Source organism: Thamnophis sirtalis, unplaced genomic scaffold (assembly GCF_051295495.1).
Source record: "Thamnophis sirtalis isolate CommonGarterSnake01/CBP01778 unplaced genomic scaffold, rThaSir2_p1.2 scaffold_3, whole genome shotgun sequence".
In the NCBI taxonomy this organism is placed as follows: Eukaryota; Metazoa; Chordata; class Lepidosauria; order Squamata; family Natricidae; genus Thamnophis; species Thamnophis sirtalis.
The window spans coordinates 98,071,960-98,216,138 of NW_028261383.1; the positions used below are offsets into that span (position 1 = coordinate 98,071,960).

Sequence of the window (144,179 nt, forward strand, 5' to 3'; positions counted from 1 at the left end):
TGACTCTTCCTGCCCTTTCTGACTGCTAGCTTGCTGACAGGGCATTCACCTTGAAGAAGAATCCTTCTGAGTAGCAGTGATGAGAAATGAAAGAAAACTGGGTGTATAAGCTGTGCCTCCACCAAATTCTAGGACATAATTCTGTTAAGCTAAGGGGAAAGCGTTACAAACTGGAGGAGGAGAGGGAAGATCAATTGTACATGTTGTTCTGTCCTGGTTTCAGGTAAAAATGTAATGTTGAAACACCACACATGAGGTGAGGTGAGGAGAAACAAACGTTTCCTATGGAAAACAAACTGCTCCTTAGACTATAACAGCACAGATGAGTTCATGTTACAGCCTGATTGGTGGTTTGAAATGAGAAACGGTGGCTCTTCACTATCGGCTTCGATATGTGCTTGATTTTAAGATTCTGAAGCCAGCCAGTAGATGGAGCATGCCACTGGTGGACAGAAAGTACTTCACAACATCTGGAAAACTGCTGTAAGCTTGCCTGCCTGTTAGGTATGCTTTGGCCTCTAGGGTCATTCTGAAAGGCAGATCAGTGTCATGTGTGAATTAGAAGTGCAGATGAATGCAGATTTGCAAATGCAAATCACCAGAATACCCAGGTCTTTTTGAGAGCTGGGAAGGAACATATCCACACAGGACTGACCTGGATTGTAGACCCCCAATGTACAAAGCTCCGAGGGGCATCATCAGGACAAAACGATGTTGCGTCTCTATCCCTACTTCTTTCCTCAGCAACGCAGAACGAGAATCTGACATATATATTGGAAAAATTCCAATTTTGTTGTGAATTCTCAGATTTACAAGTTTAATAACCTGCATGTATCTTTCCAGTTCATCCATCTCAAGAACCTGGCTGGTTGGAAGGAACCTTGAATGGGAAAATAGGATTGATTCCTGAGAACTATGTGGAGTTCTTATAACTGGACATGTTCATAAACAACCCTGCTGAGCTTTACATGGTATCCATGACAACCGATTAAGAGTATTGTAGATCATTTGCTGTTTACAACTGTGAAAAGCAAGGTGAAGGACTCTGATACCTGTTCAGAAGAATGTTCATGTAAAATTTTTTTTAAAAGTATGTTTCTCTTTATATAATGTGTTGTTTGCACAAAAATGCAGCCGACAAAAGCTGGAGAAGAAAACTAGTGAGGATGAAGGGCTTCACTGGGAAGTGTTCTGCTGTGAGAAGTGTTAATGCCACATTTCGAATTATGTTTTGTCCTAGACAAGATATTAATAGGATATGTGTAAATGTAGTAGCTTAAATTGAGCATGATTACTGGAGACAATTTAACTGGAATTCTACATACACACAGATACACATTCTCCTTTCCCCCCCCCCCCGCCAAAAAAAAAGAAAGAAAGAAGAAAGAGAAGAAAAGAAAAACAGGCAGAACTAGCTTTTTGATGTCCTATATATATATATCGGCATCCAAGAAAGATCAGAAGGACAAAGATGTAGTTTTCCACTGCCTGGCAAAAACAAACATTCAATTTCCTGGGAAGAAAGCATGTCTGTCCCTTTCATCTTTAGCAAGTAAAAAATATATATATATATTCATATTGATCAAGCCACTAATGGCTTTTTTTTTGCAGAGACTGGCTGTCCTTGATAGGGTTCACTCCATCCTCAGCATATAAATAATTCCTATAATGAGAAATGCATCATTGCATGTAGACCAAAAACAACACACAGCAATACACGTACATATCAAAGCAAGACATGGAACCAGATTTGAATATTTTTCCACAGCTTGGATACATCGATGAAGATTCTAGTCGTCCAGGTGGAGTTGTCTGGAAGCAGCAAAATGTTTCAAACCAACAAAGAAACCCAGTTGCCATGACTCAACTTCTATACAGCTTGTGTAGTGTTTTTCTTCCCCCGCCCCAAAGAATCATCAGCATTATAAATCAAGTCATATTTTGGACCAAAGCACATGAAAACTTTCTCACTCTTTTAATCAAAAACTTTTTTAAAGGTCTGGCTGAAATCCCTGCAATGTTTTTCAGGCAGGCCTATCCTTGCTAGAGGTGAAATAGCAGCTTGTTTATATTAGCACTTAAACGCAAGTGACCTGTGTTCTCTCTGTTGCCACCAGCACAAGTTGTAGAAACAAGCACCCACATTTTCTGGAGTATTTCTCATTTTTGGGGATCTTGGTTACTTCACTACTGTTTTCTGAAGTGTTAGCTCCTGTTTATTTAATAAACTGGCCTGAACAGCCTGCAGTTGCCCTGTACACTCAATTCTCTTCAAAGCTTGTATTTATTATGTAGCCTAGTAACAATGTTAAAACTTTTGTGCGCACTCACTCACTCTTACAGTTTTAAGTTTTTCAACTCTTCGTAATTGATGTCTTTCAGTAAAGGCTGTCTTGGTGAAATATCTATTTAAAGCACACTAACCTTTATCTGAAGTTGTTCTCCAGATGTATTGTACATTATTTTTCATAGCTGTAGATTTTACACTTAAGGAGAATCGTGTTATTTGAAAGCCAAACATTTCTGATACTGTGTTTGTATTTTCTTTTAAATAGAAGTGTTTAACTTGAAATTTTATGCTTTTCCCCCCCTGCCTTGCTCTGCTGTGTTTTCATACATTCATGGCCATAGACAGGTTTCTGGTTTAAAATGTGCTTTTTAATTTAATCCTAAATTGTTCAGTGGTAACATAGCTGTATTTTTCACTGACCTTTGTTTTAAAATTGAAGTGTAAATATGACAATTTGAAATATGTTGAAGTAAAAGATTTTTATATATTCAGATTTTTAATGGAAGTGTGGACATTTGAAAAGTATTTAACAGGAGATGTATATGCCAAAAGTTGAGTAGCTTCCCTACTCAATTTCATCTGATACCTTTTTAGTACAGCAGCTGGTGTTAAATTTTGCACATCTTTAATCTGTTTTAAGGATTATTTCTTGAATGTTTTTGAAAGAGAATAACAGGTATCACCTCCTCGGATGCTTAGTTCATTTCAAAGGTCTTGTATTTATTAAGCAACTGACATGCATATTGTATGCAGTTTTCATGACGGTTTGAATTTTTACATTTTCGGGGATGCATTTAATAGACATTTCAGATTCCTAATGGTAGAATCATATACGTATCATTGCCATCGTCATCATCCACATATCACTTTTTGGGGGAAGTTGCCTATCACTTTATAAAATACGCACATTCACTTACACACATGATGGGAACAATTAAGAGTGAGTCTAGGGCTTACACACTTTCCACGAGCAGATTAGTAGTTTCCATCCTCATTTAATATTTTGACAATCCAAAGTATATTAAAAAGATTTATAATCCATTATTTGGAATTGGCTTGTTTCAAGCATTTTTGTGGAATGTAGTTATAAGAATATTTCTGATTTTTTTTTTCAGAAATCTTTCCAGTTCATGTGTTTTTACTTCTACAGAATGGAGAAATGATTTTAAATTCCATTACAAAGCTTTAAGTGGAATGGACATCCTCTCATTTCTCTTCCAGAACGTATCTCCAAACAAACCCATTTACCATATTTTTTGGAGTATAAGACGCACCTCTTTCCCTCAAAAAAGAGGCTGGAAATCTGGGTGCATCTTATACACTGAATACAGCATTTTTGCCTCCCGAAACCCCGCCCCTTCACCAAAATGGCCATGCATTGCCTGTAGGAAGCTTTTAGAGAGCTCCTGGAGGCTGGGAAGGGCAGAAATGAGCAAAAAAGGCCTGTTTTTTTGCTCAGTTTTACCACCACCCCAGCCCCCAGGAGCACACTATAAGCTTCCTAAAGGCTAGCCATGCCCCCCTTTTTTTACGAAAAATGGGCCTGTTTTTGTGAAAAATGGGATCCCCCCCCCCAAGAGCACTCTACAAGCTCCCTAAAGGCTATTCATGCCTTTTGGGGAGGGGGGGAAACGGGTCCATTTTTGCAAAAAACAAGCCATTTTTGGGAGGTTTGCAGAATGCAAAAACTTTTTTTTTTATTTTCCTCTTCAAAACCTTGCTGCATCTTATACTCTGGTGGGTCTTATACTCCAAAAATACAATACTTTCAAATGTATATAGCTAAGTGTGACCTAACTACCACTTATACTTATTTCTCCCACTTGAGGCACTGCCCAATGGGACTAAAAGCAATTTAACGACAGAAAGTTTATTTTTTTCAGAGCAAATAAGTTTCTCTCCCTCAGAAGCTGCAGTATGTATGCAACTTAAATAATATCAACTAATAAACTAAGTATATATAAAGCACTATCATATACTACCACTGCACATTATTATTCAAGGATTCATTTTTAATGACAAATGTAATTTATTTTTTGTTTTATTTATTATTAAATTTGTTTATGACCCATCTTGCAGTTTGAGGTAATGCTAAGTATAATACTTATACTCTTAATAAGGGAATATTTTTCCATTATTAAGGTTTCAAAACTCACCTACTGTGTAATATTTTGAACTTCACCCCCTGCTTTGTGAACTGTGTTAGTTCATAAAGTTGGGGCTATCTACCACAGAAACTTTACATATCTACTCAAACTAAACTACTAAACTAGAGATATGCAATTTCTTCTTTTCTCTCTGCATGACATGTTACACTGAAACAGAAAGAGGTGAAACATTCTGAAAGCAAAACTAGCAGTGTTTTAAAACCTGCCTCTTATCAACCGTTAGCCTATGCCCAAATAAATTCTATTTCTGTTTACTATTGAAAGCTGCCTTGAAGCTTTACATGCTCTTTGCTCACTGTATGACAAGAACTGGTATAAATGCAAGGTATCCTGTTTGTACCTGGATGGCGTAAGTTAATAATGAGAAATATGCTTTCTGGTAACAGTACTTTGATATTGAACTGTATAATTGTTATGTAAAGACATACTTTGAAAATACTTAACTGAAAAGATACACTGCCCCAAAAAGGCACCTTAATGTATCTAGACAACTCAGGGACTGCATTATTTTGACACCTACAGCCTAGTAACGGAAGTTGATCAAGGCTTGTTCCACTAAGTAAACAAATACTTCTACAATTTTTCAGGCTCTTTTTCAAGGACCTGTGTAAAGTTTTAACTTAGACATTGTTCAACCATCAGATTTTTTTTTTAAGCGACTGCTATCCTCAGGAAGAGTATGCCTCCATAGTTATTGGCTCAATAATCTCAGAATTTATAACACTTCTTTTGTACATCTTGAAGTCTAGACTTCAACGTGAGGGACTAGTAAGGATTGTGTCCCCTTTGAGGCGCATTCTCTTCCACCACCCACACCACCCCCATGGATTTTACAACTGGACAGTCCATTGGTGGGTTCCTACCGGCAGAGCTACTGGTTCAGAAGAACCAGTGCGAACCAGTAAAAAACCCCACTGCTAATACCCCTGTGAATTCTTCTCTATCTCCTTTGCATGTTTACATATTTGAAACTAGGAGCAGGACTGGTTCAGTGGTGGGTTTCTGTCAGTCCGCACCGGTTCTCCTGAACCTGTAGTTCTGTCATCAAGCAGAGAGCGAACTGGTTCTCTGTTGCTTTGAAAGTGGGCCTGCCTGCCCCTGGGATACACCTACCTTTATTTCAGCTTCTGAAGCCCAGCTGGTCAGGGGTGGCAGATTGAATTGCTGCTGTTTTCCTTGCTTTCTGAGCAAATTTCTTTCAAGTGCGCACACCAGAGGTGGGTTCCTACCAGTTCGCACCTATTCGGTAGAACCGGTTCGCCAAATCTACTGAACCGGTTAGAAGAGGTTCCACCAGTGGACCCGGAAAGCAGGTCCAGTGGACCTGGAAAGCAGGCCACACCTACAGAAGAGGTTCCAAAAAAATTTGAAATCCACCACTGGTCCTTGGATATGATTATTCTACACTATCATGCTCATATTTATAAAACTCAGTGCCTCTGTGAAAGGTAAGGATGACTACTGCGTTTGTGGTGCAATCAGATCATTGCGTGTGTTGAAGTTGCTTTAACGCAAACCAAAGATGTCTTTTAAAAAACAAGTTTACATCATATTCTTATGCATGCCAGTGCTGTGTGTGAGGTAATTTAAGGTGGTTCTGACAAGTGTCGTCGGCATCTTCATATCTGGTCACATGGGTGGCAAGCCACTCCCATCTGGTCACATGGACGGCAAGCCACTCCCACAAAGGAGGCCACACCCACAGAGTAGGTTCGAACAATTTTTGAAACCTACCACTGGCGCACGCACTCAGCGAACTGGTAGCAACGCCATTAGGAACCCACCGGCGGGTTTTACTGAACAATTTCCCGTCTCTCCTATTCACTGTTTTCAATCCTGCTGATTATACAAGATTATGAGAATTATGTAGCTTTGGGGTTTTTTCTTTTTAATTAGTTAGCAGATTCAAGGTCTTCCACTCTTTCTAGTCTGATCTGTGAAAGCAGGAAAGGACTTGTATAAGCCTCATTCTTTTTCCTGTTCCAAAGACATGGAAAGGAATCGTGTCAAGTAATTATAATCAGTAATCAATTGAAGGGGTTGTTTATTTAATAGCAGGACATCTGGACCCAATCAAAAGTTCAACCAGAGCATCTCTGCCCATCTGAGTCATAATAAAGATTTGAATTGGGACAAATGAATGCCTAATCAATAAAACGTCCAGACATCTTTTGTTTTTTTCCAAGCAGATGTTTTCATGGCAGCCTTGCCTGTTCACCTTTCCAGATGGAGATGCATTTCTGGATTTATCCTCCTATAATGCCCAAATCAACACAGCTTGATAAATAAGTTGCTGAGATGTTTTCTTTTGTTTTGCAAATCGAGGAGGAATTTTATGGTTCTTTGTGGCAGTTTCCTCTGGGGTAAATATTTATCTATAGCAGTATGACTAATTTTACTTAAGTTTCATTATCTTGCAGCTTTAGATGGGGGAGGGGGGAATCCAGAGAAAATTAAGCTGGTTGAATAACAAATTGGTAATTTAAAGCATACAAGATTTATATCAAATAATTACAGTGCACAATTATACTTGATAGCTTAAATAGCATGTTTCATAATTCTTAATTAAAGTAATGGATGCTGTTTTGCAAATCTTTTTCTTCATTTTCAGTTAATATTTAAAAAATAATAATACCTAGTGAGGATAATATACAGTTTCTAATACAGAGGTGATAGTTTTTAGCACATTTGTAAACAGCATCACTGCGTTAATTTATGATACGTTTCTGTGTTTATAAAAGCATCATTTATTTTTTCATTCCTTTTTTAAAATGAACAGAGTTCTCCCAACAGAATGATTAAAGCAAAAGGAAGAAAAAAGCTTGTTAGGCCACAAATCTTTGTGAAGCTAAGTAGACTCACTAGCACTTAGACTTATATACAGCTTCAAAGTGTGTTACAGGCCTCTGTAAGCGATTTACAGAGTCAGCATATTGCCCCCAACAATCTGGGTCATCATTACACCGACCATGGAAAGCTGAATCAATCTTCAGCTGATTAGGATCGAACTACAGGCTGTGGGCAGAGCCAGACTGCAATACTGCATTCTAACCACTACGCCACCACAGCTCATGGTGAAGAGAAAAATAGAACTGAGGTATTTTTTGTAAATCTTACCAAGGAGGAACGGTGTACAGGCAAGAAAAACACTGCCTTCTCCTTTAGGTCTGGCTAGATTCTGCATAATTTTTGTTCTATAACAAGCTTCCTCAAATACAGCTAACTTAAATGTGTATAATGAGGTGAAGTTGGCAGATGCTAAGTTGGCATTCCTTTTGTACTAAAAAAATCTGAGATATTTAAAGATGACATAATATTACATGATCAATTTTGCAGTCTGGGTTCTTTCAGCAGCATCTATCGTCATGGGTTGCACCTGACAATAGACTTCATATAGAAGAGACAATATATTCCAAACAAAATGCATACTTTCTACGTCACAGGATCTAGAATTTATTGCACTCCCGTGGCTTCGATTCTACTGGGAAAGCCAAAATCCCTTTGCCACATAAAAGGACTATTAAAAATAAAAACTGGAGCAGCTATTTTTGCTCATCCATTTCAAAAATAAATAAATAGAATCCCCCAACCAAGCTGGTATTTATTTCCACAGGAACCAAGAGGAGAGATTCAGTAACTTCTCTCCAATGGGAAAACATGCCATCTAGAAGGTCTGCAGAACTTCACCGCTGCCAAAAGGAAAATTGTTTTATGTGTGTCCTTTAATTATACTGTTGAACTAAAAATAAATTGTGAATCCAGAGAAGTCTAGAGCTGCTATGAAATCAGCCAAAAATCTTGATGGCTTATGGCTAAGACAGAAAAAGAGTAAAAATTTCCTATGATCCAGTCAGCCAATAATGATTTTTAAAAGATACAATAAAGATTAGTCTTCCAGCATCTTAAAGACTGATTTCTTTTTTTAAAAAAGTGAATTATAGTCTACAGATAGTCCTCAATATGCAACCAGACATTTAGTGAAGATTTGAAGTTACAACCACATTGAAAAAAGTGACCTGTGACCTTTCCTTGGGATCAGTGCAGCATCCTCATGGTCACATGATCAAATTTTAGATGCTTGGCGACTGACATGTTTTTATGATGGTTGCAGTGTCCTGGAGTCATGTGATCACCTTTCACGATCTGACAAGCAAAGTCAACAGGGAAGGCAGATTCACTTAACAACCATGTTACTAATTGAACAATTGTGGTGATTCACTTAACAAATGTGGCAAGAAAGTCTTATAAATGGAGTAAAACTCACTTGACAATTGTCTTGCTTAACAACAGAAATTTTAGACTGAATTGTGGTTGTAAATTGAGGAGTACTTGTACTTAAATAAATGCATGGAATATAATTCTGAAAAGGATACACACACACACAGGCACACATAAGGCAGCATTGGGAAAGTGGACAGAAAGAAATGGTGAGGGATACTATTGTCCTAATAATATTTAGGGTGTCACAGGCATTCCTGCAGAAAATACTTATTTCACATTAATGTGATGATAAGAATTTGGTCTGTCAAGAGAAGCTAGTTTTGGGGAGGGGGGAGGAATCTGGTGGGAACCTAAATAGAAACTTGTGAAATTTGGAAATTTTTGGAGAAACATATTGCTACGGAAGCTTTCAGTGTTTCTCAACCTTGGCAACTTTAAGATGTCTGGACTTCAGTTCCCAGAATTCCCCAGCCAGCCATGAGAAACACTAATTGATGGTATCACAGTTGCCTCCTGAGAAGCTGATGGTGAGTGTTGAGGCTTTTAGCTGTCTTTTTGCAAATGGAAGTTGGCATTTTCTATGAACTCTGCTGACCTGAGAGCCAGCCTTCTCCAAGGGCAAACATAACGTTAGCATTATTACTACTCTGAGCCTTTTTCCTGCATCCATTATTTCAATTGCTCCGAAGAATCCGAGGCTGAATGGGCATGTAACACTGTCTGCACAAGATTTATGGGACCTGTGTATCTTATGTTAGAAATTACCTCACTTCTCCTGAGAAGCCCTTTCACTCCTCATAAGAGGCGATGTCTGGCAGCTTTTCTGTTTCTGACATAGTTTATTTACCCAGCTAATGAAATATTACAAAGGAAAATAAACCTGATGACATTTTTCCTTCCAGAAATATCTCTGAAAAAAGCTTAGTATATGGACTTCGACTATATATACAGAGAGAGACACAGAATTGTGGTTTGCATTATTTTTTTTCCTTTTCCTGTTCTGGGGTGGGGAAATACTTGATTCTTGCATATTATGTGGATTCAAGAGAATCACTTTGCAGAGCCGTAATGGAACTGTTTTGGAAGGAACAAAACATTGGACGTTATCCCAAGACCTCAAGACCTGACTTCATGCAAGACTGGGAGATTTCAGGTTGCTGGGGACTTTTGCACCTGCTTTTAGCCATATCCGTAGACCTCCTCAAGGCTGCATATTAGGTATTCCTCTGAGGAGCTTCCTAAAAGAACTATGGATGATTTTTTCCCCTTGAATCTTGGCCAAATTTCCATCTTGGTTTATCCCGCTGTATTAGTTGCTCATCTGAAAAAACAGCTGGCTCAGTGTCAGAGCTATGCCTTTAGTAGAAGTCACTCAGATGGTGGGTGACCTTTCCACACTCTGCCTGCGCAGCCTCTCTTAATACTGCATCGATCCAGAGTTGCTGAACTCCGAGGGCAACGAAATACTGGGCCATTTGTGATTCCCAGACAAACACGATAGGCTCAGGTTCTGCTGATGGAGATCATCCATTATTACTTGAGTGAGAATTGGAGTGCGGGGGAGGGGTGGAAGAGCTAGCTTTCTGGGAAGTTAAACACTGTTCTTCGATTGTGCTGCTGTGGCAGGAGGAGACCGGTATGTATCCATGCAGTTTGAGGAGAAGCATGGCATGCTATTCATGGGGGGATAATATCTGGCACCCATTCGATTTGCTGTGCCTCCATTACGTGGCTTGCAAAGAGATTTTTCAGTACAGAGCAGCCTTGCCAAGAAAGATGCAGTGCACAAGATCCCTCCATAGGTAATGCAGCAAGATTGAGATTCTGGGAATGGAGAGAGCAGAGCACGAGTTCTCCTTGTTGATTTTCCAGAGATAATGCCGGGGCTAAAATTAACCCTGCCAAAGTCCAGTAGTCTAGCCAGCCGCTCCCTGTTCTTTGGCTTGCTGTTTCTCTTGAAAAAAAGCAAAAGTCATGGAAGCTGATGCAACACAGCTGGGGTGCCCTACGATTTAGCTTCCCCCCCCCCTCGGTTCTATCTTGCTCACCCGGCTATTTGCTGTCTGCCCTTTGATTGACTGGTGTGCTTACTAGGGTGGGGAAGAAGACGGCCCTCTAAACTCCCTGAACTGAGCTCTGTGTCACTGCGGCCTCTCCGGACATTGCCCTTTGCATCCCGCTCCAGCCACTAGGGATTGTGGCTGAGTTGGTGTGAGAGTAATGGGAGATGGCGACCATGGTGGCAGAGACTGGGCTCCAAAAACATCAGCACTTCCCGCCTCCTCTGCTAAAGTGGCTCAGGCTAGTTTCAAACCTTGGCCCCCTGGATTGGGACACTTATTCACCGTCAAGACCGCCATTTATGAATTGCTGGACTTCCTACTTTTTACATCCTGCCCTGCCTGCATACGGCCGCCTTGTATACTATCCATTTTTGATTGGACGGCCAAGGACGCTTTCCCAGGACATAGGAGGAGAGAGAAACGGAGTATCTCTCCCCCCCCCTTTTTCATATTGTTATACATCTAATTGCGCAATTTTTTAAATAGTATGATGAGTGTATGGGACTGGTTGTGATTGAATGAATGGCCCACTTTTATTATCATATTGCTGTAAATTTTTGTGTTTTTTAACTTCTACGTGGGGACTGGTTGGGGGAGTGCATGGGTATGTATGATTCGGAGGACCTGCCGGGAGACGCGGGGGCCATGGGGATGGTTGAGGGGACCAGAGACACGGGAGAGGGTCGGGGTATTACGGTCGTAACAGGGAGGGGCAGATACGGCGGGGACTTTAGGGCAGACAATTACCGGGGAAGGAGGGTTCGCTACATTACAGAGATCCCTCCTTCCGGCCCTATGAGTCCCACTCCGAGACCAGATGGCGCAAGTGATCAGGACCCTGGACTCAGGCTGCTGTCGCTAAATGCCAGGTCTGTAGTACACAAAGCTCCTCTCGTCCGGGACTTAATTTTAGACGAGAGGGCAGACCTGGCATGTATTACTGAAACCTGGCTGGGCCCAGAGGGAGGAGTCCCCCTTGTAGAGCTGTGCCCAGAAGGATTTCAGGTGCTGCACCAGCCGAGAGCCCAGGGAAGGGGTGGGGGTGTGGCCGTTGTTATCCGGGAGTCGTTAGTTCCTCGTAGGGTCCCTGCTCCGGAGCTTGTCGGGTGTGAGTCTCTGCTGATAAAGTTGGACCTCAAGGGTCAAGTGGGTCTGCTGTTAACGTACCTGCCTCCCAACAGCGTTGCAGCAGCCCTCCCCTCGCTCCTCGAGTCGGTAGCCGAGCTGGCAATTGAGTTCCCTAGGTTGATGGTCCTGGGGGACTTTAATTTGCCGTCGCTCGGTGAAAACTCCGACGGGGCGCAGGAGTTCATGGCTTCCATGACGGCCATGGGCTTGACCCAAGTAATTCGGGGCCCGACCCATTCGGCGGGGCACACGCTCGACCTCGTATTCCTCTCGGAGCAGTGGATTTGTGATCTTGGTCTGAGGGGTAATGACATCATACCCCTGTCGTGGACAGACCACTGCCTACTGAGGCTCGACTTCCGGAGGCCAAACCCCCACTGTAGGGAGGAGGAACCGACCAGGTGGTTCCGCCCCAGGCGACTCATGGAACCATTAAGGTTCCAGACGGAACTTGGGGTCATTCCTGATTCTTTCGCCCACAATCCGGTAGAAACTTTGGCTGCTGCCTGGCATTCGGCAGCATCAGAGGCCCTCGACCGGATTGCGCCACTACGGCCCCTCCGAGGCGGCGGATCCCGGAGACCTCCTTGGTTCACCGAGGAACTCCGGGAGATGAAGCGCCGGAGGAGATGCCTAGAGCACCGATGGAGGTCCAATAAGTCCGAATCGAACCGAGCAATGGTAACCACCTGCACCAAGGAATACACCAGAGCGCTTAGGGCAGCGAAAAGATCCCATATAGCCACCTTGGTTGCGTCCGCTGAGTCCCGCCCAGCCGCCCTGTTTAAGATAACCCGCTCCCTATTAAATAAAAGGGAGGCGGGGGAACCCTTACAGGGCAGAGCTGAGGATTATGCCCAATTCTTAGCGGACAAAATTGCTCGGTTTCGGTCGGACTTGGACTCCACCCCTGCAGTTCCAGCCGAGGCACAAGAGGATCAGATGGAACACCCCTGGGTTGAGTTTCAGGATGTTACCCCCGGGGATGTGGACAAGGCCATGAGGGCTGTGAGTGCCTCCACCTGCGTACTGGACCCGTGTCCCTCATGGCTGGTTACCAGCAGCAGTGAGGTGACACGAGGCTGGATCCAGGCGGTCGTGACCGCCTCTCTTCGGGAGGGGAACTTCCCCGCCGCACTGAAAGCGGCGGTGGTGAGACCCCTCCTAAAGAAGCCATCTTTGGATCCAGCTGTCCTTAATAACTATCGTCCAGTCTCCAACCTTCCCTTTCTTGGGAAGGTTGTTGAGAAGGTGGTGGCCTTTCAGCTCCAGCGGTCCTTGGAGGAAGCAAACTATCTCGACCCCTTCCAGTCAGGCTTCAGACCCGGTTACAGCACTGAAACCGCTTTGGTCGCATTGACTGATGATCTATGGAGAGCCAGAGATGGAGGACATTCCTCCATCCTGGTTCTCCTTGACCTCTCAGCGGCTTTCGATACCATCGACCATGGTATCCTTCTGCGACGACTGCGGGAGGTGGGGGTGGGAGGCACCGTGTTGCGGTGGTTCTCTTCCTACCTCTCGGACAGGTCGCAGTCGGTGTTAGTGGGGGGGCAGAGATCGTCCCCTAGGCCCCTAACATATGGGGTGCCTCAGGGCTCGGTCTTATCCCCCCTACTATTCAACATCTACATGAAACCGCTGGGAGAGATCATCCGCAGGCACGGGATTAGATACCATCAATATGCGGACGATACTCAACTGTATCTGTCCGCCCCGTGCCAACTCAATGAAGCGGCAGACGTGATGAGCCGGGGTCTGGAGGCGGTTATGGACTGGATGAGGGCTAACAAGCTTGTGCTCAACCCAGAAAAGACCGAGTGGCTGTTGTGTTTCCCTCCCAAGGATTCCACCAATATTCCATCTCTCAGGCTGGGGGGTCAAACTTTATACCCCTCAGAGAGGGTCCGCAACTTGGGAGTCCTCCTAGATCCACAGCTATCATTCGACCACCATTTGACGGCTGTGGCTAGGGGGGCATTCGCCCAGGTACGCCTGGTGCGCCAGTTGCGACCCTACCTGAATCGGGAGGCACTCACAACAGTCACTCGGGCCCTCGTGACCTCTAGGCTGGAATACTGCAATGTGCTCTACATGGGGCTGCCCTTGAAGAGCATCCGGCGTCTTCAGCTAGTGCAGAACGCAGCCGCGCGAGCGATAGTGGGTGCACCGCGGTTCACCCACATTACACCTATCCTCCGCGAGCTGCGCTGGCTGCCTGTCGACTTCCGGGTGCGCTTCAAGGTGCTGTTAATCACCCATAAAGCCCTACATGGTAGTGGATCTGGATACTTGAGAGACCGCCTTCTGCCAATTACCTCCCTGCGACCAATAAGATCACACAGATTGGGCCTCCTCCGTATTCCATCGGCCAGCCAGTGTCGGCTGGCAACTACAAGGAGGAGGGCCTTCTCAGTAGTCGCCCCGACCCTTTGGAACGAACTCCCCGTGGAGATTCGTACCCTCACCACCGTCCAGGCCTTCCGCGCAGCCTTGAAGAACTGGCTAGCCCGTCAGGCCTGGGGATGAAGATAGTTGCCCCTCCCGAATGATGAATGCATGTTGGTTACTGTTTTTATTATATGTGTCTTTGTTACTGTCTGTATCTCCCCTTCCCCGATTTTGTGTGAGCCGCCCTGAGTCCCCTCAGGGAAAAGGGCGGCCTACAAATCTCAATAAAATCACTAAAAAAAATCACTAAATCACTAGCTGGCTGGGACATTTTGCTTGGCTTGCCTATCTGCAGGATGCCCTGAGTCAGAGGTGGGTTGCTACCAGTTTGCACCTATTCGGTAGAACCGGTTCGTCAAATCTACCGAACTGGTTAGAAGAGGTTCCACCAGTGGACCTGGAAAGCAGGCCACACCTACAGAAGAGGTTCCAAAAATTTTTGAAACCCACTACTGGTCCTTGGATATGATTATTCTACACTATCATGCTCATATTTATAAAACTCAGTGCCTCTGTGAAAGTAAGGATGACTACTGCGTTTGTGGTGCAATCAGAACATTGCGTGTGTTGAAGTTGTTTTAATGCAAACCAAAGATGCCTTTTAAAAAACAAGTTTACATCATATTCTTATGCATGCCAGTGCTATGTGTGAGGTAATTTAAGGTGGTTCTGACAAGTGTCGTCGGCATCTTCATATCCAGTCACATGGGCGGCAAGCCACTCCCATCCGGTCACATTGTCAAGCCATTCCCACAAAGGAGGCCACACCCACAGAGTAGGTACGAACAATTTTTGAAACCCACCACTGCCCTGAGTCTAGATCGTCACTTCCAACAATTTGGGCCAGGGTGAGTCAAACTTAATGGATTGATTTTTATTTTTTTCTATCCATGGCTAAAAGGCTGCCTGCACATCTCATTTAGGACTTTGCTCCTTTTTCCCCCCCCTGAAGACCCTTTTAGTACTTTGATAGGATTGATAGGCTTGCTAATATTTTTTGCTCAAGAGTCTGAGGGGTGTGTATGTAAAAATCAAGATGGCAGCCATGAATAGGTCATCATAACCTGGCCTTTTTAAAGTATGCCATGATTATGGTGGCCATTTTGAATGTTTTGAAACACATATATGGACATATACCTATACACTCCCATTCTTAGTTCACATTAGGAATTGATTTCTTTACTTAGCAGGAAGAGAGGGATACTTGAGAAATGATCTTCTGTTCCATAAACAAAGCAACTATGGAAACAAGGAACTATTTGAAAGCCTTGACACCTTCAAATTTACTCAGACAAGACGGGACCCACCAAGGCCTTTCAGATGCCATGCCAGTAGCAGCTGTGCAATTGTTTCGCCTGTATTCATGACCCTTCAGTACCTCAAGCACCCACTGCCCCGTTGCCCCAAACGGTTTTGGCTGTGGCTCACCGACAAGGTCAGGTAAGGCCAGATAGATTTCTTGGCACAAAGTTTAAGGGACATTCTGTTGCTTGCTACTACGTGCAGAGACTTTCCATGAATTTCTAGCTACCAAAAACATTCAGAAGTGCCTCATGTTTGCAAATTTTTATCCCGATATTATTATTGTTATATTCAAGGTAGTGAATACATCTAATAGAGTTAGTCCTTGACTTAAGGGCCATAATTAAGCCCAAAATTTAAGTAAGACATTTGTTAAGGGAGTTTTGTCCCACTTTACAACCATTCTTGCCAGAGTTGTTAAGTGAATCATTGCAGTTGATTAGTTAGTAACCTGGTTGTTAAGTGAATCTGGTTTTCCCATTCACTTTCCTTATCAGACGATCACAAATGGTGATCACATGAACCAGGCACACTGCAGCCGTCATAAATCAGTGACTGGCCAAAGTCACCCAGCCGGCTTTCAGTCCTAAGATGGAACTATAACTCAACATTGCCTGGTTTATAAGCCAGCATCTTCACCACTAAACCAAACTGACACTGCCCACTTTTAGGAAGGTAGTTAAGATTTAGCTGTTTCCTGTTTCATTCAGGGTTAACAGAGTTCTCAATTGCACACTGTAGATTTCAATACTGATTGTCATTTTAACGTTAATGGCAGAGGTTGTATTCAGCAGGTTCTGACCAGTTCTGACCAGAACCAGTAGCAGAAATTTTGAGTAGTTTGGAAAACCGGTAAATACCACTTCTGACTGGTCCTGCACCCCTCTATTCTCTGCCTCCCGAATCCCAACTGATCGGGAGGGAATTGAGATTTTTGCAGTATCCTTCCCCTGTCATGCCCACCAAACCATGCCATGCCCACCAAGCCACGTCCACAGAACCGGTAGTAAAAAAAAATTGAATCCCACCACTGGTTAATGGGATATGCTGTATAATGTATAATGCAAGCCTGCTGTATCGGAAATGCATGTGGGTTTTTCAGAAAACATTTGCAAGTTTTTCCCAGCAAGGGCGTGGGAAGACTTGTTTGGACCTTGAAAAAAAAAATTCCCAGTGTGGGCCGTGCAATATTGATTTTAAACCTAACAGCTTTAAGATAGAGACGAAGAGGTGTCTGACTCGCTTGCTGATGTTATGTTATGATTAGAAGGTGCATTATATTTTAATGACTCCAATTAGTGAAATTGGGAAGCTTTAAGCAAGTGTAGCTTATGAAGCTTCTGCTAATTAGACCTTAAATAGACCTTAATATTAACAACAACAAACAAATTCCTGGTTTGTTTTGTTTCGTTGCCTGTTTCAAACTTCGGCTTTTCCTTCTTTTTCCTGGCTAGTGAAGCAAATAGTGAAGAAGGATGACGACCCCCCCCCCAAAAAAAAAGCTGACAAAAAGCTTGTAAGCTAAACCTGCCTTTCTGAAGGCTCCATAAGGCAGGGCCTAGTTACTGCCTATTGCAAATCGTCCCTCAGGTAATGAAGTTTATTCTAGTTTATAACCTCATGGAGAAGAGGCTTGGCAACAACTCGGCTGTAAAACTCACTGACGCACAAGGCTAGTAGCCACGGGCAGACGGACAGGCTCTGCTGTCAGCAAGCTATTTTTCTCTGTTTAGGACAAGGCAACAGGAATGGAGTGTGTTCCAGAATTTAAACTGAGATTAAATTGCTGGTTCTGGGCCTGTTGCTCTTGAAGAAAACCTGCGCAAGCTCTCTATTCCCTAGGCAACTGCTTCTTATAAAATTTAATTTGCCTAAGAGCAAAGTTCAACATAATAAATCCAGGGTGATTTTCTGTTCTTCTCTTTTGCTGATAGGGAAATACTTCTCTCGGATCGGCTTTAGGCTGATTGTCCTTTCCCTGTCAGAAGAGTTGCATTCAAATGCTTTGATTTTGATTTATTGGCAGACCAAACATGTACTTTTCATGTTTTCAGAAGAATTATATAAAACTCTAGTATCTTAATGGTCTATTTCAGGATCGTCTGCAGGGTGTGTATGTTTGTGTATATCTCCAAAGATTGGAGGGTAGCGATGTCGTGATCCAAGCTCTTCCCCTTTTGATGCAAATAACAAGAATTTGATTGTAACACTTTGTCCACCATCCAGCAAATTTTGACACACAATCCCCACATACAATCCTGCTATGTTGTATACATTATTTCTATGTTTTAAAACATGGTAGTCACATTGCCGTTATGTGACGTTTTGTGATTTTTTTACCCTTTGCGGAGCTGCAGTGGGTGTGGCCTGTGCATGACGCATCCCGCCTGCAGGCTGCCAGTTTGACACCCCTGTTTTAAAACATTTGTCTGTTGAATTTCTTTTTTAATTGTCAGTCATCCTTTCCATGTGGTAGGCTTTTCAAATGCCTTGATTTTATTACAGCTGCTGGATCTTATTTCAGCTGCCTAAGCAAGTCATAAACTATTAGCAGGCCAAATTACATATATGTCAGTTACCTATTATGCAACTCAGAAACATCTCGACATAAATTTTTCACCCAAATATACCTCCAGTCCAACATTTGCCCTGCTCTTTTTTGTTCAATTTATTTCATATTGTTATCTTCCAAATCTCTAAACTGAAAGAAATGTCAAACTGACTAATCATTTGAGAAGATGCAAGAAATGGCTAGAATCACCTATTGATGGATTGTGTTGCATGGGGACAGGAAGCTTTCGTGCCTAAATGAGAACTAGAACTCATGGCCTCCTAGTTTCTACTCCAGCACCTTAATCGCTGCACCAAAATGGTCATATGGGTGGCCGTGACCCTGCAAGACATGAGGAAGGGGGATAAGACTTGGCTATTTCCTGCGGCCTTTGGCTTTGGGTGAAGAGAGTCCTCAGTTGATCTTAAGCTGTAGATTTTAGTTCTGATTGCTATTTAAGTGTTAATGGGTTATTTTGTTTTGCACTTCTTGAGTATAGGAGGCTTCTCCCTCCCTCTTCTTTGCTTTTTATATGCTACCCAGAGCCATATAATTTTAGTTGGATGGTTACATGAATGCATAAATAAACAATCAGGCTTTATATGTTCTCCAGAGACAAAGTAACCTGCTTGCCTTCCTTCCCCATGATCTGATTGCCTACTGTATAAACAAACTTAGCTGGTCTCCAAAATCTAAGCAGGATTGGAGCTCCAGGAAACCTGGTAGCTAAGAACCTTGAGTGAGAAGTTGACTTCCAAGTTGCCAAAACCATTACATGGATATGCTTGTGAAATCTCTAGTGGTTTTACTTGAATCAGAAAGTTGAAAGAAAGAAAGAAAGAAAGAAAGAAAGAAAGAAAGAAAGAAAGAAAGAAAGAAAGAAAGAAAGAAATCGGAAGTCCAATAGAAAGCAGTCAGATAACTGAATGAGCTCCAGCTGGTGAGTCAGTCAGTAGAAGAAGAATCTATAGACCAGTGTTTCTCAACCTTGGCAACTTGAAGATGTCCGGACTTCAACTCCCAGAATTCCCCAGCCAGCATTCGCTGGCTGGGGAATTCTGGGAGTTGAAGTCCAGACATCTTCAAGTTGCCAAGGTTGAGAAACACTGCATAGACCATTCATCAGGAAGGGAGAAGCACCTTAAAATTTAATGTCTGGATGCTTGAGTAATGTTGGAAATGGAGTAGAAAAAGCACATTTCCTGTGGAATGTACAAAGATTGGAGAAGATCATACTAAAACGACATTCATGTTGTCTGCTACCACCTTCATTCAGATAAGAGTAAATGTTCTGAAAATGGACTGTTCTGGAGCCAGGAGATCCCATCATCCTGATGCCATGGTGATACTGTCCTCAGGGCCATTCCCATGGTAAAGACAAACCAAATATTTCCTTGGATTTTAAGGAACTGAAATTACTATGCAGTACTGTATACATTTGTTTATAGTGAAACACGCTATTGACTTTTGAGCATCCCCCTGTATTTTCTCAGTTGGTGTGCTTCATTTGCAGTCTTTGAAAGAGCTTTATCTTTCTTGTGATTAAACTGCACTGGTGTTCTGAACCAATTTGCAACCTTCTGGATTCAGTCATTTGAGTTGGAAAAACATTTGGTTTTATATAATTAAACAACAATCCAGTTGGCAATCCCATTTCAATTCAGCATGCACTATACCAGTTGACAATCTGTTGGCAATCCCATTTTGATTCACGATATATTATACCAGGTGACAATACTTACTAGCCATGGTTCAATAAACACAAATATATACTGGAGAACTTTAAAGCTTACATATTGAGTCACTCTAGCTGATTCTGATAAAGAGATTGGCCAATTGTTGTAAGCCGTAGCAAAATGTCTTTTTAAAATGCCTCTTTGAATCTTTGCAAGTTTAACATCACCTTGCATGAATGAACTCTGATTTATCTAGTTTATAGAAAATTTTAATGCAGAATACCTTTCTATTCATCAAATAGTTCTGAATTAAAATGAAGAAAATGCCCTGAACTGATAGAACACAGTAAAATGCCCTGAACTGATAGAACACATGGAGTGTGAGTCAGAAGAAACACAGTAAAATGGAGTGTGAGTCAGAAGAAGGTTTCCATACAGAATCAAGGACATTTTTTTCTCAAAAATACAGGCCTTTCACCAAAGAAATATAAATCTCTCTCTCTCTCTCTCTCTCTCTCTCTCTCTCTCTCTCTCTCTCTCTCTCTCTCTCTCTCTCTCTCTCTCTCTCTCTCTCTCTCTCTCTCTCTCTCCCCCTCCCTCCCTCCCTCCCTCCCTCCCTCTATCCCTCTGCCTCTCTCTCTCTCTCTCTCCAGAGCAATCTAGCACTTTCCACTGTAGGCCCTTTCTACAGGACATTCTCAGAAGATCATGCTGCAGAAGATGTAAAAAGAGTGGTCATTGCAATCTCACAGACTCAAAGACTACAAATGTTCTTCTGTAATAGAAATCCTTGGTAAGGAAAGTGCAGGTGGAACACTGGCAATTGTTTTCAAGCAGAGAGAAGCCACAATTGTTAAATGATCTATTATCCTTACTTCGGTCAGCTGAAGTTACGTAGAGTATAGGAGAAAAAAGGGAGGAAACTGCCAATTAAATGCTTCTAATCCATCATCATCCACCCAGGTTTTTATGCTCACAAGATCTGCCAGAAGCAAGAAGCTCCTTGATCTTTTTTTCCCCTAGTGAGTCCCCTTCAGACAATAGCAATTCTAGGCCTACCATTCCCAGTGGATTTGGGAATCAATTGCCTGGGCTCCAAAGCTCCAAGATCTGACCTTGAGAAATGTGTGTACTGTATGAGGAACAGTAATGGTATCCTCTTTTCTTCACTACTGGTTCAGTAGCGGGAGCGCACTACGTCTGTGCATGCGCATACGCAGAAGGTCTGTGATTACATCTGGGTGGGTGGGCAGATCCTCCACTATGGGTTTGTCTGAACTGGTGCAAACTGGCAGAATACCACCTCTGATAAGGAGTCACCCTAAAGGAACACCAGCAGCTTCTGATCTTTCTCCTGACGAGCTTCAAAGTGTGGATTAGAATAGGACAGGGCTGCTTCACATTATGTGGCTAAACCTATCACCTGCAGCACAATTCCATCCCCCTCCCACACACACACACACCAAACCCCTCATGTTGGGTAACTGTATCTCTATCCCAAAACCTGTTTAAGGTAGGGATATTTGGGGAAATAACCATATAGCTCTTAATCGACTCCTTGGTTCATATTTACCTTCCTTTGCTGTTCACAGGTCAAGCTGGGCTTTCTCCCCCTACTCTTCCTCTCCCCCATTAATCTACCATGTTTCCCGGAAAATAAGACCTTCTCGGATAATAAGGCCAATCGGACTTTTGAACATATGTGCTAAAATAAGCCATCCTTTGAAAATAAGCCCTGCCCCAAAATATTGCAACACAGCAGCAGCCATGAGGTGACCATGCTCACTGCCTCCTGTACCTCAAAAATAATAAGATCTCCCCGAAAATAAGGCCAAGCGCTTATTTTGTGGGTTAAAATAAAATAAGACCCTGTCTTATTTTGGGAGAAACACGGTAATACATTGGTTAGTGAGACTCAATCAGACTCAATAGTTGAATATGTTCAATGTTTCCTGTGAAGTTTCAGGAGAGGCATTTTTTCCTGCTTTTCCATTATCAAAGGCACATTATCCAGGCATTCTCAATGGCCGCTTCCCAGCTAAGGCCCTCCAGCTGACTTGTTCCTTGTTATTCGTCTGTCAGCGGTCCAAGAGAGTCCTATTCAAGTGGGCATTGGCCATTTGGCATTTAAGCTGCTTTATCTGCTGAGCTGCATTTCCGTGGATCGAAGGTGATTTGTTTTTTTGCTTCTTGATGTGTTCTTAATGCCCCCCATTGTTTTAGATTATGTTTTGATCTATGTTTCTTCTGTTTTTATTTTTTATTAACGCTGACCACCTTGTGCCATTTGGGTGGCTCCGGTCTCTAGGTTACACACACAAGAGCCTCACAGTTCTTTGGTACACAATGGATGAGAAAACACTGACTTCTTAGCAGCCTCCTGGCAAACTGCCTCGGTTCGAAATCCTCTGCTGGGAGAGAGGAAGAAAAGGGCCCCGTCAAGAAGGAAAGAGAAATTAAACTTTGCAGCCTCATTTAAAGCTGTGCATAAGTCCATATCAGGCTCCCGGTATGAAGTTCCTTTAATGCTGGTATAATAATGATGAAATCATGTGCATGTATTGTCAGGATAGTTATTTAATATTTAAGCACTTTTTGATTTGAGCGCTTATTCAAGAAAATTCTTTCTCCAGACATTAGGCATATTGATTGCTAGGACTGATGGAAGCCCAACAGGGCAATCTCATGCATCCTGCAGAGATGAATACCAGGATAGTTAAACTACACCCCGGGTGTCAAAAGTAGCACAGCCATCATGACATCTAGCACATCACCAGACCCACCATTAGCAATTCTGGCCTCCCCTCCAGTGGTGGGTTTCAAAAAAGTTTTGAACCTACTCTGTGGGTGTGGCCTCCTTTGTGGGAGTGGCTTGCCGGCCATGTTCTCTCTCTCTCTCTCTCTCCCTCCCCCTCTCTCTCTTTCCTTCCTTTTGTCTCTCTGTCCCTTTTTCCTTTTTTCCTTTCATCTCTCTCTCACTTTTACATTCTTTTTTATTTTTTCTTTATTTCTTTCTTCCTTTCTTTCTCTTTCTCTCTCTGTGTGAGTCTGTCTCTGTGTGTGTGTGTGTGTGTGTGTGTGTCAGTAGTGGGTTTCAAAAAATTTTGGAACCGCTTCTGTAGGTGTGGCCTGCTTTCTGGTGGAACCTGTTCTAACTGGTTCGGTAGATTTGACGAACCGGTTCTACCGAACTGGTGCGAACTGGTAGGAACCCACCTCTGCTCCCCTCCCTCACTGAGTTGGCCATTATTGGCTCAGAACAATAGCCACGAAACAATATCAATGTTCAGTTAGAGTCTAGGTAAGGGAACAATTAAGATTTTGAACTGGATTTCTGGCACGCTCGCCAGAAAGTTTGGCTACCAGAGGCAAAGCCCCCCCTTTGATTATTTTATGTGAAAGACATTTCCAGAGTTCAGATTTCATGTTGATATTGATGCTTCTGTACGTGTGGCCTGCTTTCTGGTGGAACCTGTTCTAACTGTTTCGGTAGATTTGACAAACCGGTTCTACTGAACTGGTGCGAACTGGTAGGAACCCACCACTGCTCCCCTCCCTCACTGAGTTGGCCATTATTGGCTCAGAACAATAGCCACGAAACAATATCAATGTTCAGTTAGAGTCTAGGTAAGGGAACAATTAAGATTTTGAACTGGATTTCTGGCACGCTCGCCAGAAAGTTTGGCTACCAGAGGCAAAGCACTCCCTTTGATTATTTTACGTGAAAGATATTTCCAGAGTTCAGATTTCATGTTGATATTGATGCTTTTTATTTTTTTAAAAAAAGCTGCTGTGTAAAAAGTGCCATGGAATTGTAGTCTTGTAGTCACATGGCTTGCAATACTCAACATCCTCTGGAGAGCTGAAACATAACTATCAATTGAAAGACATATTTTCACTTCCGGTGTACCCATCCTACCATAGTCATATTTCAAGAAATGATTTCAGTTTCGTATTGATGCAATGTGTGGAAGCTGAAACATATAGTTTACTAATGGACCAGCCACTTCAGAGCACTTTGCTGTTGGCAGGATACTGCAGTGCCCAAGTTCCCCCTGTTTATCGAGCCAATGCAAATTGGCTGGTTATACACTCTGGGCGTGGATTCCTTCTCATTAGCTTTATTATTCAATGAAAGAATTAAACAAATAACCCTCAACCAAATCTTTAATCCATCCCAAGTAGGCCGCTTCCAGTAGGCTACTGAAAAGCTGCTTTCCTTAACTTTTGAAAACCTGTACACCAACTAAGGATTGGAAAATGCAACTGTAAAACTGTATGGTGTGTGTGTGTGTGGGGGGTTGTTTTTGATTTTGTGGGGTCTTTAAAAAAAGTGGATGATGTAATTAGCCAAAATTGCACAGAATACTGTTAAGCAAAACATAGCGCCAGGAAGTCCTTGTAGATTGTAATGAAGGCAAGAAAGTCAAGATCAGCCTTTCATCTGATGTTTTCTTGGGAGAACCCAAAGGAAGAGAATCAAAGGATTAACAGTTGCATGTAAATAGCATCAATATTGCAACAGCTGCTTTTAGGCTAGAGTCCTATTGAGGCTCGTTAATTCTGGTATAAGAATGCCTCTGCTGTTAACTCCCGAAAATGAGTTTTAGGAGGTACTTGGGGTGGAGAAGGTCAAAAGAACAAGTATGTGTACTGGAAGTTGAGAAAAACATGCCAGGAGATATTGTGGATCTTGAATCAATTTGGCTTTTTGCCAAGCATCTCAAATCAACTACATATTTAGACCAATGCAGGGTTTGTTTGTTTTTTTAAACTGGAGTTAGAGTACTCTACAGAAGTACAGTGGTTTGTTTGGCAAATGACACCATGGAAATTCAAAATGGGATCGTAAATCAATGGTGGAGCACCTGCTTCGCCTTTTCATTGAGAAAAGATGAGCAGAACTTTTGTCTGACAACATGATTTTGGCATATGTCCACCCACATCAAATTGTTGCCTTCCTCCAAAAATATTCCTCTTAGAACTAGAGACAAGAATAATCTCAGGTTTAGACAGGACTACCTAAAGTAGTGCTAGGATATTTGCACTATAGGAAAGTGGACTAACTTAAAGACTTGCTCTTAGGATGCTACTGTCTTAGTAGATTGACCTTTAGGGATGCAGTGGCTCAGTGGCTAAGACTCTGAGCTTGTCAATCAGAAAGGTCGGCAGTTCGGTGGTTCGAATCCCTAACGCCGTGTAACGGAGTGAACTTCCATTACTTGTCGCAGCTTCTGCCAACCTACCGTGTTTTCCCCAAAATAAGACATGCCCTGCTAATAAGCCCAATTGGGTTTTTCAGGGCATGCACAATAATAAGCCCTCCCCTGAAAATAAGCTCGCCCCCAACTATTTAAGAGCATGCGCAACCGGTCCCAGCTATTACCATTGTACCACCTACCGGTACAGCTTGTGGGGCAAAAAGAGGGCTCACGGCAAAAACAGCGGCAGGCGAAGCAAAGTGCTTCCACCTTCCGCCCTTCCCTCCCACGCAAAAAGAGCCTGCCGCAAAAACAAGGGTTCAATTCGCGAGTTTTTTTTTACAAGGGTCTTCACTGGATGAAAGGGTGAGGAACGCAATGGACCTGGAAAGGTAAGAGGTTTTTTCTTACCAGCGGCTTCCCTGAACACAATGGCAAGGAATGGATGATGCTGGAAAGGTAAGAGGTGCACCTCGCTTCTCCCCCGCCACCTGCCACCCCTCGCTAAAGGGACGGCGGGGAAGGGAACCAGGCAGGCTGCTTTTACCATTGGGGCAAGGTGGGCAGTGTTGGGCCACGAGGCATGCCTCTTACTTTTCCAGTCCATCGTGTTCCTCGCCATTGTGTCCAAGGAAGCCCCTGGTAAAAAAAAACCTTCTTGCAACTTCAAGAAGTTTGATTGAACTTGTGAGAAGGTTTTTTTTTAACCAGTGGCTTCCCTGTACACAATGGCGAAGAACGCGACAGAGCTGGAAAGGTAAAAGGCGCACCTCGCTTCTCACCTGCCCCAGAAAATAATAAGCCTTCCCTTATAATAAGCCCAAGGCCATATTTCGTAGGGCAAAAGAAAATAAGACCCTTATTTCTTTGCTTATAACATATATTTTCTTATATCTAGCATATCTGCTAGATTGATAATATTTTCTTATGCAAGGATCAGAGTAGAGAAAAAAAAGGGCGAAAGAAACAGTAATTGAGTATAAAGAAAAATTGGTGAGAACCTAGAGTTGAACCTAGGGTCAGAAATGAACAGGTTAAAATATTGTGGGATTTTGGAATACAATCTGATAAATACATCAAATTTAACTGTGATTGAAAAGAAGAAAGTGTGAGTAATTGATGTGGCAATACCAAAAGATAGTAGAATAAAAGATAAAAAATTGGAAAGGATCACAGTGTATAACGATCTGAAAACCATAATTGAAAGATTATGGTATAAGCCAGGTGTGGTGGTGTTATCAAAAAATCTTGATTAGCACTTAGAAAATCTGTGCTTTGACAAAATTTCAATCTGTCAATTACAAAAGGATCCATTGCTTAGATCTACACATATGGTATGCTCTGCTGATACATCTCTCTCCCTCTCCCCCCCCCTCTCTCTCTCTCACTCACACACACACACACACACACACACACTCACTCACTCACTCACACACACACACACACAAACACACACAAACACACACACACCCTACTCCATATAAAAAGCTCTCTTCACTGAAATTGTAACAGGCAGGATCTTTAAGCCCCACACCCTCCTGGGATTAAATTTCATTTAATAATAGCTGGCTTTATTTCAGGCACCATTAACAAGAGATGCTAAGAATTTACAGCTTAATCAAACACACTGTCCAGTGCACTTATCCTCCCATAAATTCAATCAGTGTGATTGGCTTTAATGTGAGCTTTCCAGGAATTGATGATAAAAGAGCATATTCTGTTGAGCTAACGGGAAAGGTAGCCTGACTCTGCTTGAAATGGAATCAAATGCTGCCTGTGAAGAAGACCGTAATTATGGTGGGACGATAGAGATTTGGGACTTTGGGTGGGGGGCTTCCTTGATTTTTCTGGAGGAGAAAGGGGAGAATACCCCGTTTCCTTACTTGTTCTAATGCTCTTGGGCTACAAAGACTGTGTGTGCTTGAATAAGTGGTCCTAAGAGGTTACACTGTTGTGGTCAGGGCCACACTTTCTGTGACATTGTAGGAGGAGAGCTGTGTTAGTCTATGGTAGCCCAAAAAATGGGAAGGCGTCTGGTAGGATATTTTCCAATTAGCAGTCCTTTCTCAATAGAGGGGGAGAGATACAACATCATCTATCTCCAGTGTACAACACAGTCCTTTCAACAGTTCTAAGAAGGCTCCACACCCTTTTGCACCAGTCAGGTGATCCTCGCGACACAGATAAACCTCCAGGTGGCCTTAACGACTCGACTCACTAAAAGAATATAAATGACCAGCTGTCTGCAAGAAGTATAAATCCTTCCATTCCCCACCATCCAGTCAAAGCTGAAGAAGTTTCTTGGATGAGAAGCGAAATGTTTTCAAAGAAAACCAGAAAGAGCCCAGTTGCCTCTTGAAAAATCACCTTTGGGACAACCATGACCTGGAAGACTGAGGATTTCCATACACATTTTAAAATTAATGTTCCAATGTTTTATTAAGAGGCATCAGCTTTGTGAGTTACTGATCATTTCATCAAATGCAGTGGAATGATTGGATTAATTATCAGGAGTGGGAAGGAAGAAAAGATCAGTTTGGCCTTGGCTGCTTCATTCACACAACGCTTGATTTGGAGCTGTAAGTTGGGAAGATAACTTCTAGTAGATCTTCCTTATTATGTGCTTGTGGACTGTGAAAAACAAGAAACCGATCAAGTGTGACTTGGTGATTACCGTAAATGCCACGATAGTAATATCAATATGGGATGGATAAAATTATGACTGAATTGTTGCCTCTTGCACCATTAGTTTAATAATTCGATTGATTTTCAAGATATCCTTTGTATATGTCCCTATGTAGCTTGCTCTATTGGCTTTGCCAGAAGAGACTTAAATCGTGGCTTCTAAGAAAATCTAAATCTTTTCATGATAGGTAAGAAGTGTGCAAATTGTATTTGAGAAGAAACAAACAGCCTTGGTGAGACCTCTGGACTAAAACTAGCCATAGCCAGTTTAAAATTGGAGTCATTGATTTAAATTTAAAATTGGAGTCATTGATAAATCAAAAATCTAATTATTATCAAATCCATTTTATTGTTCAGACATTCATCAGTAGGATATATGGAGCTCATGCTGTTTGTGTTGTGACTGTCATTCTTTATGTGAGAAGTTGACAATGCTTGCCATTTCTCTGATATATTTATCGCCTGGTTTGAAACTTACAGTACATAGGAATTAGTTTTAAAGTGGATTGACTTATTTCTGGATTTCTTCTACATTAGAGTTGTGCAAAATGATTCATACTAGAAACACTGTGGCCCCATACTAGGTATTTTGAGCTTAATGCATCTTAGAGGGCTTTGTACATCTTTAACATACATCTCATCTTTGGTGCTTCAATCCAAAGCCAACCAAAAAAATGGAAGATGAGTTACTTTTAATTAGATAGGATGAATGATTACATTGGACTTCTGTGAAATGTTGACTTTTGTTAAAACAAGATGAAGGCGACACACACACACACACACACACACACACACACACACACACATATATTTAAAGTCACAACCCCTGGTATGGCCAAATAAGAGGCAATAGAGCACAGGTTCGATTCCCAACAAGGGTGTGGCTAGCTGATGAGAGCTAAATAGCTTGAAATAGATCTATACTAGTCTCCCTTTATTTATTTATCAGCATAAAATATAACACACACAGACACACACACACACACACACACACACACATATATTTGCGGGGGGGGGAGATTTGGGATTTTAAGTCCAATAGATGAAGACAAATATTCATTAATACTTATTATTTTTAGATGTTTTATGCCACCTTTACTATTTTTATAAATAACTCAATGTGATGAACAAAGCTAATACTCCTTCCTTAAACTTTGGACTCATTCCCTCCAATTCTACAAGGCTAGAGCCACGGTGGCACACGGTGGTTAGAGTGCAGGCTGCTTCTGTTGACTGCCAGCTGCCTGTAATTTGGCAGTTCAAATCTCACCAGGCTCAAAGTTGACTCAAACTTCCATCCTTCTGAGGTGGGTTAAATGAGGACCCAGATTGTTGCGGTCCATATGCTGATTCTGTAAACCGCTTAGAGAGGGCTGTAAAAGCACTGTAAAGCAGTATATAAGTCTAAGTTCTATTGCTATTCTATAACTGGGTTGTCCTGATAGAAAAAAATCGCATATCCTTTGACCATTTCTTCCTTTTCCCTTTTCAGTCACCAATAACAAAGGCCTATCTATACTTGTGTGTGCACATATATAAAACACACATATAAAACTTCCTTTCTCATTTTCTTTCCACCTGCTTCCAAGGTTAGGCTCTGTGCAGCCAATTAAGGAGACTTTAACTCACAACAACTTAGGTGATTATGAATTTGTTTCATCTTTAAGGTGCCTTGAGCTTCTTGGTATCATAACTGATAGAAAATAAAACTGAACAACAGAACTTACATCTGGTTTTTGTCTCTATTGACTTTTTTTGGGTCCTGTTGGTTTGTTCTCTGTATTTGTCCTATGGGTTATGTATCAATTTAAAATATATTTTAAGTGCCACAACTGTTCCAACTGCACAATAGTCTGCCATGAAAGAGAGAAAAAAATAGAATGCACATCTTAGGATGGCCTGAAGTGTCACTTTGGACTGTGGCCAATAGCAATAGGACTTAGGCTTATATACCATGTCATAGTGCTTTGAAGCCCTCTCCAAGTTAGCATACTGCCCTCAACAATTTGGGTCCTCATTTTACCAACCATGGAAGGGTGGAAGGCTGAATCAACCTTGAGCCAGACAGAATCGTACCTCTGGCAGTCAGCAGAATTACCTGCAAGACTGCATTCTAACCACTGCGCCACCACAGTTCAAAATGCTGCCATGAAGGGAGCATATGGAGGAGACACATGAAAACTAGATGGCTATTTGTATTGGTAAAAGGTGCTTATTTGTCCCACTGCTGTTTCAATTAAACTACATAAGCAGAAATAAAGAAATGTCATCAAAGAGTCTTCGATGGAGCTTCTGAATCATGTGCATAAGAGTGGCTTTTTATTATTATTAATCAATAAAATGTTGTAGAGGTCATTTCTTCTTCTATTCAATCTTGTCCAGTCTCTGCAGCCTCCTTGGCAAGATTTTTCAGAAGTGGTTTGCCATGGCCTCTACCCTAGGGCTGAGAAAGAGTGACTTGGTCTAAAGTCAGCCAATTGGCTTTGTGCCTAAGGCAGGATTAGAACTCTCGGTCTCCCAGTTTCTAGTCCGATGCCTTAACCATAACACCAGACTGCTAAGCATATGCAAAAACAATATTGTAAGAAATGGAGAAGATCTGCTACAAAGTTCCTTTTTCCAAGTGAGGAGATACTTAGACTCAGGGGTGAAATCCAGCAGTTCTGACAGGTTTTGGAGAACTGGTAGCGGACATTTTGAGTAGTTTGGAGAACCGGCAAATGCCACCTCTAGCTGGCCCCAGAGTGGGGCTGGAATGGAGATTTTGCAGTATCAATCCCCTTGAATGGGATGGGAATGGAGATTTTGCAGAATCCTTCCCGTGTCGCGCCCACCAAGCCACATCACACCCACCAAGCCATGCCCAAAGAACTGGTAGTAAAAAAAAATAATTGAATTTCATCTCTGCTTAGACCGTTTTCTTTTTTTAACTTACAGTTTTGCATTTCATATTTATTCCTATTCCCTGAAATCCAGATCAGTAATTATGCTCAATTTCTTTAATATGGCATTAGCCGTTTTCTCTCCACACCCCCTTCTTCGGTATTAACCCTGCTGAGCAGTCAGCATAAATGCTATTCTGTTGCATTAGTGCCCAAAGCAAGTGCTACATCAGCTTTTTCTCTCAATGCCTTCCATCTGGTTTTAGGTACAGAATCAACAAGAGATCTCAAGATGAGTCAGCTCTTCAGTTTCCATCACCTCCATTTTCTCCTCCCCCCACCCCATGCTAGAGGAAATAGAGTTTTATGTGCTCAAAATCATTTGCATTGCATCATAATGATCTAATTCATGGAAGGCTCTACAAATATTGCCAGCAGCACGGAAGGACTCAGTTCCAGGATTGTAAATGTTTGCAACAGCATAAATTTTCTGTGAGAAAAGATAAGGGCAGCTTATTTTAAAGATGATTGAAATTTTGCACTATAACTCCTCAAGATGAAAGGAAAAATAACAAATCAGTATTTTAATTCTTCTCTTAAAATCTACAGAGCTCATTTTTTTTAATGCAATGAATGAAAATGGCAACGGGAGCACTGAGAAAAATCACACAGCTGGCCTGCTTACAAGTCAGCCTCCATCCCGATACATGATGAAGAATCATGATAACTTTTGCAACACAATCTGTAACGTGGCCACTTAAATATAGATCTCTTGCATTCCTTACAAGAGGCATTTTTATGAGAAAAAAATGGCAAGAGAAAGATGGCATATATGCGAGGTAGTGCTTTTTCTTTAAGAGAATATAAGTTGATAAATTAAGCAGATGAATAATCAGGTTCTATATTATCAAATCATATCTAACCCATTGGTGATAGATTAGTTCTTCACAACTGGTTTTTAAAATATAGAATACACATCATTTAAAAGAGCCATGGTGGTGCAATGGTTAGAATGCAGTATTGGTGGCTAATTCTGCTGACTGCCAGCTGCCAGCAGTTTGTCAGTTCGATCCTCACGAGGCTCAAGGTTGACTCAGCATTCCATCCTTCTGAGGTTGATAAAACGAGGACTGGGGGCAATATTGTTGACTCTGTAAACCACTTTGAGAGGGCTATAAAGTTTTATTGTATTTAGTTTATTGTATTTATATGCTGCCCTTTTCCCCCGAAGGGGACTCAGGGCGGCTCACAACTCAAACCAGGGAAGGGGGATACAGACAAAAAGTTTTAAAAAAACAAAGCATAACAATACATAATTTAAAACACAACAGTCATACCATTCGAGACGGGGGCAACAACTCTTTAGCCCCAGGCCTGTCGGAACAGCCAGGTTTTAAGGGCTGTGCAGAAGGCCTGGAGGGTGGTGAGGGTTCGAATCTCCACGGGGAGTTCATTCCAGAGGGTCGGAGCAGCCACAGAGAAGGCTCTCCTCCAGGTAGTCGCCAGTCGACACTGGCCGGCAGATGGAATTCGGAGGAGGCCTAATCTGTGGGATCTAATCGGTCTAATGGAGGTAATTGGCAGCAGGCGGTCTCTCAAGTACCAGGTCCAATACCATGAAGAGCACTATGAAGCGGTATATAAGTCTAAGTGCTGTTGCTATCACTATGTACCAGTCATGTCTTGTAGTGGTATGTAGAAATTACCATGGGATGAAAAGTCAAGGCACTGGTTGATTTAAAAAGGCAGTTTAGCCCACAGCAAAAATGTGGGTGTGGCAAATGTCATAGAAAGAACCTTTCCTAATTTCTTGGGTTGCAAAGGCAAGGTGGATTGTGGGAGGGGAGGGAGAAATTCACTTTCAGATTTGCAAAGAGTCTGATAATGTAACGTCACAGTAGAATTAATTAATCTGAGTGTGCTTCTTGTCTGGGCTATCTCATGAGGCTGACATGTATCAAGTTTAATATTCTACTTTGATTTGTGTGTGTGTGGGGGGGGTACCTTTGAGTCAGTGTTGATTCCTGGAAAAATTGCCTGGATAAAAACTTGGTTTTCGTGGCAAGATTTCCTCCCTAGGGTTGGGAGAAAATGACTGGCCGAAGGTCACTATGTTGGCTTTCTGCTCAAATCAAAATTAGAATTCATGGTGCCTGGTTTTCTAGCCTGATGCTGTAATTATTGCACCAAATTGTTTCCAGTATTTTATTACATTAGAATAACTTATATCAAGTTTAGCATTTGTTTTGTATTCAACATTGGATTCAGAAATTTAAAATAAGGGGTGATATACCTTGGTTATTCTGATGAAGTCTTAAAGCAAGTGTGTCAAACTTGCGTCATCACGGCATCACGTGACGTATCAGGACTTTCCTCCCTAAATCAGGCTTGGGTGTGGCCAGTGCATGGGCGTGACGCATCTGGCCCACAGGCTGCGAGTTTGACAGCCCTGCTTTAGAGGCTGGAAGTTTACGATTGTTTTTTCTCTGGCATTTGGGCTTTTTTGGAGGATGGGGCAGATGATTAAATAAATGATAGTTCCTGGTATTATAGATAGGTTGTCCAATATTTTATTTTTATTTATTACATTTATACACCTAAATTTATATTACTGATTTCCTTTTATTATGTTGCTTTCAGGCCAGATTATGAACATTGAAATTGAAATAGCCTATAAACCCACTTTAAAAAAAAGTGCGCATATGCACAATTAAGCAACAGAAGTGAGAGGCTTACATACTCATTCAGTGCTTTTCTATGTGAGAGAAGCAATCCAAGAGAATTTTTATGTTTGATATATTTAATATTAGGTATGTGCTCCAACTCAAGTTTGATGTTCCCCCCTCGACTCTTCAGTTGCACCAGAATATTATAGATCCTATGAATTTAAGATGTATGGTGGACTTCATACAAAGCTACATCTGACAAATATTCCTATTTATTTTTGTCTTGCACCTTTGCCTGTTGAAAATCATCTAATGACAATATGATGTAGGATTCTGAAGTGATATTTAGTCATGATAAGTATAAGAATATCCTTAAAGATTTCATGCTTGTGTACTGGAACTGCTGAGAGCATGCAGCTGGCCTACGAGGCAGAGTAAATACATAAATACATATAAAGAATTTATTTTACATCCCTAAACATGTTTTAATTTTTCTGCTGTTCTGGAGAAAAGAAATGGCACAGTCTGCTCACAAGTTCCTCGGTTTTTCCCTTGCTCCCATGATTAAAAAGATACAAGTGAAGTCACTGGGGCCATAAAGTGAGATTTTTTTTATCTACCCAGGAGAGGCAGAACCTCCTCAATTTATACCAATTATTGTACTGCTACAGTGCCAGATCGCCTTCACCCTTAGAACTTGAAGCGTGTCTGTGTAGTTTTGTAGACAACTGTGAAGATTAAAAGGGGAAAAAATGCTAGTGAAGTTCTGCACTAAATAGACCAGGCAGCCCAGGATTAAAGTTAATTTGGAAGAGAAGTTAATAGAATAGAAAGCAGTTAATAAGCTTAGATTCAGCATTCTGCACAAGAGAAAAAAAGCCACTTCAAAATGGTTTGAACATGTAATGAAAAAGCAGAATTTTATTGTCATTTTGTCCATTATTCAGCATTGCTGTAAATGGCTTACATTTACGGCAGCTTCTGTACAGACGTGTGGCTTTGAATTACCAGAACAGCAAAATTTAAAATGAAAATAAATGCTTAACAATTCCACACAAGATTTTACAGTCCAACATTTTCACTGATTATGTTGAAAGACACTGTTACTACAGTTATTCGGCATGAATAAAAAACTACAACTTTTGTTTTAAGACAGGAGTCACTTGTTTTAATTTTTTTACAGTTTAAAATTACTGTGATAAAAATAATGAAAAAAAGCTTTTTTTTTAATTAATGCCATACACCAGCATAATATAGCATTTGTCCCCATTATATATTTTTGTATAATATACAAAATAGAATGTTGACAAACTGTTGAATCCGTGCTATTAATTTTGTTGGGAGGAGTGGGTGGGAGGTGACAATTTTCTTATATGTGGTCTTTCATCAGAAAAGCCTCAAAAGCTCCTTAATTTTTTTTAAAAAAAAACACCCAATATGAGGCTCTGCCTTGCCTGAAAGTATTTTTCTATGTAACAGCAATAGCATAAAAATGTAGATACACTCAGAACAGCCTAATTCACTTCAGTGTGAACCAGGCAGTAGGTGAGGCCTGCGTATGAAAGAGGGTGAAAATTCTGGTCCCTTTCTATAAAATACTCAAGTGCATACTTCAAATTAAAGTGGCTTAGCCACCAGGGCCTTGCCACCCCTTCTCAAAAATTATTGGTCTTAACCCTACTACACTCAGAGGTATCTCAACAGACTTCAAAGAACCATGAAGAAAGTATATTTCCATCCCTGCTGTTTCAGCTCCATGGATTTAATATAATCTAGTATTTTTGTGATCTGATTCCCTTCCGTGTGTGTGTGAGAGAGAGGGGGGGGAGAGATATTGAGATTTTAAAAAGGTTATTAGAGCGATAAGGGCAGAACATGAAGGAAATGCATATTTACTTTCTGAAACTTCACTATGAATTAGACCTACATGTTTTTGAAACAAATGATTCCACATTTGGGTGGCTCTTTAGAACAGAGAGGAAATGAAAATAGTCACTGGTTCAGTTTTGCAAAGGCTTATACACAAGTACAAAAGGAAGGAAGCATGCATGCAGCGGTCTAAAGGGCAATTTTTACAGCCTTCTTGGCTTCTACTGTACTTATGCAAAGGGGAAAAATCTTTGGACTGTTTCACTTTCCTTTGGCACAAAATAAAAAGAGCACCTTCTGCAGATAAAATGATACTTCTGAATCCAACATTCAGTTTGAAGGAATATGTGCATTTTTCTCTGCAGTTCCAAGTCTTCTGGAAAGTCTACAGGAATTATAAACACAAGACACAATGCCTGCATAATGCACTCCTGTATAAAGTCACACAATTTTGTATTTTTGTTGTGTGAGATCTATTTGATCCAAGGTAGGTCATCAAAGCTCATCCCCTCCCGAGAGTAGAAGGGTCAAATTCCTTGCATCATAATATATTGGACTCTATACCACCATGGAGAATTAAGATCCAACAAACGTTTTGAAACAAATCGTATGATTCTGGTGTTTCTAGGCAATGCCCATCTCTTGAAATTCTATTCATAGGGATTATAACAATACATCTCGTTTCTCCATTCCCTGATTATCCTTCTTCCCTGTCCTAATATGAAATTATGAATCTTAGAAGCTGTTTTTAAAGGTAGGTTGGCATTTGTTTCCATGTTTGTGTTCATTTTATATTTCTCTGATTTTTTCCCTATCAAATGTACTTTTAGACTGGCAAGATTGGCATACTAATCAAAAACATTTTCTTAGGAATCACTTCAACAGGTAGTAAAAGTTAAAATAAGGATATCAGCCAAACAAGCTCTTTCTTAATTTAGCATTTCATCTCTCCAATGCCTGAACATATTCTATGAAAGCCTATTCCTACCAATGACCTTGTGAAATGTTAATACCACATTCATATTTAGTGCTATCCAAATCATTTCCAGGTCAGCATGATGTGGCAAGGCACTGAAGAGACAGAAGTCATAATTTTCCCTGTTTTATTTGCAGTGCTGATTTCCCACAGCACAAAAAAGAATAGCCAAACAAAATCACATTTTGTTAAATGCTTATATATTTAAATGGCTTTTGTTTAAAATCATTTAGCACATTTAAACTGAAATTTTCTAAAATCAGCATTTCTATGTTTAAGAAATTCATAAATTCAACAAATATTTTACATATAATAAAATCCTCTTTCCAACCCAGACTTTGTCTTCACACAGACACAAGATACCTCGCTGGTTGGTAAACCATCACTTCATACACACATATTTGTTAATCACACATTCCTAGCTTTCTTAAACTTTGCAGTGGGGGTGAAAATATTTAATACATGTCACTTTCCGAGTATAATTTCTGGTATCCTCCTTGTGTGTTATCCTTTCAGGAGCATTTTTGAAAGTAAATACTGAAACCTGTTAGTGTTAACCAAAAACAGTCAAAATAGATTTTCAATAGTTTGCATACTATTGCTAAAACATTCACTGATGCTTAAGTAAATGGCTAAACATCTAAATGTTTACAAGCTTATTCAGTAGCACAAATTATGTGCCTGTTTCTGGGTATCTTGTAAATTATCACTTGAGCAGTAATACTCGGAACTGCTACGTGAATAGCACCTGAAGAGAAAATCATGCAGAATGCTGGCTTTACACAAAACGCTATTCCAACATGTGGTTTCTCGGTGGTTTAGTAGGCTTTGTAAACCCATACAAGGATATCAAGGAAACATGGCTTGGTTTTGCTAGGTAAACCAAGCAAAATCTGGTATATTCAATAAACCATGGTTAAGCAACTGATGATGGAGAAAGCGATTTTCCCTGTGCGATAGTCAGAAGAGGATTATGTGAAATGGGCATCTCTCTTGCTTTCTATTCTGTGGTTTTTGCAACTGCATCTCAGGGCTATCCAGCTGTTTTGAGAAAATTCACAGCAGCTGTTCACAGCTCCTAACTCTGGAACTGCACAGATACCATAAAGAAAAATCTTCTTTTCATTACATTTTCTATTTTACTCCCAAGTACTGAATGCAGCGCTCAGGAGATTTTGATTTATAAGCCTCACATTTTTAAAGAGGATTAAGACCAGACAAAAATAGCTCAGGTAAAATATCTTGTTTTACAAGGAGCAATTTTGTTGAATAATTAGAAATGTATTTGACTTTGTTCAAACTATGATCTATATTTACATATTGCTGGTAGCTATATGCATTTTATTGCAAAATTGGTCTGTTTTGCTTTGCTCAAAGAGAGAATATTTAAAAGTAATCACACAGGTTGGTGGTGTGGAACACATAGGCTAAGGCATACATGAGCCCACTGTTTCATTTTTTCCCTTCTGTGTGTTTTGTCTGTGTCTGTGTGTGTTTGTGTATGTATGGAGGGCTTTCATAAACCCACCCAGATTCTGCAGATTCAATTGGGGAAATGTAGGGGGAACCAAACACATAGGTTGGATTATCATACTTAATTTCCAACTCTTTTTTTCCCTACAATGGTTTAATGGGTTTACATTTCTGCCCCAGGAGCTTCCACTGAATATGGGTAAGTTCATTTAGGACAATAAGGAAAAGAGAAATAACAGAAATACATAATAAAATTAGAGTACCTCTTAGATACTGCAGCACAATGCTGTGAAGACTAATACTTCCAGACAAACCACATTTTTATGGGTTATCATATCAACACATTTGTGACCCCTAGAAAAAATATACGTGTCATGATAAAGCAATCTGTCATCTAAAAACCTTTCTTATGATACACTATACACGCTATTATACAATAAGTTGATAAACTGCATTTAAAGCTGTATTAGCCCTTCCTTTTTTTTCTTCAAACACTATCAGATTCTATACATTTGAAAATATTAATTAAACAAAATTGTATTAGTAACGTATCACATTATGATTGTTAATTCTTGTTAAGCATTTATACCTCTTGCTTTATTTTGGCCACTCAAAATATTTTTTGTTTTGTTTTTAACATTTAGAGTGGCATAGTATTTTAAATTTACTGAAAATTCTTAAGGTGCTCAGAGGATGGGCTACTACAGCTTACAAATTGTTTAAAACAACAAGGGAAAAAATCACAAGACATAGATGGTTGTTTTATGGCACACTAGGAGTTTGATAGAGAAGGACTGGAGCTGTACAGAAACCAAGTACTATTCTAAAGCACAAAATAAGCAGTGGAATCTTGGTATTCTCCAGATTGGTTCACTTGAGCGAGAGAGTGAAAAACGGAAGTGAAGCCATATACAAGTTTGGGATTTTAATTTTCCATAAAAGTTTTCTTCTTCTTCTTCTTGTAGTTTGGTCTATTTTCTTTTCTGCATAAAGCTAAAAATCTTATTTGAATTAAAATCTTTTAAGAACCATTAGAAACATATACAGGGTAGAGGTACAATTATTTTGTAAATCCTGGTTTATATATATTTATATATATGTATTTATATATAATGTATGTATATGTGTTTGTGTCTGCATGTATGTATATGTATGTGTGTATACCACCCATACACGCACAGAGAAATGTAGTCATCAATTTCTAACTTAAAATGGAGTCAGGTTTTGTATACATTTGCCTTCAATCCAGTGTGCAATCTAACAACAGAAACTGGCTTTTTTCAGCTTGCTGAACTGCTTTATTGGGAATCAACATAGCTACTGCAAGAATAGGTGGGATTTAGACTCCATATCCACTGGATATGCACTGCCCATCATATTAAGTCTGAAACTTTTCACCCTACTTTCCAGCAGTTCTGATCACATTTGAGGGAAGAGGTTTCCCTTTAGAATCTACCAATTCTGAGATCCCAAGAGGTAAATTTGTTATTTGTTCTGAAAAATATGAATAGGCTACCAATACTGTTTTTTTTTTCTACATACATATTTTAAAAGAACAGGTTCTGCTATGTCTGAGTGTCCAATGAGAACAGATATGCCAATTTCTGTGCACATTGATTTTGGTATGCACGTTATAGCTGCTCTGGATTGTGGCCATTGTATATATAATATACACTGATACACATTGGAGTACACACTTATATGGCAATAATTGTGTATGGAAAAAGTTAATTTCTCCATGTATAAGTAAACTTTTAAACAATAATGCATATTTTCCTGAAAGTTTCCTGATGGGCAATCAAGATTGATATTTTTAATGTCAATCCAGCCCAAGATTCTTACAATTATGGCTGTTGCATTAAATGCAAATATCTAGGCTGCTTTAAAAAATGTTTGTGTTCATTAACACTTGTTTAAGACAAAGCTAGTTTTCTAGTAGCTCACAGAACATGCATGACCAATATCAAAAAATAAGCAATTCCAGTGTTCAGGTTAGATTTGGAATACAGTTCAATCCCCATTCCCCACTGAAGAAGGCTGAATTATAGGCCAAATTTAGAAGGGTTATTAGGACAGTCATATTAGACAAGCCACCTTATATTCATATGATTATACTTGAAGTTCATCATCTAGAAGTCATTAAGCTATGAGCTGCCCCACTTTAAAAACAGCTGTACAATAGGCATCTTGAAGTTTTACAAAAATTATGTAAGAAAAAATGAGCAAGCTAGTCCACTGTATATAAAGGTAAAGGAAATTGCTAAAACCAGACAGTAATAGCTATAAAAGGCACAACTTCCCTTTTCTGATATACAGTTGTAAACTTTCCTCATGTTACATGCATAAATCAAAATTGCTACTTTAACTATACAAAACAAACTATACCAAAACAAAAATCTAGAAAATTTTAACCAGCCAACTGCAGAAACTCCTAGCAGAATGTTGACAATGCAGATTCCAAATTTGACAATGATGTTTTTGATGCATTCTATACCGCCAGCATGATGGTATATATAGAGGAAAAATTCCAAGCCATACTTCTTTCTTTCTCTTTCTTGTATTCATTCAGTTGAGGTGTCTTCTGAAAGCTAGATCTTGGCCCTCTGTAAACCACATGTAGTGCATAATTACAAAACAAAAACAAAAATACCTAATATAGGTACAATAACAAAATTAACATGTCTCTTAGTTTATAAAAAAGAAGTTATAATTTGACTTTTTTTTTCTTAAGGCAACCTTTCTGTATTAAGGCAGTCACTTCTGATGAAATAGGAGCTTCTTAATATTCCCATTTGAATATTTTGGTAACTGATTGCTGATGATTTCTGCCAACATTTCTGGAAACTCAATACTCATGGATTTATCCAAAAATGTTTGGAAGCAAAAGGTTAGAAGATTCTCAACCACCTGTAAATGATAAGAAGGAAGGATGAAGCCAGCTTTCTCTGATAGTCTAAAATGTTTAAGCATATTTTACTCCTACATCTTTAATCAACCAACATGTTTTGCTAGCCTTGAGTGCTTATGTAAAAGATGTACACACATATTCACATCCCCACACATGTGCACACACACAGAATAATAGCATGTTTATATTGAGGTGCAAAATAAGATGATAAAAGAATACTGCCTCAGTTCAACTATTACATCAAACAAACACAATGCCCATTAAACATTGAAAATCTTGATTGAATAGATTCATCATTTATCTGCATTCTAGTCTGCATTCCATATTCTCTGGCGACAATATATCAAGAATAGGCCAATTATTTAGGCATCATGCCAACAGTAATCAGAACAACATAGTTTATCAACCAATTTTAACTTTTAACCAATTAACTGGAAACCTCTTTATTTGAAATGCAAATTGTATAATATAATACAGTAAATTCAGTTCAATGTAATTAAGGAAATTCAAGAAATTTGCTTTTCCACATATCCTAGCTTGTTATGTTGAGAGGCAGAATAACATGAAATTTAAATATATATATTTAAATAGCCTGCAGCTGATGTTCAACTTCTCAGCAGGGAACTGCTGTTCAATAAGGATTACAATACCTGGTATCAATAAATGTAAGTTCTTATAGCTATGCTACATTTATTAATGCTGTGCATTTTAATTATTTTTATACTCACTGAAACAATTACAGCAGGGTGAAACTATGACCTTCCTATTCTTCCTTCAAATAATTTAAATACACATTCACCTGGCTTAAATTTTTCCATTGCATGAAAACATCATCCTTATTGGTGAACCAATGCTCTCCACATTTTTACTGACTACACTGAAGCAATACATAAATACATATTAATAAATCTTACATCATGCATGGAGTCCAAAAGTTTCGTCAGTTGGTAAAATCGTTGCCAGTTCTGACTAGAGTTTCCTTCTCTCTTCACAATGGCTTTCCCCAACTCTTTGATGTATGTCATACGAATTTCATCAAAGAGAGCCTGACTCCTCAAGCCCTCCTTAGGAACTGGATTAAGATGACAGAATATTCAATTACATATTACCATTTTACATTCACAATAACCAATGCAACAAAAAAATGCCCTGACCTATGCTAGCTAACTCAGTGATTATCAGGGAACAACTGCATGAATCATCCATGCATAATAGATTCATTATCTGCCTAAAAACCCTGTGCATTATTGATCAACCTTATATATAGTTAAATACTCTGTAACAATCTGTTTCTAAATATAGTTACTGGTTCTCTCATTTTTATCCCTTCATTCAACATCTATGTTTCTACTGTAGTTTGAAAAATGAATCTTTTTCGAAGAATCTCAACAAACCAGCTTCATTATGGTACAGATTTATTGTCAGGTTCAATTCAATTATGCATTTATTTACAAAAGGAATGGGAAATTTATATTCAGTAAGATCGGTTGGACTTTTCCTGGCCCCTGGCCTCTGTCTTGGACAATGGGAGTGGTTCAGATAATTTATTTTGAATTTTTTGTGCAATATAACAATCTGTCTCATCAATATGAAATGTGAAAATTCCACCTACAACAAAATTGGAGTCATCTTAACAACCAAGCATTTTAATAATTTCTGAAAGTAAAATTTTTTCTGTCTTGCAGAAATTCTGCAACCTTAATTACCATTCGTAAAATAAACAATTTTGATACACTAGAAAATATATTTATAATGGATTCCTTACTCATTCCTACTGATTATCCTTAGACTGGTAAGAATTGAGCAGTAATAGACAAAAAGCACAGCAACATTTAATGGATTGAAACTAGGTTTCATATTTCCCAGATCACTGTTCAATGATAAAGATGAAGTCACAATTTTCAAAATAGATCAAGATTTTTTTAAAAAAAGCTGTAAGGGCAGAAATAACTACTTACTTGTAGAGAGAAGGAGCAATGTTTTCATGCAGAGATATTCTTCATAGGAAACCTGAAGCCGGGTTAACTCATTAGTAACCATCAGTAAACGTTTGCATTGATCATACATGCATGGTAGATTCATTCTCTGCCTGAAGAAAGAGCACACACACACATCTATATCAGTATAAAGAAACCAATAGATTTCTTTATGGAATTATTTTAACAAGTTGAATAAGTTATATATCTTCAACCTTAATATTTTTTGAAGAAAATAGGACATGTGGCAATGTACCATTACTCTCAAAAGAGACTGTTGTTCAACTAGTTTGGCTGCCAACTATTTACCATGTTTATAAACTGTATTTACAAAGGCCTCAAATAGGACTTAAGAGTAAATGTTTTAAATGGACTTTGGACAGGAACTTATACCAACTGGAACGTCTGGGCTGCTATCAAGAGCAGGCACACATCAAGCATCTTACAGTAATCTAAACTTGAAATGGCTGGAAGATTTAGTAACTGCAGCAAAAAATAGACCAAAAAAGGCTCCTGCTGGCCTACCAAATGAATCTGGACAAAAACTCTCATTATAACCTTCATTTGTTTCTTAAGGTAATAAACTGGGAGTGATCCATAATGAAGTAAACTTCAGAGTACAGATAATCTCATCCAGAATGAAGTGATTTCTCTACTTAGATTTCCTTCCCCTCCTCCCAACAATACTTCCATTTTGTCTGAATATTCAGAACAAAAAGATTCTGCCAGACTGTTAGGAGCCTGGGTCAGAGTAAAAGCTAGAAAGATTTGTATCATATTTCAATGAGCTTACTCTTCCAAACATAACAGCATCATACATGTACTCTAAACAGAACATGACATAGCTTAAATTTCTCCATTTCTCAAAACTATCGTGCAGTTCTTTGAAATACTAACCACTGGTAGTCCTCAGTTACCAACTGCCTTCTTTAGAAACTATTCAAAGTTACAACAGTTGAAAAATAAAACACCAACTGTAGTGCTGCGTCCCTGTGTGCCTGTGATCCACAATTGGGGACTTTTAAATGAGATGGTATTTGGACAATCACAGCATCCTGCAATCACATACATCACCATTTGCATGCCTCACAATCAGCTTCTGACCAACAGCCAACAGAGAAGCCGGTAGTAAAATCGCAAGTTGTGGTCACATGATGACCACACTTAATGTATTTGTTTTACAACAGTAGCAGAAGTGACACTGTAAGTCCAGTGCGGTCACATGAATCTTCACTTAGTGGCCACTGCCTTTAGTACTGGAGTTGCCAGTCCAACTGTTGTTAAGTGGGGGCTACCTGTGTAATGATGGAGGAAGCAAGGAGAGAGGTCAAGACACACAATGTGCTGAGCCTTCTTAATGCCCATGAAGATGGAAACTGCTGATGTATCTCTCAACTCTGAAGAATGGCAGCCTCTGAATGAGTAGACCATTTGCTCTTCTCATCTTTCTTGAAAGAGCATCCTCAACACTTCCATTCAGAAAAGAGCATCCCAAGTGAATGAGTAATGTTAGATACTCTTAGGGTAATCTAGAATAAAGGGAGTAGCAGTGTGTGTTCTATTTCTTCATAATAAATGTTTTAAATTACTTTTGTTTACTTATATTTTAATATGGAGCAAATCAACAAGTAAAGAAACTTTTTGCAATGTATCTATCTTCTTTTCAAACTAAACTTAATGCAGTTTAAAATGTTTATTCATTACTGGTAAAATTGTGTTATGATTAAGAGTACAGGGGATGTTTACTGACAATAAATCTGCATTATCAACATTCTTCTCCCTTTTTCTTTTTAAAAATTACTGAAATATATTCTAAGCTTTAGTCTCCATTTTGTAAATTGTTCCAACATGGCTTATGAATTGGTCAGAGAAAAGTAAAATTGATTCCTTTTTTCAGTATCCATTTTTTGCCAATTACATTGCCATTTAATGCTATGTCAAATCTATGATGTCATTACAATTTCTCTTTTCCTTTTCTACATACGTTTGTTACATTAAAATATTACCAGATTTTCATATAAATATTAGGAACAATATTCAAACTTGTTTGACCAACTTTTAATTCCGTAAGAATCCCCAGTTTTTATTTATCTAAAATGTTTAGCTGCCTCCATTTGAGGCAGTTTACAGATTCAATATATTATCACAAAAGCCATGAAAATGGAAAGTGACAAGCTACCCAGACCTCTTAATCATGTCTCCTGGAAGAAAAAGAGATTGAAATAAGACACCCATTAAGTTAAACATCACAGTGGTTGTTTAAGCGCAGATCTGATTCAAATTTTATGCAGTATGTCATTCTGGTTCCTTACCTATTCACATAGGCTACAGTATTACCTCCTTATAGAGGAATTTCTGTTTCTCCAGTAAAACATTATTTTAACTAGCAGTCTATATGCAGTTCCGTGCCTTTTATAGTGTAAGTTAATTACCTGAAAAATTATTTGACTAAGTAACAATTTTCAATGTGCCAAGCAAACTAAAAATCGAATTTGTATTTGTTTTAAAGATAGCCGACTGTATCCTTTTCTTCATGGAACTTCTTTTAAAGTCTATTTGAAATTAGTTACAGAAGCCTTCTGTCAGGAAGCAAAAGTCATTACAGCCACATACATTACTTTTGTAAGCACTGCATTGGCTTCCAAGTACAATTCAAAGTTGCAATGTATTTCATGGCTCAAGACCAGGTATCTCCAGGATGAGTTTTTGGAAATTTATAGATATGGACAAGGAGTTAAGTGCCGACTCACTGCAAGTTATGCATGTTGCTTGTGTTCCTGTCTGGGGAACACAAGCATTGTGTATATCTTGTAAGTTAACTTCAACTACACTTGTACAAAATTCATTGCGCTGCTGGAAAGGAATGTGGAGGGCACATTCAGCCATATTAAGATTCATCATGAAAGACAGTTTCTGAAAAAGGCAAAGGGATGTCTATAAAAAAGAACACAGGAAAGAAGGTGGAAGGAGGAGCCCTGAGAAAGGAGGGTTGACAGCATGTAATATGGATGACCAAGAAAACCAAGAGGCGGTGCCCATCACTGGAGAATCAATTCAATTCAATCCAATCATCCTGAGGGATGATTCACTTCTGAAGTTTTTCATTCAACATTCAAGGGAAAGGGAAAGAAAGAAGTGTGGGCTTCCATAGATATGAGGAAACTAATGTCTGTCCTGAAGAAAAAAGGTGTGTGGTGGTGATAAGTGTCTCAATGTTGAGAGAAATGGAGTTAGCAATTGTAGATACTAGCTGAGCCATGGAGAGAAGTCAAACTGGGACATGTAATCCCTATATGGGCACAAGAAAGTGAAATTTGACACACACACACACACACACACAAATGTAATTGAACCTTATCTAGCCTCACTCAAGTGCAAACCATTAGTCTGAAAATATTCTGGTGTAGGATTGAGCAATAAATCAGCTAATTCAATTCTTCATGCGTGGACCTAGTTGTTTTGTGCCTGACAACAATCTGCAGATCAAACAAAAGAAAAGTTTATTTTCTCCCAGATCTGGGATATGATGAAGAGATAAACCCAATTAGTTGAATGACTGATGGATCCCATCTTTCTATTTCATGTTGGAATAAATCATACTTAAGAAAGAGCCTGGAAATATTATCAAAAGCCTATAAGGAGCTAGGCAGGAAGACAAAAGAATTTGGAGTTCAAGAGGTACTGCATTTTTCGGACTATAAGATGCACCAGAGTAATAAGACACAGCCAGATTTTCACCCTCTTTTTTGGGGGGGGGGAAGGTGTGTCTTATACTCCGATAAATATGATATTTTAATCCAACTGAAGATCATGGCCCAAGAATGGAACGGAGATTTCTGGATGTCAATCACTTACTCAAGGAATAGTGTCAGCAAAAAAACTTTATATTTCTGGACAATGATCTACACTATGAACAGGAAAGGCTTTTGGTGAGAGATGGACTGAACTTCACCAAAATTAGGAAGAGGCTGGGTGGTGTAGGTAGCAAAGAATGTCTGTTGTGGAAGAGCTTGATGTTACCATGGAAAACTTAGTTAGCTTCCAGAATGCAACTGTTTTCACAATAGATTAAAACACACAGAAACACATACACTATGTTTAGGATGTTTTCATTTTTATTATTTTATTATTAGCACTATTTAACGTTTACTACTTTGTCTTTCGTTTTTAAATTTTATTTGCTGCCTTGAGTGATTGCCTGGGTTGAAAGTAAAGTCAGTCAAATAAGTAAAGATCTGTAAGTTACTTCTGTTTTAAAACATTTTTTTAACTTTGTAACATTCCTAAAGGCCCATACTCTGTTACTCTCTTTCAATTAACAATATTAAAGATACTACTAATAATTATATTAAACATTTATTGTGGGATTCAGAAAGCAAGTTTATTGAGGAAAAGCATGGAAATACTCTTTACTAGAATGAAAACAAAAGTTCAAAGATGTTAAAGTAGGATAAACGTGTCTACTGTAGAAATGGATGAATCTGTTAATTTTAGTTTCACTCAATATTTTCAAGGAGTTTTTCCCCTCATCCCACTTCTATGTTTTTTTATTCGTTCTTTTTTAAGACTATACAGAATTCCAAAACAATTTTTAGAACTTGGAGAAGAGCAAATTCCTCAATACCCAAGACTGCAAGACCTCCCTCTAGCAGTGGTGGCTATTATCTGCTAGCATATAGACTGCTACATTTTGAACCAGTTGCAGGTTCTGAATACTCTTCAAAAATGACCTGTTTGAAAAGCATTGTAGGGGCTTAGAGCTAGCAAAACAGGTGGTTGAACTTATCTAAAGTGCACTCCAGCCACTTCAACCAAATTCATAGGCTGAAATAAATTCCATTTCACATGGCAAGACATTTTCCCAATTACCACTTCAGAATTTTTCCATAAATAAATAAGATTCGAGTGAATTAGAACAACTTTATTAATGAAGTATTGTGCAAACATGTCACATATGAACAGATTTTTCTGTCCATAGGAGGGAATGTGCCTCCTTGAATGGCACTGCAGGATGAGAAGCCATTGATGTGCAGAGGGTAGAAAAGTATGTACACATACAGTATACATGTTTATATACAGACAGTCCTCCCAGATTGCTTAAACAAGCTGTCTTTTCCTGAGCTTCTTTTCTCCAGAGCATAGTGCTTTCCTAAAAATGTGCTAACGAAACAAAAAACCTCAGCTTTGTGAACCTAATGAACTGACTAGAATAGCAGATTTACAGCAGCTGCCTGAAACTGACCTGACCTTAATCAGTTTGGTACTGAAGGCTTTTGTTGTAGTAAATGCACACATTAGTCCGAAAATGTTTTTAATTGCTATTTATTACTGGTGTATTGTGAACAGTAACTATCCGAGGCACTTGCTAAATCAGGATTACCTGTATTTTTTGTGTACAAAACTACCCAATCCATACAACAATCTAGGTGGCTAACAGTCAACAAAACAAAAACAGTAACACATTGAAACAAATGCATCATAATGTGCCTGGAATGATCCCATAAAATTCACATCCAATCAACATACCAAGATGAACTAGTGTAGCATCCTGATCCAATATGTGGCAAAAAGCTTCCTGTTCTCCAAATAAGGGGTGACAAAAGCTCCAAATAGGAAGTGACAAAAACATGAATGACAATACGTATTTATCTCCCTTACTTTCATAGTTTAGGGCTGTATAGCTATTTTATGTGACCAAAAGAAAAAAGAAAAAAAGACCAAGCCCAAGAAGACCCAAACTGTTAGACAATTGCAGCCTCAAATGCTAGTAAACTAAAGTTCAAGATTCTGTCTCCAAATGGAACAAGAACTACCAGATGTACAAGTTAGATTCTGAAGAGGCAGAAGCACCCAAAGCCACATGGTAAACATCCAACAGTAAAAATAATGATCACCAATGTCAGAAGAAGAATCCAGGTTATTGTAGACCAAATTCTGGAAAATGATCGCTAGTGGTTAAAAGTAATTAAACACCACCTAATTAAAAAAAACCACAAAGTGTTTTTATTGATATTGTATTACTTACTCATTAATGATCAAATCTGGAGCAAAACACAGTAGACTTCCATTAGACTGTTTATATGATCTCCATCCTAGAGCAAAAGCCATCAGAAACATCCAGGAATACTGCAGTAGAGTCATCTGGTCATCTAGATGCAAGTTTCTGAAGCCTGTTTGAAAATAAAAGTGGATCCTCTGGAGATTATAATTGAAGGACTGCTTACCCAAAGCATTGATTTCATATTCATAATGGTTTCTTGAGAAATTACTTTCTTTAAAGGATTGTTTAAAAACCAAGAGTGGGGAACCTGCAGTCCTTTGCCTAATCGCAAATGTCCACTGACTATACAATACAATAGCAGAGTCGGAAGGTACCTTGGAGGTCTTCTAGTCCAACCCCCTGCCTAGGTAGGAAACCCTATACCGTTTCAGACAAATGGCTATCCAACATCTCCTTAAAAACTTCCAGTGTTAGGGCAATTCACAACTTCTGGGGGCAAACTGTTCCACTGATTAATTGTTCATAATCATATCACTTACCTGGTATTGCCTTTGCCCATTTCACTGCAGCAACCACTTGTCTTCCACCTAACATATTGAGAGTTGACATTATGCGCCAAGTTGTGTCTGGTATTGTGCTGTCATAGCCTGAAAACATCACTTCTGGCTCAATGACTTCCAGTAGGGAAACAAGGGTAGGAGTCAGCTGTGGCAGTGTGGCAGGAACTATAGCTTTGTTTGTGGGATTTTCAGCAGTATCCCTTCCTGCAGGCACGCTGGATTGTTGAATTCCTTTTATTTTCTTTTTTGTCTTTCGTGCTAGAATGTTATTAGAAAATAAAATTTTTAAAAAAGCAAAAACATAAAAAAAAAATCTGTTTCAACACCACGGACATTCAATTGGCTTAGTTTTATTTGTATAAACAAAAGATGAAACCAGCAATTATATTTGAAAAGAAACACTGCATGGGGAGAATTAACAAAGCAAGAAACAAATAAAAATATTTGTGTCTAGCAGTTTTAATAAGCTCTTCTAATAGTAAATAATTATGAAACAAAATGTAAGGGACAGCATAATCTAACAACATATATGCTGTAGAACTGGGCATCTTTTATTAAAGAATAAAATTTTGAAACATGAATTATACAAAACTGAAGATTGACTGCTGTACAGTTGGACCAAAACTGAAACTTTTCCTTGTCAATTCATAATACTTTACTTAAACCATGGATAAAATGTGCTAGATATACTGCTTAAATTATTGCCTCACAAATATTGGTCTGTAATTTGTAAAGCAATTATTTCATCAGTATGACTTTTCATTTTTAATCCTAAAAACAGAACATTAATTCATGAAACAGCCATCTCTCACTAGACAATTAGATAGGAAGACAGAGCTCCAATTTTCTCTATATGGTGGTGATGTAAATTATATCACAGGAATCACACTGGTATGCACATTTCCCTGATCTAATTATTTCCTCTACCTGGTTATCTGCCAAGCAACACAGACAATAAGCAAAGAGCTTATGTAGCTCCTGTTATTATTCATTGTAAAAGGACCTACTATTTATATTGTAATACCAAGAGTTTAAAGTACAAAAGGTCCAACCAATCATCATGACCACTATCTATTAGTTAGATGCCACTCATTCAGATTCAGCTTTTTCTCTGCATGAAAATACGATTATCATCTTGACCTCTCTTCAGTAATACTTTGAATTTCTTACAAAGATGTTCCAATAATCTCTTTGATGGGCATACACCCATTTTATTCAGAGACAATGTCGTCTTCTTCCCTCAGATTTGGCAATTGCACCCCCCCCCACTTTATCATTTGGTTATGGTGCATATTCAAGGCACACAACTTTCTTCTTACAGAGAGTCTAGGGCTGCCTGACAAGAGTTTTCTTTTCATCCATGGTATTCTTATTATCCAAATACAGATTCTTAATTTGAAAGTGTATCATTCTTTCTCTTATTCCCATGATGGTGGACCTATGACACATGTGCCACAGGTGACACACAGAGCCCTCTCTGCGGGCATCGCTCCAGCCAAGCTCTACCATGCATACCTGCTGCCAGCCAGCTGGTCTTTGAGTCTCTGCCGCATACGTGCGCTCACATTGCATTTTGGAGCCCTGCGCAGTGCCGTTTTGGCTTCCAGGTTGGTGCAGGAGGCCTTCCAGGCACAAAACGGGGCATAGGAGCGCTGCACGAGCCTCCCACCGGACCCCATTTTGGGCCTGGAAAGCCTCCTGCACCAACCTGGAAGCCAAAAATGGACGAAGCGCATGCGCAGGTCGCACGCAAATTGCATTATGGGTGCAGCAATGCATGCACACTTTTGGCACCCAACGACAAAAAGGTTAGCAATCACTGTCTTATTCTGTTTCAGGATCCAGCTTTCACAATTGAACATTACTTCTGGAAAGATCATTTTTTAAATTATTCTTATCTCTCGGAACATTTTCCTTTCATGATCTTGTCTAAATTTGTTATTTTAAAATTAATTTCTATGCTTTCCAGCATGCAGTTCCTTTATTTTTTGAGGACAAGAAAATTAAAGTCAGTACTGTACCTACGTTCTCTTCTTTGTTGTAGACCACATTGTCACTAAGCTCACAGTATGGTATTATTTTTTGTCATTTTATGTTTAATATCACTGTGATTTTTCCACAAGTTGTTCCAGTCTTATTACTTTCAACTAACAAAATAGTGTCTGCATATCCCCATTTTTACTGTTTTTTTAACTAGCAGTTCTCTACCCCTGCTGGCAATTTCCTCTGATCCCATTCTTGTAATTTATCCTCTGTGTAAGTTAAATAAATATGAGGAAAATATGCATCTTTGTTTCACTCCCACCCCTAATTTGAACCATTTCTCCAAATTAAGTACTTATAGTAGCTTCTTGTTTACTGTAAATATTCCTCACAAAAAATATAAATGTATTCTGCCACACTCATTAATCTTAAACCATTCTATATTCTGGCTTCATCGACAGGGACGTGATATAGTAAGTAATGCTCTATTATCCATGTTAAGTTAGCTAAGGCAGTCCTACATTTTCTGAAATCTATTCATTTATTATTTATTTATCAAATGTCTACACCAGGGATATTAAACTGGGGACCCGCGGCCCGGATACGTTACATGCAGGACATGGCCACCCCAGGAAAAAAAAAATCCCGAAACATCACGTGATGGCAATGTGATGCCGTGACTTTGACACCCGTCCATCTCATCTAAGTGGGCAGCTTACAATTTATCATTTTTTTTCTCCACATCTGTTCTATTATTTAAGATTTTACAAGTTTCCTTATGTTAGGTATTAGTATAATGGTGAAATAATTTGTGCATTTCTTACAGCTCTCTTCTTTAGCTGTACACACTGAATTTTTTCCAGTTGTTAGGCCACACAGCCTTGTTCCTTGTTAATATGAAACTGCTGGCAGTTCAACTATTCTCTTTTGTAACTTTACTCAATGGGCAATTTCATCTATTCTTGCAACCTTCCTATTTGACAATTGGCTCACTGCTTATTATATTTCACTTTCTAGTAGAAATGGTCCCTGATTATATTGTTTCCCTATTTATAAATATTACTCACATTCAATAATACTATCTGCAAAGAGTATTCATATTTCCATCTTTCTTTACTCTCATTTGCCTCTATTGGTTAACTTCCATGATTACTCTTCAATATTTTTTTATCTTAATTTTTTGTATGTTTTTTCTTTGTACTTCTGTATTTTATATTTTGATAAACTAATAACAAAAGTTGAAAGTGATTTTTCTGATCCCCTTTCTTATTATTTGTTGACATTTTTGATATTATTGTTTCTTATTTGAGATGGAAATTTACATTCAATCACTATATCTTTTTATTGCACTAGGCTTTTGTTCTCTGTCCTATTCTGATTATGAAAACAGCTTGTTGTGAAAGCCACTTGGATCTTTTCTACTTTGAAATTTTGGATTCCTCTCCCATCCTTCATTTTTTAAATTTTTAAGACATACTCTGTGTGTGTAAGGGGGGTGGGCAGGAAGGGAGGTGTTAAGCTACTGAAGTAGAAACTAGGAAACTGTGAGTTCTAGTCCTGCCTTAGGCATGGAAACCGGCTGCTTGACCTTTGACCAGTCACTCTTTCTTAGTCCATGTCAGGCTCAGGTGACAAACTGGTTGGTCAATTCCTGGGGCAACTAATAGATCAATGCTTGGTTAATCTGAAAAAGTTGACCCAAATTTGCAGAAAAAAATGCTAAGAACAAAAGTACTCCTTTTTTATTCTTGTAGTCTATATTCTCTGTGGAGTATCTTGCTGACACATGTACTGTACTGTACTGTATTTAATTAACAAGTTTAATCCATACATCTGACATCAACAATTCATGGTCTGTTCCAAAATTAGAACAGGTTTTGCTAACTGGATTGCATTTTTCCATCACCTGTTTCCTATTATGTAGTCTGTTTGAGTCCAATATTGTCCATGCAGTGACAATGTATTATTTGTTGTCTATGTAATCTAAGGCAAATGTGTATAGTGTCTATGTCAGGGCTAGTCAACCTTTTTATACCTACCACCCACTTTTGTAATGTCTGTTAGTAGTAAAATTTTCTAACTGCCCACAGGTTCCACAGTAATGGTGATTTATAAAGTAGGGAAGTCAATTAAATTTTAAAAAAGGAAAGTGCTTCAGTATCGGACAAAACCCCTACCACCCACCATGAAAGCTGGAACGCCCACAAGTGGGCGGTAGGGACCAGATTGACTATCACTGGAAAAGCAGTTTCAAAGGGCCCAACAGCTCGCCAGGGATCCCTCACCACCTGCAGAGGCCTCTGTAGGCCCTTTCCTACCCAATCCCCAGCGGGATGTTTCTCCATCCCTGGCAGAAGAAGAGGAGTTTGGCTTTTCTCCCAACCCCTCCAGGGCGTCTCCCAGATCTCAGTTCAAGCTGAAGTTAACCCATGCTTGGACTCTCCAAGCAGCGCCTAGGAGAATAACTCTGGCAGAATGTTGATAAAGAGTACCAAAAAAGACAACTACCAAAATGTATCTCTTAAGGAATTGATCAGGTAAATGTGTGAGTGGCCTTGGGCATGCATTGTGTTTTTGTTTGTTGTTTTACCTGATGTTAGTCACTCAGAGTCACATTTGCAAATTGTGCAACCTTATAAACTGATTAAATAAAAAAAAACACATTATGATGCTGGGCAGGAAATGTGCAAATGTAACTTCTGCTCTTTAGCAAGTCATAAAATGGTGCATGACTGTGAGAAAAAAAAAGCATGCTTGCCAAATTAGAGAAAATCTATGTTAAAATTGATTAGGTTACTATTATGGGTACAGAGTATATAGTTATATGGATATGGAGTTGAAGGTTGGTTATTCATTATTGTAAGACAAAAATACAATAAGAATCAATGGAATGCCTAGCAACTGATCCAACACTGAGCAGGGAGTAAGATGAGAATATGTGATATGCCCTGGATTGCTTGATGTATTTATGGATAATGTATAGTATAAGGGACACATCTGGTGCAATTAGAAGTCTGTTTATCCATCCATCAGATTTATATAGCCACTATCTCACAATCAAGTAACTGTTGGTTATTATGAGTGCATGTATAATCATGCTATGATCTGTAGTGACTGTGTTTGACAGAAAAGTTATACAGAAATGATGAAGAACCAGAGCAAGTATATATTGTCCTGTACTCTAAATTAACTAAAAATGCTAACTAAAAATTGAGAAATGGATAGAGAAATTTTAACGTGTAAAAATGAGGGTAGATATATAGTGAGTATTATGAAAACTAGGTTGGGAGGAGCATATCAGCAGAAACTAAATGTTGAATGTAACAGGAATGGATAAGGTGACCAGACTTCCCACTTTCAGCGGGACAATCACGATTTTTAATGATTTGTCCCGTGCCCCGCAGCGTGTTCAAAAAGTCCTGATTTTCCAAAAGAAAGAAAACAATTTTAAAAAGGATGCCGTTAAAAAAAAGTTTTGATTTCTCTGAAGTGTTGTTCCCGATGTGGCCTTTAGAGGGCAGTGGTTTCCCTCTCTCCGGTCGGCTCCCTCCCCTTCTGCGCGTGCGCGTGCTGACACACAGTTTTTCTGCAGGAGGAGGAGGAGGCTCGGTCCCGGGCCAAGAGACTCAGCCGTCGGAAGGTTTTTCTTTTCTTTTTTTGCCCACTTCTCTCGGGCGCCGCTCTCCCTGGAGCCATTTCTCCCTCTTTCTCCTTTTTGTCCTTTCTCCTCCTTACCCCAAAAAGAGAACGAGAGGGAGAAAGAGGAGGTGTGGGGCAGATTGTGGGATCACTGGTTTCTGAGCTTGGTTGACAAGGATCCCCCACCCCACCACCTCTTTTTTTTTATTAATTTTTTATTAATTTTTAATTTAAAACAAGTACATCTTTCTTTACATGCTATAGAAAGTGTATCAGTCGGTGACAAATAAACTTTTGTACATCTCCTCCACAGTCAACAAACATAACTCATGTTAACTCAAGCATTTTAACTCAAGTATTCATACATATCACCATCATCATATATCCATTTTCATTTGACTGTAATTATTATTTAAAAATATTGATAATAATAATAATAATCTTAAACAATACATGCCCACACCAGTGGGAAAAGAAAAAAGAAAAAAAAGAAAAAGAAACAAAAAAGACAAAAAGAACAAAAGACAAGGCAGGGAAGAAAAAAAAAAGAACACAGGTATATATTATAAAAAAAAAAGTATATCAGCTGGTTACAACATGTTTTGGTGCATCTCTTCCATTAATTCATATTAATTCAAATATCTTAACTCAAATGTTTACCATATTGACATCATTATACCTACACTTTTAGTTAACTACAGTTATTTAAACATCCTTCAACCTTAACTATGCCAAAGAATTAATCCATAACCACATGCTGACATTTCATTTACTTGTTTGTAAAATCCTCTATTAACATCAAATCCCCATATCCTATTTTAGCTGAACATCCATAATATTTAATACCAAAAATTCCATCTTCCATGCAGTATAGTTTATTATCATTCTCCCTTCTTTATGTAGTTATATCGTATATCATAACATTTTCCCCATATTAATTAACATTTAACTGTATATATATATATTTTTTTTAATAGTGATAATTATTGTGATTAATAACCTTTGTATATAGTCCAAAAATATTTCCAACCTTCCTTTCTCATATCCAATTATTATTTATCATATCAACTCCACATTATATACATTACTATCAATATCAATTATTATTCAGCTATATCTATTACAAATAAGAGTAATTAGATTTAGCTAATTTTAAATTGTATTCTTCCATCTATCAGCCTATGCCTCTCCAATAACAAAACCTTCTCAGTCCTATTGCCATTCGTTGAATAGATTTACCAAATGTTTTTATAAGCAAGTCCAAACAGGGATATCTTCGCACCTTTTTGCTCAGGATGTCTCTGATGAGATAATAATGTTGTCCCAGGCTTGTTAAACTTTTCAAATTGACTTTAATTCTCAAGGGTGGAATTAAGAAATCTGCCAATGATGTTTCATAAAGTGTAGATTCTTTAATACTTCTCATTCCTCCTGCGCTCTGTCTCTTAAAATGAATCTTCTGTATAGCTGCCCCCCTTTCCAGCATTGCATTTCTTTCTTCCTCCAAGATAGACCAGACGTCATTTCTCACATTCTTCATTTGTATTTCAGGAACATTCAAACATTCAACGTTCTCACCTTTTTCTTCATATTTTAATGTCAAATAATCCAATTTTTTTTCAAATCTTTGATATGAATCAAACAACTTTTGAAATGCAGAAAAAAGTATTTGAAACGAGCCCTTGGGAATATAAATCGACGCCATGTTGTGACGCAGTTAGAGGCTCTAAGATATTTGCAAGTAAAAACACGCTGGGAGCTGTGCGATCTTAGATCAACACAGCCAAGCAATAAAAGTGTCAGATCGTAAAAAGCCAATTTGTAGTAGATTAGTTTTGCAGCCCACTTAGAAAGAGTCAGGGAGGAATGCTGAAGATTTCCTTGAAGCGTTTAAGAAATAGGGTAACCACCGGCCATAAATCCATTAAAAAAACAACCAATTCGCCGCTAGATTCTTCTGTTCTTTGGTTTCAATTAGCTTAAATTTTAGTGCGGACCGTCTCTCTTTGAGTAATAAAATCAGCTTACCAGTTGAATCCACTTCCACCATTCTTAGGGGCAATCTGCAGTTTCGGTTAGCATACAGCTAATCCAGAAAGGAGTTGGCAGGAGGGGTTAATTCCGAGCCCCCAGAGACCTGCAAACGTCTCTGAGGTCACTGGATCTCCCCTCACCTTTCACTGTCTCTTCGGGACAGCTAGGGTCCGACGACCCGTCCAAAATTCCTTCGGAATAGGGGAATTTCAGGAATAGCCTGAAACTCTGTCTTCTCACTAAGCCCCGCCTTCTTTCCACCCCACCACCTCTTGAGGAAAGAGGAGGTGTGGGGCAGATCGTGGGATCACTGGTTTCTGAGCTTGGTTGGCAAGGATCCCCCACCCCACCACCTCTTGAGGAAAGAGGAGGTGTGGGGCAGATCGTGGGATCACTGGTTTCTGAGCTTGGTGGGCAAGGATCCCCCACCCCACCACTTCTTAAGGAAAGAGGAGGTGTGGGGCAGATCGTGGGATCACTGGTTTCTGAGCTTGGTTGGCAAGGATCCCCCACCCCACCACCTCTTGAGGAAAGAGGAGGTGTGGGGCAGATCGTGGGATCGCTGTTTTCTGAGCTTGGTGAGCAAGGATCCCACTATCTTACTATTTTATTTTTCTTTATGTACACTGAGAGCATATTCACCAAAGTCAAATTCCTTGTGTGTCCAATCACACTTGGCTAATAAACTATTCTATTCTATTTTACTCTACTCTATTCATTTCTATTTCAATTCTAACAAGGAGTTTAGCTTCTCTCTCTTGAAAATGTAAGCCAGCATAAGGCATTATAATGCAAGCTAGCCTTAACTTTCAAACAGTTCATTTAGTGACCAAAGTTACAATGGCATTGAAAAAAGTGTCTGATGACCATTTTCACACTTAGCGACCATTTTCACACTTAGCGACCGTTGCAGCATCCTCATGGTCACGTGATCAAAATTTTGATGTTTGGCAACAGATTCGTATTTATGATGGTTTCAGTGTCCTGGGATCATGTTTGACAAAATATAAAATTTTTAATCAAGCCCCCCCACCTCCCAGTCAATGGTGTCCCTCTTTACCAATCTGAAAATCTGGTCACCTTAGGAATGGATGGAATGGAACAGAAACGTTCAATGTAACAGAAATGGGATATTTAAATATCTGTACTAAGAGGGAAAAAAAGAAAGAGGGTTAACAATGAATTTGGGCAAAATGAATGTAGATTGAATATAAACATTAATTGCCATGATGTTGTGGTGATGATGGCTTTCATAGAGAAAGAGAGTATAAAGACTGAACTGCAAATCTATCTATATATATGTATGTGAAGGAAGAATCAATAGAGCACAAACAAGAAAGTTATGGCTGGGTAAGATTGATAAGATTCTTTAAAGAGAGAGAATCAAAACAGTGATATATAAAATGGTAGAAATAAAAATGGCTTGCAAGGTGAGGAAATTACCAGTAATATCTACTATTTCAGATGATATCTAGATTATAATTTTCCATTATATCTCAAATATAAAATATATAATTGCTGTGTAGTTTTTTTCAGAACAAAATTACTGCACAAGTAAAAACATACCAACATATAAACATTATTTTTGGAAACCCAATCATGCCTTTAGCTATGATCGAATGAATTTAGTGAATTTGCCTTTCAGTATTCACAATATAAGACTAGATTCTAAATTTCTTTCTAATAGCATATTCCCTTTAAATGTTTACTCACTCATGAGCTTTATTTTGGTCTATGTAGCTTGTTATTCTTAACATAGTTAAGTATAAAGAATACAGGCCAAGATCATTAAAAGTTAATTTATGTCTTTTGTGACAGAGCAGTATTTCAGAAAAATGGAGTTTGTTTTGCTATTTTAAGTTTCAAAGCACTGTGTTAAATTAAAAGGTTAAATGATACAGAATTTGTAGTTTCATATACACTGTAAAAGAATTTAGCAGAACATGCAGAATTCACAAAGAATATACATGCTCCTTCCTTAATCTGTATATAAGTATATGTTTGTTTATTTATATCCTGATTTTCTGCTGAGATAAGACTCAAGGCAGCTAACCATTTTTAAAAAACACAATGCAAAATATTAAATTTCATTAATACCATTCTCAACCAACATTTAAAAAGATGGTGAAAGCACTACGTCTTCCAATTTGTTAAAATGCTGACACAACAGGCATTAAATGAATTCCTGAAATTGTACTGTACGGCTTGGAAACAGTATAGGAAAAGACCATTTCCTGCACACCACAGGAAAAAAGTCTCAGGCAGCAGGGGCATCTTTTAAAAGGGCCTCTTCTGCAGTTCTCAATGAATGGAGAGTATACTGAATATTTCAAATGGACAAACATTGATCATTCACTATCTCTAGATCTGATTAAATCAGGAAAAGTTTCTGCCAACTCAACAAATGTAATTGTGCAATCGTGTACCACCTCAGAGTTCTCAAACTGACTTTTAATGAAGAATTGGGTAAAAATCAAGGCGTATTGCCAGACTATCTTTCAGGGGAATAAACGCTATCCAAAACAAACTGTACCTTCACCCCCACCCCATTCTAGTTTTTCATTTACCAAAAGTACCATCTTATTTAGATTTCAATTTGGTCTCTGTCATTATCAAACATAAGTAGTGTTCAGAGGTGTTGATTGCTATCTTGGAGCTAGATGGAAAACTGTGATATTGCTAGCATACTGATGGTGCCCAATTCCAAAAACTCTGAATGACACAGTGACAGAACCATAGTTTCTTAGAACTTTTCCTCATGTCTGCTTTCCTCCTACCCTTCAATCTGGACAAAAGCATGTGACTATAGAAAGCACTGCCCTACAACCTATTTTATTTGGATTTGGCCTCCATTCAATGTAATATGGGAAAGTTTCAGAGAAGCAACTGGCAGAATTCCTGCCATCCTCTCCATTCATATCTGTATAAACACCCAGGGAAAATGGGTGAAACCTCTGTTGCACATTCAATAGCAACCTTGCTGATCTAGAATAGCTATCCAGAGCATCCATTCCATGCCAGGAATAGAGTTATGATCCTGCTGCATCACTCTGTGGAATTTTCTGCAATGGAGTAACTGGTAAAAGGAAGAATGAATTGACAGTAAGTAGGCAACACTGAGGAAATAAAGAACTGAACATGAGAAGGAGGGGGAGGAGGAAGTAGGGAGATTTAGTGAAATCTCAAGGTTAATCATATAGAAAGATACTAAATTTGAAACTGAGCCTTTCTGCAGATTCATTAGTGATTTGGTACTTTATAGATCACCAATACAGAAATAGTATGACTAAAAAAACAAGTGTTTTTGTCAGTTTGGTGTAATAGGTGGTTGCTAGAAACCAGGAGACTGGTGATTTTAGTCCTGCCTTAGGCACGACAACCAGCTGGGTGACCTTAGACCAGTTATTCTTTCGGCCCAACCCATAAAGGTGGGGAAAAATCTAATAAATAAAAATATTTATTGCCAACTTCTCAATATAAGAAAAAGGGAAGTGTGAACAAAATAAAATTCATAATTTAGCTCCCAATCTGTAGTCTGCTTAGTGTACTTATGCAAAAGAAACAAGTATATGCTAAAACATCTCCTGTTCTCCCACAATCCTCTGAACATATCGAATTACAATACAATAGTAGAGTTGGAAGGGAGCTTCTTCTTAAAGACTTCCAGAATTGACTTCCAGAATTGAACCATAAATCTATCTCACTGAAATCCCCAAATTTAAAATTCTAGAAGATGTAACACTATGAGTAACACATTTATTTGTTTATTCAATCAGCATATGTCGTACCATGTGTGAAGGCTGAGTGATTTTTAATATTAGTATCAGGACATTAAAAACAAAAATCAATTAATATAATGATAAACAATTAGTCTGATGCACTGCCATTCAATCAATAAATCAATTTATTATAGTCTTATACATTCAGAGTAATACGATTTTGCTCTTCTCAAATATCTTTCTAAATACCCATGTTTTGTTTGATCCCCAAAAGCATAGTAAGGAAGAATGAATAGGATGCGCAAAGTTAAACTTTTCCAAAGGAGTGAAGTCATCATTGAGAACATTTGAGCTGAAGTCACTGAAGATGATATTCCCTCAGTTTGACCCTCTTTTCCATATTTTATTTGATAGGCAGATTCAACTTGTACCCTTCTGGTTGTAATTTAAATTCTTACCCAGAGCTAATTGCAGGATATATTAGTGGTGTCATATAGGTGAACTTTGGTGCACTTATTATCTATCTGGATAGCTCCATGTTGCACCAGCTGAAACTTTCAACCACATCCTCATGTAGATTATACTGCAATAGCTCAACTGACAAAGGCATGAATAATTGTTAACAAAAGAATCTAAAAGAAAGGTCACAGCTAGTGCAGAAGATGCAATTGTGCAACACACATGACCACAGCTTCCACTTGCTACTGTGGCTGGAACTGTGAGTCCGGAACGAGCCTCAAGTTGCAGCTCAGATTTGTCTGGGAAGAACTATTCCATTCAGAGTAAAACTGACACTCTCCCCACTGACTCAGATTGGTATTAAAGACCACAAAAAGTCCAAAAGAATCTGTGTCCTAATCCAGCCAAAGGTCCTTAACAAGAGTCACCAATGTGGCAGCAATCCTACACTACGCTTGAAATCTAATTGAAAGGGATCCAGATAATCGACAATTGTAACTATAGTTCAAACTATTTTCATCGACAATTGTAACTATAGTCCAAACTATTTTCTCAACAACTTTCCTAAAACAAGGTAACTTACAGACCAGTCAGGGATAATCTAGAGCTGTTATCAGCAGGAAACCTAAACTGAAACATGTTAAAGCAACCACCCATTAACCTATCATTCCCACAAAAAAGTGGCTGCTGTTTCTGTAATTCAATTTATAATAACAAAGGGGCTGTTGTATAACTTGACTTTTAAGATGAATTTGGGTATCTTTTAATTAGGCTTTGTTTCATTAAGCCACTTCTTAAATAGCTTTGGACTAAATATGTCCAAAGATGGGGGCTGGTGCACATCCTTAACATTAGCAATTTACATACATAGAAAATCAGGCTACAATTGTTTAGCGTAGAAACTTCAGTACACAATATGGAAGACGAAGAAAGATTTAAATTATGAATGCAGAAAAAAAGTTCAATTCTATCAAGAATAATGCAGGCATATGACAAATATAAGCAGTAATAAATATATACTGTAAGCATGAGAAAACTGTGGTCATTAGTTTAAGCATCTTCATGTATTATTCCTGCAAACAGGAATAGGGGCTAAATACATCTGAATAAGGGCTAAAAACTCATGAAACTTGTCCTAATCTAACAAATATGCAATATACTAAAATTCAACATATGATAAATGGATTTCCAGATAATAATAACCCAATACACATAAATCATCCAAGTGGATTTGGTGAAGAATTCATGAACAGCAACATTTACGACTAGAGCAATATACTCAGCGCATACCTGGTTTTAAAAAAATTCAAGCAGAAAGAAAAGAGAAGCAATACCTGCAATCCTACTCCTGTCTGAGCAGTAACAAAAGAAGGGAATTAAAATTTACCTTCAAGGTTCATCCCAGCTTGAAGACATTTCCGGTAGCGACAAGCAGGGCAATTCTTTCTCCGAATTTTATCGATAATACAATCATTTCTTCCAGCACAGAGATAATTGTGCTGTCCTGCATTTCAAAAGAACAGAAATTATAAATTTTACACTGGTCATTAAGCGAATTGCTGCAGTCATTAAGTGAATTGCATGGTCATTAAGTGAATCCGGATTTCCCAGTGGACATTTTTGCCAGAAATTGCCAAAAACAGGGTGTAAATCATGAACATGTGACCGCAACTGATAGTAAATGTGTGCCTGAATTGTGATCACATGACCATAGGGATGGGGCAATCAGGTTACTTTTTCAGAGGTGGTCACAACTTTGAACTGTCATTACATGATTGGTCATAAACTGAGAATTATCAGCATTTTTCAACATAAGAAAATATCATTAATTTTTATGTGATTACTTTTACTTACTATTTACATTTTATTTTTATATGTGAAGAAAGTATCACATCATAATTCAAGATTATGGCTATTTTGTGTTCCTTACATATTTTCCTTCCTTTCCCATGAATGATTGCAACCTCCTTTCCTTTCATGCATACAATTAGGGAAAAGATTTTCAGAAAATATTTACCATAGCCTTCTTCCTAGGGCTGAGAAAAAGTGACTTGCCGAAAGTCACCCAGTTGGCTTCATGCCTAAGGCAAGACCAGATCTCCCAGTCTCCCTGTTTCTAGCACGGTGTCTTTAACCAGCGCACCAAATTGTAGACAAATGAAGGCAAGGCTCTCCCAAATTGAGAACACTGACCTAACCAACAGGCACGTAAACTATATGTAGCAAGAAGAATATTAACATCAAATTCATCCCCACATATGGCCAGCACAGTAAAACAGCCCATGATATTTTATTACATTTGCTATTTTTAAGGGTAGCAAGCTTAAAATATAATCAGCATACTTAAACTCAATTTTAAAGTTAGGAATATTGAGACTCTAATTTAAATAACTTTATTTTGAGACTTTTAATGTACATTATTTCTTCAACTATATGTTTTATAAGATAAGCACATTGCAGTTTTACTCAATTATTCTTTACCAACAGCTGCAGGAAGAGAATACTGCCGGAAGAAGAGAGCAAAGATAGTACTGTGGAAGAAACTCTGCATGCACCAAGACAGGGATGAGCAAACCCATACTGAATGAGACCAGTGCAACTAGATATGCAATACTCATCCAAAGAATACATGGCCATTAGGAGCAACGGAAAAGGAAGAAGAAAAAATTTGTCAGAGGGATGCAGAATGGGAATATACAATGTACCGTATTCCTCCCCTTCATCCCCTCCTGCTTGTTTAGCACTCTTAGTTGTTGCAGTGTAATATTCCTCCAGATATCTGAATTGATTTTATTTATTTGTACCCCTCCTTTATTGTTTTTACAAATAACTTAAGGTGGTGAAAATATGTAACGCACCTTCCTCCTCCTGTTTTCCCTACAACAACCCTATGTATGAGATGGGTTGGGCTGAGAGACAATGAATGGTCTAAAGTCATCCAGCTGTCTTTCATGGCTAATGCAGGACTTGAACTCATGGTCTCCCACTTTCTAGCATGGTGTCTTAAACACTAGACCAAATTGGCTCTCCAGTTTGATACTGGTTTTATTGGAGGCTGGCAATTTAATTCTCTGAAGGATTCTTTAGGAGTGAAAGTAAAAGAGCTTGGGAATTTTTCACTACTTCTTAAAAATTTAGATTTTGATTTATTGCTATGAAAAATAATTGGTTAAATGAAAAATATTTAATGACTATGCATGCGCATGCTCACCCATATATATGTAATTTCAACTGCTTTTTTAATAGTGCTACATTGCCACTCCAACATACAACTTATTAGAATAAGAGCAAAACTGTATTTTTTATTACTATGGAAAAATTCAATTTAAGATATCTATCAGTATCTTTTTCTCAAGAAAGGAATGATGCATTATGTGCATTTTTTTAAGCTTACATGAAGCTGGAAATACCACAGTAAGCTTCTAGCAAGGCCAGTTTGAGAAGTCTAGTTTTGAAATGCTGCTTAAGATATATTGATTTTACCACTTTAAAAGAGGAGGGAGGAAACAATTTGGGTTTTGGAGCATGTGAAGTGGGCAAACTAAACCCTTTGGAATTTTTATGGAACCAGAGATTCAAGTATAAGCAAATCTTGGCAGCAAACTAAATTTAACTATAGCTTTTAAAGACCAGATTCTTTCCAAATTGAATTATGAAGCAATATTAAACATGAGCAAGAATAACAAAAATAAGAGAAAGCAATGAATGGTAACAGATCTCTTTTTATCAGGGTCAGAATAACAGAGTTGGGAGGGACCTTGAGGTTTTCTAGTCTAACCCCTTGCTCAAGCAGGATGATGGCGAACCTATGGTATGCGCACCAGGGGTGGCCCACAGAGCCCTCTCTGTGGGCATGTACGCCGTTGCAACTGCTCTTCTGATTTCCGGTGCATACATGCACACTGGCTAGCTGGTCTTCGTGAGCATTGGAGCACCAGAAAATGACTTGAGAACGGCACAAAAAATGGGCTGAAAACGGGCCAAAAATGGTGTTTCAGGCCTTTTTTGGGGAGTTTTTGCCCAGGAAAATGGCCAAAAAACAGCCATGCAAGTCCAGCCAGCTGGTCTCCGGGTTTCTGGAACTTTGGCATACACATATGCATGCACATCAACACATGTTCCAGTTTGGGCACTCAATGCTGAAAAGGTTCACCATCACTGCCCTATGCCAAGGGTGTCAAACGTGCGGCGTCATGTCGCCATCATGTGATGTTTTGCAATGTTTTTCTCATTTGCAGAGCTGAGATGGGCATGGCCTCCGCGTGATGCATCCAGCCCGTGGGCCGCTAGTTTAACACCCCTGCTCGATACCATTTCAGACAAATGGTTGCCCAATCTCTTTTTAAAAACACCTACATTTGGAGCACCCACAACTTCTGGAGGCAAGTTTAAAACAATTAATTGTTTTCCCTATGAGGAAATTTCTTCTTAGTTCTAGGTTAGTCCTTTCCTTGATTAATTTCTACCCACTGTCACACAAACTTAGAAAGCAATAATTATTTCTGAAAAATAAAGGGAGGGAGGTAAGGTATTATCTCTGAACATCACAGTGAAATCTGGTCAAGGAGATTAGGGAAAACTGACAAAGAAGGGATATTGGAGATTCTATAATGTAAAAACAAACCATTCTTTTCTGATTCATTTTAGAGCTGGATTAGAGGGCATAAGCCTGTTCAGCTTCTTCTTCAAGAGGTTCTTAAACACTAGCCCTCTGAAGATTTCTGGACAAATACCACAAACAAAGCATCATGATAGATTCATAATTTGGAGGTCCAAAACAGCAGTCAAACCTTCTCTTCTGTATATTGCTCCACCCTGCTTCAACACTACTCCACAGAGTTCCCTTCTCCACATGCACAAACAGGACTAGAAGACTGAAGATGGGTTGCAAAGTAGATGCAGGGAAGCTTTAAGCAGCTGCATTATGCTATAGTAGTAGTGTAGTTCTCCTGCATGATTTCTCTTGCTACTTTTTGTTTGAACTAGAATCCTTGTCTACTTTTATAATATGCTAGAAATTCCGCAAGAAAAATAGTTGTACTAAGATTATGGATTTGGAAGAAAACATTGATTACTTATACAATACAATCCTAATGATTCAGATTGTAATAATCACATTGCTTCTTACCTTCCACAGCTCTTTTGAAGAATACTTTGCAGCTGCCACATGTCAGGACACCATAATGACACCCAGAAGCCTCATCTGAGCAAACAAGGCAAAGCTTGGGAGGTGGTCCCGTAGTTGTTGAAGAGGTAGATGGTGAACTGCTCACATCAGATCTTACTCCAGGGCTAAAGAAATATTTCAAATAAAATTAAATTTCAAAAAGGAATCCAAACACAAGAAATGTTATATAAATATTTCCAAAATTTATCTTTATTTTTGGTTCTGTGATCAAAAGGCAATTCAGAAATAAGTTCATAAAATAAATAGCTTTTATTTCTATTTATTTCTGAATTAGAAAGGAAATTTGCTAGAATTTTTATCTTAGCAAATACTGTTAGAATATCAGCTAGAATCTACCCAAGACAGCTTTAATCTTTTAAAAGCATTGTTTTGAGGCCATTAGGAACAACAGAATGCTTCAATATGTACACATGATACTTTCAGAGAGATAAAACCACAATACTTTCCTGAGGAAGAAGCATTACATAATTACTGGCACAGAAACAACTGGAACCGAGCTGGCTGTTGAAGGAAGTTAGAAATTCTGATGCAATAGTTTCCATTAAATGAAACTTAACATCAAAGTTATACAGCAACCTGGGTATTTATTTCTGAGACATTTGCTCTGAGTTAGAAACCAGATTCAATTACCTTCCAATTGACACTAAATTGCAATAGCCAAAGTACCTCCATCACTGATCATAATAGCTTAAGCTTCTCAAAGCAAGAAAGCATATCTAGGGAGCCATGTTTTCCACACTATTTAAGTATGAAAAAAGGTCACGCCACTTTTTTGCTGTTGTAACTTTGGGTGGTCACTAAATGACTGTTTTAAGTCAAGGACTACCTGTATAATGTTGAAAGCAAAAAGAATCAGGATTGGAGTGCCAGATCTAAGCAATTATTGTCAGTCATGAGAAAAGCAATCTATAGTTAAAATTACAGACAGAAAAGTGATTTAGAAATAAATATTTTAGATATTTTAGAAACATTAAAAATTCAATGACTTTTCTTAATTATGAATTAAGCTGAAAAAAATTGAACTTTATTTGGGTTTTAGCTCCAAAAAATACTTTTGCTTAATGGCCTATGCAATCCTTTCCTCTATCACATTAATCAGCAATATAGATTCTTTTCCCCCCAAACCTTCATTAATACAATATTACAGATCAAATGTATGAGCACAAGCTTCTATTATCATAAACAAGGTCAATAAGGTTTACTTTAGCCCTCCAAAACAAGATTGTTATGACATCTTACAAAATATTCCCCAAAATACCACCCAGAATATCCCAAGTTTATTTCTGACATCCTAAAGTAAACTAGGAAACATTACATTAGTTTTTTGTTAACAACAGTATTTGGGACACGATGCGGTAGCACAGTGCAATGTCACATGAATACATTGCTCAGCCACTGCAATTCCAGCAGTCCCCACTGCCATTGTTAAGCAATGACTTCCTCATGACTTCCTATGGACTTCCAATAAGTAATGTCAACGGGAAATTAGGGGCTTGAGATGGCTGGTATTGGAGCGGGAGAACAAACAAGCAGCTATACCAGCCTAATGCAAAGCTGTAGCTGCCCCCGGAGAGCAGCATGGTATGCAAGACCCAACCACCCCAAGCCCAGCTACACAGTGGGAAGACCCAGCCATAACTGCCCTCGCCAACCTACACTCCATGGATTCTGTGTCTAGAGGTCTCTTCTTGTTCTTCGCTGCCTTCTTTTTCCTGCTGCTGCTGCTGAGGTGTGCCCAGTCAGGCCCTTCGCTAGGCAGCTGCTGCCTATGTAAGGCCTTTTTCCTGAAGTCTCACAAGGAAACTGAAGAACCAGACCAGGCACACTGCATCAGCTTGTGGGAGCAAGAAGGTGGTGAAAGTCGGCTGGAGGCAATGAAGCACAGGGTGGAAGGGCCTGCAAAGTGCAGGGGGCCAAAAGGGCAGAAATGGGAGAGGGGCGAAAAAGTGGATTGAAGTGTTCCTGCAGTTCTAAAGTGGCCTGCCAAGTGCTTGAATTTTGATCAGGCACTTGGGGCACTCCAACTTTGGCAGATTGGATGTAAATATCATTCATTTAGCACTGTCGTAACTTCAAACTGGTAGATGAATGAATGGATGTTAAGCAAGGATTTCCTGTAGTTTTTAACAGCAGTCAATGTAACAGAAAAACACATGATGCAAAATTTAGCTGTGTAGAAATGCTTAAATTATGGTTTGGTGACATGTAACATACAGAATACCTCGAGGTTTAAAATGTTACAGTAAGAAAAACTGAAGTACAGACATACATACACATCAGATTTCAGGGAGCCAATTGTAACAAGCCTAGAGAAACCTTAGTCAGGATATCATGCACCAAAATTGTCAGATCAATCAGAGCACAGGAAATTAAAAGCTTTTCAGAAATAAGATAACTGAAAGTGCAATCACATGTCATTCCAATGAGAAGAAAAAATGGAATGGATCAGCTGAGAAAATAGCTGGGTATGTATAGGAAGTTCGGACTGAGTCAAAGACATTTAGAGGAAATGGAAGATAGGCTTACAAAAAAATAGCTAAGGACTGGGGGGGGGAGGGGGCAGAAAGGCGAAAACACAAATTGTGTATGTGTTTCAATGATATCAAACAGTCCAAGGAACTGATGGGTCCACCATTTGGGAAGGTTAGTAAGATAATTATAGATGACAAGGAGAAACCAAAGCTCATTTTAGTCTTTTCTTCAAAAGGGCCATGTGTTCCAATAGACCAAAGTAGAATAAATAACATAAGGAAAAAAATGACAACCCAAAGTAAGTAAAAAGATGGTTTGCCCTACCTGGCTGCCACAAACAACTTTAAGTTCAAAGACCAGATCAATTATATCTAAGACTCCTCAAAGATCTTGAGAATATTATTTTAGGACCCGCTTTCTGTGCCTCTGAAGAATCACTGAGGGCAGGCATAGCACCATGGTACTGGAAAATGAAGTGGCAAGGAGGCGGCGAGAGGAAGAAACAAAGGATAAAGGGGTGTATATCTCCGGAAGCACAAGGAAAGATATAGGGTATAGAATGACAAAAAAAGGTAGAAGAGGAAAGGAAAGATCAATTTGAGAATATGTGGCAAATACGAAGTACTGTGAGAATTCCTCAACATGACAATATCCTACTTCAATGACAAGATCTAACAGAGAAAGGGTGAAGCAAAATCCACAACTTGTATGACACAATATATCTCCTGCTATTGGTTCCATGGCCAAAATCTACCCTGTCTTCTGTATATTATTCCCTGGAGAAATTACCAATTTCTGCTGTATGAAGGGAAAGGTCAGGATAAACAATTACAACCTCTGCCTAACAAATTTCTCAATTTATATAGAAGTGATGAACTTATTGCAAACCAGTTCAGGAAAAAAATCAGACAATGCAACTGACTTTTCCAAATGGTATTCTTTGGTGCCAAAAAAATCTTTCCAATGAGGAATGGATGGAAACTTTCTATGATTATTCAAGGGCAGATCCATCATTACATTGGACATTTAATGCCAGATCCCAACAAACAAGCCAAATATATTTAAATTTGCTTCCTGGATCCTTAAATCAGCATAGAATTGAGATTGGGTTTACTCCAAAAAGATAGAAATCAATGTGAGATTGTTAAGATATTGGAGAAATGATTGTGACAATGAAACTCATACACTTGCACAGCTTTGAATATACTGGTCTATATATTTTTTCCTCTTGGAGATGATGGCTGGTATCATCATGCATTGGAGGGTAATGATTTTAGAAACATCAGAAGGTGCATCATCCTCTTCCCTCAACCTTTGCTGGTGGACCATAATATATGATGGAATAATGTCAGAAGGCCAAGACGTATATATGGAAGTATGACAATGTTCTATTTTTCATTACAATGACATGCAATCCAAACTGGCCAGAAATATAACAGAAACGTTTTTTTTAATCAGCAGTCAAATGATCAGACAAAATTAATTGCAAGTGTATTCTATTTGAAGAGAAAGTACCTCACTGGAACATGTAAAATATTGGTGTGTTTAAAAATGACATTGTCATGATTCCAAGAATTATGCTCAATATTCAAAAGGGGAAAATGTCCCTCTTCAGGGACACAGTTTCCAATACAATCATTGAGAATGTGCTGATTTAGCTGGAAAAAGTAGTATTCCAGCATGGTCAGCTACATTTTGCATAATAAGGTGAGGGGAAAAAAAGAGCAAAAACACTACAGTATTTCTAACGAATGGCACATAAACTACAAATATTGTCAGTAAAAGTGTCCTAAGTAAAACAAAAAGCACCTATAGTTACACATTTTTCTTCTTTAATAAAATGTTTTTTTATTTTAAAACCAAAACATTAGAAATCTGCCCAGTGATCATTTTGTTTTTCTGTTTAGACAAGGACATATTTCGGAAAAGATAATCCAACAGCTCGTGGATTATCCAGTAACTTTTAACAAGAATCTAGTGGCCACTTCTTATTAAAAAAAAATAGGACCCACATTACTTTATACAAATTCTATGAAGTATTTTATAAGCACATTCTCAGATGCTAAGGTTTTGAAGATAGCCCTCAAAATATTTATGAACAGTCACTGGGTGGGGCATGTATTTCCAAACCATATTTTTAAAAATGTTCAAATTTGAAACTATGGGTTTTTTATTTATAATATTCTGAAAGAGAGGCATAATTGGTGCTCTTTGTATTTGTGTGTGCAAGAATAGAATACCTATCAGTGAGTGTATCAGCCTTTCAAAATGATTTGTGAAGTCCCTAAGAATCACTATCACTCTCTGTAAAATAAAAACAATTCTGTTCTACAGTTATTGAATTTTCAAAGTGTCATATATGACAGTATGTGCTATTAAAGTTTAGTTTTGAGCATTTCCTTTACTGCCAGTCACAGGGAAAAAAAAATGAAATAACTTTTCTTTTGTAGAGATTAGGGAAGTGAAATGTAAACTTTGTATTATACAATATGTGTTTGTTTGTTTGTTTGTTTGTTTGTTTATATATATATGTGTGTGTGTGTGTGTGTGTGGTGTGTGTGTGTGTGTTATATTTGTGCTATATATTTATATAACACAAATATAACAAAGGCAACAGTAAAAATATTGGGTTTCTGTCGTGATGGACTCTTGTGACGAGCCGATTGACAGATAATGGAAGCAGTTAGCTTCCTCCCATAATTGGGGCATACCAGGGTTGTGACACTAAATATATATATACATACATACATACATACACACACATATACATACATACATGCATACATATATATACACATACATACACACACACACACACATATACACATACGTCTGGTATGGTTATCATAGCAATGATTCTATATTACAAGACTCAAAAACAATTTTGTTTCTTTAATTCATTATACTTGGGGAAGAAAGTATTTTACAGAATATAGAGGTTTTTACAATATTTGCATATGCATTTAATTTTACAGCTAGATATAATCATGTTAGCATTTCTGATAATAAACACTTTATCAGAAGATATCATTCAGGTCATGGTTGTCCAAAAGGTGCTTGAAGGACAACTGGACTTTCTGGGGTTTTTTTTGAAGATGTTTTGCTTCTCATCCAAGAGAGCTAAAAGAAAAACCAGAAAGTCCAGTTGCCTCTTGAACAAGCACCTCTGGGACAATATATATATAGTATAGTATATTGTATATACTAGTTTTCCTATATTAGAATTGTTGTATTGTAATATCATCAGACTAGTATGCAAAGCAGGCATGCTTTCCATCCTCCTTTGGATAATCAATATTATCCTAGTAAATTACTGGTCTGTAAAACGTTACATGAAATTATGATGCCACATATACATGCAGTTAAAATTCTGGAATACTTCCTGTGAAGTCAGAAAAGGGATTACAATAATTCAACCACAAAACATTTTGCACAATTCTAGTTGTAATTCTGGTAAATGTCTCAAAGCATTAGGGCACATTTCTTGGGTAACAAGATAAGCATAATCCAGAAACAGTTCTACAGAAGAATGGCCTAATTTTTGGTAATTACTGGTTTGATTTCTCAATTTCTTATGCCAACAATCAGAAGACACAAGGATAACACAAAACCAATAAGAAATAAAGTAAAATGCCAACTAAAGCTCTAACAAGCCATATTTTAAACAAACCATGATTCATAAGTCAATTGTGGTTTCAAAGTGACAAAACAAAATGCAGTTTCATTCCTGTGGTGAATTTTCACCTTAAGCTAAGTCAAAGACAAATAATATTATGCTTGGAACTGTATGCAAAAAAGGCTGAGGTTCTTTATTCTATTCTTGGAACCTATACCAACATTCAGTTATTGAATATACAGGATTCAAAGAGCTCCATGTTCAGACATTGCAGCAGTGGCCCACATTTCCCTGCCTGATTTGTAGATTTTTTTTAAGTAATTAAAAATATTAAATGACAAGCTAATATTTTCCTAAGTTATTATGGAAGAAAGAAAGGAAGGACGGAAGGACGGAAGGACGGAAGGAAGGAAGGAAGGAAGGAAGGAAGGAAGGAAGGAAGACCATTGACTTACCTGAAGGATCGTTTTCAGGGCGCTGCGAAGGAGACTCCAAGCAAGGGTTAAATACAGCCAAACTGCCCAGAACTGAATTGAAACTTTAAGCCACGCCTCTGGTGCTGATTATCTTCAGATTTTTTTAATGGGAACGTGGAACTGTTGCACGCTGAGAAGTCAACAATGGATCCGATATACTCTCAACAATAAACAAGTCCAACTGGAACTGCCAACCTTTTAACTGAGATCAGCGGAACTAGACCTCCGGGTGAGGTGGACTCTCCTTCACAGCGCCCTGAAAACGACCCTTCAGATAAGTCAATGGTCATTTTCCAGGATGCTGCTCTGTAGAGTCCAAGCAACGGACATACTTGGTAAATGTCACTAGGGTGGGAAGCAGTACCAGTCAGGGTCTCTCCGCTGGTATGAATGCCCTGAAGAACTCGCCTCCCAAAGGTCCCTTCCGCTGAAGCAAACTTGTCCAATTTATAATTCCGGACAAACGGAGATAACGAGGTCCAGGTGGCCGCCCTGCAAATTTCTTCAATCAGTGCCCAAATTGCCCAGGCTGCCATGGTGGCAGTGCACCTAGTAGAATGTGCCGTGATGCCCCTAGGCACCGGTTTGAACTGCAGGACATGAATGAGGGCAATGCAGGCTCTAAGCCACCCACCGATCATAGACGAGGACACCTTCCTGCCTTGGGAAGCCGGCTGGAAGGACACGAAAAGCAATTCAGAGCGATGAAAACCAGCAGTGCACTTGACGTACCTGCGGAGCGTCCTGCGGACATCCAGCTTGTGCCAGCGTTTCTCCCTGGGATGTCTGGGATGTGGACAGAAATCTGGGAGGATTATCTCCTGGGCCCGATGGAACCAAGTGTTAATTTTAGGGTCCAGCCAAAGGACCACCCTGTCCCGCTTAATCAGGCACAAGTCCTCACGGACAGACAGGGCAGCCACCTCTGAAATACGTCGCACCGAGGTAATGGCAATCAGAAAAGTGGCCTTAAATGTCAAATGTTTAATGCTGGCTGTCCGGGGAGGTTCAAACGGGGGCTCGATAAGAGCATGCAGAACCACAGTGAGGTCCCAAGATGGATATCTGTGAACTGCTGGGGTCTCAGGTTAGTAGCGCCTCTGACGAAACTGCAGGTGGTGGGATGACGACCGAGTGAAGATTGTTTGTCAGAAGCCAGGATGGTGGAAAGAGCAGCCACCTGACGGCGTAGAGTGTTCGGCGCCAGACCCTTGTCAAGGCCATCCTGTAGGAAGTCCAGAATGACAGGAATACACGCAGAGGAAGACGAAGTGTCGCGAGCAGAACACCAGCTGGCAAAAGCCCTCCAAGTAGCGTCATAGATCTGGGTCGTGGAGGGATGTCTTCACGCCTGAATGGTGCAGATCACCCTGGTTGAAAGGCTTCCTCTGCTCAGGAGATCCCTCCAGACGACTAGTTGAAGCCACTGGGGCTCCGGATGTTGAAGGGCCCCCAGGCTGAGGGAGATCTCCTGCGGCAGGAACCGCCAAGGGGTTTTGACGGAAAGGCTCACCAGGTCCGCAAACCAGGTTCTCCTGGGCCACAACGGCGCTACCAGTAGTACCTCCACTTCCTCCGACAGGATCTTCCGGATGACTCTGGGAAGGAGAGGGCAGCGCAATGCATTGACCCCCTCAGTGCATGGGTCGTGAAATTTTGTGAAAAACCTGGGAAGGTGCGAGTTGGCTGCTTGGGCCTGCTGCTGGGCCTTGGAAAATCGTTTTTCTACGGCTTTTGGCGGCGTAATGCCCCGATTAGGCACTGATCCCTGCTTAGGCCCGGGCCTGGAATAGTGCCCCCGATGGCCTCCCTGACAGCCATGCCGGCCTGCCTTGAGAAGGCTCCCCCATTTGGCAAGGGTCTTCAGGAACCTGATCTGCCATGATGGTAATGTTGGGCCTAACTGAGAAAGGTAGGGACCACATCCACTCACCACCTCCAAGTAGCCCACCACAGACCAAAGCACTCATAGAGAGAGACACAGAAGGTTGCAGAATCAATTCCAGCCAAACCGGTTTTTTTGCGCGAGTGTTAGTAGCTCCCAGCGCCTGCAGGAATAATAGGGCTGTGACCAGGAGGCTCAATCCTTTGCCACTCTATTCCGGAGAACTAGGAGTCAAATCGCCACCAAGCCGGACAATCAAGGCTCCACGCGGCTCCTGCCGTGAGTCAGGTTTCAGGCAGCTGCGGCATGCAGTTTAAAGCAAAAACAAAACCGACAGAGGTCCAAAATGGCGGCCCGAACTCACTGATGCCTTGCCTGCATTTAACGTTGCCGCCAGTCCTGGGAGCGAGCCCTGAGGAGCCGCGCCGCACAGACGGCGGCAACAGAGCCCTTAGCGGGGATTCCCCCTGCAGCAGTGCTGGCATTGGCACTCCGACCCACGTGCTTCCCCAACAGCTGCCTGTGTCCCCAACGGTGCCCCAGAGACCAGGACACCGGGAGGACAAGGGGTGAGGAAAGGGCAAATTGCGGGAAGAAAATTATTGCTCACCAAGCCTACTTGAATTTAAAGACACCAATTCTTTTTCTCACGTTAAAACTCAATGGAGAGTCCAAGCAATCTATCTAGAATTGAAGAGAAACTCAAAGCGCGTCCACTGGGCTAGCTGAATTGAAAAAAAACTGGAAATAATCAGCACCAGAGGCGTGGCTTAAAGTTTCAATTCAGTTCTGGGCAGTTTGGCTGTATTTAACCCTTGCTTGACTCTCCTGAGCAGCGCCCTGGAAAAAGAAAGAAGGTGGGTTTGCAACTTGGTGCTAATAAAATGGCACAGATTAGCTATTGGGATAAAGAGAGATTTTGACAAATATATAAAATGCCCAGCAGAAAGGTCACCAGTTTTTGCTTTTAGCAAATGGATATTTTGTCTCTGGACACCTGTTATCACTGTTATTTTGTTATGGCCCACAGATTTCTTTTAAGGATTCAAAAATGCCACATTCATGAAATGTTTGGGAGTACAGCACACATTAGGTGTTGCATTATTATTCAGTTCTAAGGCAGACTTTCATAAGTGGATTTTGGATGCCCTGTAGAAAAGAAGTGAAAACATATATTTTGTTTTAATTACTGAATACTTTCAGTTGTAGGAGGCGTAAAAGCACCCCAAAACTTATTCCAGACTGAATTAGAAGACTTTAAAATAACAAATGCGGTTCAAAGTAAGCAAGGGCAAATGAGTCATATCTGTTGTAAAAATTCAAACTTTATATACGTATCAATGGGTCTGAATTGGTAGTGACTCATCAGGAAATGGATCTTGGGAATCAGTTTGGATAGATGAATCATATTCTTAAAATAGAACTGAACATATACTGAAGTAGCATTATGATTTGAAAGAATAAAACTGCCAATATAGTAATGATTTGCACAATATAACTATACTTGGAATACCATGACAATTCTGCATACAGGCTGTCCTCGATTTACAACTATTCATTTAGTGACCTTTTGAAGTTATAACACTGAAAAATGTAACTTATGACTATTTTTCATACTTATGACCTTGTAGCAACCCAATGGTCATGTGATCAAAATTTGGATGCTTGGCAAATGCCATGTGACAGTTGCCGTGTCCCAGAATCATGTGATCATCTTTTGCAACCCTCTGACAAGCAAAGTCAAGGGGGAAGCCAGATTCACTTAACTGTGTTACCAACATAACAACTGAAGTGATTTAATTAATAACTATGGCAAGAAAGGCAAAATGGGGCAAAACTCACTTAACAACTGTCTTGCTTAGAAACAGAAATTTTGAGCTCAATTATGATTGTAAGTCAAGGACTATCTGTTTTGGAGATTTGGTTATAAAATACAAAAAAAAAACATTTGGGAGGAATACATTTATTTTTACTCTGCCTTTATTATTTTTATAAATAATTGAAGGCAGTGAAGGAATCTAATAATCCTTCTTCCTTGCATTTTTTCCACAACACCCAGTGAGGTGGTTGGGATGGGAGAGAGTGACTGCCTCTAAGTCATCCAGCTTTCAGACCTAAGGCAAAAATAGAACTATACCTAGGTGTCGGCAATTTGCAGCTCCCTGTCCCATCACTGGTTGGTCCCTCCCCTCTCTGTCATTCGTGACCTGGCCTGAGAAGGTAAGGGCCATGGCTAGGGATGGAGAAGCTGCTGGGGCTGACTCTCCAGCGCCTCACTCTCGCTGGACTTTCTTCTGACTCTTGTTGGTGCTGGGCATGCCTCGGTTGCTTTGGGAGACGTGCCACCTGCTCTCCACCATGAGACACTAGCATGACCCAGCTGCAACTGATGCTGGCCTCGTTAACACGAGGGCTGGCAGGGTGGGAATGGGATCCAGGAGAATTGGGACAACAGAAAGGGGGATGGGCCTACAGCGCCCAGCTGCGCTTTAAGAAGCTTACAGCAGCGGGAAAAAAGGGCTGGCCCTGCCCATCGCATGCCCATCTCGGAGGTCAGGAAAGCTGAGTCTGAGCCAAGCTGGCGAGCTGTCCTTGGGGCTCTTTGCTATTCCTTTTCTTTCTTCTTTTTGGAAATCCAGGCTGCTGAGGAACAAGCAGCAGAGGTTTCCTTTTGGGTGACCCTCCTCCTCTTTCTCCTCTTGCAATACCCTGGCCAAAGAGTGCCTTTGCTGCGCTTTGGCCAAGGCTGCCCACTTGAGGTCTCCCTGCTTGTGCACACACTCCCAGCCTGCCACAGCCAGCGGGTGTGTGTGTGTGTGTGTGTCACCAGAGGAGGAGGAGGGTTGCCTGAAGGGAAGACTCCTTTCTCAGCCAGCTTGGATTTCCAAAAAGAAGAAAGAAAAGGAGTAGCAAAGAGCCCCAAGAAGAGCTCGCTGGGCTTTCCAAGAGAGTGAGAAGAGACACAGAAACAGAGAGATAGATACACACACACACACACACACACACACACACGGAAGATAGACAGAGAGAGATACGGGGTGTGTGTGAGATATAGAGGGAGAGAGATGGGAGAGAGAGAATGACTTACAGAAAGAGGAGAGAGATACAGACGGGGGGGGTGATACATAGAGAGAGGGAGAGAGAGAGGGAGGGAGATAGAGAGATAGAAAGAGGGGGAGAAAGATACGGAGAGGGAGGGAGGGAGGGAGGGAGGGAGAAAGAGAGAAGAGGGTTTTGTGGTTCCTGGTTCTCTGCCCTAATGACTGGCTTGGTAGGTGTGGCTAGGAGGGGTCATGTGACTGGGAGTGAGGGATGTCGAGTTGGTCACGCCCAATGTTTTTTTCTGTGGGAATTAGCCAAACGGCTCTTTGAGTTTAAGGTTGCAGAACCTTGCCTTAACCTGTAGATCAAATATAATTATAAATTATATGGAAACAAAATTAATATAAAGTAAGATAAAAAGAAATAAAAAAGAAAGCTAAAAGTACAAGAAGGGAAAAAACTAAAAGAAAAGTAGAAAAGAAAGAAAACCGATGCAAAGAAGTGGCTTTCAATTGCTTCACTGCAATTGTAAGTAGAATTATATTTTAACCTCTCTCTCTAAAGTTATACCACAACTCTCCCCTTTCTATCCTGTTTTATCAACAGACATAAATCATAAGTCATTTATTTTTAAGCAAAACATCCACAAGGAGTTTACAGTAAATAATAAATATAGATGTCATCTTTAGTTTAATCAATTTAGCAAGATATGTTAATTTCACCCTATCATTCATCCATAGGGGGTTGTATTGGTTCTTTCCATTTTTGTCCATATAGTAATCTCTTTGCAGTAATCATATATAGTATTAAAATAAGCTTCCATGATTTTTATCTCTGTATCTAATAATCCTAAAAGGAATAGTTCTGCCTTCAACTGAATATTAACCTTTAAGATTCTCTGTATCTATGTAGCAGTGGTGGGTTACGACCGGTACGCCCCAGCATGGGTGTACATGTGCCTGCCGGAAGCACCAGGTACCGTTCGAGTACGGTGCTCCGGAGTGCTACCCACCCGCCCTCCTTACCAGTATTTGAGGTTTTTGTGGGGCTTCTGCACACACGCACAGAGCATACAGCGCTTGTGTGATGCTCCGCCAAGCAGCTGGAGTGTTACAGAGCGTCGTGGGTGGTAAGTAGGCATGCGCACGTTGAGCGCACATTCATGTGGTGGACACCTGGCCCCGTAGCACTGTACTGGTTCTAATGGGATTCGGAACCCACCACTGCTATATAGGCATTTGAATCAAAAACTTTAGCTATTTTACATGTCCACCAAGCATGATAGAATGTTCTTTCATGTTGCTCCTAATAAAGATTCTGAAATACCTATATATATTTTAGATAATTTATCTGGCATCATGTAGCAACAATGCATTTTATAAAAATTCTCTTTCAAATCATCATATAATGTATATTTCAGCACTTTTAACCACATATTTTCCCAGTGATCAAAGGTACCTCTTGTACTTTCTTGCTGGGTCCCACACCCTTGGACTTTCTGCCCCATCACAGCTTGTTCTACTTATTCTTCGGAAGACTACCTTTCCAAAAGAGTGCCCAGTCGATGCGATAGTCTTCCTGCATAGGCTACCTTGCAATATTCGGTAGGTGGGTGTCACTTACATCTACATGATCTCTCAGAAGGGTGCGATTTTCCAAAACTGAGAGATTGCAAGAATGGTGGTCACTTCCAGAATGGCACAAAGTGGCCTCTGTAAAAGGCCACATATTGATCAGCTGGGCACTCTTTTGTAAGGGCGATTTCTGAAGATTGCTTTTCTGAAAGAGTATTGATCAATGTAGCTATCCTATACAGAAGCCAATTTGTGTCATCCTGAACTGGGCAGCATTTTGAGGGTGGTTGCAATTCTCAGTTCGTGAGAAGCTTCCAAAATGGTACCCACTTTTGGGATCATACAAGGTGTGGTGCATCGGCTGATTCTCTTTTGAAAGGTGATCTTTGGAAAAGGCAAGTGGAGCAAGACATGATAAGTGTAAATAAAAAAAAAACCATTACACCTATATCTTTCTGCTATTCATTGCTCTCTTGATTTAATTTTAAATCCCTCTTGATGATTTTCCAATAATTTCCAGTACATCAACCATTTTATCTTTGTCTGCCATTTTACTTCTAAGATATGGTTCTTAATACCCACAACAGATTTTTGGGCACAATCTGGGTTTATTGTCAATAGATCATATATAACAAAATGATTAACACTGCATAGTTTCTAATGATTGTGAAACAAAAGTTGCTGTCTTCAAAAAAGGAGAAAAGGAACTCAGGAGAATGCACTAACTGATTGACTGATACTTGAGAGGATTCTACAGCTATTCACAAATTTTCAGAAGTCAAAATGCATTTATCAACAGGTTTTCTACAGGTAATCCTTGCAATTAGAACCAGAATTTATGTTGTTTAGCATCATACAGTAGTCATAAAGTTCAACGTCATGTGATCACATCATTTCATGATAGAAATTCCAGCACTCTTCATTGCCATTGTAAATGGATCGATACCCAATTAATCCAAACCATTCCCAAATTTGTTCCTCCCTGACCCTTGGTTCTTTTAAGGTAAGGATCTGCCTGCCTTTCAATTCCACTACAACTTGTCTTATGGATCAGCAAGCTCAGAGAGTTCTTGGCCCACAGTGGCTCTGAGGCTGCAAGAATCCTTGAGCTGCAGCCACACCAGTCTTGCACTGCAGCATGACATAAAACTTTACTGCCCTGGGAAGCCCCAGGCCTCCTGTGATCGAAAGACCCTGCTCCCCCTACTGCCCTGATCTTCATCATTTTCTTGCCATGCTGCTGACAAAGCAATCTCAGCATAGTCCTTAACAAAGCAGCTGCTGGTCAGCAAAGCTCAGGCAGTAGAGCCCAGAGTGCAGGGGGCCAAATGGGGAAAGAGAGGGAGGAGATAAATGAGTGGGGGAGCTGACGAACCCTTGAAGTTGTAAGTATGGGTGGTTATCAAGTACCCAAAGTCTGATCTAATCAATGACCCCTGCAACAGCAATACTTCTGGGACTAGGCTTAAGTACTATTCATTCAACTCCTCTGTAACTTTGAACAATTGAACCAATGTTTGTAACTTGAGGACTGCCTGTAGTCTGACTACTACTACAATCCAGTCAGGAGCACCAAAGCATTTCTGAATTGAAAGGATTGAATGGTGACATCACCATTTTTCAGAGGATGCCTAGTTGTGGTCTTCTATTTTATTTTATATTGGATAAATTCCAGAGTAGATTAGGGTAATGTAGCAAAGCATCAATATTCTATGGTTTTCTGGGAAGCAAACTAAGTAATGTGTTCTGAATGATGTGACAATTAAGTAGTCAGGTGGATGACTCAAATATCATCTTTTATTAATTTACTGTTTTTCCTCAAACTAGTAGTACAGACTGGAATGCCACAAGGACCAGTCTTGGACTCTCTAGTTCAGGCCCGTCAAACTGGCAGGCCACACCTACCCTGGCTGTGCAAAGGCAAAAAATGTCATATGATGTCACAATCCGGTTGCGATGAGATCGAGTTTGACACCCCTGCATCTAGTTTTTATACTTTTATTAAAGATCTGGGTGAAAAGGTAGAGATAACGCTTACCAAAGGAAAAACGAAATGCACAGATATATAAGGTGGAAACTACAGCTTGGTAATATTAATGGAGGGGGGGGAGAGGAATCTTAGAGCAGAGATTGAAACTGAATATGAAATATATAGATAATAGTTGCTTTCTCTTCCAAAATGAAAAGGTTTTTCTACTGAGCTATTACTTCAACTGAAAAATCAACATCTTAGTCATTCAAGGCTTTATACTGTGCATGTTTTGCTACATTTCTGAAGCACCATGATGCATTATGGAGATTTACTGAAAGATTCTAGCATCTGATTGTATCTTTTGGCTTACAGAAAAAAATCAAATTATAATATATGAAACATTTTCAGGAACTATTTGATAGGGTAGTTGCTTATAGATACTTTGGATTTTAACTCACATGCTAGATTATAAAGATTGTCAAATACATAAAGACAAATTTTGCAAAGGAAAAATAAAGTCTGAGTTAAAAACTAAAACAAAGCAATTATTTTAGATAACATATATAAAAAGTGTACTCTACAATTCTAGGTAAAATAAAGTAAAATAGCAACTTGATATGTTCATTCACATTTAAAGCATCTGAGAATATTTCATTCAATAACCCACTTAGTATCTCCTAAGCAGAGGATTAGTTACTTTGAGGAAAAAACAAAACGTATACAAAATCAAAGATTTATTTGGAATAAAAGTCTTAAGCTTATAATGAGCTATTAAGAAATTCCTCATTCAACTTAAACTAAGAATCCTCTGTTTTGAACTTTATATTCTCTTTAATCCTAATTTATTTTTAAGAATGTATAAGCACATACAATTATCCCTGGTTTGTGTCCAAATCAGCAATAAACTCAAGTCTTTGAAGGAATGACACAGCGACAAAGGTATGGAGATTCTACTGTATTTATGTTTATTTGAAGTGGTTTTTTAAAATGTTAAATTGATAAAAGTATAAGCCAGCAGGCAAAGAACAAAGGAAACCCTGGTCCTAGGCTTTGTTCATTCTTTCAGTAAGCTCTTATTAAAACCTCTGGTAAAACACATGATTTTAGAAGGATTAACATAGGAACCAAATTTATGGTTGTGCATTTAGTGTAATAGTTAGGTAATATGTTTTGTGAACAATTCCTATCTTATTTATACCTACAGCCTTTCATTTTGATAAATTTCAGAGTATATATAGGAAACATTTTTAATATGTATACAAACTACCTTTCATTCACACCTTCAGATTGGCATATATGGTCAGAAATTTATCATCAAGACGAAGCTAAAAAAAGGAATATTTTAAAAATACAACAGTGATAAAAGAATCAAGTACATTTAGCAAAACTAAACAAAAATGCTTGAAGACCTTAGCATGAAATCATAATGTAAAAATCATCGTGCCAAAAAGGTAGCCTTTCACATCATACCATTTACAAGTAGTCTTTGAGTTACAACCAGTAGTTCAGTGACTGTTCAACGTTATGGAAACATTGAATGAATGGTACAGTACTTATGCCTGAGTCCCCAGAGTTCGAGGCAGTACAACTTCATTTCACAGGATCAAAATTTGGATGTTTGATGGCCCACCTTACACTTACAACCTCAGGGAAGCTTCAGATTCCCCTACCTGCCTATCTCCTCCACAACTCCGCTCTCTGCACTCTAAAGCCGTTACTGATCTGGGATCTGCTGCCCCAAGATGATCTTTGCCATCTTCTTGCTCTTGTGGCTGCCAAGTACTACTAGCCTGGCACTTCATGAGATAGCTATTAGCTACCCGAAACTAAGATTGTACATGATGGTTTCCTTGCAAGGCCTTGGAAAGAAGGCCTCATCTGGCCAGCAGCTGCCTGGTGAAAGGTGAAGCTGAGAATGCCTCACCAGCAGCAGGAACAAGAAGACAGCGAACTAGGGAAGCAGAGCACAGGGCAGTCAGGGGTGGCAATGGTTGGGCTTTGTACTATGCTACTGGACTGGGGCTTCTCGGGCCGGGAGAGACGAAGCCAGAAATGGCTTGTATCAAGATGGGTCATTGACTAACAATAGCAATGGAGAATGCTGGGATTGCTGTGGCTAAGTGATATGCCATTGTGATGTTGAGCTTTATGATTACAGACCCTACAGGTAGTCTTCACTAACAAATTCTCCTGTTAACCAACAATTTGAAGTTACGACTGTGCTGAAAAAGTTACTTTACAAGACGCTGGTCCTCACAATCACCTGATTAAGATTTGAGCACTTTGGAACTGGCAGACATTTAACACCATTGCAGTGACCTGCAGTCATGTGATCACCATTTGCATGCATCACAACTGGCTTCCAACAAGCAGAGTTAATGGAGAAACTGGCAGTAAAATTTCAAGTCACCACTGTGTGATGTCTCACTTAACAACTGCAGGTGATTTGTTTAATGACTACAGCTGAAATGAGGTTACAAGTCTGCTCTGCTCATATAATGTCTTGTTTAATAACTGTATACTTAGGTTGATGGTCCCAATTGTGATTATTGAGGCAGGATTAACTGTACTGCATTAAAGATTCCAAGTTCCAATATTTGCAATATACAGACAAAAATTCTTATTTTGGATTGTTCTCCTATCAAACCCTAATATTATATCTTTCTAGAAATGGGTCATCAGTATTTTCAAGTATACAAAGAAAGATTTTAATTTCTTTTTAGCTTCAACAGCAGAGGGAGCTGTAAGTATAAGGAGGAGGTAACTGAAATGCTCTTTTGAATATATATTACACTGAAAATCTGTCTTAAGTCTGAATCCACTAAGCAACTCTTACAAATGCAATTAGTCGTTGTTTAACTTCTTTCTAGAATTGGGCCTTTATTTATTTCCAGTTTTCAACAAAACCATTGGTTCACTTGGCAATCACCCTGTGTTCATTTAACAATTGTGCCGGCCACTTAATGACCCCCACAAAAAATATCATAAACATCACCCATGTCTTACAATTGTGACAAGTTAGGACTGTGATGGGTAGACTCTATTATGGTTGTAACTTGAGAACTACCTGTACTGTTAACATAGCTACAGATGAATTAGAGATATTCATTTACGGTTAAGAGACGTTTTAGCCAGAAAGTATTTGTGAAACACAAATACTTCATTATACTGCTGTAACTAGAAGGTAATCATATTATTATAGTTAGGGCATTTAATTCTCAGGTTTTTTTTTAAATAAACTGTGAAGTAACTACAAACTCAGCAAGGAATCTTAACATTTTAAAAATAAGCTTTTCTATCTCAACCACAAGTCTAGAAATGTAATGTATTTTTATTTCACTTAATAACAAGATCAGTTAAAGCAGCTGGCACAAGACCCATTTGTTTATTTGAAACATTCATGGCCTGCCCTGTATCCAAAGACTCTTGTAGCAATTTTTTATTCATAAAATGAGAAGTTTAACTTTTATGCTCTCTCTCTCTCTCTCTCTCTCTCTCTCTCTCTCCCCCTCTCTCACACACAGAGTCAACTCTTAGCTACTACCTAGATTTTCCCTTTGATGATCTGTCCCTAACCTATTTTCCAACAGAGCACCCATTGCCACTGTAATTGAGTCCATTCAACCATCTTGTTGCTGGTTGTCCTCTTCTCTTTCTTTCCTCCTCTTTCGTACCAACATTGGGAAGACAGCTAAGTGTTGGTGCATGATTATTTTAGCCTGGTAGTTTATATCTCAAGAGAGAACTCCCATTTTGATTTGTTGAGTTGAGTTGTTAAGTAAATATGGAGTAAACCCATTGCCTGCAATGGCCATTTTTTTGACAGTAACTGGAAATAAAGCCAGTTTCTGGCAGAAAAGGCCATAAATCACAGTCACATGGCTTCAGGATGCTGCAATTGGCCACAATGTGAGCTGGTTGCTGAGTGCTCAGAATGCAATCATGTGACTGATGGTGCGGTGGGGAGGAGACCATTGGAACTTGGAATCCGGGTCACAAATACACTTTTTTGGGTCTATCCTAACTTCACAAAGTGATAGGATGAGGGCCGACTCAGAAGTATTTTCACTCAGGAGTATTATCCAACAACAAACTTCAAATGGATCAATATTCTTGCTATCCTGTTTCTTCAAAGTCCAACTTTAGCTTACAGAGTGTCACAGGAAATACCACTGCATACACTATCTAATATCTAATAAACACACTTCACTGTTTCCAAGGATTTCATGGTTGCTCTTCCAAGTGCTAGTCTGAGCACTGAGTACTCTGAGTACTAGGCATCACATTTTTAGAATGATTTGGGAAACCTGAACAGGTTCAAGCAATTTCAAAGAGGAATCAAGTGACTAGAAACTAAATCCTATGAAAAGACACTTAAGGAGCTGGGTCTCCTTGGTTCAGAAAAAAAGATTACTGAAGGGGGAATGATAATATCCTTTTAATAAATGAAGAGGAACCACTTAGAAGGGTTTTTCCTCATAATCCAGATGCAAGTTTCAGAAAAATGGATTTAAGTTATGAAACAATGAAGATGTAGTGGACTTCCCTTCTGTGGAACTGTTCAAATGAAAATTAGATGTCCATCAAGCTAGGATGTTTTAATTTGAATCCTTGCACTAACAGGACCTGCATTTAATACTGGCTTATTCCAATTCTATTGTGGGAGACGACAAAGACTGAGCCCGAGGGAGGGGTCAAATGCATCATCAGTCTCAATCCCTTCATATCCACAAAAGATCTAAGTCTAGCCCACCTTGAATTATGTTGACTCATATCTACTGACAATTTGCTTTGACTGTTAGTTCAGATTCTTATAGAGAACTAAAGCTTCAAACAAACCTATATATTCATTTGAAATGCCTGACCTCTTGATTTTCCATGCTTAACATCTATTATTCTAAAATGCTAAGAAGAAGATACATCAATCTAGGCGAACAATTCAAAACTCAAGGCAATGAAAGAATCATATAGAACAGAATTTCAGAAATCCTCAGATTACTAATTTTGCTTAATATAAGAAATAAAACCATTTTAATAAAATTAAGATGCTAGTCTTATTCATATATTTGAATGGAAAGCAATATTAAAATGTTTTTTGAGAAAATGGATTTGAACATATCAGAAAAAAATATTTATAAATTGTATATTTTAGAATCATACTAAAGGAATGTCACTTTGCAAAGACAGTTGCCAGTCTATTTGAAGTTTTATAAACAATAACTCAACATTACATTTTAATTATGTGGCTGTTTTGAAATTGACATAAAATACATTTAAAATATTAATTCAATTCAAAGGAATGTGTGTGTGTGAATAACATAAATCTAACTAGTGAGAAAAAATAATTAAACTTGCTGCGTCCCGAAAATAGTTTGCTTGAAAACTACCTTGCCACACAGCACAGATATTACTGTTTCTACCAATATATAGTTGGCAATAACCGAATAAAAAGTAATCAAGTGATTAATGAATCAATCCCAGTTTTAAACACAATGAGGCTAAACAGGCTGGTTGAACTATTTGTATAATATCTACCAGTCCTTTCATAAATGACTAATATAAATAGAGTGGGAGTGATAGTCCACTAATATTTGGATATCTTTCTGGAAATACTTAGTTCAAAGAAATAATTCTTGATAGGAACAATGATCTAGAACAGCGGGTCCCAAACTTTACAGCTTGGGGGGGAAGGGGGGAAGACAGAAGAACCGGCTCTCACAAAGGGTAGGCTGGCGTGCGTGCAAGGACACTTGCATGACCCAGTCCTAAACAGGCTCAGTAGTGGGCTGCGGGACAGGGGTTTGGAGACCTCTTAATTAGACAACACCAAACTCTCCAGAAATCTAAACCACAACACAACCTATAGAAAGTCTGGACAGCAGTATACACTACAGGTAAAGAAAGAAAAGCAGGAAACAGGAATAAATATAAACAACTTGTACCCAAGTGATTCCAAGCTAATGCCTTCCTATAGTTTATATTGTCCAGCAACAATAGTTTTTCATATTAACTAGATACTATGTTAATTAGAACATATCTGGAAGACACAAGACAGGAGAAGCTTGTTGTATGAGTTAGACTTGTCCTGAAATGCCCAAGCTTCCTTTAATTCCTACACGCCAAAGAACAACTATCACACGCACACATTAAAAATCCATCACTGGCAGCAAACTGTTTAACAGGTACCTCAGGCTACTGTTGAACCAGCAAACTTTACTATTTCGCTCTATATACCCAAAATGTGAAATAGTAATACAGGATAATGTAGAGTCCAAAATATTTCACACATTTTAAAAAGCTTTACATAGAAGTACACTTGTTTAATTAGAATTACAGCATCAGAAGTATTTTTGTAATCAAAATAACTAAAGATAAAGTTGTTAAGTATTTTAAAAATCATCCATTCCATTCTATAAAACAAGATTTTTCTTCTGATGATAGTCCAGGGAATGGATATTTTTAACTTTGGTGCATGGCAAGTTGGTTACAATAAAACAAAATAACTGAATTTTTTTTTGCAATTAAGTACATTTTAATCTCTTATATTTGTGCAAAAAAAAACACCATCAAATAAATAATCAATTCTAAAAAAGTCTGAAGAAAAGCATATTGTAAAATCATTCTGTATTTGCTTTCAGCAGGCTCAAGCTTGAAATGTATTGTCTACTGAAATCAAATTCAGAATAAAAAGAATGGGACTCAAGTCTTTCATTTTGCTACTGTTTTCCTGAAAATGACGTTTAGAGGTGTTTTTTTTATTCCTATGATCCAGATATACAGATCAGTTACTTGCTGTTGGAACATTACCTGATAAAATCTAATTGTGGAGACAATGCTAGCAAAATACCTACAGAAACAGTAGATTCCCAATTGCTAATTCTTTATAAATATGTTTAAGTAGGTATGAAAATATTAGAGCATGGAGAAAAATAATTATGATGGGAACACAATTGTAATGAAGACTATAATAAAAACCATTTATTAATTATATTTACACCCTGCATAATTTTTATTAAGTCAATGTGGCATACTTGTTTCTTTAACATTGCACATCTCAGTCAAGTAGGTTAAGCTGAGATAATGACTGCTTAAAATAACCAAATGAATTACATTGTATAGTGAGCAACAGAATCTGGCCTTTTAAGTTCTTGTTGCTAAAATGTAAAATTTATTATAGACAGCAAGTTACATTAACTATATAAATAACAGGTAGGAAAAATAAAAGTGTCACTGTATTATCTATTTAAAATTTAGGCAGAACCCATTTTCTGACCTGATGCCATATATATTTCTCCTGTTATCTTGTACATAATAGCGCTATCCATGTTCGCTGTAGTAATATATCGCTCTCTTAAGAACATTATTCTTGTAGATACAACTCACTTTGAATTGAGCTGACTAGAATGCTTCAAATCTTTCTTCATGTTCTGATACGATCACATGGTAAAAAGACTGGATCTGTCTTATGAATCCAAATCCAAGAACATGTTATTATAGTCCATTAGAAATAAAATTCAACGGATCTGAAATATGCTTTATTTTGTGCAAATTACAGTTAAGATTAACGAATTATCAGTTGTGTAAGAAGAAACAGAAAATAGAATTCCAATGAAACAAAGACACAAGAACTGTAAGAGTCAGAGAGTCACTATACAGTACTCACTTTTGTTGCCAGGAGTTTAGACATTAATGGCTGTGTGTGTGGTTATTTTGAGGGGACAGCACATTTACACTATTTTACAAGCTGTATATTCACTACTTTATATTGTAGCCAAGTGTCATTTCTTCAGTGTTATCACATGAAAAGATATACTTAAATATTTACAAAATGTGAGGTGTACTCATTTCTGTGATATACTGTAACTTATTCTTGTGACAAAATTAGCCACAGTTTGTAGATATATGTGTGCAAGGTCCAATACAAATAAGAGTAAATGCCTTATAAAATAAAAGCTTTGGTATTAAGTGAGAAAAAATTGATACAGGAAATTAACCCTAGGGGCAAGTTAAGAGATGTTTGCAAATAATATAACAATGCCTTAAATAGTGAACAGGATATGAGAGCAGATTGCAAATTTAGATTTCAACTAGTCTAAATAATAATCTGCACATATGTATATGCCAATTAGTTGGCAAATTAACTTTTTACAAAAAAACAGCAAGTTTTTTTAGGATTCGAGGCACTGCTTCTATCCAGTTACATGTACCCATCCCATCAAGGCCACCAGAAGATGCATGTTACAGTCCCATCTACTAAGGACTGCAATCTGCTGTAGTCCAGGAAGAAAATATTTTCTATGTGGTGCCTGACCTGTAGAACATCTCAAGAGCTTAGACTTGCCCTGTGGTGTAGATTGTACTGAATGTTATGAATAAAATATTAAAATATATTCTGATTATATTTTTATATTTTCAATAAGTTTATAATTATTTACCATGGTTTTGTATATTTGTTTTTTATTGTTTATTGGGTTTTGGGTCCTTTTTCAAAACTATTGTATCCAGTCTCATCTATGGGAAATAGTGGCCATATAAATTGAATGAACAAATAAGTGAAAGTATGTTTACATACAAGTACATTCATATTGCACGACTGTAGCTCTTGAGATGCTACAGTATAAATCCATGAGTGTTCTAAAAGCTTCAACTGCATAAAGGGCAAGTTGGTGTCACAATATCAACAGCACAAAACCCAATGTTAAGAAGAAGCAGAAGGAAGCACTGTAACACGAAGCAGGGACTACCTTGGGAAGGCTTATAACTGCAACTGAGTCAAAGTTTTCCCTAATCTAATTTTGCATTGCATCAGCTCAATAGCTGGTATAATCTCCCCCTTTCCCTGTAACACTCAGGAAGAATGAAATGCTTCTTGAAAGGAAAACGCTAGCAGAAGACTCCAAGCAAAGAAAATGTTACATCCCTCTATCACTTTAATACTGTTGGACTACCAGCGGAAGGACCTTTGAGAAATGAAGCACATCATGTTTAAAAGGATTACACTAAAGTAATATAATATAAACATAATAAATTATTTATTTTCTTGATCTACAGAGACTGCCTGCAAAGGTCTGCTATCTTTCTTGGCCATGTTTTTGAAAATGGTGTACCATTGCCTTCGTCCCAGGATTGAAAGAGAGGCTAGCTCAAGGTCACTCAGCTGGCTTTGTTATCAGGACTAAAATATATAGTCTCCTTTCTAACCGTGGTGCCTTTATTCAATACAGCAAACTGGCTCTCTCAAAAGAAAACTTCAATGCACTTAAAAATTGTGCAGGCCACTAAGTACTGCATGATTTAGCACAATCTACTGCATCAAACTTGAGAGATAAAAAGGATCCTGAGGTTATAACTTTACTGTAATTCAAGTAAACATACAGGTGGAAACATGTAATTTTTCTCAGTCCGTTCACTAACTGAGACTAATAAACAGAACTAATAAACAGGGCTAATAAACAGAACCGTAATTGTAATTTTATCCAAAACATACTAGTTGCTGTATGTGATATGTTTTTATTTTATGAAAAAAGTATTGTTTATATCGTCTATTTTAACTTTCTATCACTTTAATTTCTTATGGAAAATTACAATTTCAAACTCTATTCAAAGGAAACCTCATCTAAAATAAACATATACTTCTACCAATTGAGTTTTACAGCTCTATTATCTCAGAATTATTATTTTTTTATAGATTTCAGGTGGATTTTCTTATTTTTAAACAATCACATATTGGTATGCTATAACTTACCACTAACATCATTTACCACCTTCTCCTCCTCTTTTTTCCATTTTTCCATTACTGAAAAGCCCCCTTTCTGTTTTTTAAAGGTTATGCAATGCATTAGAAAAAATGTAATGTATAACATGAGAGTATTTAGACATGAGACAAATTGTCTTTTGCTTAGCTCACAGACTACTGTATAAACTACTCTAGTCTGTCTTGCAGGCTGCCTTCACATAAACATACAGATAGTCCTTGACATACAACCGTTTGTTTAGTGACCATTCAAAGTTACAATGCACCAAAAAATTGACAGATGACCATTTTTCATACTTACAACCATTGCAGCATCTCCATGGTCACACAATCAAAATTCAGATCCTTGGCAAGTGATTCATATTTATAATGGTTATGGTGTCCTGGGGTCATGTGATCACATGTCCATGTTACTAACTTAACAACTGCAGTGATTCATTTAATAACTGTGGCAAGAAAGGTGATAACATGTCTAGTGTAATGAAAAGAAGGACTAAGGGTGACATGATAGTTGTGTTCTGAAAGCTCAGGGGTTGCCACAAAAATGAGGGAGTCGAGCTATTCTTCAAAGCACTTGAGGCAGGACAAGAAGCAATGGATGGAAATTAATTAAGTAGAGATGCAAGCTAGAACTAAGAAGAAATTTCCTGGCAGAACAATTAGTCAGTGGAACAACTTGCCTCCAGAAGTTGTGAATGCTCCAACACTGGAAATTTTTAAGAAGATGTTCGATTACTATTTGTTTGAAGTGGTGTAGGGTTTCCTGCCTAAGCAGGGGATTGGACTAGAAGACCTCCAAGGTTCCTTCCAACTCTACTCTAGTCTACTCTATTTCCAGCAAGTATAATTTTTTGGCAACTTAAATACAAGAAGAGCTCAAACATTCATGGTCTACATACATGTTTTACATAACAAGAGATAATTTCTCAAATACAAAAAAAAATATGTTCAGTTTTCTAAATGTGGCCTTTTTAGTTTTACCTCTTAACAAAGAATAAATTGTTCTTGCCTGTCTAGTAACTAGCCATGGATAATGATGTGTAAAACATTGCTCTTAGTATTAGTATTTAGGTCTAAATACCCTCTTTTTCTCTGGAAAGGGATGGTCCAAGCATTGCATAAATGGGTTTATATATTTCTAAATATGATGTTCCAGAACTGAAAGAGATTTAAAATACTCCTGATCAACTTCAAACCTTGTTACACTTCATGTTACAGCATAGTTGGATAACCAAACACGAAGGATGGGAGACAAGACATTCCAAGATTCCTGTTTGTGTCCTGATAAGATTAAAAGTGCTAACTCCAGGATAAACACTGAGTGAAAATGCTTTAATGATATTCTCTATATCCTATACAAAGCAAGCATGCAAAATACTATTATGTAATGTGACAGCATGTAAACATGGTCTGACAAATTTAAGTATGGGCTTCATTCAATGTTAAATTTAAAGTTTAAAAATAATGGTATTTCCCATCATTTTTGTCATTTTAGAAACTGTTGTTGTTGTTAGTTGCAAAGTCGTGTCCAACCCATTGTGACCCCATGGACAATGTTTCTCCAGGCCTTCCTGTCCACTACCATCCTCTGGAGTCCATTTAAGCTCACATCTACTGCTTTGGTGATTCCATCCAACTACCTCATTCTGTCGTCCCCTTCTTCTATTGCTTTCAATCTTTCCCAGCATTAGGCTCTTCTCCAGTGAGTACTTCCTTCTCATTAGGTGGTCAAATTATTTGAGTTTCATCTTCAGGATCTGGCTTTCTAAAGAGCAGTCAGAGTTGATCTCCTCTAGGACTGACCGGTTTGATTGTCTTGCAGTCCAAGGGACTCGCAGGAGTCTTCTCCAGCACCATAGTTCAAAGGCCTCAATTCTTTAGAATTGAGAATTCTTTAAAACGTATTTAGAAACTGTAAGTTCTCTAAATAAATTTAGATACATTAGTAAGAGGTTTTAACAATCTATTTTGCTGGCAAAACAGCATTGTTAGAACAATGCTGGATTCCAAATAAAATATAGCATAAATAATGTCTATATAAATTGGTCTGGAAGTCAAATATGTATCGTTTAGATAACATATTAAATCATGTCAATAGAAAAGTTTATTTAAGACAACCTCATAAAAATGGTTTTAGTTTAGTATGCTGTTTAACATACAGTAGTAGTGTTTTACCATAATTGTTCCTAATATTTTGTTTCTTTTCCCAACCAATGTATAAGGAGAAACATAGTTGTTCCAGTTTGCTAGTATTGATTTCCATAATTCCACAAATCTGAACTAGTCTGAAAGGTAAAAGTGTGTAGGAAGACAATCTATTCCAAATCAATTGACACACTCAAGAATCACAATAATCTCTGCAATGATGCTCTGCTCCCATGATTCATAATCTCAAATAGGCAAGCTCTAATATTTCATATTGAAATATAGAGTCCTTGGTGCTCTCTGAGCTTGTTTTCTTGAAGATGTTTTGTTACCCAACTAGCTAACATCTTCCATGCTAGAATGGAATGGAGTTTGCAAACTAAGCCTTGCACCAAGGACTCCACAATTCAACCCCGAACTACATATATTCTCATATATTGGTATGGAAATATTGCTGTAATGGAATTAAGAAACATCAGCATATATATTTTTTATTCTCTAGTAGAATAACTCTTGCTTTTCCAATTTTGTTTTTGCTCTTACATTTTCATTTCATCATTTGTTTCTTTCTATTTTTCCTTACTTTATAAAACAACTGCAAGTTATTTTTTACCCATTATACAACTGTAAGCTCTCCCTGAGGTAATAACTAAATCAAAAAGAGCTCAATATTTTAATGCTAGGAATCAACAGTGATAATCTTGGTGCTCAGAGGAGTTCTTATCAATAACAGCAAGACTTAACTAGGCTAAGAAATTGAGCAAATACTAACGTACATTACTCCTCTATCCCCAAGTATCTTATCGCCTAGAACAAAAATAAATGTAAATTTTAAAAAGTGTATATAAAATCTGATCTACAATTAATTAAGCATTCCCATTTAGATAGAGTAATCAAAGTTCCTGTTTTAGATGTTTCTACCTCTTTTTTTTTTTTTTTTTTGGTGGAAACAGACGGACCCATAAAATAAAAACATCCCCCAAGTAACTATATAAATTACTTTAAATAATATATTGGAGGAAACAATTTTTGTCTTGTATTAAGAAAAGAATTTTCTTAGTTGTGTTAACCACAAGTTCCTTTTACAATATTCAAAAATACAAAAGTTATATATCCTATCATATGTTACTCAAAATACCATATTAATAAAAACGTGACCCACTTCCCAGTAATGGAAAAGGGTAGTAATGCTATTTTAGACAAAACCGCTTTTATGGTGACTACTTCAAGTAGCAATTTCCAACTTACAAAAAACTCATTTTAACAAAAATATATTTCAATGTAATTGGGATTTTAGAAGTTGAACTCCATTGTTTATTTCCATTATCTATTTATTAGCAAAATAGACGCCTTGATGGAACATGTTCAACTTCTAATCCTAAAGCTACATCAGATGTTGAAGAACGCTATAAAACAAATTTAGAGAAGCATAGGAATGGACAGAGAGCAAGGTGGAAGTGCATTTGCAAACAAATGATTAATAATGCTAGTCATTATTATATATCTATATCTATATTCCATTTTTAAAAATTAAACTATGCAATCTATAATAAACATTTTAATTTATGTTTTATATTAAATATTAGAATCAAGGTAAGAAAAAGAGGGATTTCAACTGAGACAAAGGTATTGGAATTCATATACATTTAAGAGACTTTAGACACACCAAATCATTTAAAAAATGTTTAGCATAACCCTAAATATAGGTGCATAGCTTCACTACAGAAATATAAACTGTTTAAAGGGTATTCTTTTTGTTGAAATATTTACTATTTAAGCATCTTATTTACAGAATTTTAATTCCACGAGATTTGTTGTAAATTCACCATATAACATTCAATATAATAAAAATATGAAAAATAAGGGTAATAAAAGGCAACTTGCAACAAATACATACTATAAAATTGTTTCTATTAAGAAAGGGTTGTTGAAAATCAAATGAATATGAAGCAATATACTTTGCACTACAAATCAACTTCTCTTTATAGTGATATAGTGTCCAAACTATTTCTTCTTTTCATCCACCACAGTAATTATCATGAGTGAGAACAGAACATATAAAAGGAGAAAATTGACGTATGTTCTGTGTTGTTTCATATGTGTGCTTATGTTCTTAACAAAGACAGAAAAAGCAAAGTAATAAAATAGTCCAATGGAAACTGGATTACTATATTCAATATATAATACTTTAATATTTTATTCCAATAACAAACTCATATATAAATTATATCTAGTTAAATAAAAATCCATTGGAACTCAACTTCCAAAGGAACAGCAAGTTTATTAAGAAAAATGAATGCCAAGATTTGATAGAAGAAAAAAAATAAGTACTGCAGAAATTAAAGATGAAACTTATTTACAATATAGCTGCCTTAAATCATTTAAATATAAATTAAAACATTAAATGAAAATTAAATTTTACAGGAAAAAAGGATGTAACAATATAGAATTAAAATTGTTAGATTAAAGTGACAAATTTTATACTTCTGAATGTGAATGTATATTCAACATTTCTTCCAATTAGCAGTGACAAAAACACTACTTCCCATAGCTTAAATCTGCATATCATCCTAAATTTACTTATGTTCAGTATTAAAATTGAAATCCTATTACAAAAATCCTAGGCTTTATATTTTACTGGCTAAAATGAGTAAAGAATAAATAAATAAATTAGATTTTTGTTCAATAAGATATCATGAGAACCAATACAGTATAAAAATAAATTCTGAATCTAATTGAAATGAAAATTGAAACTAATTTATTGTTCTTAGTTAAAATGTAACCTGAATGGCAAAGTAGCCATTTATTTTTTTTCTCCTTTATTATAATTATAAAATGCAAAATTGCAATGACTTGCCTGTACTGCATTTAGCCTATTTTTCAAAAAATGTTTTAACCAAGAGGATAATAAACATGAACATATTATTACTACCTTTCATATTATATAAAAGTGTTCTATTGAGTTTAAATAGAAAAAAGTATCTTACCTTGAATATCCATTGGAGAAGACAGATCTGTTTGAAAAATTCAAAGCCCCTACTGGTGTAAGGGCATCATCTCCAGATCCCTGGCACCTATTCCAATTTTCTGAACTAGCAGAATGAGATGGAATGGCATTGAAAACTGGTTTCTTATCCTGCTGTTGAGTGACAGATGCAGTGTTCAAATCATAGTGGTAAACTTGTCCTCCAGAAGTGCTAACACCATGAACAGAAATGGCAGATGTTTTATTTCCAACCATACTTGACCCAGAAAAATTAGCCTGGCAGTAAGTTGTGCCTATTTTCTCCTGCTTTATTACTCCAGGGGTACACAATTCAATAAAATCTTCTTTTTCAGTTTTCACTTGCGGCATCTGCATTGTAGAACTTGACAAAAGATCCTCACATTCATTAATATTAGGCTTTGTGTCTGGTAAAATGGGAGGCTTGCAATCCTCCATTTCATTTCCTTCCAAAAGAAAACTCTCATCCCCACCAAGAGGCGAAAGCAAGCTACTTTCATCCAGAACAGGATCCATTCTCCAAGGGCTTCCATTTGTTTCTCTTCCAGGAGACACTGGTGGCAAATCAAAATCTTGCAAAATATCAAAGGTGCTTTGGTCTTCTGAAAAGAGCTTCAAGCTGCCACTGTTACTGTCAACCTGGCCTTGTGCTAAAGACCCTTGATTTAAAGTAAGATCACGACCAGTCATAGCTGGGAACTCTGGTTCTAGGGAAACATCAGTAGATGCAACTCCTTTTGAGCTTTCTATCAGACTAGAGGATTTATTCAAGCTCGCTATGCTTTCTTCAAGGAGTCTAAAATCTGTTTCCCCAGAGGAGAGGCTGATTGGGCCTTGCTGAGGAAATCCAAGTTCATTTCCCATTACTTTTGTATCGGTTTCACCCATATACAGCAGTGAAAGTGACACTGCTTTGGAGAGATCCGGCTGCGGCACATTGCTTCCTAACCCCTTTGGTAAGTCACACAGAACAGGTTGCTTGGAGTCAGATTGAGATGAGGCAGACAGGGTAGATACAGGAGTCTTGACAGAAGCACCACCCCTAAAGGATGGATGAAAGTGAGCACTTTTCCCTCTTTCCTCCCCTCTGGTGGATTTCAACGATTCTTTGGGCTCCATTATTTTAATACTAATAAAAGAAATAAAAGAAACCACCATTAGCCTGAGATCAGAAATATAAGGATTTACGAAGTAATGACCACAAGAAAAAAAAAGAATATTAAAAAGGTAAACTTAATAGTTTTCAATGTCTTTAAGTAATATTTCTAATACAAAGCCTTCCAATGGTTTGAAAGTTATCTTGATTTAATCAAATATTTGTCTAATATAATCAAACCACAAAAAACAACAGAATAACTATTTAATAGAGCATTTAAATCATGTCAAATTAAAGATTGTTTATAAATATTACAACAAAAAGTAATTTTAATTTGTAAACTTTTCCTAAACTATTTTATTTTCAAGAACTCTCACTCATTTCTATTCAAATATTGTTGCATTTGTTATGCATCACAACTTACAAATCCATTCATCCTCTAGATTTCTCAGTATGATCCACTGACTTAACTTTCGTTAAAAAAGAAATCTTACTATATAGTATGGCTGTAAATTTAGAAATAAATCTTATTCTTAAAACACTAAAAATATTTTTAGTATGTAGTATAAATGTATTTGGATACATTTATCTGTCCTTAAGTCCTTTGCACAGATTTTATGAAACTGCCTAGGGTATTTATGAATGGCAAGAAGGCAATTTATAATAAACAAAAAGGCAGCATATAAATGACACAGCCAATTCTGCAATATCCTCTTCAAAAGTTGCATGAAACTTTTAAAATTCCTTTTGGGCCTTGACAAAAAGAATTGTGCAATTTTAAAAGATCCCCACTATAACATAGCTCTAAAGTAAAAAAAGAAAAAGAAATAAAAAGAGGGAAGGACAGAAAAAGAACCGGAGTTACCACATTTGACAAGTATCTCTCCTTGTCATTATGTGACAGACAACGCCAAAGGGATAAATCTATCATATGATTCATTTGCTGGAAGAAAAAAAAGCAACTCCAAAGATATTTAATCTTTTTTGAGTTGAAATTCTCCTTCTTGTAAAGATGAAAAAAAGAAAGAAAAATGTGTCGGGACCTGTTGAGCATTTGCCTGGCACGCCCACTTCTGCAAAATAACATCAGCCCTTTGCTTTAAAAAAAAAAAATTCCAACCAAGTCCAAGTTTTCAACTCCTTGTCTGTTACCAATCCGTGGGGCCGCCAAATAAAAAAAGGGGAAACAGGGAGGTGGATAGCATACTTAAAAAAAAAAAGTGAACAATTTTTTTAAAAAACAAACAAACCTTGCAAATAGTCTTTTTTTTAAGTCGAGGGGAAGATAAAGTGGAGGGAGGGAACCATTACATAAGATTTATACTACTTTTGCAGTGCAGTCCCATACACGTCTATCAGAAGGAAAGTCCGTTTGAATTCAGAGTCCCTCACTCTTAAGTAAATAGATACAGGATCGCAAACTTAAAATCATTCCATTCCAAGAAGGGATCCTATTTTGGACATTCTCTTAAACCGGATTAAAATGAGCCAAAGATGGTAGTGGAACAGAATAGGAAATCAACCCTACCCACCCACCCAACCTCCCTCCCTCCCTCGCCTACATTAGACATATAGGCGCGTACATATACGTCCGCTACTTAAACACACACCAGACAGATACCCTTCTCCCCCGGTCCCCGTTTAATAAGGACGACTTTAAAGTTAAGCGACGCAATGGATCGAAGGGAAGGGACTCCCACCCTTCTCCGGCCTCACCACCACTCGGCAGCAAGAGGCTCGGTCTTAATGGCGGGAGTGGAGGTGGGAGGGGGGAGAAGGCATTACTGACAGGGTGGAGGGTGACCTCTACAGAAAAAAAAGCACTCGGCCGCCGCTTCAGCCGTGCATCTTCCATTCGAGAGGGACAGAGCCTAAAAGTAGAAACCATTCCTCCCCCCCCCCCGGCCCACACCTAAAGGGGGGGGGGGAGAGCGAGAGACACCCCTTACCGTATCCAGTGGGGGCGCTGGGAGTCCTCCTAACCGCCAACTTCCATGGCTCCAGCAGGCAGCGAAGCAAATAAACAACTTGGTGGGGACTGGAAGGAAGCAGAGTTACGGGGCGACGGGATTGGGTGTGGGGTGGGGGTGGGGGGTGAAAGCAGCCGCCCCTTTGCAGATGAGGAGGTAAGCAGCGGCCCCCTCCCTTTCCTCCCCACACGCACACACTTGACAGGCGGACCCGCGCTCGCTCTCTCTCACACACACACACACACACACACGCCACCGCAACCCCTCACCTGCTCCTCTCCCACCCGCCCCCGCTCGCGTGCAGCACACACACACTTCTGCCCCAGCGATTAATTAAAGTCACACTTTCTCTCTCCCTCCTTCCCCAGGTCTCTCCCGCCTTCCCCTGCCAGGGCGTCCCGCCCTCCCCTTCTTCCCCTCCTCCTCCCCCTCCTTCTCTTTTTCTTCCTCCTCTTCCTCTTCCTCCTCCCCCCCGCCAGCCACTCCGTCTGCGCTCAGCTCTACGGTTTGTGCCCCAGCCACAAAATGGAGGACGACGACGGTGCTAGCAGCAGCCGCAGCCACGGCAGCCTCCGCCTCCTCCTCCTCTCCCCCCCTCCCTCCCCCAGACCAGGGAAAGAGAGCAGAGACGCGGCAGAGCGGGGAGCGCGCGCCACGGAGGAGCGCGCGAGCGTACGGGCTCGCGCATTGCGGGGCAGCCGAGGGGGAACGGTGCAACCTGTTGACTGAGAACAGCAACTGCAACCCCCGGCAGGGCCTCCTTCTCTCCCCCCCACCTTTCTAGAAACGTGCCGCTTGCCGCTAACAGTTTCTTTTTCCTTCTTCCCTATCTTAATTTCTTTCTTTCTTTTTTCTTTTCGGTTTCTTATCTTTCCCGCTGCAGCCCACGGTTTTATTTTTATTTTATTTTTTTGCTTTGGTTTTTGTAAGCAGCATATTGATTTAGACGTCAAGCCCTCTGCGTTTTTAAAAGGTAGCTGCGATGGGTGACAGGCAGCCTTCGCGTATTTCACTTATGGGGAAATCCTAATCAACCTGGTGAAACTTCTTTTTTAAAAAAATCAGGTCTGGGCTGTTCAAAGGGGGCGAAAAAGAGCGAACGAGGGACGACGAAAACAGGCAACAAACCTTCAGAGAGGATTGAAGGGACAGCGCTGACGCGTTAAGCCGAAATGACAGGAAAAGATTTAGGTATTTCCTAGAAAATAACACTTTTTAGAATTGTAAATGCGGGGTGCCACCTTATAAACGTTATTAGAAAAAAAATCTACTTAAACAGGTGATATTTTTTGGGGGGGAGTGTATGTCTATAAATTGTATGCTATAGAGTCAGTAGACAATAATTGGCTATTGAGGAGCAGGCCTCTTCATTACATGTCTCATTTTGAAACAGTTTTCAATATTAATTATAGGTTAGCAAAAAAAAAAATCAAGTTCTGCATTAGCTAATGGTTTATACACCTCACTTGTAGGATGTATGAGTCCAATGAAAACAGACTGGAAGAAGACTTGCATGATGAATTTCTGTACATATAATTATCAATTTGGTATCTGCGGTATTTTTTCATGCAGTGTCCACATGCAGACACATACTTCTAGAAATATACATACATACACACACACATACATACACATGTGTATGTGTATGTGTGTGTGTTTGATTCAATTAAATTTTGTTTAATTCAGTTTAAGGTACACAGCGCATAAGTGTTGTGCCAACATGAACAGTACTGTTTTGAACCTAGAATGACTATGTCAGCTGTCCCAAGTTTGAAAAGCCAGTGGTGATCTTGGAGTTTAATTTGAGTTAGCATTAAATAGTTCTGCTCTGCATGTAAAATACAGCTTGGCTGCTTTGAATGAATCCATGCTTGAATTTTATTTTTTTAGTTTGGGATTGGGTTTTTTTTTTAATAGAAAAACAGCCTAGTCAGTTCAATAGCAGGATTTGACATACTATGCTGTTTGTAGGTTAGATCAGATAGGGTTAGACAGATGGGTGTCATGTACAGAATGCAGGGGCAAAGATGTAGTTTCTAAGCACTAGGAGAAAGGATTGAAGGATCCATGTTCATCACCTGCTTCTACTTTTGTGCAGTTTGAAGACTACTTGCAATTGTCTGCTTACCTGGTAAGCAAATTTTACCTGATAAATAAGTTACTGCTGTTTTTATTTATTTATTGCTTATTAAAAATTAGACGGTGAGTTATACTTCATGTTTTGTGTTGTTGTTTTTTATAGCTGATAGCCTGCAAGTAAAAACAGGTAAACAGAAGTAAAACATAAGCATGCCTTTTAAACTAAAAATCTCCATGGCACTTCCCAAATGTTTGCTCATTGCTACCTCTTGAATCCTTTGAATCAGGATATTCTAAACAATTTCTCAAGCATATTTAACAAACGGAATCTCCTACTTTTTTTAGCATTCTTTCTTGCTACCCATGCAAGGAAACAATAATGACATTCATCCAATCATGAGGCAGAGATGCAAGTCACTATTCACTATCATTTCCTCGCTTCCCAACTTTATACACATCTGTGTGTCTTCAAAAATGGAAGCTATTCATACATAGTAGGTTCGTAATAGATGCCAGGGAAATTGTATGCCAAAGTCTCTATGGAGAGGAGAGGGGATGTAATGTCAAGCTAATTTGTTGGCTGAAAACTTGTCATGCTGCTGAAGAAGCATTGGCATTGAAATCTGCTCTAATTTGAGCATATGAAAAGTTATGGAGAAGGAAATGGGTCATTTAAAATAGCCCATAATGTCCAGCTGGCCAGCTATCCTGGCAGAGCAACACACTGTCTTTCTGCAAGGAAGTAAGATCTCTAACCAATTGTTGTGATGGCATTCTCCCCATTCCCAAGGAAAAGGAGAGAAAAAGAAAATGGAAGAATTGCCTGAAGATCATCTAGCTGAGCCTCTACATAGGGATCCTTCTCTTGCGGAGTGCAGATTTGATCAGATAGGAAAAGAACCTTCCAGTCCCAAGAGTTTCCCAGAGTGAACCAAATACCAAAGAAAAGAAGGAAAAATTTTCCAGGTACAGAATGGAGATGGGATGAGTATTGTAAAGTTGGGAATATTCCGCTTTACACAATAAACCATCCACCAGCTTATTTTGCAAGTTAGAAATTTAAAAAATGCAAGTTAAAATGACAAAAAGAATGTGCCCACCTGAGCTGTGAATTTGTGAGGCGTTTGTTCCAAATTGTGGTCAATTTGGATTTCCTTTGAGGAGATGGCACCATTGCTAAAAGATTTCTTTAATGGCCAAAAATATCCTAGTAACTTTCATGTAAAAGTATTTGCTGGAAAATACAGGCAATCCTCAACTTACAACCACAATTGACCCAACATTTCTGTTGCTCAATGAGACATTTGTTAAATGAGTTTTGCCCCATTTTACAACCTTTATTGCCACAGTTAAGTGAATCACTGCAGTTAAGTTAGTAATACAGTTGTTAAGTGAATCAAATCTCCCCATTGACTTTGCTTGTCAGAAGGTTGCAAAAGGTTACCCCACTACATTACCCCAAGACATTGCAATTGTCATAAATATAAGTCAGTTGCCAAGCATCTGAATTTTGATCATGTAACCATGGGATGCTACGACAGTCGTAGGTGTGAAAAACTCATAAGTCCCTTTTTTTCAGTGCCATTGTAGCTGAACAGTCACTAAATGAATTGTAAATCAAGGAGTACCTGTATTGGCAGGTATGCCCTCAATTTGTAGTATAAAAATGCAAATCCCAAGGGAAAATGGGAAATATCACCCTGATCTAGATGATAGAGGATTTTTAAAAGATTATTCCTGTTTGAGAAGAAGAAAAGTTTGTTAGTGTGTTGGAATCCCATTCAAAATGAATGAGCTTCCTTCTTGATAAGATGAGTCTGGGTGTAGTTCGTGCAGCAAAATTAGAAAGAAATTTATGATAACAATTGGCAAGCTCAAATAAAAATGTATGTCATTGATAGCCTACAACTTAAAGAAGGTAAACAAAGATAAAATATAGGACACTTACAAATGCATAGCATTTCTCATATTCAATTCTTGACTCATTTATGATTTTTGTTTATTGTCACCTCTTTTAAAGAAAACTCTCAAAACTATATATTTAGTCTTGGTGTATCCATTTGCTTTTTGTTTGAGGAAATACCATAGCCCTTATAGTTCCATATGGATAAATCAAAAGCGATCTCTTTAGTGCACCATAAGAGTTGTACTTACAAAGGTGTTGAAGTATGGACACGAGGCAAATGAGAACATTTTTCCAATAAACTACTACAAAAAATCCACAATTTGCATGAAAAATATATTTCAAAAATCCTATGAAAACTGAGAAACGGTATGTTACACTGCCGCATATCCAAATTTCTCATAATGATAGTCAAAGGCAATTAAATATTTGTTGTATTGTGTCATGCAACTAAAAACATCAACTTCCCTTGATTCATTGAAAGGGCTACTCATATACAAAATAGTCATGGAAATAAGTAGATGACATATGTTGACGTATCCTTCAACATTTTCATTTCTAATAATTTTGTAAGCCAAAACTTCCCGACCGGTCACATGTTTTGACAGCAGCACCTGTCAGCTGTTTGGATGGAAAAGGACAGAGATTTTGAGGAGTAGGAGGATGACACTTGAGTAATGAGAGAGTGACAGAGGCTGATAGGAGTATTAAAATAGGTGGAGTTCCAGATGAAGAAAGAATGAGTCATCATTTCACATCATTGCTCCTGTTTTTGGTGAAATCCAGCTTCAATTGTTTGGATCTCACTTAGGAGATGACAATGTTGAAATAGCATTCCAACATCTACACTACTTCTGATTGATACCAGGGATAAACAGCTTGATCTTATTACTATATTAATTATCATTCAACCAGAAGCTTTCTGACCATCTTTATATAAATATTGATAGCAAAATGAGAATTTGGACGCCTATGTGTAGTGGCCATTGGACTACGCAGAGGTCCTCTAAAACAATGTTGTCCAACCTTTCTGGCTCAGTGGGCTGGTGGAGGCGGTAGGGGAGATAATTCATTTTGAATTCTGCTCAGAATATTAAGGCACAATGCAGTTATGTGTACACGTGTGCTGTATGATTGCACAACCTAAAATGAAACTTAATTTCTTTGCTTAATTATATGCTGTATTAACAGGCTACATCATCTCACCACAAAATTAATTTAGTTGACCTCTTTTCTAAGATGAGCTGTTTCCTTTCTTGAGGCCGACTTATTGTTTCTCATGTAGTCCTGTTTCTTTATTCATTCAACAGGTTTTTTGTAACTGACTTGTCCAATCAACTAATTTTCTGAGAGATGCACATTTTTGGAAAGAATGTCGTTAAAAATGTGCTTTATTCAGTTAAATAATCCACCCAATGAAAGATTTACTGTTAGGACTTATTTTGTACAACTTCTTTGTTCTTAGTAGTCTTACATTATGCAGGGACATCTGAAGCAGAGTATGTTATAAGTACGCATGAGAATTCAATTATTTTTTGATTAGCTTTGCAGTTTGGGTAGTAGCTTCAATGAAAAAGTTTCCCACATACAAATTGTCCTTTTAATATATCTGTATAGGAAGTGATGACACCAATCTTGTTACAATCACACTGAAATTTCATGGCTTTTTCCCACATGAGTAATATGCAAAATAGGCCTCTTCTAATTCATTCTTTTCAAAACTTCCCTTCCTTTTCACTTTTCTATTTCCACATTAGTATTCTGTTCCTCCTCCGTGTTTATATACTTTTTCTCAGTCTCATCTACCTCAGTTCCTCCTGTCTTCAAGTTCAATTTTTCTTCATGCAGCAGCAACCACACAGACACTTTTTATTGAACAGGTGGGCTGACTAGCAACAGGAAATACAAAGTAAATGTCAAACCATAATACTAGTTAAACAGAAATAATAAATGAACAAAAAGAATAGCATAATTATAGTAACTTTAAAGTAAATGAATGAAATCACAAACCAATCTGCAGATATACTCTGTGTGTCTGTCTGGTGTATTTCCATACATTTCAATGATGGTGGAAAGTCACCAAAGAAAAGGCTAGATGGGCTTTTTAGTAAACTATCTTGCAGAAAAGAAGTACCCATGAAAAAGCCTTTCAGATAACTTCCTAATGCACTAAAGATGACAGAAAAGTACCTCCTGATTAAATTTAAATATTACGGACTTAGAAGAGGATTCACTATGTCAAATAAACTGGTCTCCAGATTGGTAGAGCTTTGTAGATTACATCAGAACTATAGTTTGATACTGCTGTTAATTAATGAAACTATGTCATGGTTGGACATTAACCATGCAGTTGTCTAAGAATAAACATGTTCCAGGTTAACAGCATTTATTGTACATTTATTACTGTGCTACATTTAGTAAAGGTGAACTGTAAAATGGAACTGCTTGCCAGAGTTTCCACAAAAATTGTTCAAATTCAATGAAGTTTATAAACAGCAATGTATGAAACTATATCTAAAATTATATCTAATAGTGACTCTGATATTTTTTTTGAAGTCTGATTGACCAACAATTTCAAGAAGAAATAATTCTTGGTTACTGTCAATATTTATTTCCTGAATCCTAGTGAAGATGCACTGAAAAGAAAACTCTCACCCCAGACATGCATATATACAGAGGCTGTTTATCAGTACAATCTTTTTGACATACTGTATCTGCTTGCCTGCTCCATGGCACGAGAGCAACAATGATTGATGGTGATAACTAACTTCTGGTTAAGTAGCAGTGTAGATTCTCCTCTCCCTGCTACCTGATATTACTATATGAAATTGTGATGAAATTATTATAGCAAAAAGAGAAAAACTATAATGATGCTGTGGTTGTTTTTATGCTCCCTTTCCTGTAGTTTGAATAATGATTTTCTTAAATAATTATTTTAAAAACACTTTTTTCTTAATCGTTACTTCTTAATGGTAACCATTTACAGTGCTATTTTTTTCCACCTTGCATAGTTTTGAAAGATTTTTTAAAAATTGCTACAATTTTGCTTATCTATTTTATTAAGCTTATGTGCCCTTCTGAGTGGCTTATAAACAATATAGGCTACTCAGACATTGAGGAACAATCGTAACATATATATCTGTTCCCCCTTTACATCGCAAAAGTCTGCTAAAATAAATAATTCTTGATGACTTTATGAAATCTATCAAGGTTATAACCCATTTCATGTGAGGAAGAAATCTACTTCAAAGAAGATAGTTTGAGAAGCTCTGACATAGGGAATCCTTACAGATAGCATTTTTGAAGGATGAGAACCTGGAGGAAATCTTACATTACTGACTTCAAAGGACAAGGGATATAACATCGGGTAGAGGCGTTTCTACTCTGAACCCATGAAGAGATTTACATACACCAACTAGCACCTTGAATTATACTCAGAAAAAAATTGGTAATCATTGCAGCCCTCGAAGTAGAGGTGTTAACATGGGCAAATTGCATTCTGGATCATAAGTTCTGGGTGGTCTTCAAATTTAACCCCATCTACAGCACATCTGAGTAATCTAAATGGGAAATAAGGCATTAGTGAATGTGAGCAAGGCCATTCAGTGCAGAAAAGGTCATAACCAGTGAATAAGGAACTATGAAAAACCCCTCATAGCAGCAGCTCCCATCTGTTGTTCAAACAGAAGCTATGAAGCAGGAGGATTCCAGATTACAACTCCACCAGTCCAAAGCTGAAGATGGGATCAGAGGACTTTTCCACTCAAAACCACTTTGATTTACTGGGTTTGAATTTGAGCAATCCAGACTCTCACAGCCACCAGGCACTGGAACAAAATCTTCACTGTATCTCCTGTTTAGACAGGAGTCAAGGTACACAGCCAAATGTCTTTTATAGATAGGATGATAACTTTGACCGATCTACGAAAGAATTTTCACCTAAAGGGGACTAATACATCATTCCAACCCATCCATTACTTATTCAGTCAATGGCAGAAATTCACTTCCATAAACACAGTGCATCATAGATTGCAGGTGATTACTCTTGCTTGGAACATGCTACATTATACATCAGCTGTACAATGGATAGTTATTTGAAAATAGTAAATAACTTCTGTACATTCCTAATTATGCCCAGGAAGTCAAAATGATTAGTTTTAAGAGGTATTTTTAATTGTATGGGGATATTAAAAAGAGTATAGAAACTAGATATTCTCTAAACTGAGGGTTCTTTGGTGCTCTCTGAGTGCTAGACTGTTATCTAATTTGGGTAATGAAACATTTGCAAGAAAACAATCAAATTCAGAGAGCTCCAAGGAATCTTCATTTCAACACCGAGTTGAAATGCGCAGATCAGTGGTGGTGGGGATGGGATGGTTTCACATGTGCACCCTCCACTTGTTCAAATGGAGCTTTGCACATTCACATGCTCACCCGCCACTTGCATGGCCTGATTCCCAAAGGTTGACCAGTATCAGTCTCTGGATTAGGGGTTGAATACCCCTGCTCTGAACTATGACACTGGTCATAAAAAATAAAAGGAAATAATGAACACAAGTTAAAAAGTGGAAATACAAATCAGTGAAGCCAATATTATGCTTTATAATTCAGAAAATTTCCCACTGACTGGTTTTGTCTCCAATGTCTATGAAGATTCTCAGTCATCAAGGTCATTGTTGTCCCAAAGGTGCTTTTTCAAGAGGCAACTGGACTTTCTGTTTTTTCTTTGAAGATGTTTTACTTCTCATCCAAGAAGCTTTTTCAGAGCTGCAGAAGCTTCGTGGATGAGAAGCAATACATCTTCAAAGAAAAACGAGAAAGTCCAGTTGCCTCTGGAAAAAGCACTTTTGGGTTTTGACAATTCTTCCCAGTTAATAAGGCATTGCTAATCTGTGAGGTCATAAAACTGATTTAAAGACAAAAGTAATCATTTAACTGTTGCACACTCCTTGTTAATATAGCAACCAAAAGATTATTTCTGGGAAACTCTTATACCTTGTGAGTTTGTCTGCAAATCACAGTAGCTACAGCCTTTCTTTAATAACAGACTTGATAAATGAAGTTCTGTAATTAGGTTTCTGTTTGACACAACTGTTGAATTGTATTTAATTTTTTTTAATACAAGTTTCCAATTTTATTCATTCCTCCTATAGTAAAGCAAATGCTTGCAAGCTGCTCTGGTTTCTCTTTGAAACTATTTTTCAACTCAGATGCAGTGGTCAGTAATAGTGGTTAAACTACTTTCTTCTAATTATAGTTCACTTCCATTCCTTCTTTGAAAATTAACACCATACTCATCCACAAATTTTAAAAAGATTTTTTTAAATGGGTGCTTTCAGATCCTTTTAATTATCCTTTCTGGATGCAGAATCATTAGTTTTTTTGGCAGCTTCAAATGTGCTACTGAAAACAATCCCATCTCATATATTTTTGCCAAGTTATCAGACATAGAACTTTCTTTACATCCATGTTTTTCTTTCATAGCAGTGAAGTTACAGTTGAACGGATTTAGTACTCTCAGTGTAATTAGAATAAGAAAAGAAGTTCAACTTATCTGATTGAATATTCCAAAAGCTTTATTTGTGGATGGCCATATTTTTCACAAGAGGGTGAACCTATCAGTTTGGATAATATTTAAACTAACTGGTATTTTAAAAGGCTGGTTTCTAATATTTTCACTTTCAAAGAAATCTGAATATTCCTTTACCTATTCAGAATGACTAAGCAGAGTTGACTATTTAAACAGCAATGAATCAAACTATTCTGATTGCTGAAAGTTTTATTTTGTCTGAAATCATGTCTTTTTTAATATATGTTCTATCAAAGTGTTGACAAATCTTTTCGGCATGCACATGCACAATAGTCTTCTGATTTCTGGTGCACATGCACATAAAGACCAGCTGGCCAGCACACATGCATGTGCTGGAAACTGGAAGCTCAGCTTCCTGGCTCACGCATGTGCACTAGGGACACTGCTCTTCTGATTCCTGATGCTCCCACATGCGTAAAGACCAGCCAGCCAGTGCGCATGTGCATGCCGGAACCTGGAGGAGCAATGGGAGATGGCTGGCATGCTTGGAGAGATGGCTTTCTGTGCCACTTCCAGCATGTGTGCCATAGGTTCGCCATCACGGTTTTATCATATAACTAATCAATTAGTTTGTCAAGTTTTAAATATATGTTGAATAAAATTGAATATATTTCTGGAGTTATACTTTGAACACTTAATGAGCAAAGCTCTAAAATAGTAAACCATCATTCTCACTGATCCTTAAATTTGTTTTTATTGTTTCTCATAGAAAACTGAAGTACTGTAATTGCAATAACCACCTTCATTTACTTCTAATTGCTCACATCATTAGTCAGTCCTGAAATACAATTAACAAACAACTAAATATTTAATTGCTTCAGCAATATGCTTTCTATAGTATATTTTATTTTCTATAACTTCATTGTACATTTTTTCCCTGAAGAGTTTATCCTTTGTACTTTTAAAAAAGGTTAATTTTCACTTTTTTTGCTGCAAAAAATAATCTGATCCATTTTATGGACGTGACTTTGCATGTAGGGTTCTCCCCTCCCCTCTGCCCTTAGCTTTTTTTCGACTGCCTGTTTCCTGTCAGCTTATCCTGTCATTAGAAATGCTGAGTCAGAGCTTACAACACGGCATTTCCTCCATACAAAACAAAATGCAACATCTCCACCAAGTGAATACTCTGACATTCCTGTGATTTGCAAACATATCTCTGCAAATGGTCAGACAATGACATTTTTGGATATGATTTAGAGGTACCTAAATCAGCTGATATGTAAAGAGGAAAGTATCTATTCATTAAATTATTTATTTGTCCAATTTATGCAGCCACCCATGTCTATGAGTTAATTTTCAGTTGAGTTATATGTTTTCTTTCTAAAACAACTGATAGACAATGAACAGTTAGATTCAGCATTTTCAACTCTTGAAGAAATTATTTTTCCTTTGATAGTAGTTATACAATTACATTTATTCTAGCAAAGGAAGCGAAGAAGATTTATTTTAAAGTCACGAGGCAGTAATAGAGCCGAATAAGGGCCTGCATTTAAGAGCCAAGGTAAACACTGAGTTTTGAAAGCTGTACCTGTGCCAGAAACAGTTTACCAATCTTATCAGAGTGGATCACAAAATCACAGGGTTTAAGGTGCAAAAGACTGGGCTGACTTTATGATCACTTCAAAAATAGGTCTGTAAAGATTGATCTTTTTGTCTTTCTCAAGCATTTCTCATAGAAGTATTAATGCGTCTAGCAACATTTATGATCACCAGCTGCTCCTGAATGTCTACAGTGGAGGCAAGAAGAGGAAATGATGGCATAGGTTTATTGTGCAGCAGATCTCATGGTATCATCACAGCTGTCATCATGCAAGAACTTAATTGGGTCATTTGCAGGAAGACATCAGGGGACCCAAGTTATATTGGCACCGTGGCTTGTTTCAGAGGCCTGTGATATTCAGGCTTCTTTCTTTCTGAGTCTTTTCCAGCAGTCACTTTGCGTAGCATTTTTTTCTGCCCTAAATTATTTGTTTAAAAAAGGAGAGCAAGGTGGAGAAAACGTAGGATCTTTTACCTATGTAGAGGCTTACATATTTGTATCTGCAGTTTCTGTGATTGAATTAAAATTATTAGAGGAGAATTTCCCTACCAGTCAGAACATTTTATTAATTGCTGGAGGACCATTGAAAACCTGGGTTTTTGGCATGCCTATTTGAAATAGCCACAGAAAAAATAAAAATTAAATCCTTGGTAGGTGGAAACAGTGTCAAGAAAAAAGCTAGTTTCTGCTGTTTTCAGTAACTTCTACAATATTTTTTTCTTTGATAAGTAGATTATAAATGTTAAAAAAACCTTCAGGCTTTAAAAGTGTCTGTTTTTAATCTTCTATCCAAGGTACTGGACTATTGGCAGCATCATTTGACTTCTTAAAGACAAAGTCTTTTATTTGTGACAAATAAGCGATTAAAAAAACCCTTTGTATTAACAAAAAGCATTTGTGCTAAAACTCCTGATGGTGCTACAAAACTCTGGATGTCCTTTTAGAGACAGAAAATATTTATTTTGATGGTTAGTGTTTTTTCCCCAATCTTGAAATATTTTCTCTTGCCTAGGTCAGTCATTGTTTTTTGTGTTTTTTTCTTTGTAAATAAATTGTTATCCTTTTGAACTGTAATTCTTGGGTGAGTTAATCATTTCCCTTTGCTGCTGTAAAGATAATGAAAACCTTTTTTTTGTGAAAATTGGAGAATGTGAGGTAATTAGATAATTAATCCCTATTTGAAAGTTAGGAAGATCAATTGCATAAATCAGAAAAAGCTACAGTGCATATGTCTGCTATACATGTACCATACTTTTCTGAAAACATGTCTTAAATCTGTTTTGAAACTTTTTGCCTCCAAAAGAATTTATATATCCATAAGAACATAGAATTCCCAGAAAGACCATTGGAATCAAGTTTTACAATGACAGAGATTCAGGAAATCTGCTGATTGGGTAATGCCTATATTTTCCAGATTTATTATTTTTAACAAACATTTCTTCATGTGCTAAAGTTTTATCAAATTACATTCTGGAAGACTGAGTTGGAAAATTCCATCATCAGGTGCTTTATCACTATATCTAATAAGCATTATAATATATAAACATTTAATTATAAAATATTAAAAGTAATAGCTAGGTGATAATCAGGAGGATTTCATTATGTGTCTCTCTCTAGCACTGGCCAATATGTTTCTGTAGACTTGGTGCTCACAGTTGTTATGGATGCTATGACATTCCAAAATGACACCAAAGTATCAGTTTACGTAGGGTATCCATCATCTCATCTGACATATTAAATGAAACTTGATTATTTTTCTTTTAGTGACAATAATCCCAAAGTGGGATATTTATATTATCAAAACATGGAAGGTTTTCTCTAGTTCCTAGAATAAAATTTAGGACATTTCCAAGGGATTATAAATAATATTCAAAAGAAGTTAACATACTATTTCAGAATAGGACTGGGAAAGAGTAGCATATAGTTCAAAAATTAGATAATATATAAGAAGCAAGAAACAAGTGTATTTGGGGGGGGGGGGTAGAGAACTGATTCATTTAATTAAGTAGTATAATTTTTCTAAGATCATCTTTAGATGTAGAATCATAGGCACACAAATTAAATGCATTGAAATGTTATGAAAACATCTGGTATCAACATGTAGAAATGAAAAAAACGTAATACAAAACAACTTCTTGTTGGGTAAATGATAGATTGGAAGAAACTGTAAAATCCAATCTCAATCAGTCTTCAGCCACTACACCCTTTTTAATGATTTTTTAAGATCCCAGAAAGAGGTTCTGAGAAGAGATCTACTTCAAGACTACACTGTAATTGGTTTAATAAAGAAAAACTGTATCTATAAAGCCTATTTTCAAAACATACAGACTTTAGTTAATATGACCTTGTATTCAGACCCAGCACTTTTTGCAATATTATTAAATTGATAATTATTTAATTGCTATTTAATTGTTACTGTTGGAAGCAAAGAAAAAAATGTTCAACTGTTAGTCTTGCTAATACAATTTAAATATGGGCGGAATTCCAGAAAAATTGGAGGAGAGCCATCCTGCTCTTTTTGTGAAAAACCTAATATGTGAACTATTAACTTTGCAAGGAAGGTTATCGGCTAGTTATCAAAAGAACGTACTGAGTTCCACCTCTCCTTTTCAAACAGTTCAGCTTTTCCATTTATTCTAAAGTTTCTCATATGTATTGTAAGATAAAACTGGGAGAAATAGACTCTAAAGCTTTTATTGGGAAAGAATAAAAGTTCTAAAATGTGTTCTTTCCTGATTACACCATGTAAGTTAAACAAGACAGAAAAAAAAACTTTTCACCAGCAAGAATGGCTCATGACGAGATCTTTAGCATTTCAGTAGTAGCCCAGCTGTGTATATGTGTAAATTTGCAGGCAGGTAGTGATATTGCAGATGAAAACTCTATTATTATTTCAAGCTTTGTCTGAAGAGAACTAAAGCTTCCCATGTTTTGTTAATGGCTCTTTTCAGTTTTAGACTGTCAATGTATGTTTATCTCAAGTTCATAATTAGATATATATTTGGGGTCTTTTTTAAAGTTTATTTTAAAACGTTTAAAGAATAAAATAAACAAATCCACGCACACACACACATGAGAAGAGACAAGGGTACCAGAGGTGAGTTGCTGCCGGTTCGACCAAATCGGGAGTGCCCCGGTGCAGCTGAGAGCAAACCAGTATGATGGCTCTTTTGGCCCGCCTACCCGCGCTCTATGCCTGTTTTTATGGTAAAAGGCAAATTGCACACAAGCACACAGTGTGCAGCGCCTGTGCGAGCACTGACAATCAGCTGTTGTCACAGGTGTGGTGGATTGTGGAAGTGCATACACCGTGAGTCAGGCATGCGCGTGAACAGCGAATTGATGGTGACGGTAAGTGAAACACACCACTGATGGGTACATAGAAAACAAAACATAAGTAAATAACAGGACATATGATAAGACAATCTTGCCTTTTGCTTCAGCTTCAAAATCCTTTTATTCTGGAGACAATTATTGTAAGAAATGTGTAATTATGTATGCAGATATAGCATATCCAGAAATAGACAAACAACATAGCAAGAATTATCTGGTGAAGCCGAAAATTTGCCATGCCTGATACATTTCTTGATTGCCAGAAGAATAAACAACTTTAAGTTTTTAAGACAAGTGACAGAAACTGAAACACTTATAGTGAACCTATAGATCATATATAAAAATTGCTATTAACATATGACTTAGAAACAGAACAAGTTAAACGATGTATGACAAAATGGATGCATAATTTTAAAGAAACAATTACAGTACAATAATGGGAAGACTTGTAGAAAATTCAATAATATTTATTCCAAACTATAATTTAAGAGAATATATAAAACGTTTTACAGATGGTATAGGTAGTCATTGGTTAAATCAGTGACTATTAGAAGCTATAACAAGATTGAATAATGAGATTTGTAGTTGTAGTTGTCACATCATACCTGATGTCATATGACAACCAGTGTGCATGATCACGTGATCACCATTTGTGGCCTTCACAGCCAGCTTCCCCCCCCCCCAAAAGGGGGAGGGAAGCTAGCAGGAAGTAGCAAATCACAGTTAATGATTACAGCTGCAACTCATAAAGTTGGGCACAGTCACTTGATTTTTCACTTTATGACACTTAATGGACTTGCTAGTCCCAAGTGGTTTGCAGTCAGTAAGTGAGGACTCCTTGTATATTATCCTATCCATAATTACAAAAATAGACAGAAAGAAGAAACGCTTCCTACCGCTTGCTTAGGAAGTTTATTACCATCTGCTTTACAATGAATGTTTAGTAATGCAAATACTAAAATGCTCTATATGATATAATGTTAGAATACTATATATTAATGCTATAAAATACTAACAATACAACTATGTGGAAATGTTAGAATAATCATTGTATTTACAAGGTTAGAAGCTCCAGTGTTATCATGATCTTATACAGTATGTTGGTCATGGATTTGGGACCCAACTGGCATGTTGATGTAACTTGAAATTGCTGATATTTGTATAATTCAAGCACCGCAAGAGTTATGTGATTATTCAGAAGTGATTTGTCACCAGAACTGTAAATCAGAATAAAGAAGTAGACGTGATATGTTAACAAGGACTTGCATCACTATGTGTTCAGTGAACCAGGAGAAGCCAGCTTTTCAGCCACTTAGTTGTCATGGTCTTTATCTTGAACTTCCTTTTCTTGAGAAGCATATATTGCTACACCAGGTAAGTGGGAGAACATAGCATTGAAAAAAAGGAGGGAGGGAGAGAGGGAGGGAGGGAGGGAGAGAGATGAAACAAATAAGTGTAGATTGTCTTAATCATGATTTATTTAATCACAGTTTTTTTTAAATAAGCCACAATTGGCTAGGTTTATTCATACAATATGCGGATATAAAGGGAATAATGTTTTGGTTTAAAGTGACATTTTCACTTAGTCAAAGTTTATGCTACAGGATATTTAAATTGAGTCATGATATTATAAAGGCTAATTATTTACTGGACCTCATATGCCACTCCAATCCAGGAGAACTCTGAGCTTTTTAATACCCAGAAGGATATCAGAGCTGAGCAATTACTCTTGCCATGAAATTGTTTTGAAGCCAGATGAACAGAGGAGGGAATAAGATCTTAGCAGGCATGCTTTTTAACCCAGAAATCCCTATTTGCCAATTTCCAGAGACAGGATAGTATTTCAGAGTGCTGAAGACATCTGGAAGAGGAATCAGGGTGTGTAAAGGCATCTCATTTTTGTCTTTAGAAAACATTTTGGTGTAGCTAGAAATTGCAAGCGATAGGGTAGCAATGAAGAATGCCTGCCCATTGGGAAGTAAAGTTTCTGTCAAATAGAGCTGGGCTAGTTTTGAAGAAATTCTGGGCATTTTGCCAGGAAAATACAGAGTTAAAAGACTTGGAAGCAGTGGTGCAGCAAATAGCGGAAGGGAAGACAGGATGCAATTAGGAATGCAAAAAAAAAATAATCAAAATTAAAATTAAACTAATGAATAAAGGAGGGTCCCTATCATTTGCTCCACTATGACATGAAACTTTTCCTCAATGGTTTATGATAAAATTCATGAGACTGGTGTTATATTTTTATTCAGTGATTAAGCTATAAACAAAATAAATGGTACTTTCCTTAAATCAGCCCATTAGTCCTTTCAGGACTATTCTAAACCCATTCTCTAGTTATTTTATCCAAAAACAATGGAGACTGAATCTGAACTATTATTGTTAGCTATTTGGTTGTATAGTATGTACTTTATCACAGAACTAGTCCTATAAGAAATGGAAATTATTGCTCAGATTAGCATTTGAGACACCATCACATTACTCAAAAATCTCCCTTCAGCATTGTCTGTATATGGAACGGAGCCTATAACAGTACTATACTAGTACTATATCAGGGGTGAAATTCAGCAGGTTCTGACAGGTTCTGGAGAACTGGTAACGGAAATTTTGAGTAGTTCAGAGAACTGGCAAATACCATCTCTGGCTGGCCCCAGAGTGGGGTGGGAATAGAGATTTTGCAATATCCTTCCCCCAGGAGTGGGGAGGAAATGGGGATTTTGCAGTATCCTTCTCCTGCGATGCCCACCAAGCCACACCCACAGAACTGGTAGTAAAAAAAAATGAACTTCACCACTGTACTATATAGTATCTTCCATAACAGAAGTCAGACACTTGATTAGTTTTGCGGTATCCTTCCATATAGTATATTCCAAATCTGTCAAAATTTTATACATGGCCCAAATTTTTCATTCTATCATAAAGAAAAATGGAAAGGTAGTCTTAAAAGAATAACAATTACTAATTTAGATTGTGCATATTTTTAAATGACCTCGTTGGAGAGTAATTCCTAATTTCCTGTAATGGTTTATAAAAACTGCCTCAATTTTTCCTTCCAATAGGTTCTGGATGCAAAGTGATCCACCAGTACAGCAAACCATATTCTCCAATTCCATAACTTGTTCCCAGAAGAAGATTGAAAGCATCTTTAATTTAGACTCATTCCCCTCCCAAACAAACAGGCATCATCTATTGAATATATTTTATGAGTGGAGGCATTCTAAACAATGTTTGTTCAGAAATATGTAGTTGAGCCAAGGTAGGGTAGTTTGGCGATAAATCAAAAGAAAACAAATAGGGTCCTTTACAGACCCCCCCAAAGGTTCAAATGAATAATGTGAAGACCAAGGTTCAATATAGGTTGATAATAATATGCTGCTTGCAGTAATGTTTATCTGACCTTGATGGAATGTTCTGCAGAAGTAAATTCCTGGAATAAGGTACTGAATAATACAGATGAAAATCTCCAGTAACATCACAACATAATAAACTGCCAGGAAGAACTAGCATTTACTGAGTCATAACTGCTTTCTGTATACTTTCTTTATATGCTGAAATAGTTTGTGTAACAATTGGTTTAATAGCTGGTTATTTTCTTTTTATAGAAGCAAGGCATTTTTTGCCCTCACCTTTTGGGACTTGGTCCCATAATTTGTATTTCATTTCTTAATTTCCACAATGGCCTCTCCAATGAGGCCAAAGTGTAAAATTCTCCCCAGCAATTTTGACCCAGTTCTTGCGAATTCAGAATGCTCAAACTTACATATCTGCTAACAAGGATGAAAAAAAAAACATTCCAATTTATTTACACTAGCAGAGGGACCAAAGGAGCAGAGAGTGACACTAGTCTCAATATTACATATCAACAAGCTCTACATTTAGTACATTCAGTGGTATTAACAATTCTCAATAGAGCAGATAAATATTCCTCTACTCCTGAAGTTGCCAAAAATATAACCCTCAGATTACACCCTGCAAAATAATAATTCAGACCTCTAATAAGAGCAATATGTTCTCCCAGGAGCCCAAGAGTTAGAAAAGGGCAGAATAGAGAAAAGAGTTAAGCAAAAGTGGGTATCAGAAAAGCAGAAAAAGAAGTATGGCATTCATATTTGACTTCATCCACCACTAACCAGAATCTGACTCTGCCAAATAATGCTGGCAAAGTTCTGCACCTTTGCTGTAGCTCATGTAGCAGCATCTAATTTGGGGGTGGGGTATTATGTCCCACACGTTTACTACAACAGATAAAGAACAACTGAGATGAAGCTCATTATAAACATTCCCCATCTCCCTTTTTCTCCTTCGAACATATATTGTGGCCATGAAAAATAAAAGTGCTACAGTGGATAACTGGTTGGACTAGGATAGTGGAAATCCAAGTTAAATTCTTTTTTAGCCATTGAAAATATTTGAATGGGACAAGGTATTCTGTCTCAACCCAACTTTTATAATTGTGGAGGAAGAATGCAGGAGGAGATGCTATGGACACTATCACAAGGGGTTTTCTTTTTTTGGGAGAGATGGAAGTGGGTATAAATCTAACAAATATTTTACAGGTGTTTTTGGTATATGAATGTCTTTTACTCAGCTAGGGTGGCCATAGTTAGGCAATCTGGACAATCAATAGTCATTAATCAAACTGTTGCCATTTCTTATATTTCTTTGCTGCCATCTTGCAGTTATTTGGATCTTTGCAGCCTAGGTATAGTAGGGTGCCTTGACTCTTTAGCTCTTGACAATAAATGCCAGAGGAAGGACATTCTTAATGATAAGTTGCACTCAGAAAAATGGGGCCAGTTGTAGTTTTGCTATATGCTTCATTCAGTTTCCTGTTATTGATAGTTATCAGGAAAAGAGCTTTGGTTCAAGAGAAGTCACCTTTTTAAAAAAGCTTGTTTCCTTGAATAACTAAAATGTAAGGAAGATTATGTTCAGTATTCTGAACTACTAGAAACTACTTATAACCAGCTTCCAAAAACTATCAAGGTACAACTTTTACTTAGATGAATAAAGCTATTGTTAACATAAAACTGATCTCACTTTTTCACAATTATAATAAAGGAAGATGATTAGGATTTGCAAAAGGTTTAATTCTCAAAAAAGGCTGTTTTGAAAGTTCCAGGCTGGGAATGAAATGCCTTGTGTTTTGGAGTTATATACCATGTTGTTTTAACTCTCTGACATTCCGAAATAAGCTTTAAAAATATGCAGGCCAAGGAAACCCGGAGCATTATTATATTCAGTAATAACTACCAGCAAAGAATCCATCCTCACAACCAGTGGCAAAAACTAATTTCAATAAAGAGAAAAGTATCCTCCTAAATGCATACAGAGATGGAGAAATAGTTGTGGACGTAAGAAAAAGGCTGGTAGATAGATTTATGCTGATTTTGGAATTTTCAGCTATAGAGAAATTGGTTTTCACAGATTGCAATATGTAACTGTGATAAAAGAAATAAACATTGTCCCTGTTTGTGTGTATTGACTTTCCTCTTCAGATAGTTTGACAGGCGAAAAATATACTTTGCACATATGTACAGAGACGGTTGCACCAAGGTATGCACAGTCCTCATTGGAATGAAACATTACTTATCTGGACCACACCCCAATGCAGCCTTTCAGAACATAACATTCTTTCAGTGTAGAAGTTTTATTATAAACTACTTGGAAAGTTTTGGCTATTGGGCACTTAAAATTTTTTATAGAACAGAACAGAACTGACAGACCAGCCCTGCAAAGTTAGTATGATCCAGAGGAGGAAAAATAAACATTCTAGAATTTTCCAGAATGTTGAGTTTTTAAAATTCACCAGTTGGTATGTTGTTGAAGATTTAAGTTGCCAAAGGCAACAATTATATTGTGTTTGTTGACATTTGCAAACAGACCGAAATATAAAAAAGTGCATGCTAAATGCAACATAAGCATTAGAAATAAGCTTCTGGCCAATAGATAGAGAAATGTTTTTTGCTCGTTTTGTTGTTCGTGAATCACATTTGAAGATTGTTTTTAAAAACTAGTTGTTGCTTTATGGGGTTCAGCTCTGATGCTGTTTAAATGGTTTATTTTAAAATCATCCCCTTGACCATTTTTTCTTGAGGTTGACAGGTAGTTGGCATTTAGCACAGACTACTAACCTATCTACTTTGTTACTGTAGGTTGCAAAATGAAAAAGCATTGCCAAATGGTGACCCTTTAAGCATTTTTGTTGCAGTTAATTATTTGGTGGGTCAAAAAAAATCCCTTCCAGTTCATACTAACTTGAACATTGGATGAAAAGGTAGCTTATCCCAATTCCTACCCTCCCTGTTGCGGTGAGGAGTCAAGGTGCATCAATATGAAAAGAAGAGACTGTTGTTTGAATAAGACTCGGAAAGTTAGACAAAATTGAAGTATTGAGATTTGCTTTTTTATGGAATGTATAAGCTGACTCTATTTATGCTCAGCCTCTTTATTTGCACTATTTTTGCAAAATATCAGTAAAATTCCACTAAAATCTTTGCAGGGAAATAAAATCAGACCAATGACAAAAAGGTGTAGTAATTGTTCTGCATTTACAATATGTAGATTTATAATTCTACCTTGAACTTTGATTTTTATTGTCATTATCAGTTTTTATTTGCACAGAAAAAAATCTGAGTTAATAATTTCTGATTCTGAACTATGTGGTTTAAAACAGAATGTTTATTCTGGCATTCTCCTATGAAAAACACCAAAATATTTGTAGAAGAGGTATTCTGCAATACAATCTTAAGAATGTTTGGTCAGAAATAAAGTCTATATCATTTAGTAATTTTAGCAATATCATTTAGAATTCTGCGCTAAATTACACTATCATGGTTGAAATACATAGAACTGTAGCTTCAGCTTCATCCTTTTTTTCTGTAGCTGCAGCTAGTTTTTTAAAGTAAAATGTCTTTTTAGAGTGATTTTTCTGTGTTAGTGTTGGCAATTCGTTATATCCTTAGCGATAGCCTAAAAATACAAATGTATATATTGTTACTGTTATGAATGATGTTAAGAAAGACAATCAGATTAAAATATCTAAAATCCATTGTATCATTGAGTGTAATACATTAATATGGTGTGGGGAAAAAGTATAGATAGAAAGAGAATATATAAAAGAAAAAAGGAACAATCTCATTGCACCATAGAGTCTTTACTATCAAGATTTGCAACATGTACACACACTAATGATAACTGTCTATGATAAGTGCACCTAACATCATTTTCAGCCTTGGCAGCTAAACATTGAAAAAAACCCTCTTACATCATTACTCATAATTGCTCATAAAAGAAAGATGCGTTTAAACATAATACCATGGAAAAATAACAGCAGTTCTGTTGAACTGCACTTCATCCTGAGCACTTGGTTTTGCAAAAAACATAGAGATAAATATTGAAATAGATGTACAGATGATCTCCAATCTGGTCACAATCTCCTGTTTTGGTAGTTCCATCCTGAAGACCTGATGGTTGGATTAACAGAGTGTCTTGCTGATAAATGCCAGAGTTGTCTACAATAACCATTACTTTAAGTGATCTGTTATGACAATTTACTTATGACCAGGGTCACTATTTTTGAAGTGGAGGTGTGAATGCCCATATGTTATGTTGGTTACTAAAGAGAAGAGTTCTGCTGATGTAGTGGCCACCCTGTTGCCCATCAGATTTCTGACTTTTACTATTGGACCTGAACTGACAACAAAAAATATCTCATAAGTTGGTTGGGGCTTTCAATCTCCATGCTACTGAAGCCAGAGTGGTCCTTGAAGTTGATGATCGCCATGGCAATTATTTGTCTCATATTAGTCTCATCAAACATACATACTTGGACACCTATTAGACATTGCCTTTGCTTCAATGTCTCTGAATACTGAAGAACATGGTGGTTGGATACCACCAAAGCTGACATCAGCCAGAACATAGAAAAACTCAAGCAGTGCAAGATTGGAAGATGTGGAGAGACCTGGCCTTTAGAATTTCCAAGAGTCAAACACTACTGAATGGACGTCATCATCATCATCATCATGACACTTTCCCATAGTCCGGTCACATCCTGGCCTGAGTGCCATGGTGGCTCCCTGTAGCTTCTGCAATGCAGGATCAATTTGAATGATCTACCTAGACATCTCATGGAACTAGATTTCATTTAGTCATCAATTCAATTTATATGGTGCCTCACCTCAAATACATTACTCTGGAAAGGTAACAATATTATCTGATTGTTTCCTGCAGGCATTTGGAGAATTTACAGATTTGTGGTTGACAAATCTAACAAATGTCTGATTCATTATTAACATAGTAGACAACCTGAGTCCTTGTCAAAACTACTCCTGGGCTGCTTCTCTCTTTCAACCAATCTTGAGTGTTCCCCAGGTTCACCAAGGCACGGGTGGGTTGCTGCCAGTTTTACTATCAGTTCGCAACCCGCATACAATGCATGTGCTCTGTTCAATGTAAATTGTTCTTTGCTCATGTGCAGAACAATTTACAGTGAACTGCACATGCACAGTCACTAAAAACCAAAATGGCAGCAACCTAGCGGTGGCGAGGGAACTAATTCGGGGGCATGGCAGGCCTGAACCTGGGCTGAACCGGGAGCAACCAACCTCTGCACCAAGGCCTCTGGAAATAAAATATAGGAGCAATGTCCAGAGTTCTGGTGGAAACCTCCCCCCCTCTTATGGCAATAATAGAGGAAAAATGCCTTTGCTTCTCCTTTATTGTATTGAAATGTTATTCTCCAATGGTCCAATTTGGGTGAACAATCCCCCACTGGCAAAAATTCAACATCAAAAGCTAGTCACTGTGACTGTGGGTGTAACATCTTGACTTTATATGATGCCATCTTACGAAGTTATTTGGGATTCATTTTAGCCTTTGAGGATATGGTTAGGGGTGTCATTTACAATGTTCTCTTCCACCTGTGGGTTAGATATCTGCACCATCATCTAGCATCATTCTGATTTAAAAGAATATCTGGATAGCAGCGGTCTACAGATATAGTTACCGTATTTTTCAGAGTATAAGATGCACCTTTTTTCCCCCTAAAAGAAGGTGAAAATTTGGGTGTGTCATACACTGAATGTAGCCCCACCCACCCACCGGCCCCAACCCTTTGGTTTCTGCCTCCTAGCAATTTACCTCTTTGCAGCAAGTGGGCTTGCTGAGGCATCAATAACTATAGCAATCCCTGCAGTCTGTAACAGCTGATGATCAGGAGAAATTGAAAGTGAAACTTGCTGTTTGTTCCTCTTGACAAATTGCTGGGAGGCAGATTTTTTTTCTTGTGCTAATCAGGCTGTTTGCTGCAAGGAGGTAAGTCAACAACTATAAATGCCTATAAAATATTCAAATTATTAGACTTGTTTTTTAAAGACTGCTTTATTATTAATCTAGACAACTTAACAAAATGAAGAAGCTTTTTAAAATAAATACTTGATCTGAAGAGGCCCAGTGCTATTGTTTTAAAAAGTGCTATTTTTTAAATAGCAGAGAATAACTATACTTCTAGAAAGCACATCAATTTTAACAGCATCTGTACAAGTATAGTCTGAAATATAACATTACAAACAGTGTATATTGTCTGTACTGTTTGTTGCAAGGAGGCAAATTGCTGAGAGGCAGAAGCAGATATTTTTCCCTTGTTTTCCTCCCCAAAATCTAGGTGCGTCTTACGCTTCGGAGCATCTTATACTCTGAAAAATACGGTAGTTTTAACTGTTCAGTCATGTCCAGCTCTTGGCAACTTTATAGGCAAGTGCTTTCCATGCTACCTCATTAAGTACAGCTTCTTTGAGTTGTTGGATGTTCATCTTTGTATCAGCTTTGATGGTATCAAGCCAGTGAGTGTTTTTTTTTTTGGGGGGGGGGGGCTTGCCATCTCTTCTTGATACACTCCTAGCATCACTGACTTCTCCAATGAGTTTGCATATGTGACATGGCCAAAGTAAATCAGATGTAGTTTTGTGATTTTGATTTCTCTTTCTGGTTCCTAGGAAGTTGTTGATTACTTTGAATGAGCTCATTCATTCAAATCAAAACTTCCTAGGAACCAGAAAGAGAAGCCTAAACAGTTTACTTGAGTTAATATTCGTGATTGTTATGCCTTCCATGGTAACACTTTTACAACTGATAAGCTTTCACGCCAGCTTTCATATTTAACTGTCCATGACATGTTTTCAAAAATCCAAGTGTACTTAATAATACACAGATACTCCTAGAAAGATGTGGAACAAGTAGAATTAACTGACCAAGAAATTGCTAGCAATCTAACCTGAAAAGTTTTACCTCCTCCATCCATCGATTGGTATAGGATTAGAAACAGTTACTGTAATTGACAGATGGAGAAAACAGGCTCTCTTCTTCTAATTCAATGTCAGAAGATCTAGCACAGCCCTTTTCGGTATACTGTAAAATCATTTCTGCATCATCTTATTTTCAGATTTATTTTGGTCAGCCAATAATGGAGATCTGGTTTATGGAAAAGGTCCTTTCCTGGAAAAAAAAATTATCTGCTAAAGTACAGGTTTTTTGTTTGCATGAAACAAGTGCACCATCTGTTATAATATAAGGTTTCATTATTAACAGAAGAATGTGAAATAATGATTTATGAAATTCAGAGCCACAATAGAAAGCACTGGGTTTGTAATTACTGAAGAAGACTGTACACAGTTTACACTGGTTTGCAAATGCTAAATCTGGTATTTTTCAGATCTTGAACACAATTGTGCAATTGAACTGCTTTTAACCTCATCTTTATTTTCACATCAAGGTCCTTCTACTGTCCTTATCCAACCTCTTACCTATTGCCTTTGTAAGAAAGTTTTGGAGAGCGCATATTTAAAATGTCTTCATTTAACTGATTTCCTTTATTTAAAGCATGGTTTTCCAAACTTTTGGCTTGTCTGGGTCCCATTAAGTAAAGAGAAATTGTCTTGGCAACATATAAAATATACATTAATTTATATAAATAACAAATGTCAATTTTTAAATATTTTTATTATCTTGTAGGGTTGCATTACTAGCTGTCCAGAGCCACATGTGGTCTATGGGTCATGCATTGGGCACACCTGATTTAAAGGAAAAGAGAAGAAGTAGGCTTACCTGGCTACTGCCGGGTTAAGTAGCCAGCTAGTGGGATGGACAGGGAGTGATTCCTCCTGATAAGTTTGATTTTCTCTTTCCATTTCCTTTTTCTTCTAATAGGCAGTATTAATTTTTCTTTTAAACAATAAAGACTGGATAGTGAAAATGCACTCATTCAATTGATAATTATTTATTCATTCAATGTAGCTCATTCAATTAGTATTTCATGTATTATTATATCAATAGGTTGAAGAATTGGAAGTATTAAGCAAATAAGCATGTTATACCTCAGTACACCTTGGTTTCTTGCAATGGGTTCCAGTCCAGATTCTAAGCTGTTTCCACAGATCCTATTGATCCATCTTTCAAAGAGATTATGACAACCATCAATTTTATAATGATGTGTAGCACTGGACAAATATATTTTCAATTAGTATATTCAAAAAGCAGAACTCTTTCCATGGTTTTGCTGGTCTTTATTAATTAGATGTCATAAAATCTTCAGAGGTCTTAACAGAGGCTGAAAAATGTAATGTTGATGAATAATCCTTACTACCGATTTAGAAGTGGCCAATAGGTTGTAATTGGTGGGGTATTTTTAGTCTGCATGCATGAGAGGAAAAGACAAGCAAGAGAAAAAAAACAGCAAATCAGTTCTGTTTTAGGCAGAAGTCTCAACAAAAGGGATTTCATATCTAGACTTTGTTTCACAAATGGACATGTTTTGTTTTCATAACGGAACACACCTCCTCTGCAACTGTGGAATAAAGTGCAAGATTTGCGTTTTTCAGAAGAAAATACTCAAGCAGTCACAGTAATGCATTTGGGGTTTTTTTCTTTTATCAGGCCATCATTTTCAAGCAGTCCTTTAATAGTTTGGACTAGCTCAGAGGTGAGAAAATTAGAGACTAAAAATGGTTACTAACTGTAGCTTACAAAATTTCTATTGCTCACTGAAACCCTCAGCTGAAGATAAGACTTTCTTTCAATCTGAAGAATAGTTCTTAAAATTTACCACTTATGCCCTCTGGCTAGAAAAATGAAATAGGAATCCGAAAGATCAGTAGCAACACCAATAACAACAAGAATAATAGTGGGACAACCTAAAGAAATACAACAAGAAGGGGTGGGCTGTTTCCCAAACCTGGGTGAACCTGTAGCTAATGTTATGGCCAATTTGGAGAATCTCTAAATCCCACCCCTGGCTGTCCCCTCCCACCCCTTTTCTCCCAGAAGTTTCCATGCATCCTGTTTTGAATATGAGGTAAGTGCAGGGCCCGTGTGGAGGATGGGGAAGGGGAAAACAGTTTTTGCCCTCCCAGAGGCTCTAGGAAAGCCTGCAGAGCAATCTCCCCTCCAGCCATGGTGCAGGAGGCCAACTAGGCCACGCCCACCCAGAGAACCTGTTGCTGAAATTTTTGAAGCCACCCCTGACAACAAGGATGCAGCTTGAGTAAAACAGGTGGATAAAGGAAAAAAAAAGGCGGAATGAAAGAACTTGTAATTTCAGCAGAAACAGTGGAGAAAAAAAGCAAAAAGACGAAGAACTGGCTAGCATCCGATAAAGATGAACTATGTGATGTTTGGTTGATATGTGTAACTAGTTTGCACTTACTCATTGCCACTTTCCGTCAGCCCAATCCAACTCAGTGGGCTGTTACTGTAGGGAAAATAGAGACTTCAGAAGGGTGGAGAAAACAGACAAGCATCTACCACTCAAAATCTGACTTAAATATTATTGATTAGAAAGAGAAAAAAGTCTACTAATAGTAATAGGTGCTCTGGATGCAATCCCACAGCATCTGAAACATCACTTGAGCAACATCGGCAAAATCGCCATCAAAGCCAGCTTTCCTTGGAACATCATAAGTGTCCAACTGGTTGGCTTGCTAGAGTTGCATTGATTGATTGAGGAATTGTCTTGCACTGCATATAAAATATATAATATAGTTAATGCATATAAATCACATAATAAGATTAACAATCTTGTGGGGACATGCTATTTGCTGTCCAAGGCTACATGTGGGAGTTGAACATGCCTGGCATATGTTTTACAATGATATCTTTAATACCATCAAACAACATCTCTCCATCCTAGATCTTTGATAATTTTCGATAGGTTGATTAAAAATACGAAATCTAGTCTTAAACATCTGGCTGGCTGTGCATCCACCATCAATAATAATGCTTGATCCGACAAACCTTTGTAGTTTGATTGACAGAAAATCATTTGTAGAAACTGAATTGCAGCAGTAAGGAAGTGACACAGTACTGATGAATGTTGAAATTGGCATTGGCCAGAAGCTGCAGTTTGAAATGAAAACAAAAAGATTTTCAGGCAAGTATATATTCATTGTCAGTATCAGAAAAACCTTTAGGAATGGGTCATAAAGGGAGCCACAATTAATTTTTAAACTAAGCCTTCTGTATTTATTACCTTTAGACTAGCAATGGATAAGAATAAATACAGTCTTTACTTTTATATGCATGCAATTACTGAACCTAGTGTGGATGTGTATCTGCATCAGAGGTGGTACTCAGAAGGTTCTGACCAGTTCTGGAGAACCAGTAGTGGAAATTTTGAGTAGTTTGGAGAACCGGTAAATACCATTTCTGTCTGGCCTCGCCCCATCTATTCTCTGCCTCCCGAGCCCCAGCTGATCAGGAAGGAATGGGGATTTTGCAGTAATCTTCCACTGGGGAGAGAATGGAGATTTTACAGTATCCTGCCCCTGCCATGACCACCAAGCCACACCCACCAAGTCATGCCACGCCCACCAACAACCCACCCACAGAACTGGTAGTATGTTTTTTGAATACCACCAGTGATCTGCATATTACATATTGGATTGTCTGTAATTTTCTGATGTTCTTTGAAACTTGCGCTCTACATGGGGCTGCCCTTGAAGAGTGTTTGAAGAATTCAGCTTGTCCAGAACGCAGCCGCACGAGCGATTGTGGGTGCACCTCGGTACACCCATGTTACACCTATCCTCCGCGAGCTGCACTGGCTGCCTATTGGTCTCCGGACATGCTTCAAGGTGCTAGTCGTTACTTTTAAAGCTCTACATGGTATTGGACCTGGGTACTTGAGAGACCGCCTCCTGCCAGTTACCTCCCAAAGGCCTATTAGATCCCACAGATTAGGCCTCCTCCGAATTCCATCTGCCGGCCAATGTCGGCTGGCGACTCCTCGGGGGAGGGCCTTCTCTGTGGCTGCTCCGGCCCTCTGGAACAATCTCCCCGTGGAGAGCCAAGGTGGTGCAGTGGTTAGAGTGCAGCACTGCAGGCTACTTCAGCTGACTGCAGTTCAGCAGTTCGGCTGTTCAAATCTCACCGGCTCAAGGTTGACTCAGCCTTCCATCCTTCCGAGGTGGGTAAAATGAGGACCCGGATTGTTGGGGGCGATATGCTGACTCTGTAAACTGCTTAGAGAAGGCTGAAAGCCCTATGAAGCGGTATATAAGTCTAACTGCTATTGCTATTGCTATCCGGACCCTTACTACCCTTCCGGCCTTCCGCAAAGTGGTTAAGACCTGGCTGTTCCAGCAGGCCTGAGGCTGTTGAACTATCCAGCCCCATCCGAGGTTATGGCTGTTGTAGAATTTTAAATTGTTGTTTTTATTTTATTTTTTGTATCCCCTCCCTTTTTTATTGTGAGCCGCCCTGAGTCTCTTGGGAATAGTGCAGCATACAAACTCAATAAATTGAAATTTAAACTTAAGAAATGTTGGAAATTTGAGTGACAAAAATATGCACTCACAAATATTATAAAAATGCCGGCAAAAATACCTATTAGAAAAAGAATACATAAAATTGCAGTATGTTAAGGAAAACATGCATTTATTTTTCTACAGACTTATTCTTTGCTAAAGTCAGAATAACAAAAAAACAAGTTTATGATAGGAAAAATGAAAAATTGGATGAAGTCAGAACAGGCAGATTTCCACAAACTGCATTCCTTTATATTGAGGTCATGTTTTTCAAGACAGAATAGGTTTAATTTTTTTTTAAAGCACTCACCTGTTAAATATGAGGTTTTATTGGAAGAGTGGAACCAGTAAAATCTTGCCTAAAAGTAAAGTGTTGCTCCATACATTAAAGGTTAACAGATCCTCAACCAAAAAAACCCACCCCCTTTTAAAATGCTAATTTGTCATCATAACAAACAGTGCTCTTCATCATCAGTTCCACAGAGATAAGACCTATGTTCGCCTACTAAGAGCATTCCAATTGGTCTTCTAATTCCTTTTAAGTTGCCTAACGAGAGAGGTGAGTTCAGGTAACCATATTCCAGACCATACAATGCTTTATAAATTAAACCTGTCACCTTACATAGCACTTAGAGACAAATAAAAGCATAACAGGATAGCAGTATAGATCGCTGGATACAGACACACATTAAAAAGTAGGAAGTAGTCATTAAGGTGTTGCTCAACTCCTTATAAATCTTATGTTTGTAACTATATTTTATTCAAAGACTCTAAGAAGATTTTTGATTTCATTCCATTCTAGGAATAGTGGGATATATATATATATATCCCACTATTATATATATCCCACAGCTCGAACCATAGAGTACAAGGCATGACAAGAAACATAAATTATATGCCATATTTTGGGGGAACAAAAACTTTGCTTGTAAAACTTTTTTTTGTGACATAAGCTGATTAGCCATACCATGTGTAATATTTTGTACCACAGTTGGCACCCAATGTTTAATGACACAAAGGACTTTACTGGTAGCTGAAGCATATCACATACCTCAAGGCTCTAGGATTATGTGAATCAACCAAATACCAAGACATAAAGGCTGCAAGATTATTCTTGAATTTGAGATTTGAAGACAATGATGCAATGCCTGGAATGCACTACTTGACTCTACATCCTCAAACCCCCATAACTTTAACCTTAAACTGTCTAATGTGAACCTCACCCCTTTCCTAAGAGGTCTGTAAGGGTGTGTGTGCATAAGTGTACAAGCGTGCCTACCATCCCTGTCCTATTGTCCCCATTTATTTGTACCCATTTCCTGTGTTCATGTCCATGTTTATACTTACACCTGTTATCTCGTACATGTTTGACAAAATAAATAAATAAATATAAATAAATATTGATCAAAGGCTACAATGAGGAAGCACCGTAATTTCCGCTATTGTTTCAGCTTCCTTGGTAGAATAGAATCAAAATAGCAAGGGTGATAGGCAACTAAGTAAACGATGGATGGATGCCTTGTTTATTGCAATATAGAAACACTGCAATATAGAAATACAATATAGAGATGAGGAAAGGTTAGCAGAGAAGAATTTAGACTGCCCTTGAAAAAGACAGGCTAAATCAACGCAGAAAGTGTTGTACTTTGAGTTTTTTAAAAAAAGACTTTCAAAAATGATTTCAAAAGGAAGCTCTTTCCAAAGAAAAGTTACTACCACTGGCCACTTCCTTGTTGCCACTGGTAGGATTAGGCTACCTCTTTTGAGATTCACTCATAACGTGCTGCTTATGCACTGTTTCGTTTTTAAAGCAAGAAGGGGTGAAATAAAGTCAGTATTTTGTATGTAAATACCATACTCTAAAAGCAGGCATGATTCAAATTCAGTCAGCCAGTGGGGATATCGATTCAGACAAGCTAAGAACAGAAAAAGAAAGTGGTTCTGTTTTGTGAAGTAGGGAGAATAAAAAAAGAAGGTCTGGGAACAATCACAGAGACAATATGGGTCAGACAATACACTGAGACTGAAGGAGGATTTCAGATAGGTAGTTAATCACATCAGAACAAACCAGATTAAAAAAAAAGGAGCAACAGAATAAGTCTCTCTCTCTGCCTCCAAGCAAACCTGCCCAAAACAAATTCATACAGAAAAGCAATGCAGTCAACATAAGAGGAACCCATCTTATTCCTTTGCTCCCTTCCCCCCTGCCTCATTGACAGCTGAAATTAAAGTGGCAACAACTTTTGAGAATGCAAGGTAGGGAGGCAAACCGAAAATGTATTGAAGTCTCTTTCAGTTGCTACTTGTGGGCACCAGACCTATTCAGTCCCTTTCCTTGATCTAAAGGTGCAGTTCAAATCTTATATTTGGAGAAACGATTCTCTTTTCTGAGTGAAAGACTTGATCTTTCTCTTTCAAATCAAAGCATTTCTTTTAAGCTTTGCCGAGTCGCTCCTACCAGGAAGACAGCTGAGACTAGATGATTAATAATGTTCCAATTCAGTAGCTTCAGAAATAGGTGGAAAATGTTTGGTTGCCATCCATTGTAATTAAAATGCAAAGAGTAATGCTTGGCATAAGCTTCTTTGCCATCACCTTATGAAGATGTTAGTTTAAGAACAAAAACACTGGTAATCAGAGCACAGTCTGAACTACACAAGTAAGTATGGTATTATCAACCAGATTACTCAACTGGCCCCTATATTTTTTTGGCCTTGAACTCAATTTCATTTTGGTAAAATGGAAAGCTATAATCAGATTTAATAGGCAGTTCTGCTTCTCAACGTATTAAGATGTATGACTTTAAAAAGATAATGCTCTCCATTCTAGATTGTGTCACGAAGGTTAGACATAAGAAGCTGGAGGTTAATGAAAACAGTTTGGCTAAGACAAAGACAAATGGTGTATAAAAATATTAGTGACTCACCATGCAAACCAGCCTCCTAAATTGCAGCTAGTGTAAATAAAAATTAAAATGCATCTCTTTTAACTTTTTTTTGGACAAGAAGGCAATTAAATTGGCCAAATATGTCTTTTAAAAGTTGCATTTCTTACATGAACATAGTCAGCTGTAATTCACTCCATAAACAATGTTGAACTAAAACTTGGGTTTAAACAATTGTGGTCCAGAGAGGATGAAAAATTCATCACTATATTTAGTGACCAAGTAATGCAACTTTTATTGATAAACTACAGGTAGTCCTTGCTTAAAAACCACAAAAGGTACCAGCAATCCCATCACTGTATCACTTGTAGAGCAAGATTCGACTTGTTGGATTCCATCGCCAAATATGGGGGCTTCCATTATTTGCCCTATTGAGAGGATGTTATATACCGTATTTTTTGGAGTATATGACGCACTGGAGTATAAGATGCACCAAGCTTTTGAAGAGGCAAATTAAAAAAAAGTTTTTGAACTCTGCAAACCTCCCAAAAACGACCCGTTTTTCCCAAATAGCCTTTAGGAGGCTTGTAGAGTGCTCCTGGGGGGTGGGGATGGGGAAAATGAGCAAAAATGACCCATTTTTCATGAAAATGGGCCCATTTTTGTCAAAAAAGGGCATGGATAGTCTTTAGGAGACTTAAAGAGAGCTCCTGGGGGCTGGGGGAGGTGTAAAATTGAGCAAAAAAGGCTGTTTTTTGCTCATTTCTACCCTCCTCAGCCCCCAGGAGCTCCCTGGAAGCCTTCGAAAGGCTATGCACGGCCATTTTGGTGAAGGGGGTGGGGTTTTGGGAGGCAAAAAAATGCTGTATTCAGTGTATAAGACACACCCAGATTTTCAGCCTCTTCTTTGAGGGAAAAAGGTGTGTCTTATGCTCCGAAAAATAGGGTACATCAAAGATACTACTTATGTTTTGTTTGACTGTCAACTCTATATCTTGATTATTTAACATCCCTACTTGAAATAAGAACAGCCCACAAGGATATGAATTGGAGCCCCTACCTTGTCTTGGATTATAGAATAATTCTGTTTTACCTTCAGCATGTTTAATAACATCCTTTGAGATTTCATTGGGAAGCTGAAATTGCTCAAGAAGCAGTTATGGGATAGGTTTTCCCTTTTTCCTTATGACTGACAACAATAGCTTTGCTTTCAATTTCCAAATGAATAATTTGTGGAATGAATCAGCAAGACCATTGTAACATTCTTTTCTCCAACCATTTTTTTAAAAAAATCAGATAATTTGATTTAAAATATAAATTCCTATTTGATTTACTGGGAAAGCCCAATAGTACTTAGTTCCATTTAACACAATCCTCATTCACCCAAATGCAAATTAAGGTCAGCATAAAATCATCTGGCAGTGTTTCAAAGTCAGCAGCTATTCTTGAATTCTGGGAAGTTTTTCTTCCTGAAGTAAGGATAAACAGTATTGTTGACCTTTGTAAAAAGCCTAAAAATATCATTGTGTTCAAACCTCCTAGCAGATATTTGCAATGTTTCAATCATTGTTTTACCATATATTCTGAAAACCTCTTTGAGATGCCTTGTGGTTCACAGCCTAAATAAATAAATAAATAAATAAATAAATAAATAAATAAATAAATAAATAAATAAATAAATAAATAAATAAATAAATAATAAACAAACAAACAAACAATAAATAAATAAATACATAAAAATCCTCCAAATTTAGATGTAGTTTGACACTAAGTAAGTTAAAACACTTGTTGAAGATTCAATCTTATCAGTTTTAATGCCAGCTCCAATCTGGAGCATGCAGTATGTCTGTTCTTGATTCCAAAACATACTTCTGATTAAAGATTGTGCCTTTCACCTGTAATACATGGTTTCTTCTAGCCATCTTTGGGCCTTGCCATGTCCCTTGTTGCTCTTTTCAGGAATTAAGCATGGATAACTTGGATTAATGTTAGACAGCAAGTAAGTTGGACAACAGTGTTACAGATATGCAAGCATTTTGAAGGCACTACTTTTGAAGTATACACAGACAACTGTCCATCTATGGAGATTCTCAATCATCCAAGATATGGTTGGGTCAAAGATGCTTTTTCAAAAGGCAACTGAATTTTCTTGGCTTTACCTTGAAAATGTTTCACTTTTCATCCAAGAAGCTTCTTCAATTGAAGAAGCTTCTTGGATGAGAAGTGAAACATTTTCAAGGAAAAAACAAAGAAAGTCCAGTTGCCTTTTGAAAAAGCACCTTTGGGGAAAAAACAACTGTCCCACTGAGAATAAAGTACTTTCTCCTATTTCTAGCACCATCGTGCAATTCAGATATATGAGTTTTATCAACTGATTGGGTGCTGTAGTTTATAGATACATATCTAATGCAATTTGGATCAAAAATCCATGGACCACTTTGTTATAAATAGCCCTTCAGGAATTTAGCCAAAAGGCTATAGAATAGAGTTATAAAATTATCTCGGTTGATACCTATTTTTTTTAAAACTCCAACTGATTTTGAAAATCTTCATTTTCAATGAGCACTAATTGTGTCTATATATAGGCTTAATAATGACTATTGTCTTATCTTTGATTGCCATTTACCATTTACTTTCACACATAGATATTATGATTTGGTACATTTGTCTTCCTGCCAGCCAGTCTTCCTATCCATTATACTGGCAGAGTGCTTGGGCCCCCAAAGGGGCCTCTGACATGAGTGACATCGAGCTGGACAGGACTCCTTCCAGCCCCCATGCCCTCCTCAAAGTTAAACACAACCCTGGTATGGCCCTCAATAAAATCAAGTTTGACATCCATGCTCTTGAGCTTCTGTGAATAGGTGAGTAGATATTTGTGTTTGTGTGTGTGTGAAAAACTGTAAAACAGTTTTTATCAGTGGGCTGTCAGACTCCTGAATGAAAAATAACTCTACAACAACATAGCACAATTGACTTACTGGGCTGGCACGATGTGCAAGGAGTTCACATGGTGCAATAGGACTGGGTGTTTGTCAGTAGGATTCACTGGGCTAGGGATGTTTTGTCTTTCACTGGGAGTTGCATTGTGTTGGGGAAGTGCACGAAACGAGGCTTAGCCAATCTCATTATACACATGTACTCTGACAATAAAGGTGTCAGGCCTGCAATTATATTCCTTTTAGAATTTTGGCCTGCCACACTTTCTCTTATTTCATTATGCTGTTTCTTTAGTATAGTTATTGGGAGGGGGGAATAGACAGGAGTGAGATTGTGGAATGTATTGTTTTCATTCTTTACTAGAAGCCAAGGCCATCCTTTGTCTCCGCACCAGTACACCTGACCGGAAGCAGCTGGGTGTGGATGCCAGTGTGGAAGAAGAAGATTGGACCATGTGATGGATTGTGGGTGTGGGGACAAGATCATGAACTTTTAACTGGGTGGAATTCTGATGTCATTTCCAGTATTGGGATTTCATACCATAATGCCAAGATGTCTGCTTTATTAAATTGGAACTTTAAGCATTGTTTTGCCTTGGATTCTGATTTAATTCTACATGACACTTGGAACGCTGACAAAAGGTTTGAATTGAATTTGAATTGAATTTGTGTGTGTGTGTGTACCTTCAAATAACTTTTCAACTCCTAGTGTCTGGAGACATCCCTGCATTTTTCCTAGCAACATTTTTCAGTAATGGTTTGCCATTTTCTTCTTTCTAGGGCTGAAGGAGAGAGACTGGTCCAAGGTCACCCAGCTGGCTTTGTTCCTAAAGTGAGACTAGAACTCACTGCCTCCCAGTTTCTAGCTTGCTGCCTTAACTGCTGCACCAAAGTGTCTTCAGGCAGTTAGAAAGTATACAAGAAACCCACAATGGGAAAAGCTGTAGTCTAATATTCTCCTCCCTCCATCCCCCCACTCTCTCCTGTGTTGTGATCTTCAAACGATTATATCTGGGAGTTGCTTATTTCAGCCCTTTGCTAACCAGTATTTAGGGGACAGCTCCTTCCAGAAGAGCCTCTCTGCCCAGCTGTTGACTCTTCTGGCTGAGAATGATAACAGCTGTAGTTCCAACAGCTTTGCAAGGCATTAGGCTGTTTTAGCTGGTGCTGGTTTCATATTTCAGTTCCAGAGAACGGCAGCCTTCCAAATTCTTTCCACAGAGTTGGATACAGAATCCACATAAAATCATTCACATATATCTCTTCTAATAAAGAAGAACCTTCTTCCCTCCTGCTTCCCATTTTACAAAGATGCATTTTGGTGTTGACAGCTGCACCGGAGCTGACAGCCATGGGACTTTCATGTGGACTAAAAGTAAACTGGAATATTTTGAACGTTAAAGAAAATAACGAATCCAGATAAAACAACTTTCCTTCTCAACTGAAATATAAAATTTCCATCTGCCACTTACCTTAATTAGTGCCATTGATTTGACAGACAGAAATGGAATAAGTCATTGAGTGGCAGACATGAAATGGATTTCCCCCCCATCCCCTGCCCAACTTGATTATATGAGCTCCACTTCTTGGGAATGCTTGATTAAAAGAAACTGGAAAAAATAATGAGGCCGACTGGTTTCATTTATTTCCTTCGTCCAAAAGCAGCCTAGACTCTTTCAGCTTAAAAAAAATTACTCTGCTGAGATGCAATTAGGGAAAATAAGGAAGTCATTTATTATAGGATTATCCAGGAAAGGAAAAAGGAAAGGGCAAGGAAGAGAAAAATAAAGGCACTGAATTTTGAACCTTAAATTGTGGTCTTTAGTAAATGGGTAAATGGAAACTGTTCAAGAAGAGAGCTAAAATAATGGAGTAGATTTAAAATCAGGATGACTATTAGATGGCAGCAAAGAGATACACGAAACTCAAATTCCTTGCTGTCAACTTATGATTTCCATTTTTTTTGCTGCCGAAATCTGTAGCTCTACAATGGAACAGGGTCACTTTCTTAGCTTTTGCCTAAGGAAAGTTAAAGAAAGCATTTCATAGATCTGGTCCTTAAATCAACAGGCACAGGATGGTTCTGAATATATCATAAATGTGGCATATGAAAGAGTACTTTGCAGTGAAGAGAATAAAATCAAGACTTGGTGAGTTTGATCCAATAGGGATTATATATATATTATAGTCACTTCACATCTGTGGGAGAAGATAGATTCCCCCATATTACCAGGTTTCAGCCAAGGATAGGTTGTTTCCTCTGAACCCCTTTCTTTTTTGCTCACCTTATTGAACTGGACTCTGTTCTTCCCTGAACAGATTTTTTAAAAGAGTTGAGATCAGTGACTCCTTTAGTCATGTATTCATGGTCCTTGTCCTTTATATCCAGTCCAATAGCAGATTGACAAATTCAGGTTTCAAAATCTACAAATAAGAGAAGGAAAACAATATATCTGGAGGTTTGTGAGCAATCAATGTGTTTAGTTGCAAGACATAATTACCTGTAACAGCCTTAGATTCTCCATTCCCTTTATTTATCTTCCTTTCAAAATCATCTTTAACTCCAAATAGTTTTATGAGAAGCTCTTTCAATAAAGCACAATATCCATTTCCCATATTTCTGAGTCCTGTGTCTGGAGGGGAAATGTACCCCACACTTATGAAACTCATGAGTATGGCACTATCAGCTGCACCCAAAGGAGGACAGTACTTGACCCAGAGAATATGAGTGCTTTGAAATATTTTTTATGTGCAAAATATGGGGACAGCTGGCTAAGGTAGTAAAATATAGAACTGGGGGGGGGGGATTAGATTGAAGCAAAGGCTTATAATGAATACTGCTCAAAATGTTTTAAAGGTGTTAAGCCCACCTATTTATTATTATTATTTTTTTAAAAAAACTGAGTACTACATGTTTCCATTTAATTTTTTATTTTATTTTTGGTACTACTGCAGAAGATTGAAGCTGCAGTCTTAGGCTACATGCTACCAGCAGCAAATGCCATTTAGCTCTGGCCAGCTGGTTTCTGTGCTGTTTGGGACAGTGCAGTGTGCATTTCTAATCTGTGAGCTGGGGATGTACTATTAATATAGGGAAGGAGGAGACACAGATGGAGAGTAAGTCAGAAAGCCTAATATGCAGTCAATGCCATCCCACCCACATTCCTTTTGAGCTGGCTGGCATGTTAATGAGCAAGTCACATGCTGGCTGAACTGCAGGGTGGTGGAGGTCAACCACATCCACTGGAGACTGTGTGATGTTTTGCAGGAGAAGTGTTGCACGAAAGGCTTGCAGCCACATGCTGGGAAGTTCTGCAGTTAGGGTCAACACTGCTGCAGAGAGCTGGAGAAAACATGTCATTCAGGCACTTGGAAGCAACAATTTTATGTTTGTGCACAGGAAATACCCTGGATCCACTATCAACCTTCTGAAAACCTCCCTTATATAATGGGTCTTTCTGTTTTGGAACATTGCTTCTGCCCCTCCACACACAACTAGCCTAAAGAAGTAAGAATGGTAAAGGTGGACAAATCTGCAAATAAATGTGGACTACCCTCTGGATATATCCGACTTTGCTATTTTGCCAAAGGCATTCTATGTTTGCAAATACTTTTCATTATGTACGTAGAATGAATTGGATGCTTTTTCCTTGGATATGCAGTATAGTAATATATAGTATAAGGTATAGTGTAGTGTAGTATTAGAATTAGCACTAGTACTAGTATTGTATGGTATCTGGTATAGTGCTGTCGGTGTGGCTTGGTGGGTGTGGCATGCCTTAGTGGGCATGGCATGGCTTGGTGGGTGTGGCAGGAAAACTGTAAAATCTCCATTCCCTCCCCACTCCAGGGAAAGGTTACTGCAAAATGCCCATCCCCTCCTAATCAGCTGGGACTCACGAGGCAGAGAATAGATGGGGGCAGGGCCAGTCAGAGGTAGTATTTACTGGTTCTCCGAACTACTCAAAATTTCCACTACTGGTTGTCCAGAACTGGTCAGAACTTGATGAATACCACTTCTGATAGTATAGTGTAGTGTATAGTGCATAGTGTACATTGTATAGTGTAGTGTAGTGTGTAGTGTAGCGTAGTGTAGTGTAGCATAATGTAGCATAGTGTATAGTAATTGCAATAGTATAATATAGTATAGATAGTAGCAGTGGTGGGTTTCAAAAATTTTTGGAACCTCTTCTGTAGGTGTGGCCTGCTTTCCGGGTCCACTGGTGGAACCTCTTCTAACCGGTTCAGTAGATTTGACGAACTGGTTCTACCGAATAGGTGCGAACTGGTAGGAACCCACCTCTGGATAGTAGACTTCTAAAAATATGTTGTACAAAATTGAAGAATGGGAAAATCTGCATGATAACTACACTTTGGATTCAGTGGCGGTTTGAAATTGAAAAATTAGTCGGCATTTAGATTTAAACTAAATGAATTTCTTCCCCATCTATATTTTGTGGAAGTGACCTCCTACTGCTTTTTCTCTACTTACTTGCAGTCATTGTTTGCATCTCCAGATGTTTTCGTGCAGTCCAGATACTCTCCACTTCTTTCAGATTTTGGATTGTCTTCTTCCAGTTGCTCAGTTTTGCTTGAGCCTGTGTTTTAATCTGTTGCACAGAGAATAGTGGGCTATTCATAGAAATGAATTGCTGACTATTCATTTTATTTTTAAAATGTTTAATTGTAAAAATTCTTACCTTACAGATGTCAGCAGGTAAAACAGACTTAGAATAAATGGCTGCCTCTTTACTTCTGTTTTTTTTTGTTTTTTGTTTTTGCAGATCCTCTGCTTGGTATGAGATGTTATAGCTGCTTGAGAATGGCAGTATAAGAAGTTCCCCATAGATTTAAGTATGTGAGTAAGTTGCTCTGAACATGTTTGGATAAATGGTTATGCCATGTGGCACAGAAGAATGAGAAGCAGAGTTAAGACTCCTTGTTGTGCATAGATTACTTATTCCACCATGTATATTAATTTGAAAGGGAAAAAGAAAGCTCCAGCAACTGTACCTAAATTTTGGCTTTTAGAAAAGCTAGGTTTTAACTTGTTCTTGAATTGACAAGTAGGCTGACCTTGAATCTTCTTTACCTCTTAGCAAAACGTGTTTGCTTTAACCGTGTTGCCCAGTAGAGCAGAAAGGCAATATCTCACCTACACCTTAGGAAAGAGTATATACTCTGTCAAAAATTCAAAAGCTCTTGCAGAAAAAGCTAAAAACTGAAACCATAAACAGACCCCAAATTGTGTTCTATTTATATCTCAGTTTTTCTTCCAGAAAGATCAACATCATTTGAATTATTCCCTGTACACTTTTCCTTCCTTTCCCATCAATCTTCCTAAGAATCCTGAGGATATTACTGTAGTCTTAAAGAAAAATTGCCCCTGGTCACCTTCTGAACGTCAAAGCAGACAAGGGATTTAAATCTGGGTTTCCCCGGGTGTAATCTGGTCATCTGAAACAACACATTACTTTCCTACTCATTATTTATATGCCCTAATCTCTCCTTGGAGATCAGTGTTTTTCTTTTCCTAGGAATGGAACAGGGAAAAAGCATGACTAGGCAAGTATGAGGTCTGGGGGGGTGGGAGAAAGGCGACCAGCATCTCCTTCCTAACTAACAGGTTCCACAATAAAACTAAACAATTTAGTTGTCTGTTTACTTCACTTTTGGGGGTGGGTGGGGGTGGGTTAACATCAATCAGTTCCAACATAAAAACTATGGCTAATCTTTGGACAAAAAGTGTTGCCATGTCTTGAATCTCCCCTGTTTCTAATTTATTCCCATTTACTTTGAATTCTTCCAGATCTTCAGGGGGCCAACTGAAGAAGTAAATAAACCTGGAACCTGGCACATAAATCATGATTTATGAATAAAACTGTCTTTGCTTAATTCATTAGTCTCAACATGACTTCTCCTTCTTTCTAGGGAATCTCTGAAATTTTCACGAGGCTACTTTTCACACTGTGATATAGCCAGACATTCTTTAGTGCTAGGAGGAAACAAAAAGCAGGAATCCGGCGCACAAATCATGTCATGGGGCTAGAGAAGCACGTGTAATGTTTAGTCATGCTTGGACTGTGAAGATCTACACCCAACAACCATTAAGCTCCTTGGATGCCTTTGGGCCACTCCCAATTTCTCACCTCAGATGATTTTCTCTGCTAGACAAATATGCACAAAGGACAATGTATGCCAGGCAGAGCTTTTTGGAAGAAAGGGAAGACTTGATCAAGAGAAACCAATCAAACTACCCATCTGGTTTATAGTGGACTTTGTATTTATTTATTTGGTTGTTTGTCAAACATGTACAAGGTATCAGGTGTAAGTATGGACATGGACATGAACAAGAGAAATGAATACAAATAAATGGGAACATTAGGACAGGGACGGTAGGCATGCTGGTGGGCTTATGCAACCTCTCTTTACGGACCTCTTAAGAATGGGGTGAGGTCCAGGGTAGACAGTTTAAGGTTGAAGGTGTGAGGGATATCTATATCTATATCATCTATATCTATATCTATATCTATATCTATATCTGTCTATGTCTCTGTCTCTGTCTCTATCTCTATCTCTATCTCTATCTCTATCTCTATCTCTATCTCTATCATCTCTATCTCTATCTCTATCTCTATATCTATATCTATATCTATATCTATATGATCTGTTCTGACTCCGCTCGTCTCACACCAATACACACTCCAAGCCAAAGATAAGTTATGGCATTTAATTAACAGACAGACAGGTCCTTGGCAGCAAACCGGCACAGACAAGCTTAGGCAGCAATCCAGCACAGATAAGCCCTGGCAGCAATCCAGCCTGCCAAGCTCACAATAATGTTCTCCGACATTAGTTCCTGCTTTGACTTCTGCAAAAGGGGTGTGTGCACAAGCAGTCCTTTTATAGTCTGGAGAGCAGCCTATTGACCACCAGCTGAGTGCAATTACCTCCTGTAATTGCTTAATTGTTCCTTATGCCTATTAGCTCTCCGATGCTGGGTATCTAGGAACAACTCCCTTGTCTCCTCCCCACTGCTGACGTCCAGATCACACTCCCTTGTCTCCTCCCCACTCGGGCCCTCCTGGTGGCCAACCACCCTCTCTGCGCCCTGCTTGGAGTCGGAACCCTGTCCAGGCTCCTCCACATCCTCCAAAGCTGACTCATAGGGCCCCTCGCTGTCGGAGTCTGGTGGCAGCTCCAACAGCTCCTGCTGGGCCACAACAATTATCTATATCTATATCTATATCAATGCAATACAATGAAGGACAAGTATTTTGAAATCAGCCATAAAGTCATTATTTACTGCCCTCTGAGGCTTCACCTGAATATTTTGCAAGGAGAAAAAGATGTTTCTCAGTGACTAAAGCCATTCAGAGGAGTGATTACCTAATTTGATCAGTCCTTCCTCTCTCCTTCAGAAACAAGAGGGAGTGCCTGCTGTTCAAAGAAACAAAACAGAACAAGGAAATCTAACCAGGCCCATAAAAGCCCATGAATATGTTTAAAATTATTGTTTGGACTTTGGCCATAATATCGTTAAACTGTAAAACCTCAGCAGTGGACAAAGGTTTTGTGAAATGCATTGGGGGCCAGGCAAAGGGAAAATAGGTGCATGCCAAGAATGACAACAACAACAACAATAAAAATTTAAAATGGTCACTTGACTGAGTTTCATGTTTAATGAATAAAAAGAACAACAACAACAACACCCTCTTTTAATCTTAAACCAGTTTTCCCCTTCTCCCATCTAACCCAGACTTAACCACTCAGCTGGATCTTAACTCACAAAGCCTTGATAGCCAATGAGAAGAGTTACGGAGAAGGCCAATGCTGCTCCAGAGTGGGACAGAACAAATCCTGGTTCTGCTGACTTTGGCCATTCATATTTGCTGCTAGGGAACTTGGCTCAAAACTTCTCACAATGAACATAAACTCAAGATATTTTTAAGAGCAGTACCGTATTTTCACGACCATAAGCCGCACCGGATTATAAGCCGCAGTATCAGTTAACCACTGTTCCCTCTAAAGTGCGCGCGTGCGCGGCCGCGCACATGGCAAGAAACCCCCGTGCAGAGGTTTCTAACTGCCGCACAGAGGTTTCTTTCAAAGCAAACGTGGGGAAGTCCTTTGCGGGTGGCTAGAACTGGCCGCCCGCAAAGGACCTCCCCAAACTTGTTTCAGCGGCAGCTCTCAGCCTACGGTGGCAGCGTCACGCAGGCTGTGGAAGGAGCGGGAGGAGGAGGGAACCAAAGAGAGGCTTTTGCCGAGTCTGCGCCCCACAGCCAGGACCGTCCTTGCGCCTCAAGCTGCGTTTCTTCCTGCAAAGCCCTTCTGGCATCAAGCGGAACTCTCGGGTTGCCCGAAGGGCTTTGCAGGAAGAAACGCAGCTTGAGGTGCAAGGACGGTCCTGGCTGTGGGGCGCAGACCCGGTAAAAGCCTCTCTTTGGTTCCCTCCTCCTCCTCCTCCTCCTCCTCCTCCTCCTCCTCCTTCCACAGCCTGTGTGACGCTGCCGCCGTAGGCTGAGAGCTGCCGCTGCCGCTGCTGCACAACTGAGGGAGGGAGAGCGAAAGCAGAGGTAGCCTCAAATTTAATTTAAATTCTTTAAAAGAATTTTTGGATTTCTCCTCACCAAACCTTTAAGACTGAAAGTTTTTCCTAACATGAACTTGAGCTAATATACTTAATATGAGAAAGGTGCAGCAATTAACACTGCTTTTTAAAAAGAACAATATTTCTCAATTGTTTATCTGTATGAAGTCTGCCTATCTTAAGTTCCTACTATACAAAAGATATTACCTTCTAAGGCAACCTGTATACAATACATTAGTGGCCAATGTTACATTGCTCCTAATGACAAAATTAGAGCTGTGTTAAGCCTGTGAAAAAAATCCCAAATGAATAAAATCATTATTAAGACCCAATGAAAAAATTACAAAAATTATGCATAAACTTTCATGTTCCCCAAATTTCCAATCCAAAACTTAACCCAGATTCTTCAGACATAGATTTGTAATTCAGAGTCAGACTCGATTATTAGAATGAATGCATTAATCAGGGGTGAATAATGTTGGTGAAATCTCATCTAACCTTCCATAATAATAACATACATACACAAATAGCTGACAGCCACATCTCTGAAACACTATTAAATCTGAACTAAATGTTTATCTAGAACTCAAATAAATAGCTGCTTTTTGGTTTTATTTTTTTAAATATTTATCAGTCTCTCTTTTATTCCATACTTCTGGTTGAAAGACTATTCTATGTCATGCTAAACAAATGCATATTCTAGTGGCGGTGGGGGCTCGTTGGCATCTTCAGCAGCAGCCCTACCTCCTGTGAAAAAAACCGAAGATGGAGCAGATCCACGCAGATGACGTTGCTGCAACATGACTGGAGGAGGAATTCTGGGAGTTGAAGTCAGCAAGGCTTAAAGCTGTCAGGTTTGAAGACCCCTGGGGTTTTTTCCCCTAAAGGGTTAGGGGTGCAAGGGTCTTGTAACTTGACAGCTTTAAGACTTGCGTGCTTCAATGCCAGAGTTTCTGAGCCAACATTTTGGTTGCTAAGCAGGACCGTTGTTAAGTGATACTGATATTATATAACACTTTTAATTAAGCAGGTACTTTGAATAAACATAACTTTGAGTTTCAAATAACACTGATTTTGTTGTTGTCTTAGGTGACATCTGTGAAAAAAATTCAGGTGCTCAGGCATGAAAATGTGCCGCTCAAACACTATACTTTTCCGCTCACACTGAAAAAAAATTAGAGGGAACATTGCAGTTAACGTTAATTTTTCAAACTTTTTCCATATATAAAGCGCACCGGGTTATAAGCCGCACGTTTTTTTTGCAATTACTAACGAAATCGCAACCTGCCACTCCTCGCACTCCGCACTACATGATACACCCCCCCACCGTTCGTCCAGTAAGGTCGGGGAGGCGTTGGGCAGAATTGGGAGGGAGATTTTCAAAGAAGCGCACCAAATATCTCCCGCGAACTGAATCGGCTTTAATAAAGCAATTACCTGCT

General features: G+C 38.3%; 2 protein-coding genes and 1 long non-coding RNA gene across 5 annotated transcripts in view; 2 read left to right on the top strand and 1 right to left on the bottom strand.

Moving 5' to 3' along the window:
- Positions 1-1,082, top strand: part of ARHGAP26 (Rho GTPase activating protein 26) — a 256,484-nt gene extending 255,402 nt beyond the window's left edge. For all 3 annotated transcript variants that reach the window (XM_087709586.1, XM_087709587.1, XM_087709590.1), the window contains one exon: positions 844-1,082. In XM_087709586.1, coding sequence (XP_087565712.1) covers positions 844-932 — 89 coding nt within the window. In that variant the 3' untranslated portion in view covers positions 933-1,082. The remainder of the gene's footprint in view (positions 1-843) is intronic.
- A 33,105-nt stretch (positions 1,083-34,187) lies between these two features.
- Positions 34,188-99,379, bottom strand: NR3C1 (nuclear receptor subfamily 3 group C member 1). Its single transcript, XM_014061040.2, has 9 exons — positions 99,055-99,379; positions 95,993-97,138; positions 66,010-66,173; positions 62,269-62,385; positions 49,027-49,305; positions 48,512-48,656; positions 42,469-42,599; positions 41,425-41,582; positions 34,188-40,509 (listed from the first exon to the last, which is right to left on the bottom strand). The coding sequence occupies exons 2-9, from the start codon at positions 97,126-97,128 to the stop codon at positions 40,357-40,359; spliced, it is 2,283 nt and encodes a 760-aa protein (XP_013916515.1). The 5' UTR covers positions 97,129-97,138; positions 99,055-99,379; the 3' UTR covers positions 34,188-40,356.
- A 307-nt stretch (positions 99,380-99,686) lies between these two features.
- LOC106544694 (uncharacterized) lies at positions 99,687-111,261 on the top strand. The gene is made up of 4 exons (XR_001313257.2): positions 99,687-100,048; positions 100,141-100,266; positions 101,174-101,206; positions 110,312-111,261. It is a non-coding gene; the product is annotated as an uncharacterized LOC106544694 (long non-coding RNA).
- The last annotated feature ends 32,918 nt before the right edge of the window (positions 111,262-144,179 follow it).

Excerpts from the sequence above, each read along its gene's own strand:
- NR3C1 (XM_014061040.2), bottom strand. The coding sequence starts at position 97,128 with ATGGAGCCCAAAGAATCGTTGAAATCCACCAGAGGGGAGGAAAGAGGG. Across the intron at positions 42,600-48,511 it reads CCAGATTTGATCATTAATGA|GCAGAGAATGAATCTACCAT; the intron begins GTAAGTAATACA and ends CTCTTTCTTCAG. Across the intron at positions 40,510-41,424 it reads TTTTGGACTCCATGCATGAT|GTGGTTGAGAATCTTCTAAC; the intron begins GTAAGATTTATT and ends TATCATTTACAG.